Raw genomic sequence first — 125,715 nt, 5'->3', positions numbered from 1 at the left:
CCTTCAAGTTGTTATTTTTTCTGTCCTCTGAAAAATATTTTGCCTGAGCAGCAGAGATCTAACTTCAGAGATCTGGTGTGGACAGCCGACGTTTTAATTGTCCTTAGGCTGTTCACACATGAATGACAGCACCCAGTACATGGTGTAGGGCTGCTGCCATTTAAAAAAGTCTGTTTCTGCATTGAATTCCTCCTGCCATAATATAAAGCATCACTCAAGAAGACAGCTGTGTGTGCACGCCAGCAGAGGAGCTTTTTACTGGTCTCCAAAACTAGGACAAATCCTAGGATCATAGGAGAACTCATATTGGAAGAGATTTCAGGACATCAGCAGCTAATTTTCACTGTCCTGCTCAGGGCATGGTCAGCAAAGGAAGAGCCCTGTGAGCAGCACAATTTGGCCGTAGCTCCTCACACGGAATTCCTGCTTACATCCACGTTTCCTCCAAGCCACGTCTTCTGTTCCTCATTTATATGCTTGTGAACAAAAGAGTGTTGGCAAGGGAACAGGGAAGAGCCCAGAGGGAGTCCCAAGGCCCAGCCATTCCCTTAGCTAAAAGCCCCAGGGATCTGGCCCACCATCCTCCCACTTGGGAGGTGGTGTTCCACTGGAGAATACCAGGACCACCATACCCAGACAGGGGACCTGGCCGACTCAAGGACCTTGGTGGGGCTGAGAGCAGAAATTGTCCTAACACTTGTTCCTCCTCTTTTCCAAACTGATTCAGCTGCTGGCATGAGCTGCCTTGGATATGAGAAGAGGCATGAAACAGAATCAGCGAGACAGGCATATCCGGAGACAGAAGTGACTCAGGATTTTAAATGGCTCGTATTGAAGAACATTCCAAGATTTACACATTTAAGTACTGCTAACAACAGTCAGAGGCAGCAAAAACCATGCTCCTCTTAAGGCCTGTTCTTCCATGAGCAACAGTCAGACAGATTTACTCCCAGGAGCAACATCTCTCACTCTGCCCTGAGATGCCTTCACCAAACGCTGCCTCCCCTGCTCGCAGGTCCCTGACACTGCCAGCAGCCTGAACGAGTCTAGGGTGTAAGGCCCTTTATTAGAAGAGCTTTTCCAAGAATCTAAATATCAAGTTGAACCACTCCCCTTGTAGCCACAGCACCCGCCAGGTTCTTACAGAGGTGGGGAAGAGTCTGATTGGAGTCAGGCAGAAAAGAAAGCACCACATGCACAGTGAGTTGCTAAGAGCAGAGCAAGAGGTGCAGCACCTGAGAAAGGTACACCTCCCAAATTAGGTCTGTGGATATGCTCTTTCTGCCCCTCCAGATGTGCTGATCCATGCCATAATCAGCTGATGAAAACCCTTGGCAGAGCAGGCACCTGTGCACCACAGCAAGGTCTGCTTCCAGCTGCCAAACCATTAATCAAAATATCCACCAGTCAAAGCCCTCCTGGAGTAGAGAGGCTGTGCCAGAGATCCCAAAAATCTTCATGCTCCTCATGATTTGCTCATCCCACCTGTTAGCCCTGCAGAGACATCAAGGGAGGCTGTGGATATCCTCCTCTATCCCAGCCAGTGCTGAAAACCACCTGACCCATAAGGGAGGTGAGTGCTCCCACCATCTGGACAGTGCATGATGGAATTAAAGACATAAGGGCTATCCAGCAGTAGCACAGGAGGGGTTTGGACACCAGGGGATGCTGTCAGGATGGAAGGAAGAAACTTTGGCCAGGAAAGCATTAGGTAGCTTAAGAAGTCCAATTTTAGACAACCTTTTCTCTGGGGGTAGGGCTAGTGTTATCAATATCTAGTTGTAATTGCCTTGATCTCTGCTCTATTCAGAAGTAAAGGTAACCCTCCATTAAGAGTATCAGTCTCTGTGGATACATTCATCACTTTAAGAGACATAAAAACATCTTGTGAAATCTGTAAGCAATTATCTTTTAATGCGTCTCTCCATTGTAAGGCTTTTAATTTCTTTTTTAAACTATCTAACCTCCCCATCTCTGTCTTTACCTGCTAGAACACCTCCCTGAACTCTGGCACAGTCCAGGGGCTCATGGCTTTGAGGGAAAAGCTTTCTTATGGTGATAAAGGTTAAAATGTGGCTGTCACCATACTATTGAAGAGCAATCTCTCAAAATGGAAGTACAGCAGCCTGGGAATACCTTGCTAATAATTAGCAAAGCCTTTCCCTCCCATCAACCTGCTCAACAAGCCAGAATAAAAGTCTGCTTGCTTTTAGGTCCATGCTGCAATGCCCTTGAACAGAATGGAATTGCAGATCTGAGCTCTTCAACAGCAAAGCAGCAGGGTCCATTCTGCAGGTGCAGGTCAGAGCAAGAGCTTAGGGATGTGCAGCAAACCTCCAGGACACACAGCTCTTGGAGGCAGGCCCAGGCCATCCCCAATCTTCCCACCCTACACCCCGAGCCAGCATCCAAGGAAGCTGGCTGCAGTTCTGTTGCAGGGAAGGGCTGAGCCAGGGCACAGCTGACCTTCCCCAGCGCTGAAAGGCAGGAGGGCAGCGAGCTGGGAGGGACATGTCCCGCTAACACCTCCCACATGGAGGCACAGAGCCGCTCCAAGGACGGAAGATCATCAGCACAGGGAGGGCACTGCAGTTACAAATGTCCTGCTGGCGTTCAGGCACTCGCCTTGGCATGGAGCGGCTGGCGTGCCGAGAGAACAGGAGCCAATGCTGGGCCCAGCAGAGTCCTTAGTGCCAGTCCTGTGTGAGGGGCTCCTTGCAAGCTGACATCCACTTTAGAGCCCTCTCCTGCTGCCAGGGAAAGCAGCCAGCCTGCAGACAGGTGGCCAGAACAAAGATCCTCTGCCTTTCCTTGAAAGCCGCCGGTCACTCACCGCCAAGGAACACCCTGATGATGTCCTGCTTCCCAAAGAGCTGGGAGAGGAGGGCTCTTTTCTCCCATTCCCTTCTACTCTTAAAGCACCCAGGGACAGCTCAACTGCCTTACAGACCAAACTCTTCTCCCACTCTCCTGGTGTCACCTTCTCTCTCTCCATCCCCACGTGGTGGCTGCCCCTTCTCCCCACCCGCCTGCTCTTTGCAACCAGAGCAGCGTCAGAGCCGGCTGCTGCCGGTGCTTTATTAGCCCATCTCCATGGCAACTCGCCTCCAGCTCCACTCGGAGAGACCCCCGGCTCCTCTCTGCCATAAATCAGCCACCCGCCTTCATCCTCGCTCGGACACGGGGTCACGGCTCGCCCTGGATGCCACTGACTGTCCCATCCTCCCGCCTGGGGCTGTTCTTTGCCATCTGTGGCACCACATTTTCGCCCCTCGGGTGAAGTCTAATATCCATCCAGAGAGCCAGCATCCAAAAGCTGGTGGTTTGGAGGCACCCATGCACGGAGCTGGATCTCTGCTGCCTTTGGGCAGGGAGCAGGGTGCAGGGACAGCCCCACAGTGGCGCTGGGCTGAGGGAGAAAGGCACTACCTCCTTTCCCTTGGGAAGGCAGCTGCTGCCCCTCCACATCCATGGTGAAGCCCTTGAAGCCTGTCCTGAGCCAAAAGCCACCTGAAATGCTGTGTTTTGGTGTCCCGAAACAGCTCAAGAGCTGCTTTAGCCCAGCACAGCTCAAAGCAGGTGACTACAATCTGCTGGTCCCCACAAGGACAGACTTTCCCTTTTCCTTCATGAGAAGGGGCTACAGGACTTGCTCCTTTCACCCTCTCAAAAGGGTGAAAGAGAACAAAGAACAGCAAAACCTGTTCTTTGCTGCTGAAACTCCCCCTCTAAACCTCAGAAAATGAAGAGCGCTTTTGCTTTACATCCCACGTGTTATGCAGATTGTCACTTCATCCATAAATTCCAAGCACCTGATAATGCTGGGACTAAATCCTGGCAAGATAAATACAAAGGTGGCTCCTGCCACCAGAAGTTCAGGCAACTGAAGAAGCAGCCTGGTGAGGAAAATGAGGAAAATCATCATTTTGAGAAGCTGTTGGGGCACTGAAGGGCTGTGCTGGAGAGAAGGTGATGGGCTAAGGCACAGCCATCCAGTGGCTCACCTGAGGTCACTCACAATCCACAAGCAAACATGCACTAGTGGAAAAGATTTTTATTTTCCTCACCTTTCCACATTCCCTGAAAGGAACTGATCAATATATCTACTGATACATAATCCTGAGGGATGCTTGCAGTGTTTCTACACAAGACCACAATCTCTGTTGCCTTAGGTGAGGGTTCCAGTGTATCTGAGGGTTTACCAACAGCTTAGACATGCCCTAGGAAACTCAAAAATGCCCATTAGGATGACTGTAAATCTTCATTTCGCACAGATGGTCAGCATTCATATACAGACAACTCCTCACAGAGCTAAAAATCCCTTCCTGCAAGGCACTGCAGAGCTCAAGGGCTGTGTCTAGGCAGATCCTGGTAAAGCAGAGAGCTGGAGTCTCGTTTCTATGACAAAACATGTCGTCCAAATCTCCAGAAGCCAGGTCCGACTACATGGAGAAATACCAGAGTTCTTTTAGCAGGGGGAGCTGTCGCGAAATTCAAAAGCTATGTGCTGGCAGTGGAGCAAATTCATAAAAGCTAATGGGCCTGAAAGAGGCTGTATTTGTCCTGCAGTCCCTTGGCAAGAGCAAAAATAAACCTGGAGAGAAAGACCTGTTCAGATACTCCCTGTTTTCTGCTCTGCAGCTACAACAGCAGCATCGGTTCAAAAATCCCCCTGTGGAGTCATAAGGTTTTTGATGCCTCAGCATTTCTATTTCTAACGTTGCACATGCTTGTCAACTCCAAATATTCTTAAACAATTTAGATACCTAACACCTAAATCGAGTGCTTACGAAGGTTGGCTTTGAGAGTCCCTGTTTATGCTTCATTTTTTTCTGATCCAGGGTCATTCTGAGTTTTTCTCTGCACCCACAAAGCTGTGAACTCAATTTTTATTCAGAAGGAATCGAGTGGCGTGGAGCCAAAACCTAGAACTTGAAACAGGGCCAGATATGAGGAGGTTCACACTAAAAATTGCTGGGGTTGACAACGCCAGCTGAAGCGTTTGGAAAGTGCCCTCTGTTCATGTTTCATGCAATATATGACACCAGGTCTTCCTTCCAAATACTCTCCTCAGCTTTCTTTGGCAACTCAGAGGAGACCCTGGTCTCATCACAGCTTGATAAACCGAGCTCAGTTTACATCAGCAGCCTTCTGGCACAAAGATGCTGCTGAGCTTCGGGTGCAAAGGCCATTAGGAGAACAAATCCCCAAGGAAGAGTGAACTCTGGTGCACTCAGGACCCCCCACATCTGGACTCTGAGTGCATTTCTTTCAAAACAGCCATTTCAGGATCCTCTCCATCAAGCAGGAGAGTCACCCATGCAGTGTGGTTGTGATAGAGCCTGTCAGCAGCAGAGCAGAAGATTCCCAAAGACCTCAGCTGAACCTCTCTAACAAGAGCTCTAAATGTCACCACACTGCCTGTGCCATGGTCCCTGCAAGGATTCAGATGTTGTCACGTTTGGTGACGTTCACAGGGAGCACAGGAAGGCTGAGGCAGTGCCTAACAGTGAGTGGGTTTTATCAGCTCTAATTAGCTGAGAAAAACCAGCAGAGACCCAGGTAATAAGAGCTCTTAATATTAATTGCTATGAAGGTGGCTGCAAGGGCCAGGCCACTCCATGAGGGAGCCACCCTCATGGAAGCTGAGGCTGACCTGGCAGCTCAGTGGTTAATGAAAGGAGAAACTTCTTGAAACCTGGACTGGCTGCCTAGAACAGAGGCTAGGCTGAGTTAAAGGATTAAAGGGGGGATTTATTAAAGGCCTTTAACAGGTACACCCTGGGCAGTGCAAAAGCCTCACAGAGTCTGCACCCAAGATGGTCACCAGTTTTTTGGGTAGATAGAAGTTTGCTCTATTTGCATATCAGAGGTTAATTGTCCAATTACAGCTTCAGGTAATGAAGTCACATTCCCCCAGTTTGCTTGCCCCCAATTCACTTTTGCTCGTACTTGTTGGGGCCTGAGGCTGGGAGGTGTCCTTGGCTCTCAGGCCTGGAAGGATTGTTTTGTCTGACCAAACTGTGGAGGGAGCTTGCCAACACTCTACATGGAGTTCAGTTTTACACTAATGCAGTACAGGAGCTGAAAAACATAAAAGCTAAAAACTTAAGGCATCATTCTCAGAAATGGTTTGTATGTTAGCCTTGTCCTGGCAGAAAGGCACAACAAAAAGGAGCAGCTCAGAGCCCTCCTCATGCTGCACAGCTGGTGCCAGGCCTGGGAGACTGGCTTAGTCCAGCTCCTGGCCTTCCCTAGCTTCCCCAGGGCTGGTGGAGATCCTCACCCTCTGGAACACACTCAGTCACATGCATTAGACACCCCAGCACCAGTTTGCTGCCAGAACTGGGCCAGCACCGAGGCAGGCACGAGGCAGCGGGTCCCAGGGCGGGCAGCTGGAACTCCTCCCTGGCACAGCGCTCTGGAGGAGCCAGCTGGAGCTGTGACTATAAATGGCCAGCTGATCAGTGCTCTCCCAGGGCCTGCCTGCTTCAGGAGGGGGTGTTTGGTGTAAACAGGTCACAGCCAAACAGGGGACTTGGGCTTTTGGTGACAGGAAGGCTCAGGGAGGAGCAGAACAGCTCTGCACGGGAGGAAGCGCCCCAAGGCACGGAGACAGGCAGATGTTCTGCTGCTCTCAGTGCCTGGCAGTGGGATGTGGAGCCTCTGGAAATGCAGCCTTTCTCAGCCAAGTAGGAAAACACAGACCTAGGGACATTCAAAATGAAAAAAAGAGATGCTGTAACTTCCCCCAAACCAGCAATACTCACAACAGGCCAAGCTGTGTGATCCAGAACACCCCTAGCAGCAGGAAGCCCTGAAGCTGCTTGGGCTATGTGGTTTCCACTCCACATCCCAAAACCCACCAGCATTCAGTACTGGGAAATCCAAACCAGCAACTTTTCCTATGTTTTCTCCCTCCCACACCAGCTGAAAACAGTTTGAATAAGGCAGCATTGGTCAAAAGCTACCGAAGATCCAGGTCAGTTGTTCCCTTCATGTGAGGTGCTGGGCTATTCTGGTGACTCCACAGAACAAGTCATGGTCCTGGCTCTGAGTGAGCCCCAGAATTCACCTGCAGGGCTGGACGTGGGCCCAGCAACGTAGAGAGCACCAGGCTGCAGCAGCTGAGCACCAGACTTTGCAGGATTTACCAGAGTGAGCTTCACTTTGTTCCAGCTGATAGGAGAGGAGAGGATAATAATGGTCAGGATCCCTTCTGCTTCCCCAGTCCAGCCAGCCCCACCATTAGGGAGGAGGGCTCCTCCTGTCTGGAAGCCAATGCACACATCACCCTCTTGATTTGTAATTAGTGGAATAAGAATGCTCAGTCAGCTGGGAAATCTGCCTGAGTAAATGACATCCTCAAGTGCTTTCTAATCTGAGGAAGGCAGCCTCTCACTTCACTGAGCTAATGGGCTGCAGTGGGGGGCACCAAAATTTCTCCTGTGGACCCACATGCACTCAGGAACGCTTCTTTAGCCAATTCTCCATTCCAGCAGCCCCAGCTGGTCACCTGGGAGTAGCTGCTAGGTCCTGCCAAGAGTTTGTGTCAGTAATTAATCTGCCTCAGCCTCACAGCACTCGCTCCCTCCTCAAGGCACAAACTGTTTAGGGAATGGTCCAGGCAGAAAGGACTCTTGGGTCAGGGAATGTGGGAGCTACAGAAAGCCCAGAGGCAGGTTCAAGGGCAGCTGCAGTGCTGATTCTGTGGGACAGGACTTGAGAAGTGAAAGAACAGAGGTTGTGAGTCAAGGCAGAAGCTGCACAGCACCTGGCAAGTCACACACTGGAATATTAACTAAAATAACCTTCTGCCTCATCTCTTTTAAATTCAGATGCACAGGGGAATCCATCAAGGTAATTTATGGTGTGTAGCTCCTGAAATGCCAGTCAAAGGAAGCCCAGAGTAACAAGTGTGTTAAAAGGGACCTCATTGATCACTATCTCCACAAACACGGGCTTAATTCCTTCAATCCCAGTTAATCAGGCTGCTTTGTTACTTTTCTTACACAAAAGATCAGTGAGAAGCATTAGGCATTAGCTACACAACCCCCAGAAAGCTCCCCTGGTCTGGAGGAGGCGATGGAGGGGGCGTTTGGTGATGTGGAGCATCTCCAAGGTCCTCAAAGGGCCCCAGACAGAGCTCATCAGTAGGACAGGGTTTTTTTTCCCCTCTCTTCCATAAATGGAAATTTCTCTGCGTGCAAACCACCAAGATTTTTGATGAAAACCTGACAATTAGCAGATGCAGAGATGATAATTAGGAAGGCAGAGAGAAAAGAAAGAGCTCTGCTGAATTCCAGGAGCCCACAGTCCCGTTCCACAGAGGGAGCAGGCTCACGTGTTCTGCCAGGAGAAGGGACCTTGCTCTGTGGATTTGCAAATCTGGATCCATCCAAAGTGTCAGGAGCTGTGGCAGGAAAAGAACCACTCCAGCAGCTTCTCTTTCCACCTTCTGTTTAACAACACAAGCTGGGTTTCCCTAGGTCTGACATATTTTTGCTCTTTATTTGCCAAGGAAGCCCCTGTGACCTTTTTGCATGGACTGATGTGCTGCTGCATTGCTGTGAGCTGTAGCATCCTGACAAGCTGGGAAGGGTTGAGATAGCAGGAGGTAATGCACAGATCAGGACTAGATCTGGTCTTATTAAATATAATAATTACCGATCTGGAAGAGGGAATAAGCAGCACATTAATTAAGTTTGAAGAGGATCTGAAACAGAGGAGCTGCCAACAACAAAATTGAAAAAAATTATATAAAGAGGAGGGGAAAAAAAAAATCAAGTGGGAAGAAAGCAGAACCTATGAGAAGACACTGAAGAGAAGCTGTGGGAGAAGGAGGAGGTTTGGCTCTACTTCACCCCAACAGCCCCAGAAGTCCTGTGCTTATTTCTACCTTTTTCCACAAAGCCAAAGCAGCCTCCAGGCAGAAAAGGCTTTGGCAGACAATTGGTGGAAGAGAAGCCCTCCCATGTTTTGTACTTCAGCACTATAAGGAAGGAATGGTGGAAGCTTTGTCCCCAGCTGAGGAAGCTTTTACCAAAGGGCCATTTTGTCAGCCTGCAAAGATTGATCCAAATTCAAGCTTCTTCCTGCAGGGCACAGCAATAAAGTTCAGCAAGGCAGCCCTGCGTTCAGCCCAGCACCATAGAACTGCAAAAGTTCACCCCTTCCTGGTTTTTTTTGAGGGTGTAGGGGTTTAGTAAAGCGGCCTCCAGATGCCAAAGAAGCCAGGGAAGGGCTTGCTAGAGGAAAGCTCTTGCTGAGCAGCAGGGTAACCTGATGAAGCTACAACTTCTCCAGGACTCAGAAAGTCCAAGCGATCACCCTCAGACAGGCACAGACTCACGCTCCTCAATCAAACTGCAAAACAAAAGGGCAAACTCCCTCTCCCTGCCCTGGCAGTGGCAGCATTTTTAGCTTCCCTGTGGCTGTGTTAAAGCAGCTCCACATTATGCACTCCAATGCAGAACGCTCTGTTGAGGATTATATCTACATCCAAAGGTGATGTTTCAGCTGGCCTGCCCTGGGATTGCCAGTAGAATGACATCACCGCTAATTAATCAGCCTCTGTACAGACATTTCTCAAATCCCCTGGATTCAAAGCACAGCAATTAGTCACATATTCCAGCAGGAGTTGCCACCTTCCTTTTCACTTGCACTGCTCTCCCATCTCCTGCTGACCTCCGTGCTCTGTGGCTGTGCTGCCGAGCCAACCCCAGCATCGATTCACCAGGAAAACCATCACATGGCACTGCCTGAAGTCCATATCATTATCCCTGATAGAGTGTTGGCCAACATCACTATTAACAGGAGCAGAAATGCCAGGGACAAAGGAAGGTGTATTTCCTGTACTGCTGCAGGGAGCTGGGCTCCACGCAGCCCTGAACCAACCTGAGTGCCCTTTAAAGAGCACACACTGGATAAATCTGCTTTGGGTGGGATGCACTCGGTGTCCAGGTGTGGTAGGTCCTGAGTGCACAGCTCATTCTTCCCTTAGGATTTATCCTCCAGCACCTTTGTGCCGGGAGGCTTCTCTGTTTGGTGGCAGCTGTAAACTGAGCTCAGTTTATCCAGCTGTGATGAGAGCAGGGTCTCCTTTGAGCTGACAAGGAAAGCTGAGGAATGTATTTGGAGGGGTGGGAAGACCTGGAATAATTGAAAAGGATGAGAAGGAGTCCAGTGGGTGACAGCTGTAGCTGTGAGCCCAGGGATTTTGGGGTTGGTGGGGGAAATAGGAGCAGCTCAGACAAGGCCACACTGGTCAAATGCTGGGCTGAAAACACAGGACTTTGGGTCATAAAGAGCATCCAGGACACCTGGGGAGGGGAGCAGAGCCCTGTGATGGCCACAAGCGCCTGCTGCCAACAGCCTGTGAAGCCTCTCCAGAAGCAATATCCACCGGGTCAGAGAGTCAAGCACTGCAATTTCAGGAGTGCCAGGATTCAGAGCTGCCCCCAGTGCCCTCATACACAGACAGAAGGGCAGCAAATTACCAGAGTGTTTAATTACAGCACCCTGCTACCTCACCACAGCACCTCCAGCTCGTCCAGCCAGCCAGATGTATCTGTCCCAGGTAGAATCAGCACCATGCAGGAACAGCAGCTCCTGTTTACAGGGAGCTGCTATTTGTAGCTGATAACAAGGGACAAACAGCAGACAGCCATGAAGCTGCAGGAAGACAGAGGATGCTCCTCTTGTGAGGGCACACTGTGGGAGCAGGTGCTGCCTCTGGCTCTCACAGAGGGGTTTGATCCCAAGTTTCCATAGGGAGCCACTTGCTTTGGTTCCCAGAGACATCCTGGGTCTGGCTTACAGGTGTGCCAGGCACTTCTTATTCTTACTCAGAGGCAGCTGTCCTGCAGAGAACCCTCTGGGGTTAAGTGCTACAAAATCATGACCCCAGAGATCTCCAGATTGACAGCCAAAAGCATCCAGTGCTCTCCTGCTTGAAGCTCTGCACGCCAATTCTCACAAATTTCAAGAGAGGCTAAAAATAACCTGTCTTCCAGTAGTGGTGGTGTGAAATTAAATTCATTACCATGTGTGAAGCACTCTAACACAATAGTGATGAGTACTACCGAGCAAAGGAGAGGATTGTACAATAGGGAAGAGAAAAAACCCTAAAAGCCACATAGGATGCAAGTGCTCAGAGAGGCAGAGGTGCTGGAGAGAAGAGCAGTGGGGGTCACATAATTGGGCTGTATTGATGCATATGCACAGCAAGGGGTGGGGTAAAGTAAGAGAGGCAGATTCAAATTTCATCTCCCTGAACTTCAGGCTTCGCTGCTAAAATGTTTCAGTAACAACTGGATGCATAGCAGAGAAATGCTTGGCAAAGAGCAGAAGGTTCAAAGTTAAGGTAGAAAAAAATTTAAATAAAAAAAAGCGCAAACAACAAAAACATCACAGAAAAACAAAAGCAAAAAAAACCCAAACAAGAACCCAAGCACCACAAAAGAAAACTTTTAGGCCAAAAAGATTAATGAAATCAAGGTAGAGAATACCAGGTTTGCAAAAAAGCTCAGCTGCTGGCAAGGAAGAACAACTTGTTGAAAAGGCTGACCTAAGAGTACTTCATTTACTCTAAAACCCCTGGCTGTAAAAGAAGAGATATCCAGAGTGCAGAGGTCAGGGGAGAGGAGCAGTGGGCAAATGAAAAGGTGGAAAGGCACACGTATGAAAGCAGGGCTGACACCCTAAAAGTTCTGTGGAAGCAGACTCCAGACATCCTAAAAACCGTGAAAAGCACACCCGGCAAGCTCTGCTAACCCCTCCTACCACTGCCACACCAATGAGGTCTCACCACAGGCTCTGGGGAGGAATTTTTCGCCATCTGATGCCTTTTCCTGGCTTGGATTTCGCAGCTGCGGCTTGAGGCTCGCCGAGCAGCAGCCAGCTGTCCTTGGCCTCCAGCCCACAGCAAACACATCTGGAACAGCTGGGGATGGCCAACTGCTGTTGGCCAGGAGAGGATTCATCATGTGGATTTAATATTCTGCGTTCCACGTGAGGTTTTTGATGGGGAGTGTGGAACAGCCGCTCTTGTGGTCACCTGGGCAGCATTTGGGTGGTCCCTGCTCTGGACACGGCACTTTGTGCCTGGCAGCCCATGGAGCTCAGCAAAGGCTCCACTTGCAGCTCTTGGCTTCCTCGGGGAATTTAGTCCTTCCCACCTGAGGCTCCTGCAGGCAGACTGCTTTCCACCCCAGTCATCCTCAGGTACTTTGGTCTGATCCTTTATGCCCCATCTTCAGAGCACCTTGCCCCAGATGCCTTTGTTTTCCAGAATTTTGTCTCCTGTTCCACTGGATTTTTTTACCTTTCCTTTAAAAAACAACCCAACACTTTTTACTTTAAAAATGTAAAATTAAACTTTTGAAAAAACTGCTTTTTTTTTTTTTTTCTTTAGGGTCTTATGTATACACTTTAAGGTCTCTACAAGCCAGAGCAGCAATAAAAAAGATGAATTTTTCAGAGGAAACAGAACATTCTCTTTCAGTTCTTTTCTCCTTTTTATCCTCTATTTCCACCTGAGTAACAAAGAAGTCAGAATATTTGAGCAAGTAGTTACTGCCTTAGTCCCTTTCTTCACTCCCATTTTACCAGCCTGACAAGCAATGAGGGGTTTTCACCAGTCTGAGGGAGGTGGAAAGGCCTGGTAAAGTCTTTGCATTAGAAGGTTAAAAAAACAAGCCAGAACAAAAAAAGCTTTGTCAGGTGAAAATGGATGAGAAACCACCCATTGGAACCAGATTAAACTGGTGCTAAGACATTCCTCTTGGAAAAAATAAAAATTTTTAAAAAGAATAAAAATTTTTTTAAAAAATAAGAAAATAAAAAAAGGGTTTAGTAGTTCCTGCTAAAGATACTTTTTTGAACCTGGGCTGATAATAGCAACCAGTTTGCAAAGTGAAGAAACTGCAAAGGCAAACCTCAGAGCCTCGGGAGCCAGGCAGTGCTGAGCACTAATGGATGCAGAACAAGGAACAGCCCCAGCCCTGGCTGTGAGGATGGGTCTAAGGAGCACCCTAAATTCATCAGGGGTGTTCTACAGTGGCTCCTGGGAATGCATTCAGGTTCCAGGAGGTGACAGCCTGCCCAGTCCTTGCTGCTGTAACAGCTTTTGGTGAGACCTCAGCTCCGTGATCCCAGCTTAGGAAGGAGCTGGAGTTGCTGGAACCAGCCCAGAGGAGGCTCCAGGATGAGCAGAGGGATGGAGCAGCTCTGCTGGCAGCAAAGGCTGCGAGAGCTGGGATTGTTCAGCCTGGACAGGAGAAGCTTCAGGGTGACCTCATTGTGGCCTTCCAGTACCTGAAGGTACTGAACAAGAAACATGGAAAGAGACAGTTTTCAAGGGATGGACAGACAGGACAAGAGGGAATGGATTCAAACTGACAGAGAGCAGGTTTAGATTGGATATCAGGAAGAAATCCTTTATTGTGAGGCTGGTGAGGCACCAGAAGAAGGCCCCGAGAAGATGTGGCTGCTCCATCCCTGCAAGTGTTCAAGGCTGCAGGAGTCTTGGAGCAGCCTGGGACAGTGGAAGGTGTCCCTGCCCATGGCAGGAGGTGGAATGAGATGATCTTTAAGGTCCCTGCCAAACCAGGCCATTCCATGGCTCTGTGATGAGAACAGCTACACCTTTTCCTGCATTGCCAAGGGAAGTGAAACCACACCCGGGAAGGAGCTGGGCTGTGCAGGGCAGGACCGCTTTGCTCTGGCACTGATCATCAGCAGAACACCCTGTGTCAGGAGACCTAGAAAAAGGCATCCCTGGGAGGGAGCTTGCAGAGGGATTCCCTCAGCTATTCACACCCTGAGAGCCTTGGCAAGGCTCACTCTGGAAGCTGCAGCAATACAGATGCTGTTCAAGCTCCCTCTGGGCCTTTTAGGCAGTGCCTGACTCAAATGGAAATCAATGTGAGTCTGGAGTCAGCTTCTCTGGAGAGAAAGAGCTCGGTGCAGAGCCCAGCCCCGGGTGCTGGCCCTGCCACAGAAGTGCTGGCCCAGAGGGGCCCAGTGGAGGAGCCACATCCAGACTGGGCTGGCCCCAATGGCTCTGACCAGCCCTGGCACCCCATGGGAGCGAGGGTCCCACAGAATATCCCGAGCTGGAAGGGACACACAAGGATCAAAGCCTAACTCCTGGCCCTGTGGCTCCCCGAGAGTCACACCCTGTGCCTGAGAACAATTTCCAAACACTTCTTGACTTTTGTTGGGCTGGTGCTGTGACCACTGCCCTGGAGAGCCTGTCCCAGTGCCCGACCACCCTCTGGGTGAGGAACCTGTCCCTAACACGCAGCCTAAACCCCCCCTGACACAGCTTCAGCCCTTCCCTCGGGTCCTGTCAGGGTCACCAGAGAGCAGAGACTGGTGCTGACCCCTGTGAGGAATCTGTGAGCTTCTGAGCTCTGTCCTTCCCTTGGCTGAACAGAGCAGCAGCTCTGAGCTTCAGCAGCTCCAGACCCTTCACCATCCCTGCAGCATCCTTTGGATGCCAGCACCTTTAGATCCCCCTTACACTGTGGTCCCCAAAGCCGCCCCAGCACTCGCGGTGAGAGCAGGCTGGGACAAACCTGTGTCCCCGCCGGCTGCTGTGCCCGGTGCCCCCCCGAACGGGACAGTCCCTGCCGGGGCTCACTGTCCCCCGTGTCCCCCGGGCTCCTGTGTGTCCCCTCTGTGCCCCTCCAGGCTCCTCCGTGTCCCCCGGGCTCCCTTGTATTCCGCCCATGTCCGCCGGGCTCCTCTGAGTCCCTCCAGGCTCTCTTGTGTGTCCCTCTGTGTCCCCTGGGCTCCCCTTGTGTCCCCCCAGACTCCCCTGTGCCCCTCCAGGCTTCCCCCGGACTCTCCCGTGTCCCCCGTGTCCCCCCGGACTCTCCCGTGTCCCCCGTGTCCCCCATGTCCCCCCGGATTCTCCCGTGTCCCCCGTGTCCCCCCGGACTCTCCCGTGTCCCCTGTGTCCCCCCGGACTCTCCCATGTCCCCCCGGACTCTCCGGTGTCCCCCGTGTCCCCCCGGACTCTCCGGTGTCCCCCGTGTCCCCCATGTCCCCCCGGACTCTCCGGTGTCCCCCATGTCCCCCCGGACTCTCCGGTGTCCCCCGTGTCCCCCCGGACTCTCCGGTGTCCCCCGTGTCCCCGCTCGTTCCGCGGGGTCTGGCGCCCCCTGCCCGCCGCGGGGGGAGGGACAGGCCCGGCCCCGCCGCAGGCCCCGCAGGATTCCTCAGCTGGGTCCGCGATGGCCGAGCCAGGCTCCGCTGGGTCAGCAGCTCCTCAGGCACACCATGGCACCTCCTGTCACTGCTCAAACACCCACCGGGACGGTGACTCCAGCACCTCCCTGGGCAGCTCATTCTAATGTTTAACCACCCTTTCTGTAAAGAAATTACTCCTGATATGCAACCAAAACCTCCCCTGGCAGAGCTTGAGATGATGTCCTCTGATCCTGTTCCCCGGGAGCAGAGCCTGAGCCCCGCCTGGCTACACCCTCCTGTCAGGGAGTTGTGCAGAGCGATAAGGACACGCCTGAGCCTCCTTTTCTCCAGGCTGAGCCCCCACACCTCCCTCAGCCTCTCCTCATTGTGCTCCAGACCCTTCCCCAGCTTTATTGCTTCAGCAGCTCAATGTCCTTCCCGAACCGCGGGGCCCACAGCTGGACACAGGGCTCGAGGTGTGGCCCCAGCACGGGGGGACAACCACTGCCCTGGTCACACTGCTCGTGATGCAGGCCAGGTGCCACAGGAGCTCCTGGGTTACCTGGGCACAGCTGCCCCCAGCCCCTCCCTACCAGCACCCCCAGGCCTGGGGTCACACCTGCTGGGCCACTTCCCAAACACTCTGCCCCAAGCCTGCAGCCCTGCACGAGGTTTTTGTTTTTGGGACGGGCACCTCACAGCCCCAGCCCAATGACAACAGGTTGTTGGGCAGCAGCAGCGAGCTGGGTGTGCAAAAACACCTTTGCACATATTTATATCTGCAGAGATGTGATGGAACAGCAGCTCCCTGGTTCCTGAGGAAGGAGACTGACCTCAGAGCCACTCTCCAGACTCCAGTACCACGACTCCAGTAGAGACAAAGCTCTCCAGTCAGATGGACACAGAGCAGCTTCCCTCACTCCCCTCCTTTTACACAGGACTTCTGGCAGCCCAGGGCTCCCTGAGTATCTTTGCAAGACTCACTTGCTCACGTGAGAAGCTGTAAAACAATAGCAGTGTCACCTGCAGACACGTGCCACAGCTGTTCAGGTCACCCAGCGCATTCCTGGTGAGTGGGCATGCCCACAGGAGACCTCTGCCTTCCCTTCCCAGATGAATTTCCATTTAAACTGAAGCTTATTCAAGCATCTGCATCCCAGTGATGCATGAAAGTGTCCCTCTGCAGGTAAAGTGACTGTAAGATGGCATTTTCGTGTATCTGGGATGTTTTTTTTCAAGCTGAGCTATGGATAGTTCCTTCTTCAAGTTGTTGCTTTTCAGTAGATTTAGAGCGACAAGCTCTGCTGTTCCAGCCTGCCAACCTCCCCAGCAAGGTCAGGAGCAAAGGCAGGGGGCTAAACCCCACCTGCAGATCTGTACAAGTTCTCTGTCCCAGATGGACACTTGAGAAGTTGCTGGCTTTGTTTTGGAGGGATGGAGAAGTTCCATTTCCCTGCACCGGTGTTAATACCCCACAGAAAGCTGGCAGCACCCCTAACCCTGACACTGCTGAAGAAAATGCTCCCTCACAAAAAAGCTTTATCCCTGCAGCTCCCAGGGATGCAGCAACTCTGGGCTACCACAGACACACCATGGGCTCTCTGCAAGAGGCTCCTTGCTCTCCTCACTCACCCTGCCCCACAGGCAGCAGGGCTGCTGGAATGGGGTCAGTCCCCTGCCCTCAGGGCCATCCCCACACCCTCTCTGGTCCTATCCCTTTGTTTGCATCTTTTTAAGGCACAGAGGCACAGGCCCTGCACCAGCCATACCCTGCTGTAAGCTCTGGAGAGGCCCCATAAAACTGTGGGGTTTGCTTTTCCTCCCTGTTAGAACTTGGCTACTCACAGCTTTTGGGATGAAAAGCCTTGGTTTCATCTCTAAAAGGAAGATCATTTTTTAAGAACTGTTCAGACAAAGTGTGACATAACAGGGTATCTATTTCTTGAACAGAGCTGTTTCCCTGCATTTGTTTGAAGTCTGACCTGATTATTCTTGCAATTGTATTTTTAATGCTCATCAGGTATCCTTGGAGAAAATGGAGAGTCACTTTTTTTAGATCATGCATATGCAATCAGACAAACAAAATATAGCTCACCTGGCCTGTTCTTCCCCTCTACAGCAAAAAGCACATCCTCAACCATTGCTCCAGAGAAAGCAACAGCTATTCAGATGGGGCAGAGCACCAATTTCTGACCTGTCCTGGGCACTTCTGGTGCCATCTGTCTTCATTGCAGGGACAAATGCTGCCCCCACACTGGAGCAGACAAGAGTAAGTTGTTCCTCTACTCATGACGTGCATGCAGTGCCTTCCTCCAGTATTGCTCTCACATTTCTGCACATTTAATCCAGCTTTTCAAGGTGCCAAGCTCAGCTCCACGGGTACTTTTAGTCCTGTTTTATACAGTTTAATGATGGTTGCCTGGACCAGACGGAGGCAGGGAGCATCACTTGTGGCTGGCACTTTGCAGCTGTGACCCTGCCAGGAGTGTGCTGTGGAGAGGAGAGGGGCACTCAGTGGATGATGCAGCAGCAGGTCAGTGCTCTGTGGCTGGACCAGCCCCTCCCTCAAGCAATTCCTGACAAAATTCTCAGTCAGGATGAACCTGGGACATCGGCTCCCGCCTGTGAGCACACCCCAAATCCCTCTGCTCCGAGGCTCAGCGTGTGTCACAGCACACAGCAAGAGACACAGAGAGCCCCTGACATCAGGAAATGCCCCTTCCTGCAGCTCAGCTCAGCCCCAGCCCTCCGTGAGCCCTGGGTGAGGTTTTATTTCCCAACCTGCTCCACCACAGCCCAGCATCACCACCCCATTCCTGCCTCAGCACTCCCTTCCTGCTGGGAAACCTCCAGGCTCAGCAAGAGGGCAGCTCCCCACTCCCACCTCAGCAGTGAGAGCCACAGAACCCTGCTCCAGAGCCAGCTTAGAGCCAGAAAGTTTGAGCTACAGCAGAGTGCTGCCATAAGCAGAAAGCACGGACACAGGCAGCCTCTGCACCTCATCAATCATCAGGAGGGGGCAGAGAACTAGTCACCATTTCATCATTTAATTACAACTGTTAATCATATTTTCATTAACCTGAAATGAAGCTGCCAGCATTGCCCCTCTTTTCACCCCATGCCCCAAGTCCCATTTCTCAGAGAGCAAATCTCCTGCAGGCAGGACACGCTCTGTCCTTCACCCACCTGACCAGCAATTTCCAGACCCTGTTACCTTGCCTCTTTTCCACATCTCCACACCTTCCTAGGCCTCAGCAGGCACCCCTACTGCCTTTGCCATGCAGGAAATGGGTTTAGCCCCCCTCATACTCTCCCAAACCTGCTCAGGATGAGTTCCTAAGGTCCTGCAAGGCCTATGCTCTTGACTGTCAGACTTGCTGCCACATTGAGAATGTGGCCACAATAACATGCCCCATTTCCCCCTCGTTTTTAAGACAACCAGGTCCATAAGTCTACTCCTGTAAAGCATTTTTAGTTCTCCACACACACCTGTAAACAGAGCTGGTGATGCCAGATATTCCATGGGACAGACAGGAGGGGCAGGAAAACCTTGACCTGCAGGGCAGAAGGTGCCACTGCTCAGTGCCCAGCTCTGCTCCTGCTCCCCCATTAGCCTCCACTCCTGGCTCTCCCTGAGGAGAAAGAGTGTTGATTTGGGTTAATTGAAGACTTTGGATGCTACAGCTTCCCCCAGGGCACAGAGAAATATCGAGCAGTGTGACATTTGAGGTTCCCTTTACCTCTGCTGTCACAGCACTGCCCCTCAGCCCTGCCTGAGGGGACAGCTCACCTCTGGGGTGAGGCAGGGAATCAGCATTCCCAGGCATTGTCTGCTCTCCTCCCCTGCTCCAGCAGGGCCTAGAGACCCCTTTTCCAGGCTGAGGCATCACACCCCTCGTGTCTTTGTGTTCTTGGGAAAGCAGGCCCTGAGCACAGCCATCCCAAGGCTGCCAGGCTCAGGACACCACATCCATGGAGCAGATTGACCAGAGGCTGGGGAGAGGAAGGGCAGGGGAGCAATCCCAGATCTTGGTCCTTCCTGCTTGTCTTGCTCTGGTTTAGCCCTGGCCAGTTAAGGTCACTCCCATTCTGAGCTGGTGGCCTGAGACAGAGTGGTGACCGCCCAAGGGACAGGACAACACTTGTTCATCCTCCAGAGCTGTCCCAGACTCCTCAGGCAGGGAGGTTGCACCTCTTCCTCCATTTGTTTCATCTCTTCATCCACTCCTCACGATCCAGAGCGAGATCAACTCTGCCTGCACCACTCCCTGCATGTCTGGGAGGATGTCAGGGCCAGGGGAGGGAGGAGAGCCAGCCCCAGAGCCTTCAGGCCCTGCAGTTCCTTCTGCCTCCCTCTCCTCTCTCCCCCATCTCCAGGAGGCTCAGATGTGCTAAGCAGCCTGGAAAGGTGTTAATGGGGAATGGATCACCCCTGCCACCATTGTGATGCACCATGGCACCCAGGACAGAAATGAGATATAAAGTATGTACTTACTCTCCCAGTGTGAAAACTGCTGGGTTAAATATAACCCAGGCTGGCTGGCTCCAGGAGGCGTAGTTGATCTCTTCATTTGATGGCAGAGTGCTTGCCTTGCCAAACAGCCCTCAATCCCCACAGAGCCAGCAATTCCCCCTGTGCTAAATGTGGATTTACATTGCCAGGTAGGATAGAGGTGCATAAATTGCCTTCTTTATACATATAGATATATTTCCTTGTGAAATGTCACAAGCCAGCCTCTCACCAGCCAAGCCTGGCTGTTGTTTTTTCGTCCAGTTAGGTTAAATTTGATTAGGCAGAAGTTACACTGGTTTCTGCAGGTGCAGAACTGAATGAAGGAGGTGCAATGAGGAGGTCAAGAAGCCTTCAGCACCCCCTGGCAGCCTCAGGGCAGCACGAAGCAAACAAGACACAAGATTGTTACTGGGCTGCCTGTGGCAGCCTTGAGAGTTAGCTTCTGTCTTCCAGTGACTTTTAGCCAGATTTCCTCTCCCTTTTGTGACCTGTTGGGCCCCAGACAGAGCCTTGGAGTGATGATAAGTTGCATTTTTAGTGCACCATCCCCCTGACAGCATGGGCTGCTTGGCATTCACCCCAGGCCTTCCACGGGATCATTTGTAATCCCCTGGGCTGGAGGGACAACTCTGGACATCCTCAGCAGCTCCCAGGGAGAGCTGAAACACCGAGTGAACACTGCCAGGAGCTACAGAGCTGCTCTCCCAGCCCAGAGCTCCCACACCTTGTGCCCACGGTAGGACACTGCAGCTGCTCACAGCAGCAGGAAGGAGGCTGCACATGCAAAGCCCTCTAAATTCAGAATAAAGCTGGGTTAGTCTGACCGTGGGGGAGGAGAGGGGAAGCAAGGCTTGCTTGGAGGATGGTGAAACACTTCTCTGCCAGGAGTGACCTCCAGGATTTGAAGTTAGCCAGGGGAAAAAGGTCACAAACCACACACTTTTAATGGCAGGGGTAATTAAGGACCACATTTCTGCTGCTTCATCCCATGCCTGTTTGCATAGGATCTCCTGTTTATAAGAGATCCATAAATCAAAATACAACCCTTCTAATAAGCTGCCCTTCCAAGCACCTCCTCTGCCTTCCTCCAGCTGAAGTTATTGAGCTCATCAACTGAGAAGTGTCAACCAGCCAAAACTTCAGGATACCCTAGATAGAAAATAAAAACTTATTCAAATTATCCCTTCTGCCCTCAAACTCCAAGAGCTCAAACCTTCTTTGAACCCTTATCAAAAGTGAAGCCATTTCTTGTACCAGCCAAGCTGACTGCCAGCAACATAAGAACACACCACTCACCTTAAAAAAGTCAGAATTAATATTTACTAACTGAATGCAGGCTGCAGAACAGCTCTTATCTGTGCTGTTTAATTGTGCCAGCTTTAAGAGCAGCCCAATAAAGGCATGTCAGCAAGGCTTCTTTTTTTAAAGAGGGTGCCAAGGGATCTTGTTGTAAGTGAAGATCTTGGAGAAAAGCGAGGAGATTCATTGCATTAAGTGCACAGTCTAAAAGTGGGTTAGACAGAGCTGCTATCCCTGGGGGGCTGGCTCTGCAGTCACCTGGGGAGAAGTGGGGAGAAGAAAAACAATCCTCAGTGCTGCCCAGTGAATTTAGGATCGTGGTCCTTTGCCAGCCCAGTTCTCCTCCTCAGCTGGGAGCACTGGGTGGGTGGGTGGCACCCGCAGCCCCCTCTGTCCATTGTCACAGCTGAGTGAGGACATTCCTCAGCTAAAGGCTGCTGCCGAGGAAGCTTTCCCATCTGACCCTCCAGCTGCCACCCCTGGGATCACATCTGCACCACCCCTGTGGTCACCCTAAGGTCCCTTCACAGGTTCCCTCTTTGGCTGCCTACACCCCACACTCTCACTGCCAGACAATATTTTCTTACTGGCTCCACCCCAGGTTTCCCAAGGCAGAGTCTCAGACATCTGGTTCCTTTAATTTTAATTTAAATTTAATTTAAGGCAGGGGGGGACCCCAACAAAGCAACCCCTGGGCTTGTCTGCCCTTGCAGTCTGTGCACCCATTCCTCACACACCCTTCATGTTCCTCTTGCTCCAGTGGGGATATTTGTTCTGGGGTCTTCTCTGGGTTCTCCAGAGCCTCTGGGTGCCTGCCACTCTCCCCACACCCCCGTGGCACCACAGCTCCAGCATCACCTGCCCTCCAGCTAATCCAGGTCTGGAGAAACCCCAAAGGGCAGCTTCCAGCACATCCCATCCCAAGGCCACACAGGGCACTTCCCAGCTCTCTGCTGTCCGTGGTGTTTTTATATCCCTTCATTTTATGGCCCAGCACTGAGGCACAGAGCAGGGCAGGCTGCAGCATCCCAGAGCCTGCAGACTCGCTGCTGGGAGAACTGGGGAGCAGCAGAGGCTGATTAGCCTTGTTTCTCCAGGCTGGGAGAAGAGCTTTGAAGATGCAGGCAACAAAGGGGAAAGTTTCGACTCACCTGAAGCATTTTGCTAAAAATAGCTGCTCTTCCCCCGTCACAAGCTGGCATTAGGCTGCTGTAGTATTTTAAAAGGGAGGTTATAACATGCAGCTTCCTCCTCTTACCTCTCTGAATCTCTGAGCAGCAGCTGCAGCACATGCACACACACATTACAGCATGCTCAGCACCCTGGCAACCAGGCTGCTCTCAAGGCTCATCAAGTATTAGGTCCAGCTCAAAAAACAAAACCCAGCACAGTTGCTATGGGGCAGTAATTGCTCGTGTCCTCTCAACGCTTCGCAGAGGAATCATGAAATCCAGCAGCTCACTGCAGAAGGAAGAAGGCTAAAACAAGATGCTGGAGCAAGAAACAATCCCTAATTACAGCAAAGAATGAAAAAAACCAGGCTCTGCAGTGCCTTAGACCCATCTGTTAGGGCATCTGGGTGCCCTGCTGACACTCAGTGCCTCATCACAGTCCAGAGACCTCTGCCCCACAGTTCTGCTGCCAGGATTAACCCAGCTCAGCCCCTGAGAGCTCCCCCAGGAGAATTTATCAATCAGTAAATATGCTGATTGTGATCTGCAGGTGATTAATCGTAAGTGATTTCACTGCAGTCTGTGGGGTGGCTACAGAGGCTCCCTCCAGTATCACAGGTGGCTGCTGGAGGCTGGCACCTTCCTGTGGTGTCACAGGAGAGGGATGCTGGCAGCAGTGCCAAGCTTGCTGCTCCCAGCCCCAGATTTTGTTCCTTCTCAGGCTGGGAGTGCCCATGGTGAACACAGCACTTCGCCAAGATATTCAGTGCTTAGAATAATTCCTCAGCAAACACCCCACCTGGAGAGCAAAGCCTTCCTCTCTCATGCTCTGGTTTTGAAACAAGATGTTTTTGCAGGAGGGTTTTAAAGTCATCCAGTCTGCTACAGATCACCAGTGGGAGATGATGTTCGGGCTAATGCTCAACTACATCTCTTAGGGCAAAGGCCAGCGAGAAATACTGCAGGAGAGTGGAGAGGGAGGGAGAGGAATTCCCTGAGCAGAAATTATTTTGAGCACAGCAAGCTGCAGAGCGGTGTGGAGCGAGGCAGAAGAAATTCAGGCGAGAGAGGTGGTTGTGCTGGCAGGACACAAAAGAGCAGAGGAGAGAGGAAGCTCTGAGGATTCCTCTGGGGGGGAAGGAGGTGGGATGCTGCTCAGAGGGGCTGTGTGTGTGTGGAGGATCCCTGTCAGGAGCTGGCTGGGCTCAGCAGAGCTGCTCCCTGCAAAGGGATTCCCTGTGCCGCCCGCGATTGGTGCTGGCACAGTGACGAGCTGGAGCGGATTCCTCTTCTCTGCACATCAACCAGAGCGGGAGGAAAACAGCAGCCCCATCCCCCTGGGCTCCCCTCCAGAGATGGGGGATTCCTCCCTGTGCCATCAGCAGCACCAGGGCACAGCGATCCCACAAAACCACACCACCTCTCCCCAAGGAAATCCGGGGGGGTTTGTGCCTCTCCGCAAGGTTCAGGGGGAAGGGGGCTGTGCCACTGAGGAAGGGATTCAAAAATTCCGTTCCTAATGACAGCAAACACATCAGCTGCTGTGACTGAGACCCCCTGAGCCATGGGAGGGTCCTGTCTGTCCCCACTGATGGAGACAGACAGACACCAGCCAGTCTTGCAGAGCAGTCGTGCTCCTGCAAGTGAGGCAGCCCGGGGGATGTGGGACCTGGGTTGTTCCCACTGACCAACCCCTCCTGCCTTTTCCCCCTCGTGAGAAAAGGACACAAGTATCTCCTCACCCATTCAGATCATGCTCAGCCACGTCTGAGTGAAAATATTGGAGCCTAAGCCCTGTCTGGAACTCCAGGTGTGTTTTAGTGACAAACACTGCTCTCTGACACAGACCTCCGTGGTGACCTTGGAACACCGCTCCTTTCTTGTCCCTCTAGCCAAGGGAGAGGCCACCTTCACTCCTTCCTTGAGGAGGGATTAGGAGCAGGAGCAGGCTCATGCTCTGCCCAGCTGGGAGGGGTTACAATAGAAATGACACTGTAAGGGACTCAACTGGGACTTTCTTCTCAGAAGCACCTCTGCTGTCTGCCTTCCTCCTTGGCTGAGAGCTGCAGGAGAATGCAGGGGGAAGCACCCCCTGCTCTGTGCTGGGAGGATACCTGTGGCCATCCCATCCCCCAGGTGGGGCTGGCTGGGGCAGGGGGAGCCTGGGGGTGCACTCAGGGCTGTCACACAGCTGTAACATCCTGGGGAAAAACTCTCTGGGGGTTGGTATCCTGCTGGTTGAGCCTTTCCAGATGTCACAGGTGACTATTCCCGTGATCACCTCTCGCTCTAGGCTGGTGAGAGGAGCTGGTGTGCGTGGGGAGGAGCAGCACACAACGGCCTGGTGTGAAGCTCAAGGCTCACAGAGCCATTGCAGAGCTGGATGCTGCTGCAGGGAGCCTCGGTGAGCCCTGAAACACAGCCTGGCCTGATCTGCAGGCCTGGCCAGGGAGAAGCCAGCAGCACATTGAAACGTGCCCTTGGCACCGTACCCAGACAAAAAGCAGCAGGATGTTTATCCTGGCACCAGCCAGACCCATGGGGCACGGAGTGGTGGTCACACTGTCCCAGATCACGCGCAGGAGGGTGACACGTGCCTGCCTGCTGCACTGGGGCACAAACTCCTTTGGATTGGGTCATCCCTGGAGTGAGAACAGGGATTTCTGCAGCTGCCATTTGTGCAGGGAGTCCTGATCTCATCTCTAGCATCCCAGAGATCCCCTGTGGAAACAGTGAAGGTTTTGGCTGTGCAGGAAAATCTGCTTTTTTAACCCTTCTGCCTCTACACTCCTCTTTGCTCCCTAAGGACTACTCTGCCTGAGTTCTAATGGTGAACAAGAGTTACTTAATGCTTGAAAAGCCCTGAATCTTAAACCATCTTAAATATAAAAAAGGTATGTCAGAATTACCCTCTCCATTCTGCAATGGGGAGGGTGAAGTACTCCAGAGTGTTGATGAGAAATGTGGGATATCACAGCACAAACAGAGTCTGAGCCTCCTGTTGGAAGCCCAGATCCCTCTCCATAGCCTGCCTTTGCCTCCACAGGGAGAGATACTGGCAGGAAAGGGGGGACTTCCAGGAAAAAAAGCAGTTCAGCCCTCTCTGCCCCCGTCCCTGACAGCCGGGGTACGGATGATGCTGTTTTTCTCCCACCACAATAAGGTCGTTATTCAGCTTGGCAGCACAAGGTGGAGTGAGTGAGTGGGGAAGGAGGGAACGAGCGTTTGTGGAGCTGGCATTTTTAAAATCCATCCAACATTTCCCCCGTGCTGCCGATTGCAAACTCCGGCCCGGCGGTCCCCGCTCCAGCATCCCGCGTTGCCATGCCAACAGTGCCCGTGTCGTGAGGGGCCACTCCGCTTTCCTGGGGGCCACGGGCTCCTGCCAGAGGGATGTGCATGTGCCTGGCCGATTCTGACTCCTAACAAGTGCGTTCTTTGGTAATTTCCCCCCAGAACTCCCGGTTCTGGGAGATGATTTACCCCTCTTCAGCGCTTTTAAGATGCCATCAGCAGTGCTTGACTTAATCAGGACATCCTGGCACGAAAAACAGCCTCCTCCTGACCCCTGCACTTCCACTGTGAATTAGACATAATAAAGCAAAGAGCTTTTCCAGTTCCCTTAAAGCCTGGAGAGCTGTGGGTGTGGGTGGCACACCGGAGACAGCAGCCCTGCTCAGGGTGCTGGCTGAGGGCAGGGGAGCAGTGGATTTGCTGCCTGGTGCTGAGGTCACCCCAGGGTGACAATGTGGGGACGTGGCACGGGGCTTGTGCTGGGAGGGAAAGCAGGAACACATCAACCAGCACCCACCTGAGCCTGGGAAAACAGGAATCCCCTCGGATCAGGACTGTCCTGTGCCCTGTGGAGGGCTCACAGTGTGAGGGGAGCTTGGGCTGGATCTCCAGAGCTCTCTTGCCATCGGTGTTTCTGTGACTGATGTCTGGGCATCCCCAGTTTGTTGTGTCAGGAAAATTAATCCACGAACACTAGAGGTTGATGTCCAAAAAGGAGACAGAGGAGTCCTTTTTCTTTATTCGAATAAAGGGAGAGGCCATGGGGCATTCCCCTGGGGTCTCTCAAATTTTTGGAGGGCGCAGCCTCCTTTTTATCCTAATTCCCGGCCGCTTGTCCCTTCTCTCTTTCCCCATAGGCTGAGGTACTTGAGAGGTACAGGCTTCCCGGAACGCCTGATACCGGCGGTGATACCTTCCCCCCCCACCCCCAGTGCATAATCCCTTCTTAACTTTTATGGAATTCATAGTGTTCTTTCAGTGCCTCTTTGATCTTCTACTGGAATCCATCCCATTGTTTCTGTCGTCTCTCACTGATAGCTGCATCTTATCAACTGACCCACAGCTTGTTTGTAAAGACAAACTCATCATTCCTCTCAGTTGGTTCAGTTTTGCTCTGTGGAGCTGGGCCGCCGTCGCTGGAAGAATTTTGTTGGTGGTCTGGGAAACAACTTCACATCCAGGAGTGGGAGTGGTGGCCTGGGAAGCAGGCTCAGAAGCTCTTCCTTCTGCTGGGAGGGTGCTGGCTAAGGTGCAGGTTCCCTGGGGACACAGGCATCCAGCTCTGACTTTGCCCCTGGCCCTCAGGGTTCTGTCTACAAAGCTCTTTGTCCTCCCCAGGCCTGGAGGAGAAGCCTCCCCTGCTCTGGGGGACAGAGGCTGGAGCGAGGGAGCAGCAGAAACACAGGTCAGCTCACTCCAGCGAGGGTGGTGCTGTGCTGTGGCCTCCTTTAGAGAGGACCAAGATGCAAAAGCCTGAACTGAGCTTGTGCTGGGGGTTTTTTAGGCTTGGCAGTTCTCTTCTCTTGGGACCCCGGGGAGGGCAGCAGGGGGATTTGCTTTTATTGGGTTAAAGAAACGAGCAAAAAGGCACCACTGATATCTGCAAGCCAGCTCTGAGTAGCTGCTGGCTCTGGAAAACCATGAGCAGCCAAATGTGGAACTCAGATCATGGTGTGACTCTGTGTGGCCATGCTTGAGCCCCTGCTCATCTCCTACAGCCTTTTGGGATGCAGATGAGGGCCAGAAACACCAAAGCAAGCAGAGAAAAAGGTGGTGTTTCCATGAACTGGGAGTTTAGGGTGTGCTGGGTCCCAGCCCAGCCCTGAGGTCCCAGATCCTACCTGCAAGCCCCTGAATGCACATCCCCCAGGAAAGCTGGGCATTCCTGCTTTCCATTCACGAAGGAAGCTGCCTTTCCCTCCCAGAGGAGGTTTGAACCAAGCAGCTTTGCAGGATGCTTTGCACTTCTCCTTCCAGCTGCTTTGCTCTCTCACCTCCCCGCTGTTTCCTTGGAAAAGTTAATTTCCCCTATGGGCTTTCTTCGGATGGAAACATTCCCCCTCAGTGGATTTGGTGAGCACAGAAAACATCAGTTTCGAGCCTGAATGGAAATAATTAGAAACACCTTTTGGTGAGGAAGAAATGGGCAGGAACTGAGAAATCTTGCAGCCCTATATCCATACCTGGGGTCACTCTGTGTATGAGATTTCTTACACTGCTTCCTTTCTCTTTAGCTCTTTGTCTCTCTTTGTTTCTCTTTCTGTCTCTAAAGTTGAAGGAAATTAAGATTAGGTGTGGCCTGGATTTATGGCAACAGCTTCCCAAAATCTCCTGTTCCAGCCTCCACTCACTCCCTACCACCTTCTGCAGCAGCTGGCACCAGCAAAAAGCAAATGTAACATGTTACTGAAGTGTTATGTCTCTTTATGCACTCACTTCAGGCTGGTGCTAGCTGCAGCAGGAGGTGTTGGGTGGCGGAAAATCAGATGTTTCAGCTATTACTTCAATTCTAGATAGCTCTGCCTGAGAAAAGGCAGTGCAGTGAGAGGGACAGCAGCCTGCCACGGGGATGGCTGGGAGAGGATTCTCAGGGAACACGCTGTAACCCTTCTCTGGCCACATTTTGGAGTATTGCTCTTGGGGAAAAAAAAGTGCTTTTCCTTGGGAAGCTGAGGCAAGGACAGCCGTGGTCAGCAGTGCAGCTGGCACAGAGTCAGTGTGACCAGTGCTCGTCCTGGGCTCCAGCTGCTTCACCCTGCACCAGCTCCCAGGAATTCTGCCTCCCCTGCTGCTCTCAGCTGCTGTGCTGAGCTTTAATATTTAAAGAGAGAGCAAGAGGATTAATTTTCTCGGAAAACACGGTACAAAGTGGAGATGTTCTGCGGAAAGGGAATGATTTTTTTCCCCTCCATACTCATGATAGAAAATTGTAATGGGCTTTGTTCTGATGAGTGTTGCAGTACTTATCAGGGTAAATTTAGTATTGCCTCCTATTATAAATGACAAGAAAGGTACAGCTAAAAACAAAACTTTATCCTGACATTTCAGAAACAGCTGTACTCAGACAAAGTATTATTGCTTGTCTTTTCAAATTGGGATAAATTAACTGCTGGGTTTGGAATTTCCTGCCAGGTCAAAGTCCTGTTACAGCACTTTTATAGTCAGACTGGGTGAAAGACCACCAAAATGGAAAGTACTGATGAAAAAGTTTTCATTATTAAGAGTCTAGAGCTGAGAAGAGAAAAATCACAGCCCATCACAACCCTACTGCTCCCTCACCATGTGAGTGTGGACCAAATACCTTGTTTGATGTGTCCCAGAGGAAACCTGGATGAATTCCTCCTCCTGAGGACACTGTGGCATGGTGTGGATAGGCTAAAACAGCAAAAAGGGAAGCCAGAGAGTGGCTGAAGGGATGGGACTGCCACTTTTTGCAATGTGCTCTGTGCAGGGGCAGTGCTGGGGTCAGGGGAGCAGTGTGGAGGGCTGAGCTCAGCCTCCATCCTGACCCAGTGATGAAAACGGGCTGAAATGTGAGCAGAGAGAGCTGGGGAAAGCTCACATGTGGGACAAAACAGCTCTTCAGTAAATTTCTTGGGAGTGTCTGGCAGGAGGCCCCCTCTGCTCTGGGTGCAAATGCAAAGACACAAGTACAGGGAGATATGTGGCTTTGAGAGGGATTTTGAAGACCAAAAGCATTTGGTATGGATGGAAATAATTTTCTTTCCTCATCATCTCCCCCCTTCTTCCTCTTTCCTTTCTCCTTTCCTTTCCTTTCCTTTCCTTTCCTTTCCTTTCCTTTCCTTTCCTTTCCTTTCCTTTCCTTTCCTTTCCTTTCCTTTCCTTTCCTTTCCTTTCCTTTCCTTTCCTTTCCTTTCCTTTCCTTTCCTTTCCTTTCCTTTCCTTTCCTTTCCTTTCCTTTCCTTTCCTTTCCTTTCCTTTCCTTTCCTTTCCTTTCCTTTCCTTTCCTTTCCTTTCCTTCTCTCTCTTTCTCTTTTTCTCTCTTCCTCTCACTTTCACTTTCTCTCTCTCTCTCTCTCTCTCTCTCTCTCTCTCTCTCTTTCTCCAAACAGCTAAAGGTGGAGGAAATTAGGATTAGACTCACAACCTCTGTGCTGACCATGCCTGACCCCTTAGCCCAAGTGTCCCTCAAACCATTTTAAGTGGGACTGGAGCCCTCCCAGGGATTTCTCTGGGAGCTGGTGCCATTCCCAGTGTCACCCTGTGGAGGATCACTTCTCAGAGCAGCTCCCTCAGCCCAAATCACTGTAATCAGCTTCAAAACTTGTCTGAGTTTGTGAGGGCAGCAGGACTCTGGGTATCCCTCAGAGGTGAGGAATCACTTCAGGTGCTCAAAGGAAAATTGCCTTTTCCTGTGGTTCCTTTGTCAAAGCTGGGACGCAGCTGAGCAGAGACAGCAGCTGTCCCTGGGAGGTGACAGCCAGGAGCCTTTGCAGCTCCTTGAGTGGCCAGATGTCTTCTCTGGGCTCTCCTTTCCCTTTCCACTCCCTGACTTCTCTCTTCCTCCCTACCCTCAGTTAGACTTCTATCTCCCTCTTGGTTCTCTGCCTGTTTTTGTGACTGTGTCCTCGTTCCAAGTGCCTCTCCCTGTTCCCTCTGCTCCCTGCACAGGCACAGGCAGCCACCGTGGCTGGAGCTGCTGCTCCCCAGCCTGGAGAAGACCTGCCCTGTGCTCCATCACTCTTGGCCTGTTGCCAGGCAACGCAGCATCACATGGATTTCACTCCCAAGCTCCCAAACAAACTGCAGACATAGGGGGTTTTTCTCCTGCTCTTCCAGAGAAGGACCTCACCTGCTTCTCTGGCAGGTCTGAGGGGTCTCCAGTGGTCACTGGCTTTGCTGCAGCTCCTCCCTTTGCCTCCCTATCTGCCAGTTTGGCACCTGGGAAGTCACACACTGAGTTTTCTTGGAAGGCAGTGGCTCCCTCTGTCCACAGCCCCACTTGGAGTGGTGGGAAACCCTGGTACGATCCTTGTCTCCCACAGGGAATTGCTTAACAGCTGTCCCACCCTCAGACTGCACAGGGCTGTGGAATTACACAGGAGTTTTGTTTTCACAACTCCAAAGGCTGAAATGGCTCCAGAAGTTGAGGCACAGCCCGAGATTGCTTGTTGTCAGCGGGCTGATGGACTGTCAGATCTATCTCAGGAGCAGGACACACGTCTCACTGTCTCCCAACCCAGAATGTACAAATGGCCTTTCATGACAGCCATGTAACACTCCTGAGAGCTAATTTTGGCACAATTATCACCCTTTTTGGGTCATAAAAGTCACTCAGCGCTCAGCCACCTGTTTAGAGCTGTCAGCCAAAGCCTCCTGCAGCCACTGCAGTGGTTTAGCACCATGGGAAAGCACACATCAGTTATCCCACATGAAATGCTGAGCCAAGGAGGGCACACATCGTGTTCCCAGTGGGAATGTGTTGAAATGCCCTGTCCCAGGCAGGAGGAGTGCTAGAGGAAGGAAGCACACCTCTCCCAAAGCAGGATATGCCTTCAGAAAGCACATTTTGCATCTGTCCCCCTGCATTTCCACACGAAAAGCTGGACTCGAGTGTCTCCATCACAGAAAGAAGCCTGCTGGTTGGCTCAGGTCAAAACTGAGGGAGAGCAAATTTGGGGAGTCAGAAAGCTCCCAGCTGGGAATGGGGCACTACCAGTGGAGACCAGAACATGTTAAAGGGATCCTGATCTGCTCCAGGGAAGCAACTGAGCAGAGCAGCTCCCTGGCATGGGGTGAAAGGTGTGGACTGACAGCTTAGGGGATCCTCTGGTGCCCTTTATTGGGAACTTTCAGGCTCCATTAGCTCTCTGAAATGCCTCTGCTCCAATGCACACGGCATGGGGGATAAACAAGAAGATTTAGAGATCTCTGTGTGGTCACAGAGCCATAATCTCATCACAGTTACAGGTCACAGGGAACAGCAGAGGGGCTTGAGGCCTGGAGAAAAGCCAAGTCACTCCAGTGCTCAAAAAGGGCAGGAAGGAGGACCCAGGGAAGTTCAGACCAGTCAGCCTGGGCTCCATCCCTGGAGAGGTTACGGAACAGCTCATCCTGAATATCATCTCCACGCATGTGGAGGAAAAGAAGGTTACCAGGAATCGCCAGCACGGGCTCAGCAAGGGGAAATCACACTGGAGGAATGTGATGGGCTCTGGGGATGGAATGAGTGCCAGGGGAGGGGAGAGCAGTGGCTCCTGTCTGCCCTGGCTTCAGCAGAGTCCCTGACACTGTCCTGTAACATCCTCGTGGTGAGGCCCGGGAGATGGAGAAGCTGAGATTGGACAGTGGGTTGAGAAGTGGCCGAGTGGCAGAGCTCAGAGGGTTCTGATGGTGGCACAGAGTCCAGCTGGAGCCTGTAACTGCTGCTGCTCCCCAGGGGTCACTGCTGGACCCAGTCCTGTTCAACTTAATCCAGCCATGACCTGGAGCAAGGGGCATTGCCTGTGGACACACCACGAGCTTGGTCACGGGATAAACACAGAGGAGGACTGCAGGAGACCTGGGCTTGACCCCCTGAGGCTGAATGGAGTGCAGGTGTCCCCAGGGACACCTTGTCACCTTTGCTGTGTCCTTGCTGTGCAGGTGGTGGTGGATGCTGCAGGGCTCTTGGTGGCACCTGCTCCGGGAACACATTGTCCCTGCAGCCAGCAGGGACCAGCAGCTGGGGTTCTCAGCTCCTCATTCCTCCTGGGTGCTGCTGCTGAGCCCTACAACAGGAGAGCTGCGGGGCCAGAGGGAGGAAAAGGAGATAAAACCATCCACACCTCCATGTGGTAGTCAGGAGCAGATTTTTTTACCTAGATCCTTGTCATCCATCCCACTGCTGCTTCCAGATGTTTCTGTTGTAGCTCAGTGACTCAGACCAGGAGCTTTGACTCAGAAGGGGCCTCCTCTGCTGGCACAGGTGGGAAGGAACATCCCCAGGAGCAAGAAGTGCAGAACCCTCTGAAATGGGAAGGCCTAATGTGGGACATGGGCCCAGCCCTCAGTATCAGAACAGATCCCATCACTAACAATAACGAGCAGGAAGGTGTTTTTTGGCGCTTCTTAACTGTCTGCAGGGGCTAAAGGACTTTTCCTTGCCTTGTGCCCTTCACCCTGCCAGTCAGGAATGCCAGTCCCAAGGGGCATCGCTGCTCCTCCTGAGCACCATCATGGAAATGCAAAGATAAAATCAACCAGGGCAGATACAGACAGATACAGATTCACAGCTTTGGGGCTCTGCATCCCTCAACAGGCACACAGGGATGGATTCACACCTCCCCTGGCACCACAGCTCTGCTGGGGGTGTGTGTCAGCCCCAGGCTGCCCTGCAGAGCTGCCTCACCCACCTTCCCCATCACCTGCCTCAAGTGGGGCTGGAGCAGGATGTCCTTGTGCCACAGGCTCAGGACACTGTCACTGTCACCCTGCAGGGTGTCTGTGCATGGCAGGGGGAGGCTGTGGTGTTGGGACTGGTGTTCTTTCCTTGTAGACACGAGAACTAAACCTCAACAGCCACAGCCACCAACAGCCGCAGCCAACAACCACAGCCATCAACCACAGCCATCAACCACAGCCATCAACAGCCACAGCCATCAACAGCCACAGCCATCAACCACAGCCATCATCAACCACAGCCATCAACCACAGCCATCAACCACAGCCATCAACCACAGCCATCAACCACAGCCATCAACCACAGCCACCAACAGCCGGAGCCATCAACCACAGCCATCAACCACAGCCATCAACAGCCACAGCCATCAACCACAGCCATCAACCACAGCCATCAACCACAGCCATCAACCACAGCCATCAACCACAGCCATCAACCACAGCCATCAACCACAGCCATCAACAGCCACAGCCATCAACCACAGCCATCAACAGCCACAGCCATCAACCACAGCCATCAACAGCCACAGCCATCAACCACAGCCATCAACCACAGCCATCAACCACAGCCATCAACCACAGCCATCAACCACAGCCATCAACCACAGCCATCAACAGCCACAGCCATCAACAGCCACAGCCATCAACCTCAGCCATCAACCACAGCCATCAACCACAGCCATCAACCACAGCCATCAACCACAGCCATCAACCACAGCCATCAACCACAGCTATCAACCACAGCCATCAACCACAGCCATCAACCACAGCCATCAACCACAGCCATCAACAGCCATCAACAGCCACAGCCACCAACAGCCATCAACAGCACTTCTGCACTCTCCTAACCAGAGGACCTTTGCTTGCCAGACCATTTCTCAAGTGAAGGAAAGCCCAGACTAAACGCTGTCTGCAGCCTCCTAAGCTTAAAACCAGGCTGGAATGGGAGGTGGTGCATGCACCCATGGACAATCCTTTCTTCCTTCCCACCACACTTTCCCTGCTCTACTTACAGAGATTTGAGCACAGAGGACACAGGACTGCAGGCAAATTCTGCTCATCAGCTCCTCCATTCACAGTTCCTAAGAATGGCCGACATTTCCACTTACTCTGGACCAGTCTGTGCTACCTTGCAAAGTGGTGAAGGATCTTTAGCTGAACAAAGATGGGGAGCCCTGTGAACGCACTCTGAGGCATCTCCTCAGGAATTTATAACATCTAGCACATGGTGTGCCCACGGAGAGGGGCTCCTGGGCTAACACATGAGGAGGCATCTGTGAATCAGAGGATGCAGAGTCACCAGAACAGGAGTCACAGCTGCCTGAGCAGCTGCTGGTAGCTGTCAGCCCCGCCAGTCCAAGGGGTCTGTGACTTGTGGCCTTTCCTTGCCAGCACCTGAAGCTGTTTAGATGGCACTGGTGGGGATGATGGAGCTTTTGTCCTGTAGGATAACTTGAGGAAAACCTCTCCTGCAGGAACCTGGAAATGGAATTGCAAAGGCTCTTTGGCTTGGTGAGCTCAGTCCTGGGTGCAGCTACAGCAGGAGACAGAGGCTGTCCTCTAGATCAGGTGGGAAAACTCCTCTTTGCCTCTGCTTGTCTCTATTTCCACCTCATAACGTGCACTTCATTTACTTTCAGGTTGTTTTCTACCTTCTGCACAGAGCTGCCAGCTCCAAGACTGTATTTTCTCCTTTTCTGCAGGACCTCCATTAAATTTCTGGTTTTATAAAAGTTCTCTTGCTTTCTCAGCTCTCATCCTTTTTCTGCTTAAGAAGAACAACCATCTTCTTCTGGGAATTGTTGGCTGGACAGAAGAGCCTGCTCTCCAGCTGGCTGGGAGAGAGGATGAGGGAGATTTTTCACCTTGATGGCAAGCCCTTGGGAAAAGCAGCACTTGGAGTGGGCAGTGGGCAGTGGCCACAGGAGAAGAGAGGCCAGGGTGTGGAGCTTTCAGCAGAGCAGCAAGCAAGAGAAGAGTGAAAATGAGTGATTTAATAGTGGAGGGCAGCAAATGGCCACAAACACGATGCTCCGTGGCCTCTGCAAGGGTGAGGCATCTCCAGCAGGCTCTCACAGACCTTTGCAGGATCAGAATGTGAACTTCAGAAAAACCCATCACTGGAGAGCAGACAGCCCCCAGCAGGGGAGGGAGACACAGCATTTGGGGCTCTGGGAGGGGCTCAAGGATGCCCATCTTCTGCAGGGCAAGGAACAAACCCCTCAGCGAGCATGGTCACGTTTTACTCCACCAGCCTTCATGAGACCCAGCAGAGATGGGTGACTAACTCCAGAGCAGTCCTTTATTCCAGAACGTGGCTCCAGGTAGGACACAACAGCTCCTTTGGATGCATTCCCTGCCAAGCTTTCCAAAGTTTCCCGTTGTGGCTGAGTGGTCGGATAATTCATGTGACACGGTTTCTGCTCCCGACTGGGTGAACTTGCAAGCACAAATGTCACCATTTGTGAGCATAATTTTTCCTCTTCATGTATGCCTCTGACATTTGCTTTTCACTTACCTTTCCTGCCAGTAACATGCAATCATAGCTGGTGGGAGGGAGCAGAGCAAAGGGGCCAGAAAGGGAAGGGACCAGGCAGGGCTTAATGGGGCCGCTGGTGCCCAGAGGCAAATGCTTCTCATCTCCCCAAGAGCTCCTCCCTGGTGCCCAGCAGCTTAAATCAGAATAAATGCTTCAGAAAGTCACTGCTGTCAGGAGCTCTGTGCGCTGGCAGCAGCAGAGGAGGTGAATGCTGTACCTGTACAGCAGCCAGCACCTGATGGCACCAAGGCAGCTCATCCTGGGCACATGGGGACATCCTGCAGGACCAGATCTGCTGGGCTGGTTCCTCTTCCTCAACAGAATTGTGGAGAAACCCTATAGCTTCGGCCCACCTCCCATGGAGCCCTCAGCCACAGGAACCAGGGAGCCACAAGCTCCTGGGGGTGTTGACCGAGCAGGAATTGCTTGTGGAAGCCCAGGAGCATCCTGAGGACACAGTGGTTGGCCAGCTCAGGGGGCCCAGGCAGACAGGCTTGCTCTGGGCTATGATGCAGTGAAATATCACCAGCCACAGCCAGGTCCTGGTGAGCTCCCTGCACCCTGGACTCCCCGTGGGAGCCACAGTGAGTGGCCTGCAGTGAAAGCCCACTGGCAGCATGGCCCTGACTCCACAGGGGCAGGCACATTCACTGGCATGTGACAAGTGACACTTACCTGCTTTGGTCTTTGGGAAGGCAGTGGAGATCACTGCTCTGAGCTTAATTTGTAGAAGTCTGGATCAAGCAGGGGTGGTCTGGGCACTAAACCAAGCAGAGAACCTTTCCCACCAGCCTCAGCAGTAAGTGAGATCTTTTCCCCTCCCATTCCAGCACAGCCCCACTGTAGATGTTAAACCTTCCCCAAATCTTCCTTGTCCCCACAAGCCCCACAGGTTCACTGCCCCCAGGACCTCCCTGCAGTGATACCCAGCACACCACTCAGCTTTTCCTTGCTTTGATGTCTCTGCATTGCAACAGCCCAGCCTGGCCTGCCAGGGAGAAGCTCTTCAGAAAGGTCACTCCCCACCACACTTTTTGGGAGAAGGAGTTTGGGAGCACAGGATCTGTGGCATACCTCTGATGAGGAAACCATGTAGAGCCAAGTCCAGCATGAGAGAGAGGAGCTTTAGGAAGCCCAGAGATGAGGATGCTCCCAGATTTCCCTGCAGAGAAGGGCAGGACAGAGGAGCTGCCCAGCAGCCACTGGACATTTCCCTGTGCCCCTTCAGAGGCATTTTGGACCTGGTCCTTCCTGCCCAGCTGCAGTGACACATCTGCTCTGCCCCCTCGTCCCAGAGGGCTTTGGAGACCATCTACACACAGGTGTAAACCAGGACTTACCTGCTGGGAGGGGCTGCTCTGAGCTGTCAGGCAGGTGCGGAGGAGATCCCGTCCAGGGTGGTGAGAGCTCAGATGTTTCCTCCTTGAGCCATGGCTTCTGCTCTGCCTTCAGAGTGTTGCTGGATCTCTTCTTTTTCCTAGGGAAAAAAAATAATAATCCTTCCTGGTAGTACATTACTGCATGCCTGATGTAGAGTTCCTTAATTATATTACATTTTTAAGACAAAGATCAGAGCTGGTGCACAGGAGACCGTGACAATTTCAATGGCTGTTACCATTCCAGCAGGCAAAGCCCCAGCACCAGAAGCTGATCCCCAGCAGCATTTCTGCAAGTTCAGGCTCCCTTTTCCCACTAACTCCATTGTATGAATCCTTCAGGGAGAGCTGAGCATCCCTCCTGAGCTGGGCTTCCCCAGCCTGGGGGAGTGTCCAGCCCCACCAGAGCCTCCAGATCTCCCCCAGTGCCCCAGGAGGAGGCCACCAGGCCCCTGGGCTCTGTGGCATGGAGACATTGTGAGTAAATCACCTTAGGTTTGATCTCTGTGGCTGCAGGAGGAAGCTCAGCCTGTGCTGATGACAGTGTTTCAGGCAGCCACAGCACCCAGCAGCGCTCGCAGCCGAGCCGCTCTTGCCCAGGCACAGCCCCTCGCTTGCCAAAATGCCATCACCTTTCCCTTCATCTTCCCTGTGCCCACCCCCCCGGGGAAAAAACCCCAAAATCCACCTCAGCACAAATGCTCCTCAGCCCCCTCTGCAAGCCAGCAGGGGTTAATGTTGTCAGCCATGACGTCAGGATCCCAATTTGTCCGGAGAGTCCCCCTCCCCAACCACAAACTCCCTCTCTCCTCCCCTCCTCTTGTGACTTTGCAATGAGCAGCAAAACTCCACAGGAGCTGCGGCAACAGCACTAGGGAGACATCCAGCCCTCCCTGCGAGAGCAGCGCTTGCCACAGACAGGGATTTATTTATTTTCTACACATGCATATATGTATTTTTTTTATTATTATTTACCGGGCTCCATTTGCTTTTCCTTTTTTTATTTTTATTTTTTCTTTTTATCCATTTCACAAAAGCCCCAAACCTCCCAAGTGACGAGCCCGAGATTTCCCTAAAATAAAATAACTGCACAGTGGGGCTGGGTGGCTTCCCCTTCCCCCCCTCGGAAAATAAAGAGGAAAGGGGGAGCAAATAGGTAAAATCCAGAATAAAATCATATTGCTCGAAAATTCACACGTCCTCCCTCTCTCTCTCTCTCTCTCACACACACACACACACACACACACACACACACACACAGGCTCTTTCTCCTCCTCCTCCTCTCTGAAGGTGGGTAGCAGGAGCCATGCAACATCTGCAGAACCGGATGGCAAAAGAGCAGGAGGAAAAATAATCCAAGTGGAGTGCTCAGGGGACACTGAGTTGGTTTTTTTCTTTTTTTCTTTTGCCTTTTTTAATTTTTTTCCCCTTCTTCTTCTTCTTCTGCCGCGTACCTGTGAGATTCGATTTCACATTTTGCTGAGCCCATTTTGGGGCATTTTATTTTTCTTTCTCTTGGGATTTTCTCCATTGCCAGAGGATGTCTCTTGTTGAGAGGATGCTGAAAGGAAGAAGAAACGAATTCTTTGACTGGCACTGAAGGAGCGAGGGGGTATTTTTCCCCCTCATTTTTTAGTTTTTTTTCATTATTCTTTTTATCTAGGAAATCATTAACTGGGGGGGGGGTCGGCTTCTTTTTTTTCCCTCCCCCCCTTTTTTTGGAGGGGGATTTCAGAAGATCCATCTTTCTTTCCCCTCCCCTGCAAAGATTTTTTTTTTCATCCTTCGTCTTTGTGGAAATGTGGACATTTCAGGCAGACAGATTGAGTGGAATTGTCTCTGCTTTAGCAGCTCTTTGTCTCGCCTGCTGTGCGCAAAGGTAAGGACTGCGATCCCAGGCTGCAGGGACAGGGGGGCTGGCACAGGGCTTGTTTGTCTTCTTTGGGGTTTTCTCCATCGAGCTGGATGTGGGAAAGGGGAGGGGGCTCTTTCCCCAAATCGCTTTCCCCTGCCGCCTGCTATTGTTATTCCCCAGCCCGTGCCGTTCTAGGGGAGGAGGGATGCTCTTACATGCGATGTGGAGCAGGCGCTGCGGACGGAGCCCACCTCGCAGAGCGTGTGTGCGTGTCCCCCTCCCCACAGCGGGGGAAAATGGCCAGAGAAGGGGTTTGCTGTGGAACACGGTGCCCGCAGGAGCCCCGGAGCTGCGCTACGCACCCGGCACAGGCTGCCTCGGCCGTGCCTGAGCCCGCACACGCAGCCACACGGGCACCGAGTGTCACCGTGCCACAGCCGCGGCTCTGCGGAGCTCCGGGGGCGATGCCCACGGCCGTGCCTCCGAGCACATTTACCCGCAACACCCTCCTCTGTGGCTGCCATCCATCCGGATCCGTCCCTGCGTGTGCGCAGCCATCCGTGCCCGCCCGGGTGTCGCTCCTCACCTCCGGAGCTTCACCTGCCCGGCGTGGCACCGGGGGCCGAGCATCCCCCGCCCGCTCCGCCTGCGGCGCTCCGGAGCTGCGGGCGCCCATGCAGCCTGGCCAAGGTGTGCTGAGCACACACCTGTTTGCTCGCTCCGGAGCCGCTTTCACACGCGGGAGCAGCGCTGCCTGCTGCTGCCCTCCCTCCCTCCCTCCCTCCCTCCGCACACCTGCGGGCAGGTGCGCCTGTGCCTGGCGCTGCCGGGGGGAGCGGTGGCATCTCCCTGCCAGCCGTGCACGGGGAGCAGCGCCTTCCCGACACACACAGGCAGGTCCTGGCAGGGCTGAGGGTGCCCAGGTTTCTGTTATAAACACACACAGGCAGGTCCTGGCAGGGATGAGGATGCCCAGGTTTGTGTTGCCAGCGTTATAAACAGGCACAGGAAGGTCCTGGCAGGGCTGAGGGTGCCCAGGTTTGTGTTGCCAGCGTTATAAACAGGCACAGGAAGGTCCTGGCAGGGCTGAGGATGCCCAGGTTTGTGTTGCCAGCGTTATAAACAGGCACAGGAAGGTCCTGGCAGGGCTGAGGGTGCCCAGGTTTGTGTTGCCAGCGTTATAAACAGGCACAGGAAGGTCCTGGCAGGGCTGAGGGTGCCCAGGTTTGTGTTGCCAGCGTTATAAACACGCAGGGGCGCAGGCGCGCACCCACCTTGCCCACACCATTCATGCGTGGTCCCGCTGTGTGGGGACACACGCAGGCTGCTCGGGAGCCACTGTCCAAGCAAACGTGTGACATTTAAAGCCCGCAGCAGCCCCCTTTGCTCTGACGTGTGTCCTGGCATGTGCGTTTGCATGTCCAGCGCTGTTTTCACCCACGGTCTGCGTGTGTATCTGTGCACAGCTCGGAGACAAAACACTCTCCATGTGCACAAGCCTCCAGCTACTCCTACACACCCCAGCCAGCAGCACGGGGTGCTGGTATGGAGATGTTTGGCTGCAAGTGTACGTGGATATGCAGAGCACATGCCCGCTGACACAGAATCAGGGGCACAGCGCTCCAGAATTCAGATCACAGGCTGGCTGTATGTGCTCCCCGAGCGGATGCAGACCCACATTTGCCAGGAATAGCACTGGCATGCAGCTGCTTACCCACAGCTGGGCAAATGAACCTCCTCAGAGGGAGGGATGTGGCTTTTTGGATCAGAGGGAGCACTGGGAGGCAAAAGACCTTGTCCTTAATCATGATGGTTTATTCCCTCACTAGGCCAACTTGTAGCTGGTGAGGAGGAAAGAGTCCCCATGGCCTTCTTCCCACTCTGCTCCTTTCTGCAGGGCCTCTGACACATTGTTTACTGTCTCTGCCTCAATTTCCCTGCTTATATTAATGGGGTAAACGCTGATTCCTGACTTTATGCACTGTAGGAATCCGAGCAGAGGTGTCTTGATCCCCCGAGAAACGCACAGTGTCCATATTATGAATATGGAAATCTGTGTACCTAGGAATGGCTGTCTAGATATGAACAAATGCTGGTGCACACTCTGAATGCTCAGTGACAGGACTGTGCTTTGCATGCTGCAAAACCTCACACACTTGCAGAGAAATCCACAGATGCAGGTGGGCCTTGCAAGCCTGGACACGGTGTTGCCAAGGTGCCCACCTGCGCACACCTCTCTGGCCTTTTCACAGTGATTAAAGACGTGCAAGGAGGAGCTGAATCCCTCTCAGGAGCACACTCAGGAGTGCAGCTCAGACCCCCTCCCCTGCCAGCACAAGGGCTCCTTGGTTGTCCATGCACCAGAGCTGGGTGCTGTCTCACATTTGCACATCCCTGTCCTGCTGAGGAATTCCTGCACATCCAGAGCCCTGAGAGCTGCCCAGGCTCCCAGGTGGTCCTACATGCTTCCACCCACAGCCCTAGGGAGAGTCTGGGCACCAGGGAACCCAGCCTCAGGAGCCCACAAATGCCTGCTTCTGTGCTCCTCACAAATCGTGTCCACAGCCCAGCACCTCATCTCACGCCAAGGTCTGCACCCACTGTCACCTCCAGCCACCTCCAGCTCCCTCCAGCACCCTCCAGTCACCTCCAGCTCCCTCCAGTCACCTCCAGTCACCTCCAGCCATCTCCAGCCACCTCCAGCCACCTCCAGCTCCCTCCAGTCACCTCCAGCCATCTCCAGCCACCTCCAGCCACCTCCAGCTCCCTCCAGTCACCTCCAGTCACCTCCAGCACCCTCCAGCCCTGGCTGGAATGCTCTCACACGCAGTCACACACAGGTGCACCCCGTGCTCTCCTGTGTCTGTGCACAGACAGGGAGTCCCTACACCGTCGGTGCAGCCCGGAGAGCACGCCTGTCTGTGTGTCTGTGTGTCTGTGTGTGTGTGTCTGTGTGTCTGTGTGTCTGTGTGTGTGTGTGTGTGTGTGTGTGTGTGTCTGTGTGTCTGTGTGTCTGTGTGTCTGTGTCTGTGTGTGTCTGTGTGTCTGTGTGTGCACTGTGTGTGTGTGTCTCTGTGTGTGTGTGTCTGTGTGTCTGTGTGTCTGTGTGTGTGTGTGTGTGTGTCTGTGTGTCTGTGTGTGTGTGTGTGTCTGTGTGTGTGTCTGTGTGTCTGTGTGTGTGTGTGTCTGTGTGTCTGTGTGTCTGTGTGTCTGTATGTGTGTGTGTCTGTGTGTGTGTGTGTCTGTGTGTGTGTGTGTCTGTGTGTGCACTGTGTGTCTGTGTGTCTGTGTCTGTGTGTGTGTCTGTGTGTGTGTGTGTCTGTGTGTGTGTGTGTCTGTGTGTGTGTGTGTGTGTGTCTGTGTGTCTGTGTGTCTGTGTGTCTGTGTGTCTGTGTGTCTGTGTGTGTGTGTGTCTGTATGTGTGTGCAGACACACGGACATGCCCTGGTGTCCAGCCAGGCACGGGGCTGGCAGGCAGAGGCAGTGCCGTGGTGCAGCTTTCCAGGTTGACTGGGATGGATGTGGGAGGCGGTGTTGACAGGGAGACATGCTGTTGTGGTGGGTGACAGCAAAGAGCAGCAGTTGTCACCGGCAGGGTCTCTATTCTCATGCAAAGCAGGGGACGAGGGTGGCACCGAGGCTGGGTATTCAGGCACAAAACCTGATATACCCCGCAGCAATGAATAGGTCCAGTATTTTTAGCATCCCCTGCTTTCTGGTTTCCCACCTTCAGTTTTGGTTTGGCCCTTGGGCTGATTTTAGAAGGAAATCCCTTCTTGCTGGAGCGGCTTGATTGGTGTTGGGGAGGACATCTGCCCCCTCTGTGCACAGGTTAAAGGGCTGGGAGGAAAAGGATTGCTGCTCTGGCACACAGAGGGGAAGACGGACTCTTCTTCCCTGTCTCTGCCTCTTGATCTGCGCTGCTAAGGACTCACAGTGATGCTGAGTGACAGAAACTGAATTTTTACATGGCAAAGATCAGCCCTACATTGAGGCTGTAGGAGAAAAAGGAGCTTTGTTTTCTCATTTGCTTCAATAACCCAGAGAAACCCCTGGGTGCAGTGAGAAGCAGAGGTTGCACTGGGGTGCCTGTGGGGGCCACTTGTGTAGTGGGGCCCTTGGGACACGCCAAGTTTGTGCTGGGTGATGTAAGACCTGGAGCAAGAGCCCAGCTTGGCTGAGGAAGGGGAGTGAGACCTGCAAGAGAGAGGCTGCAGCTGCCCCATGCACAACCTGGGGGGCAAAAAGGACAATTTCTGCCTCTGTGTGCACCCCTCTGTGGGCAAGACACAGGGAAGACCCCAAATGTGTGGTCAGTGGCCAGGGTATATTCAATGAGGTGCTCACACCAGAGAGATACCAAGGGACGGAGCTTGGGGTGCCCTGGAGTCAGGGTGAGCTGCAGGAGAGGAGCCAAAACACTGCTGAGACTTCTGAGCACCTCCCAGGGTGGCTTAGGAGCCCTGGTAGGAGCCTCTGTGGGGCTTGTGGGCAGGTGGGGGGGCTGAGAGCTGGGCCAAGGACAGAAAACACGAGCAGAGAGGCTCTGCCCATGGCTGAGGTGTTCTGGGGTGTGAAGGATGCTGAGGTACCTGGCCAGGACCCCTGGTGTCACACAGGATGATGAGAACTCTCTTCTTTTGTCTTTCAGCCCCTCCACTGGAAATATTTCTGTGGTGAAAGAGATTGTGGACAAACTGCTGAAGGGCTATGACGTCCGCCTCAGGCCTGACTTTGGAGGTACGGTGAGGGCCGGCCGCGGGCAGGCGTGTCTGTGTCTGTGCTGGCCCCTTGGCAGGCAGTGCTCCCTCAGACACCTCCAACCCCAGCCCTCACACCTTCATGACCTTCTCCCTCACATTTCTTTCACCCCTCCTGCTTTTCCTTCTCCTCCCTCTTGTTCCTCTCCTTGCACCATCACCATCTCTGCAGACAGCTGCCTTGTCCATGCTGCGGCGTTTCTGGGGATATTTTGCCACAACAGAGACAACTCGCTTTTCCTCTGCTCTAAGCTTCCCTCCATCACAGACAACAAGTCATGCCTCCTCCATTTCTGCTCTCAGTGCCAGATATTTTGGCTCTTTTCCCTGCAGAGGGTCGAGGTGATTGCTGGCGGGGCTGTTGGTTGGCCTGCAAAGCTGCTCCCTCAGCAACAGTGAGGCATAAAATATTCCCTGGGGAGCTGGTGGCCTGACTGCCATTCAGTAGGAGGTGCAAGGATCTTCAATTCCTCCCTCGGGTCCTGCGAGCAAGCAGGAGAATCACAAGAGCCTGGTGGGGATGAAATATGGAAAATCTTTGGGCACTGTTGTGTTCCCAGGTCCAGCTGAGGTCCATTTCTTGGAGAGGAGCACACACTGGAAAAGCACAGGGAGGGGGATCTGAGGATTCTGAACTCAGTCTGCCAAGCTTGGCTGGTTTAAGTCTTTTTCTGGGCAATGCTATTTCCTCCTCATGAGGAGATGATGCTCAGCCCACAGGAGGACAGCTACACGGCAAAGTGTCCCTCTGCACAGGACTGTTTCCCTGGTGGGAAACAGGTTCATTCCTGTGCTCTCAGGGGGAAGAGAGGCCAGGGACAATTACTTATTGGCTCAAGGGAGCAGTTTTCTCCCAACAGGGCTGATCCATAGTTCCTAGATGTTGGGAGTGGAGGAATATCCTCAGTAATTTCATCAGGTTTTGAAGGCACCCCACAGTGTATCGCTGTTTCCCATGACCAAACCCATCTCTCCTCTAAACCTCTGGTTTCCCTACACCTCACCCAGCCCTGCCCCAAGCACTGACCACCCCGTACCCTTCAGCAGACACTCCCTTCCATCCCCACAAACACTGTCCCTCATCTCCTTATGGTGGAATAGGGGCTCTCAGGAGGCAGCACCAAGCGCTGCTGGACCCTAGCCTCAGGGAGGGCTCGGGGAGGAGATGATGCCCATCCCTCTGCAGTGCTCAGGAGCACCTGGGAGGTCACCCAGAGCAGCAGGGAGACACTTTGGATGCAGCATTCTGCAGGCAAACAGGGCTTCCAAATCTTCCCTCTCTCCTTTGGACATGGGATATGGCTGGCTTTGATTTAAGGGCTCTGCCCGGCAAACATGAAATGTCCCTATTACCTGGCCAGCCCCGATCACAGAAATTGGTGCAGTCACATTTTATGAGGGGGAGAGCCGCGGAGATGACATAAAACTGGAAGAGAAGCACGGTGCAAAGGCACGGCAGTGGTTGTGACAGCGAGGCAGGAGGTGACGCAGAGCCACGGTGCAGAGGGACCCATGGGCTGGGGGTCCAGCAGCTTTTGTTTTCTGATTCCAGGCCCTCAGGGTGTCCAGGACAGGGCCCAGCCCTTCCTTCAGTGCAGGGCTCTGCTGACCCTGCCAGATCTGTGCGGTGCTCAGGCTGGGCTCGGCAGGCACTGCGTCCTCCTGGGCTGCAGGATGGATGGGGCTGGGAAACCGTGGCATTTGACTTGATTTTACTCTGAATTCCCAAAGTGCAAGCTGCACTTCTCCTCACTCAAGCAAAGAAATAGAATTATGACCATAACCCCCTTCCCTGCAATTGCCTCACTGTTGCCTTTCACCCTTTCTTGTCCCTCCCTTTACTCAAGGTCCTGGGGGGAAGCACCTTGGTGCTCATGAGATGCCCAAACTATCAGCATCCCTGGCTCCTTCCCCCAAGGCCAAGCTTCTCCAGGCAAAATTCCTGCAGCATTTCCAGCTGGGCTGACACAAGAGTCTGGAAGCTGGAGACTGTTGGTGTATAAGGCCAGGGGAAAGGGGTGGAAGTTTCTGCTGTACCCAGAGCTCAGCAGTTCTCTGGGGTTTTGGATGAAGCCCATTTCTAGGTGAAATCCAGTGTGATCATGCCACGTCTAACCCTCTGTGGCTCCTGATCCATTCACAATCCCACTGTGGAGAGGGTGAAGCTCTCCCCAGTAAGTGGTGTACAGCTGCCACAGCCATAGGACCCACAGGAACAGCATGAGGTTGTGTCAGGGGAAGCTCAGGTTGGATTTCAGGAGAAAGTTGTTTCCCCAGAGGGTGACTGGAACCTGGAATAGGCTCCCCAGGGAATGGTCATGTCCCCAGGGCTGCCAGAGCTCCAGGAGCATTTGTACACTGCTCTCAGGCACAAGCTGGGGTTGTTGGGGTGTCCTGGACAGGGTCAGGAGTTGGACTGGATGATCCTTGTGGGTCCCTTCCTGCTCTGGATGTTCTGTGGAACAGGCACAGTTTGGGCAAATCCCTGGGAGCTGTGTGTGTGCAGCCCTGCTGTCTCCCAGAGATGTGTGGGGCTGGACTGAGCTCAATTCCAGTATCCTGAGGGCTGGGCTGTTCTCCAGGACTGCCCTGTGCTCCACCTGGGCTGTCCTGCCACCCCTCCTCTGCCTTCCAGCTGGGCACAAAGGGTGTAAACCCCCTCTGCTGTGCTGTCATACTGGGAACACTGGTTAGGGCGAGCTGGGAATGGCCAGGGTGGCACCTTGGAGGGGTGGCATGTCCTGCTGGGAGCCCTGTGCCCTGAAGGCAGGTCCTGGAGCTGTCTCAGAGCTGGTCAAGAGTGACCAGGGGGTCTGGCTGGACAGGCAGCTGCCTGCCCAAGTGGATGGGACTGGAGCAAAGCAGCTACCACTCAGCTGCCCATGAACCAGGGTGAGCTGTGCCTCTAAAGCCAGAGCCTTCAGCTCTTCGTGGCTCAAGGATGAGGCTGTGGGGACAGGAAGGTCACAGCAGCCAGTGCTGTGGGGGTGTGGGCACAGCAAGGTCCTTCCCAGACAGATTCCCATAGGAGAAAAGCAACCCACAAATGTGATGAAGCAGTCTGGCTTCCCTCCCTCCCTTCCCTGCTCTTTCCTGCCTGCTTTCCCCATGCCTCCCTCCTGCAGAAGAGTTGTTTCCTTCTTGCCATCCTGCCCCCACATCAGTGGCAGTCACCCTGCAGTGTCCCCACCCTCACAGCATCCCACCTCCACGTCCTGGGGTGCCTCCTCCATCCACTCCTGCCTGCAGAGCAGGAGGAGCTGGGATCCTTTGGATGTTCCCTGTTCCCATGTACCACTTGCCATGGTGAGGCAGTTCTTGCCCCTCACAGTCTAAGAGAGCCCCAAGGCTCATCCCAGCACCCCAACCCTGCCCAGGATGGGGTGCTTCCACAGCTCCAAATACAACTCACAGCTCCCCAGTCCTCTTTTGTTTTTTAAAAAAAGAAAAAGAGAAAGAGAACTCCGCCTAATGCCAAAAGGAGGACAGGCCTGCTGGGGATTGCAGTTCACTTTTTAATTTTGAGATGCCTCGTTAGCTCTGGGCCGAGCTGAGTGGCTGAGAAGCGTCAGGCACTCGCTCTCCTCCCTCTCCCAGCCCCTTGGAAAGCCATTAGGCCGATGAGCAGGCCGGCTCTCAGGGGTGGTGCGTGGCAATGAGGGCTGGGAGCTCACCTGGGGAGCTCGGCTGAGTGGGGGGACACTGAAAGGGAAAGCTGGAGCTGTGAGGAGATGATGGAAAAATCTGGGAGCAACTCCACGGGGAAGCCACCCCAGTTAGGTGGGGGCAGCCTGAGGGACAGCTCGGTCTCCAGGCCCTGGAGCGTCACAGCACGCTGGAGAGGTGTGGGACAGTGCCAGGGTGGGACGTGAGGGGACCACAGGTACAGGAGAGGGCCTGGGACTGAGGGGACAGGAGTGGGGTCATGGCAAACAGGTCTAAAGGGTCTGGGCAGGGTTGTGGCCTGGATCTGGAGCAGCCCTCAGGAGCGATGTGCAGGGAGGAGCAAGATGGAGCCAGGCCTCTGAGAGAGAGATCCTTGTCCTGGTACTGCAAGAGCAGCAAGAATGCAGAGAGAGGGTTTTGCTCTTTGGGACAGCACAGTGTTCTCACAGGGACATCAAATCACAGGTGGGTGCCACCCAGCTGGCCCTGGGGGCTGGGGACAGTCTGGGGGGTGATTTGAATAGCACATTAATTACACCACGAGGCAAGCAGGATGTCCATGGGTTAGGAGCTGGTGAGGAGGGAGAGCTGCAGATAATGTCTGGGAATCAGAGCCGTGGGGAGGGAGCTTTCAGAGCAGCACCCTGGCTCTGGTAAGTGCTCTTAGGCACTCACTTTCAGAAGCATTAGCTCCATAGGAGAAAAAAAAAATAAAAAAAATAAAAAGGAAAAGAAAGCAAACTAAGATCATATTGCCCCAGGGTAGAGAAGGAGGCAATGAAGGAATGGCAGGAAGATCCCGCTTGAGCTCAGTGACTCAGCTGCTCTCTGTTGGTGCAATGTTTCCAGCCCAAAACTTTGCAAGAGTTCCAAGCAGATGGCTCTTTATGGTTTTCCAGCATGATTTGCAGGTCTTGGTAGCCAAAAGCAAGGTGAGGGCAAACTCTAATTCTTGCTGCCAGCCCTCCTGGAGTGCAGGGCTCCTGGTGTTTCTCCTGGGGGGTATGCAAGTGTCTGGAAATGCCTGGTGAAAACAGAATGACTATGAAGCCCTTGGGATCGCACAGTAAATCCTGGGTTTTCATGTCTGTGGATCCAGCAGCTTTCCCTGCCCCATTTTGAATTCAAACTTCCCTAAGGAAAATTAGCACTTAAGGAGTCTTGGGTTGAAATGAGCCTGTGTCCTGCTCCTCGTCTGCTTTGTGTCATGGATGAGGCTTCCCAGCTCTCATCACCCTCTTTTGGGATATCCAAACCCCTCTTTGCTGCAATAGCTTGGCCTTCCTCCTTCCTGTCCCCTGCCCCTCCTGCTCTCAGAGCCTCTCTGCTCCATCACACTTCCACCCTCCTGGGCACCCAGCCCTGCTCCCATGTCCTGTTTATTCCCCAGCATTCCTTCTTCAACGGCCACTCCAAATTCAGTGGAGCTGGGGGTGAAATCCTCAGCCTTTCCCTGTGTAACAGCATCACTCTGAAAGCCAGAATTGTAAAAATAAATGATTGCTGATGCATAAAGTGTTGCAGTGAAGCATCGTCAGTGGTTCAAGGCTCCAACACTGAGTGGCTGCACCGGCTGCCACAGATGCAGCAGGGCATGGGGGGCTTGTGTTATTTCCCTGGCCCACCAGCCCCGTGTGCCTGGGAAACAGCAGCTTTTAGTGGTCCTGTGCTGGAAGGAATGGGAATTTGGTTTCTTCCATGGTCAAGGCTGTTGGTACTGTTAAAGCCTTCCCAAAAACGTCCCTGTTTTCCACTGCATGGTGGTGTTTTTTTCCAGGCAGCCAGCTTGCTTTGGATTTCTGAAGGGGGGGGGGGGGCACGAAATTTAAGGAAAAAATTATTCAGAAATTTCTGCGAACGAGCCAAGTCGTGTACGTGCTGGGGTTTGTTTTTTATCCCTGTCCTAAAATGCTGGGGGGTGAAACGGCAGCACCCACTGCAGGGCTGGCCCCTGTGCATGTGGAGCAGGTGGGTCCCTGGTGTCACCAGAGACCTGGCTGGCACAAGGGCTGTGTCCCCACTGCCTCTGCTGCCGGGGCAGTATGTCAGAGCAGTGATGCTGCTGCAGGAGGACCAGGCTGTGGGGTTGGAACAGAGCAGTGCGTGCTGCTCTTTGGGCTGCCATTCTGGGGGGCCACAGGAACTGCTCACTTGTCCTTCTAGGTTTTAGTTCTCAGCTTTCCCCTCCTCTTCTGTGACAAAAAATGTTTAAACCTCAGAGCAGCCAGGTTCAATTTTCCTTCTTTTTTTTTCCTGAGATGCCTTGAGCCAGCCCTTTTGGGGCAGGGAATTGAGATTTAGCAGGAAAGCTCGTGTCCCACCAGGGACAGCTCCTTCCGTGCCCGCAGGAGGGCTTGTCAAGAGCTGGGCAGGGGTGAACCTGAAATGCTGTGCTTCACAGAGCCTGACTCCACCAGGAAACACCACCCTTCTGTCCCCACACTGTGGCTGGGCAGAAGAGCAGCTCTGGGTTGGAAAGCACAGGGCTAATTGTGGATCTGGAGAAGGGAGTTCATTGAGGAAGGACAGACAGAAGCCGTCTGGAAAGTCTGTAAACCCCAGTGTCACTCAAGGCCAAAGGAAAGGTGGATACCTACTAGGGCAGCAGTCCCACTTTCCTTCCTGAATAAAGAGCATTAAAAAAGTCCATTCTTGGTCAGTAAAACCGGCTGCAGCTCTGCAGCCCTCGCTTCCTCCCCAGTTTATGTGACTTCTGGCTCCAGACCATGGGTCACATCCTCTCTAGGGCTAATCCAGAAGGAAGATGACAACCTCCTGCTGTTGTGTCTTACTTCATTAACTGAAGTGGCAGGAAATGAAAGGATCCCGTCCTTCTTGGGACATATGTGGATGTTAACACATTGCCACATGATGGAATTTCTATTTTTTTCACTTTGCTCTTTTTATACGAAATACATGCTGCGAAAAGGACTCGGAGGCTGCAAAGTCAGATGCACAAGACTTCAGAAAAAGCCAGAGTTGGGGTTTCTCCAGGGATCTGTATTTGGTTCCCTTGTGAGGGTGCACCAGAGGCAAGGTCCAGGAGTTGCTTCCTCCTGAACAGCCCTACAGAGCACACCAAGCTGCCATTTACACATGGAGCTGATTTTTCTCATTCCCCTCACTGCAGAGCGGGCAGGCTGGGGACATGGCAGTGGGGACAGCTGAGGTGGCCACAGCAGCTGACTGGGGTGGGTTGAGGTGATTGTCTGGTGCAAAGCCTGGGACTGAGCACCCAAAGTCCATCTTGGACTTGTGCTTTGCTGGCTGCTCTGTGCTCAGAGCTGCTCTCCACACAGCATCAGCTGTTTTTATGACTGCTGTCAAGCACACCGGTACAGCAGGAGTGTGTTCACACCTCTCCCCCGAGAAGCCAAAGGTATCCCCTGCTGAGGGGTGCCCAGTGAGGATGGGATTTTTTCCAGGATGCTCAGCAGCACTGGAGCCAGCCACTGCCTGTTTGGAGCACAGCTCTGATTGATTTCAGCCACAGCTGTGAGTGCTCAGCCCCAGCGCCCCAAGAGAGAGACATGCAGAGTTCACCGAAATCCGTGAGCTCGGGCGGCTTGGGTAGGACAGAGCATGCAGGAACTTGTGACACCCCCAGTCCTGAAAAACAGGGCTCAGACACAAAAACATCTTCCCTGTCCTGTGGGCTTCCCCCTCACTCACTGCAGGGCAGGCAGGGACCCCACTGTCAGCCCTGCCCTCCTGCAAATCCATCCTCTATCAACCAAGGAAAAGCAAGGATGCTGTGGGCAGGTTAATTAAGAACTGGGTCCATAACATCCATTCAGCAGTGGGCATCCTTCCACCTAAACTCCATCCGTTTTGCTTTCCTCCTGATTTTGTTCTTGAGGGCAGTATTTTAGGATATTAGACCAGTCCCTTCCTCCAGTGTGACAGAGCTTGTGAACCTCGTGCTGCACACTGAACACCCTTGTGCATTCATGTGTGGCCACACTTATTATCCTCCTTTCGAGACAGGGATCTCTGGCACAGAGCAGTGGAGGCAGTTTTGGGAGAAGATAGCAGTGGAGATGATTTCCCCTGAATCTCAGCCCAGCACTGACCCTGGGTGTCTGAGCAAGTTGTGTGCCTGCTTTTCAGAATTCCCAGTGGGGAACATAAAGTTTTGCTGTCATCCATTCCAGTGGACTTCCACTGGAACTGGAGACATTGAGCCTCATGCCCATAGTGCCATTATGCGGGATAAATGAATCTGGTTGCCCTTCTCCTTCCTTTTCCACCTTGGCTGGTGCAGTCTCTCTCTGCAGCTCTGCTCAGGCCCTGACACAGCTGCTCTTCCAGTCCATGGCAGGGCATTGGGCTAGCAAGAACCCCTCAGAGATCTCTTTTATAACCAAGATGTCATCAGCATTTTAACTAAGCTTTTATTCCAGGAATTTTGCCTGCACCCTTAGTCACAGATTTTTTACATCAGAATGCAAGGCGTTCGAGTTACCCATTAGCAGAATAATTCCAATACTTGTTAATTAATTAACTGACTAAAAGCAGATTGATGTTTGTAGCCTGTCTGGAGGATGTTTGCCACATCACCTGGACCCATGTTCCTCCTTGACAAACATCTGCGTAACACTCACCATTTCTGAGATTATTCCTGCCATAAACTTGCCTTCAAGGGACTGCCACTGAAAGCAAAATGTGAAAGGAGTGTAAAATCCATTAGTAGAAGTCCTTTTGATTACTCAAAATATATTCCCACCAGCCTGGAGCTGTTCATCAGAGCAGCTTTACATACCTGCATTGTTCATCCCCTAAAACTCCCAGTATCCCAGTTAGGCAGAGAAATATTTTTACTCTACACAACACAAAATAGAAAAGCCAAGGAATGTGCTGTAATTTTAGTGCCTTGTGAAAGAGACTTTGTGTGTGCATGTCACTTTTCTCACCTATGTCTGGTTCAAAGAAGTAGAGTTGGAGGCTGCTACAGTGTCAGACTGGCTGGATGTGAGAAGGTTTTTTGGTGGTGCTGACAGTGTTTGGTCTGTAAAACCCATTCTTGCAGAGAGCCCTTGCTGGAGGTTTTTATATCTCGATATTTAACGTGAAATATCATGCACTTGTTAAAGCATGACCGGAAACATGGACAAGCCAAAAGATGTGTTTAATGGAGGCACAAGGTCTTTCAGAGGAATTCACATCCCACGTGTGAGAAAGGGCAAAGTTGGATGGTGGAGCCCAGTGGCACAGACTGGCCAGTTAAACAGCTTTTCTGGAGACCCAGGGGTTGATCCTGTTCCCATTAAATGGATGGAGGCAGAGCTCTTCTCCCTTCCCTGGGATGTGGAAGCTCCACTGTTTGCTTTGAGCCGAGCAGGAATTTCAGGCTGGGTTGGGAAGCACTGATCACTCCGTTCCTACAGGCTGTTTTTCTGGTTGTGGCATTTATCCCTGATTCTGTGTCACAGCTAAAAAACTCCTTTGTTCCCCTCTGATCTTTCCCCCCTCCCCTTCCTGTTTCTCCTGTTCTTTGCAGTTGGGCAGGAATAGTCCTGTTAAATAATTGTGCTTGTGACAGGGGTGAGCCTCAGCCCAACCCACTGTGTCCACAATTCCCCTCCCTAGACCTCAGGACCTCTTAATTCAGCCCTGGGATGGCTCCGAGTGCAGTTCTAGTTGGAAGAGAGACTCTGTAAAATTACATCTTGTTGTTCCATATTTATTCTCCCTCAGTGGTTTCCATGTCAAACTTGCTCAGTTTACCAGTCAAAACAAGATATTTCTACCTGCCAGCTCAGCCTGGGCTCTGGAAATCAAGCTGTGCTCTCTCTGCCCTGGACATCATCACTCGCCAAAAAGGATTCTCAGATCAGGGCTGAGCTGGATGTGATGTTGAGTATGCACAAATATCATTTGTTCTCGGGTGGAATTGGGGGCTCTGTGTGAGAGATATCAGCAAGGCTGCTGTGCTGTGCAAATATTGATTAACAAACCTTCCCCACCACCTGGGGGAGGATGGGCCACCACTGGGGCCATTTTACACCTCGGGGACACCAAAAAGGGCGGCAGTTTTTGGGGGGTGATGCTGAAAACCCACAGCAGCACCAGGAATGGCACTGGGAAGCTCTGCTTCCTGCTATTCTCTTTATTTGTGAGAACAGACCTAGGCACCTCCTGAGCTCTGGGCCATTGCTTGGTCACCAGATTGTGACCTTTCCTTCAGATGTGGAGTCCCGTGGGATCCCCAGAGGGATCAGGCAGGTGGGCTCACTTCCTGCTGCAGAGAAATGTCATGGAATAGCCACAGGAAAACCTCTTAATTCATGGGTATTAACCTCATCCACAAATAGTTCCCCTTCTCATGGATGAAGCAGAAGGACTTTCCTCAACACCCCTTCCAAGGAAAACTGAAGTTTTGCAAATTTGATCATTGGCAAAATGTTTAAAAAACTGCTACGTGTGGCAGAAAATATATTTCCTGTGTATGACCATGTCACAGAGTAGCAAAACCAGGAAGGGTGTCCTGCACTCCTGTCAGCTTCCACTCACCGGCTCCTGTTGTGAATCCCCCAGGGGCTGTCAGCAAGAGGGGACACCAGAGCCTTCCCTGTCCCCATGTGGGGCTCTCCTCTGAGCCTGCAGAGCCAGCCCAGCCACTGAAATGCACGGTGGGCTGTTCTCTGTGACACAGCCTAAGAGCAGGGGAAGAAATAGAGTGACTGCCTCATTCCTGGGACACTTTGTCACCCCAGCTGAGCTAGGAGAGCACCAAAGTGCCCCTTCCTCTTCCACAGCTCTGTTCTGCAGTGCCAGGATGGGTTTTTGTCCAGCAGAGCTTTCCAAACACATCCCCTCAGCTGCCTGGAGTACTTCTTACTCCTCTCTTACACCCAGTGAGGTGTTTCGCTGCTCCCTTTGAGGAGCCTGGTGCTGGTGGGACCACAGGTGATGTCTCCAGGTTGGGGGAACCTTGTGCCAGGGGAAAAGCCACGTCCAAGGGCTGCACTGGGCAGTTCAGTGGTTGGTGCATTAAAATGGGGTGCTTGTGGCAGTGGCAAAGCTCTGGGTGTAAGATCAGAAGCTGTCAGGCCAGGAGAGGAGCTCAGCCAGGTCACAGATGTCACCTGGAGAAGGTCTGCAGGAGAGCCCATTCTCCTGGCCTCTGGAGAAGGATTTCAGCTTGGCAGGAAATTTTTGGAAGTGAGGGAGAGGGTAGGCTATGAGCTGAATTCTTCTCCTTATCCTCCTTTCACAGCAAAAATAGAACATTTATCACAAGTTCCCCTACATGTTTTTCTTCCCTATTGCACACTAGCTCCTTGCTAGTATTTGAAGCTCCAGAAAAAAGAAATTGATGAGTACTCAAGTTAATAATGTGTGCTTATTGTGTTGATGAATTGCTGGAGATGAATATATATGTAAAAGCTCTGCAAGATTCACTCATCCATGCATCCTGAGTGAAAGCAATTATTTTGGTGAGCAAATGGGACTTAGTTTTATGTCTTAATAAAGAGGTTCTGGGCTAAAAGGCAACTTTTGTCCCAGATATTATTGCAAATCAAGTCTTACTGAAATAATGGGAACTCCAGCACAGGGGGCAATCTTTCAAAAGTGAACATCTTAGAATCCTTTTTCCTACTAAACTCTTCCAATTCTTGGTCACCACTGAATTTTGAATTTTTTCCCTGTCTTCAGACTGTGGAGAAAGGGCAGGGGCACCTGAACAAAGCACATCCAAGAGCCTCAGAAACTGAGGGATAAAAACTTCTCATCCCCTGGATGACATTTGGAAAGGGGGAGGCTTGTTTTTATGTGTGTGCTTTGTTTCTCGTGATTCCTAACTGAGATATGAATTTAATGTGAATGTAATGATATTTTCAGGCCTGACTCACTCCATTTTTTTCAGTACTTGCCCTGTAAATTGTCCTGACTGCCCCTGAGCATAAACCTCGGGCACGGTGCAAGTTTAGCACCAGGTCCCAACCTGGCCATCTTTCTTTCCCCACGTGCTGGGGATGTCCAACTGGATCCAATCCAGGAGTTACATCCTGTAAAAGCATGAGTCTGTAAACAGTGATGAGGAGGTGTGACTAACTCATATAAAAAAAAATTGAAAACAGGGAGGAAAAAAGAGAAAACACCTTGTTGTTGTCACTTTGATAAAAATGCCAAACACAGGTATTTAGTTGTTGTTACAAACACTTCTAAGACAGAGAAACAAATTTGATGTGAACAGAGGAGCTTGTGTTAACCCATTTAAATTAATTTGGCTCAGCTCATTTTCAGCTGAGGGGATTAGATGGCTCAGCATTTGGTAAAGTGTGAGTGTTTTCCCAGCCAGGTCACTTCCTATGGTCCAGGCCAGGTCTGCAGCTGCTTTGGGGGAGGATATTTCCAGTGCACACAAGAGAGAGGCTCCTCCATGGAGAAAAACATTTATTGCTCAGGTGTCAGGAAAGCTCCAGCACTGAAAAGCTGGGTCAGCACCTCTGTGCCCTGAGTGGGCAGGTGAGAAGTGAGACATTCCAATGGGCAGCTCGGGAGAAACTTCCACAGCTGCCAGGCAGGGAAAAGGCAACCCCACCTGAGGGGCCTGTGGGGGCAGGGAGAGGCTGGATCCTGTGGGATGGGGTGGGATGGGATAGGATGGGATGGGTGTCCCACTTATAGCAGCACCACCCCTGCCACGGGGGTGGTTTGGCTGTGAAGAGGGGGCTGGTGCTGTGGTTTTCCAGGTATTTTGCTGCACTCCTACCTCCTGGCTCTGTGAGGAGTGTTATAGTGCTGGGGGAGGAATCCCAGTGCTTGGGATTTAGCTCTAAACCTGCTTAGGAACCTGTGTGTCTCTGTGGACCTCGTAGCACCAGGGCTGGTACGGAAATTGGATGTTTGGCATTGTAAAGAGTGTTTTTGAGGCTGTGGTGAGTCCTGGGGGTTGGTCTGCTCAGAGACTGACCTGGAGAGCTGGAGGTGGGGCAGCTGCCTGTGGTGAGTGTGTTCTGCTACATGATTAAATACCCTGCTTTGCACCCAGGGGTTCAATTCTGTGTCTGTGTTCAATCCTTTCTGAAGAGCTGCTCCCTTCAAAAGCAGAGTAACAGGTGCTGGGCTGGGAAAGGAGGAGCAGGAGGGTGCCAAAGGCTTCTGAGCCTGCCCCAGCTGGAGGAGCAGAGGCTCTGGCAGTGCCCTGGCTGGCTCTAGAAGATGGGGCAAACACAAGCTCTGAGGGCCTGAATAAAAGCAGAAGGACTGGACAATTCCTGAGTCCACCAGAGCTTCCCAGGCAGGCAGGGCTGTGCCCCAGGGCTGCTCTGACAGGGCTCTGGAGAGATGCAGTTGCCTGCCAGGATCCTGACAGAGGTAGGAGGGAAGTCTTCTCAGGTGGAGCGATGTGGGGGTGGCTGCTGAGCGTGGGTACAAAGCTTCACGCTGCTGCTGGGGAGGAGAAGCCTGGCTTGCGTTGCTTTGCTGTCACTCTACGACAGGCACTTGCTTGGCAAGCCCCACTGGCCTCCTGCTACTACTCTTGGTGGAGGAGAGCTGGAGGGGCCTGGGATGCTCAGTGTCTCTGCTTTCCTGCGATTTGCTCAGTGTAAACACAAGGAAACGTGATGTTTCATAGTGCCAGCCCTGCAGAGAGGGATCCAGCAGGGGAACACCCTGAACACTGCAAAACCTTGGAGCTGGTCTGTGTGAGTGCCCTGGGGGACACAGGGAGGGCAGGTGACCCATCCTCCAGGGGCCTGGAGCACTGCCTTCATCTCCCAAGGGTCAGCTCTGGATCCACCTTCTGCAGTGTCTCTGCTCCAGCAAAGAATCCAGTGGCAGTGACAGCCCTGCCAGGCAAGCTGGGCACTTTAAGGGATGGATGCGAGCTGGTGCTCAGTCCTCTTGAGAAAGGTGCTTTTAAAGAGTTGATTGCTTGGCCCCACTGGTCAATGCCAGGTTGATGATTCAGTCCTGGTGAGGTGATGCCATTGTGTCTCTAAATTAAAGCTTGACAAACCCGAGAACTTATTTTCCTCTTGCATTGCTGTGACCTTTCTACATGTGCATCACCTGGGCAGGAGATTCACAAGCAGAAGCTGTTGGAAGACTCTTTTCATCACTGAGGATGAAGCAGCTTTAAAAATCTATCTCCTGAATGTTGACCTAGGCCTCTTCCAAGAACAGATGATGTTTTGAGTAGTCAGTACTTTTTTTTTTTTTTTAAATGCTGAGAGCCCTGTTTGTGTGTGTACAGGTGCTCTGCTGGACTGGGCTCAGTCCAGATGCTGTCAGGTTTGGTATCTACTCTTTTGTTCCATTTTTAAGCCTGTACACTTTAGACCTTGTTTTTATTCAGCTTGGGTAGCTGTCTACCAACATCTTCTAAAATCAACCTTGATTTAGCTTCCTCTGTAATTCTTCAATCCCTCTGGGACAACCTTTAGACTGTTTTTGCAGCCAGCTGATTGTTCTCTCTCACTCCCAAATTTCCATGGGATATTTGCAATATCCCACACTAATACCTACTAATCCATTAAAAATACCCATGAGATAGATTAGGTAATCCACTGTGCCTCACAGACTGTGCTCTTTAACTCTCTGCCTCCCCTGGAACAGTCACAGAACGGGTGCTACATCTGCCCTGGGAAAGCACTGTTCCTCCAGAAGGATCCCTCAGCACTGGCTCAGGAGCAGGCACAATTTGCTCAAGAAAATGTTCTGTGACTGTTCAGATCCGTAGGGAGGCTTCATGTGACGGCAGGCTGGGACTGGGGCTGCTGTTATCCAGGTTAACCTGTGTGTTTGCAAAGAGCATCTCAGGGAGCAGAGCTGGCAGGAACAGAGGTCAGCTCTGCCTGCTCTGCAAGGGCTGTGGCTCCTGGTTCCTCACTGAACAGGAGCCTCATTGCTTGATGTTCCAGAAATCTGCTCAAGAGCTGTGCTGTGCTTGTACCCTCCCTTAGATGTTCCATTCCACCTTTGTGCTGTCCTTGATATCCCCATCCTGGTGAAAGCTTTGTCCAACTTGCCATTTTCCTTGGGAAGTGCCCAGTATTTCCCTTTCATAAATAAATATTTCAGGTTCAGTTGTCTGACTGGATGGAGTGACAATGCCAGGAGAGGAGAATGGCACAGACTGGAAATCCTCGTTATCCTCCTTGCACAGGGTGATGCTGTGCCTGGTGTGCTGTAGATGGATGGAAACCATACCAGAGTTAGGCAAAATCTCATTCTGTGTTTGGGCTCCGTGGTATAAAAAGGGCCAAGCACTCCCTAAAGGATAATGGGAAAATGTAGGAAACCTGTCATACCCAAGAAAATGTTTTCTGCCAGACCTACTTGGAGAGCAGCTGCAATCTCCATGGGAACCAGTGGTGGTAGATATCCTTCCTACCCCTGCAGAACCATGAATCCATGGGGAAAGAGCAGGCATTGACATCCCCAGGCACTCTGGAGCCCAGAGCTCTGTCTTTTAGCTCCAAAATCCCACTGAGAAATCCTCAGCAGTGACAAGACCCCCATAAAACTATTCCTCCCCTTGCTGACTTGCCCTGAGACCATCTCTCCTTCTAGTAATGTATAACAGTGCCCCAAAGTGTAAAGCCACAGAGCCGCAAAGTGTAAAGCACAGAGGGCTTTGCCCTTTTAAGCCCAAGGGATTCCATGGGGTCACCTGCTGGGAGTAGAGGGAGAGCTTCAATATCAGTCTCTGAATGTGTCTGATGCTTCTGGCTGTGGTGCTAAGCCTGGCAAAAGAAATGCACAGCATTGGCTGGGGGAGAGACCATGGAAATAAGAGTGGGAAAAAAAAAACAAGCAGAAAAAAGGACTGGAAAGTGTTAAATGGATGTTTATACCTAGATTTTATTGGAAAAGTTTGAGTAGGTTCTTAAGGGACCCTGCTGAACTCGGTGCTTCTAGATGTCACTGCAAATCAGAAATGCTGGATGAAAGTGGTTCCCAGAACATTTCTGCTTTCATGATACATGGTCAACTTTTCTTGTTCCTCAAGCAACGTTAAAACTAAACTGAGTTTGTGCTTGATGCTGTACATAAGCTAAAATAAAAGGAAAGGAACAGGAAAATCAGTGTTGGGAAATTTCATTGTGATTTGGCTTGTGTAGCCTGCTGGGCTGGCATCTTTTAGATGTTCTCTCGCTGCTGTAGCAGAGCCTTGGTCCTGAGATCTGTATGCACAGCTATTATGCAGACAGCAATTTGTGAACTCCTCTTGCAATCTTCCTGTGTGCTGAAAACCCAGAAGCATTTCCATTCTGCCTGCACTGGAGTGTAGTAAATTTGAGTGTCCTGACAACAGGCTGGCCTCTGAGTTATCTTTGGGGTGGTTTCAAAAAAACTACAGCACAGGACTAATTAGTCCATCAGCCGAAAAATGATTCAAGGCTATCTGTTTTGGGAGGGCCAGAGGGAGATTTATGAACAGGATGAATGTTTTCACCCTGGCAGCAGCTGCTCAGCCAGCGACAAGCCCGGTGCTGGATGTGCCGCCTTCTGCACCTCCAATTACCTGGGAGCTCTTGGCTCCCAACTAACCACGTCTGTCAGGCCTTGTGTAAGCAGCTCGTGGCCGCACGTAGCCGTGACGTGGGCCCTGGGTCTGAGCTGTAAACACCAAGCCAGGCTGCCCCGAGGTTTGGTGCTGGGAACAAAGCAGAGATGGTGGTCTGGCTGAGCTGTTTTCTGCAGGAAGAATGAGTGGATGCTGAATGCTCCTGCCTTGTTTGGGAGTGAAGGGAAAAGTCCTGGCAGTGGAATGATGGGCTGTGTGCTGGTGGTGCCTGTGGTGAGACTGAGGTTGCCCCAAGTGCTGGCCCTGTTGGGTTGGGGGTCACTGAAATTGCAAGTGAGGCACTGCAGTGCCATGGTCCTTGATCAGCAAACCTGCCCCCCTGCCTGCCTGTACCACCCTGTCTGTGCAGAAACTCTTCCACCAGACAGCACAGGGCAACCTTGGCTCTGTTGGGGCTGCACTTCAGCTTCTGGAGGGTTTGGAGTGAGGAGCAGGGTTTTGCATGGATGGAATCTCATGCCTATGGGTATTTACCATTGCAGGGTAAGGCACAGACCTGTTCTATATGTAGGTTTAGTAACTGAAGCCTCTAATTTTCTCTGCTTGGCTTTGTTTACTCAGCAGAAGACCTAAAAGCAGCTTTCCTGCTGCTGCAGGGATCTCAGAGACTGGTGATGCCACAGGCAGGGTGCAAGCAGGGAATGCTGAGGCTCATGCACAGAGCTGTCTTGAATAATTTCTCCTCCTGTCCAGAGGAGACAGGGCTGTGCTCTCTCCTGCTGCACATGTGATGCACTGGAAAGGCCAGAGCTCAGCTGCCCCTTTGCCATCCCTAACCTCCTACACAGAGTGAGCAGCTCCCAGGATGGGTGGCTGCGGATTTGGAGATGTTTCTGTGGTTTTAGGAGGATTCTGTACAGGGGAGGTTGCTTTTTCTTTTGTCTGTATGAGCATGTCATTGCTTCAGTGGCTGGTTTGTGGATACCAGACTTTAAAATAGAGATGTAGGCAAATTGGCAAAAGGCCAGAGGAGAGCAGCACTAATTGTCAGAGCTTTAGAAAACATGACCTCTGAGGAGAGGTTGAAGAAATCAGGTGCATTTAATCTAGACAAGGCAGTATGGGTGGGGGAGGGAGGGGGATGCCATGGTTTCTCAGAACATAAAAGCTGTTGTTAAGGAAGGATGATTGATTTATTCTTTCACTGTCGTGGAGGGGAGGAATGATGAGACCAAACTACATTTAAACTGCAGAGAAGGTTTGGTTTGGACATCTAGGAAAAGTTGTCAGCACAGTGAAATGCGGGAAGGTGTTGATCAGGGAAGCTGTGAGATTTCTGACACCCTGTTAATGCCTTTGTTCCTGTAGTCCAGACTAAAGGGTAATTTTCAGGCTGATCCCTGTCCCTCGGCAACTGCAAACCTTGGCTCTGCCAGCAGTGCCAAGTCCACGTGGTCAGGAATGCAGGAACCTTGAAGAGCTGGCTGGAGTTCATAAAAATGATGTGGCTTCAGTGGACCATAAATCGAGCTCTGTTCACCTGCCCACTGGTCTGGAGTCTTTTTGGCTGTGTCTGTGTTGCAGTTGGAGATCTGAAGGCAGAGGAACCCAGGCTTGATCTAGTGTTAACTTCCCTGGGTAGGAGTGGAGAGGGGACAGCTTGGACCTTAGCTCAGGGCACTTGCCTGAGTAATCACCCCCCTGTTCCACTGAGCTTTGTGCTTTTGTCTTCAGTGAGAGCCAGGCTGAGCTCTGGGAGACGTGTCCCAGTCCAGGCTGCCATCACCTCTGGCTGGAGTGCAGGCACACACAGCTTTGGAAACACAACCTTTCCTCCCTGCTTGTGCCGAGTTATTTCTGTTAGCAACGTGACTCCAGGTGCTGGGGGTTTATGCATTATAAAATGAAACGTGAAAGTAATAACTGGTTGCTGGGAAAATATTGCAGATTAGCACAACTTGTTCTCAATCTTGGCTGTGTTTATATTTGACAAGTATCACTTGCAGAAAAAGGACAGGTTTTATTGTGACTCTTTTGCCTGCTTCCCTTCCAACTTCCTGAGTGGATTATTCTCAGACATCAAACTCCTTTCAGGCCAAAATGTTGGTGAACTCTCCAGTGGTGGTGAGAAACAGGGATGTGTGAGGGTGCCATTCACTGGTAAAAGTGGCAGAATTTCTCACACTCCCTCGCTTGTGATTTTGCCTACAAATCCTTTCCAGGCAGAAGCTTTTTCTTTAAGGGGAGAAAGTCTAGTTCTTTGTACCCACTGGCAAGGCACAGATAAAAGCACAGGCCTTTAAAACCAGGTTTACTTTTGCCCTGTCTCGGATCCACAAATGCAGAGTTCTGTCTCTTCTGGACAAATCTACAGATGACGTTATCCCATATTTGAAATACCCTACTTTTGTATCCCTCTTGCCTGAAGCTATTAACATTGGCAGAATTGATGTCCTTTGTTTATTTTCCTGTACTACTTAAAGTCTGAATGTTGGGCACCAGCTGGCCTGGTTTTCCATTGGGCTGCACTGAGTCAGGACATATTTTTGTGTTGGCTGAATCCCTGTCCTGAGCAGACTGGGAGCCAGCCTCCACAACAGGGCTGGAGAAGGTGAAATGGCTTCCCTGGCACCAAGATAAAGCAGGTGCAATAAAGGCAAGACTTGTATTTCTTTGTTTGTGAGGCAGCCCCACACAGAAAACCACGGGCTGCACACCCCAGGGCTCGCAGGTGGGCACTGGAGCCTCCCAAATTCTCTGCCAGGGATGTGGAGGAGTTGGCAGTGCCAGGAGGAGCCCTGCTGACTCTGCAGGGAGCTGATCCCTCCACCCCAGAGCTGCTCCTGGAGCTGGCAGTGGGGAGGGAGGTCTGGAGCTCGTCCCTGGCTCTGAGTCACTGCATGACCCCGGGCGCTCGGACACCACGGCGATGAGCGCAGCACAAATGTCTGGATGGATAGAATGGATTGGATGGGCTCTGGCTTTGACAAATATTTGTGTATCCCCACTGTCAGTGCTCCCCTGCTCTAACCACCCAGCCTGCTGCTTTCAGTGGAGGAAAGAGCCCTGGCTGGTGCTGGGGAAGGAGGGGATGCACTGCTGGGGACAGGCTGGGAGCCAAAGCAGGCAGTGGGGCACTGTTGGAGGGAACAGCACTGCGTGGCAGAAAGGCTCAGTGTGAAAAATGAGGTTCACATATTTTTTATAGAATTTAAAAGTTTATTAGAAAATTAGGAGATAAAAATAAAGTATACAGATACGGCCAGGTGTCTCTGCATTCACCTTACTAACAAAGGGTTGTCCCTTAAAAACAGAACCCTACTACATATCCATAAATTCTCATACGTGATTCAAACTTTCTTCTTAAGTTTTGGATCTTTCTTTGTTTGGTTTTTGACTCTCCCCCTTCTCAATAAATCAATCAATCTTGGCTCCACTGAGTTTTACATTCCCTGATAAGAGAAATGCAATAAATTCCTCCCCCAGAGCTCTGGTCACTGCTGTCCTCATCTGGATAAGATAATCTAAGAATAGAGGGGGTCTGTAACCATCTTTTTCAGTCTTTGGGTTATACAAACAGAAGTAGATTTTGTTTTAATACTATGCCATAGCTCAACATATATGTATATTATACCATTATTTCTAAGTTTCATCAATAACAGAAATAGAAGGAACCATATTAATATAACAAAGTTTTCTAACCTTATACCTATAACATTCATTTTAATATTTGCAAAAAGCCAACAATATAAAATGTATCTATAACACTTGGGAATGGGAATCTGGCGTTTCCCAGGCTCTGCTGCAGCCCTGTGAATGGCCCTGACTCTCCTCCTGTAACTAATTAGCCTGCAAGATCCTCAGGGCAGCGCTGCCTTCCTCCTCCTGCTATGGCTTCTATCGCAAGGCCCTGATTCCTGGGACAAAAAAAGACAAACTATCAAAGTGAGACTTCCTTAAAAGCTTTGCTGTGTCTGTGTCAGCCTCTGGCACAAAGAGGCTGCTGGAGAATCGTCTCTCCCTGGTGTGACTGCTGGTTATTTTCCCACCTGGCTCCCTGGTGAAGGATGAAGGTACAAGCACAGCTAAGATGTGTTTGGGAGTGTGTCTGTGAGGGAATCTTCAGAGGCTCCACGAGGTCTCCTGAGCAAGCCCCGGGCACCCTGTCAGCCAGCCCGGGGTGCTGGAGCCTGCTCTGCCTCTTTAAGGAGATTTGCATAGCAGGGCCTAATTACAGTGGTTGATTCTGATGTTTTCAGTGTTGTTCATATTCCATTAAAGGATAATGCTGCTTAATTTGCAGCAGAGGGTCTTGGTGAACAGCACACCCAATCACAAGGCACCCCTAATGACACTGCTTCCCTACTTCTGGTAACACATAATTAAAAAATCACTTCATTTCCAGTTGTGTGGTTCTCCCCTCTCCCCCAATCTCCTAATTACTTTCTAAGCCATTTCATTATTATCTGTAAATATTTCAGCACTTAGATCTACTAATGAGTGCATGGAAGAGTTAATACCTTGAATGGCACAACTGCTTGTCTTTCCCTTTCCAGTGATGCATTGTAAGGGATCCTTTTCCACCTTGCATGTTTGAGGAAAGGGGCTTTTCTTGGGGTGGGATTTGGGGTTATGAGCTTGAGCAGGGGAAGGCTAACACGTGAAAACCCCATTTCCAGCTACAGGAGGGTTTTTGCTGGGGTTGGCAGTGGGTGTGTGTCTTGCTATAAATTGTTTTATGTGGCTTAAACCCCACTGCAGGGATTGTCCTGTTCTGTAACCCGAGCTTTGCTCTGAAAAGCCACCGTACAAATGCTGCTTTTTCACTTCACAGATCTGTTTCCTGCACTTGTCTGGTGCCTTGGGTATTCAAAGTCACTTGGGATTTTCAGACTGAGTGCTCAGAGCTGGTGGAGTGATGGAGGAGTGAGCTGGAGCGGGTTTCCTGCCCAGGGCTTGCATGGGCTTGGGTGCTGTGCTCTTTGTATGGTCAATCAGGACCACCTCATGTGAGCCCACTAGGAGCCTGGTGATGGTCTCTGAAGGGATTATTTGGAATAACCAGAGATAATTGTGTTAGTAGGGGGTAATTAACTTCCAGGAATTAAAAAAAAAAATCAAGCTTAGGCTGCACTACTCCTTGGGGTGAGTCTGGGAGTGAAAGAAATCTAATCACTTGAGCACATTCAATTCCATGATACTCAGGGATTGTGGGGCTGCTTAAAATCAAATCCATGCATTTCTAGGCAATTCTTATATTGCAGATAAGGGGGGGAGGGCTTGAATATGGTCCTAACCCAGCCTATTTGTGTTTCAGGTAACCCTGTCACAGTGGGAATGAGCATCCACATCTCCAGCATTGACCAGATCTCTGAAGTCAACATGGTAAGTTTGGAAAGAAAGAGGAAAATAAATAAAAAAACATGATAAATTGTTCTTCCATTTTCTGGCTGGGATTTACTTGCAAGGTAATGGATCCTTGGAGGGATCTGGATCTCTGCTGGCACCTCTGGAGCTTGTGGCATCTCATCCAGAGTAGATTTTTATCCCTTCTATGCTGGTTACAAACTCCCTCCCCAAGTCAGAAAAGTTTATGCCTTAAAAAAGCAGATGTGAATTGTAACTTTTGGTAGATACAAAGATGGCTTTATGGTCAGTCTGTCCCTGCCAAGTTAAAAACAGTGAGTTTTCATTTGCTGGTGGTAATTCAATATTTCCTTGGAGATCTGTGCTGGAAAGAGAGGCATCTAATGGAAATCTGGTTTTGGGTGGCATTGATAGACTGGAGCTTTTCATACCAATGTGAACAAAACAAAAAACAAAATATCTGCTCAGGTGGCAATGGTTTGGGCTAAAATCCATTAAATTTGTCAATTACTTTGGTCATGGTTTAGGTTCACACCCAGGACTGTCCCTCAGAAGCCAGCAGAGGACATAGATTATGTTGTAATTGCCTAAACTTGCCTTTCCCCACACACAGAGGTTTTTCCTCCAGACTCTTCTCCTTTCCCAGAGGCTGAGTGGAGTGGGAAGCTGGTGGGAGCCTCCTGTCCAGTTCCTGTCCAGTTCCTGTCCAGTTCCTCACTTCCTGACCCATGCAGGAGAATCCTGGGCTGGTTTGGAGCTCTTGCAGTTCAAGTCAATTAAAATCCTGATTTCCCACTGCTCCTGTCCCATTTCTCTGGCCTCTCCTGCCTTGTTTCCCTGGCCCAGCAGCCCTTCTGCTGCTCTGTGGAGGGGAGGTGACACAACCTGACCAGTTGGTTTTGCTTCCAGACTGCCTGGAAAGCCTGAATATGTGCTGGAATGACCCAGGGGGAAGAGCCAGCCTTGAACCTTCATGTTCCCATGTGGAAGTTTCTCCTGCTGACCTTCCCAACAATAACCCCAATTCTCTGCATGACCTGTGACACCTCAGTCAAGTGACAGTGGCCCTAGTGGCAGTGGCCCTAGTGGCAGTGGCCCTAGATTTGGGTGCAGAGGCACTGGGTAGCTGTGCTTGAGTTTAGGCTCAGCTTAGCAGGGCCAGATGGCTTAACCTAGTTCCATCTATCCTGCCTGTCAGGCCACAACTCAGCTTTGAGTCATCTCCTCCCCCAGGCTCAACTGGGACCTGGATGCTCTGGGATGCTGGACCAAATGTCACCCTCCTGCCAGAGCCAGAACAGACAATTTGGGGTCTGGACTTGTGGCTTAAGACCAAGACTCTCAAAGCACAACTGGGAGGGGGTGAGGGGGTTGGTTCTCAGCTTACCTGTAGCAACTGCCCTGTGAGCCTGGGCAGGTCTGTCCCCAGCACAGGAAGGACAGGGACCTGTTGGGCTGAGTCCAGAGGAGGCAGCAGGAGGAAGATCAGGAGGATGGAGGAGCTCTGCTGGCAGGAAAGGCTGGGAGAGTTGGGATTCTTTAGCATGGAAAAAAAGCCAGCTTAGGGGTGGCCTTCCAGTACCTGAAGGGAGCCCACAAGAAAGGTGGAGAGAAACTTTTCACGAGTGCCTGGAGTGACAGGATGAGGGGGAACAGATTCAGAGTAAGAGAGTAGGTTCAGATTGGATCTTGGGAAAAAGCTCTTCCCTGTGAGGGTGGGAGGGCCTGGCACAGGCTGCCCAGAGAAGCTGTGGAAGCCCCTGGATCCCTGGAAGTGTCCAAGGCCAAGCTGGATGGAGCTCTGAGCAGCCTGAGGCAGTGGAAGGCCTGTCCATGGCAGGGTGTTGGAACAAGATGATTTTTAAGGTCCTTTGCAATCCAAACCGTTTTGTGAAGGCAGCTGAGCCCTGCAGAGCCTGATGCAGGATGAACCTCCCACTGGAGAGGTGTCCATGGGCTAAAGGGCTGATCAAGTGCTGTGGCCAGGCAAGCAGTAGCCATGGTCCCTGCAGCACCTTCCAACCCTTGCCAGGTGAATGTGGTGCTCTCCCCTCTCCAGTGAGCCCCTGCTTCCCTCTGGCACAGAACCAGGGGAGAAACAGCAACAAGAATCCCTCTGTGATGCCCACATTTCCTGGCACAGGCCTTCACCCACGTGCTGCCCTGGATCCTGTAGAGTTTGGGCAGCACAGTGATGGACACTGAGTGCTTTGGTGGTGGTGGCATGGCTGGGCACCACTGTCCATGCCACACTCCTGTGGATGTGAAGGAACATCACTTCTGGGCTTTTGACTATCCCTCCTGGCTCTCTGACAAGATTAATCCCCTGCCCATCTTTTCTACATCGATGGGGCAGGGGGAAAGGGTGTAGAAAGGTTTGGGGGTGGGAGATGAGGTGGCTGTAGGTGAGAATTTATTCAGGATCAAGATCTCTGAGCACCGTGGTGAGGCAGTTTCAAAGAGGGGTTAAAAATCAGAATCATCTTAAACAACAAACATTTAGGGAGCAGAAGAGTTCTCATGTGATGTAAGTTTCCAGGCTGAAGGGATTTCATGTGCATCATTCTTCTGTGTGACAGATGCCCCGGGGAAAGGGCTGTGTTTTACCCCTGCTCTGGACATGGATACTGGCAAGAAAAACAAGGCATTTTTTTGGCATCATGTGTGCTTGGGAAAGGAGCTGTGCAATGAATAAATTAAAGGCACACAAGTGAAGCTGGGTTGTCATGGAGACCAAATAGCTTCTATTGTTCCACAAGGAGTGTTATTACTTACTGCCCCTTGTAGGATAATTAATTAATCCTCAGACATCCTTTTGGGAACAATGGCCCTGGTGCTGGGGCTGGGCAGGCTGAGGAGAGCCCCTGGCTCTCCCAGGCCTTTCCCTGGGACTCCTGGCGCCTGCTGGCTGCCTGCTGCTGGGGAACAAGTGCTGTCAGTGACCAGACACTGCATGCTTCTAGAAGTTGTTTTCCATAGGGGTCCAGCTGGTTGGGGTGCTGTGGAGCGATCCAGCTCCATCCACGAGCTCTCCTTGCCCTCACTCCCATGGGAGCCGTGTTCCCAAAGTGAGGAGGTGGTGACATTCCTGTCCTGGAGGGCACAGGGCTCTCTGAAAAGGCAGCACAGTAATGTCCTTGTGCTGGATGTTCCCAGACACTCTGACACACAGAATGCTTTGCAGCTGCCTGTTGGTGCCACGTCTGTTCTGACACCCAGAGCTGATGCACCTCCAGCTCCCTGAGGGCCATTCCCAGATCCTGTGCCATGCCAGACTGCAGGATGCTCATGGGCACAGTGGTAACCATCTCCCAGACATGAGAAACCAAAAGTGCAGCCCTTACTTCAGCAAGTGCCACCTCCTGGATCATGGCAGCTGCTGCCTGTGTGTGGTCAGCCATATTTTCAAGCTCACTTTCTGGAGTGATGCTCTCTTGCTGTGCACCCCCTTTAGCATGGCTAAGCAACGCTGAGCTGCAGTCTCTGTTCTTGTCAGCGATTAGAAGGATTATTTGCTGAGCTAAGATCAGTGACATCCATTGAAATGGCTGGGGAAGGATGCCAGGGGCCAGGCCAAATAGGTACATTTGAGTGGCAGACCCTCTGGGAAGTGCTGATCCATGAGGATGAGAGGCCTTGCTGGAGTCTTTTCATCTCCTGTTTGAATCTGTAAGTTGGGGATTTGAAGTCAGGCTGAGAGGAGGAATGTCTTCCTGCTGCTGCTGAGGAGCTCAGGTGACCCATGAAGGACACAAGGATGGTCTCTCCTGGATAACTCAGCCAGCCCATCTCCTTTGAGGTGACCTGGGATTGAGTTGCAGTGAGCAGGGTGGTGCCTGGACTGGCTGCCTAGAACAGAGGCTAGGTGAGTTAAAGGATTAAAGTGGGGATTTATTAAAGGCCTTTAACAGGTACACCCTGGGCAGTGCAAAAGCCTCACAGAGGCTGCACCCAAGATGGTCACCAGTTTTTTAGGTAGATAGAAGTTTGCTCTATTTGCATATCAGAGGTTAATTGTCCAATTACAGCTTCAGGTAATGAAGTCACATTCCCCCAGTTTGCTTGCCCCCAATTCACTTTTGTTCATACTTGTTGGGGCCTGAGGCTGGGAGGTGTCCTTGGCTCTCAGGCCTGGAAGGATTGTTTTGTCTGACCAAACTGTGGAGGGAGCTTGCCAACACTCTACATGGAGCTCAGTTTTACACTAATGCAGTACAGGAGCTGAAAAACATAAAAGCTAAAAACTTAAGGCATCAAGGGAACAACCTGCAGGTGTTTGTTGGTGTGCAGTGGCAGTGGAGCACTGCAGCAGCTCCTCAGTAACCTGGTACCACACCAAGAGACCTGAATCTGAGCTTCTGAGCAGGGGAATGAGGAGCTCTGGCAGTGTGGAGCTCATGTCATGCTCAGTTCCAGCAGCCTGTGGGTGTCTGTCCTTGTGCTTCACGGCCTGGATGCTGCCCAGAGTCGCTCACCTTAAGGGTCTGGTTCACACAGCTTGCCCAGGGGGTGCAGTTCTAGTGATGTCCAGTACCAATGGCTTCAGAAAGAGCTGCCAGTCTCTCCCCCCACTGCTGGATGTCCTTTCATGAAGCTGAGGACTGGCCTGTTCAGGGTGTGCTGTATATTCCTGCATGGTAGAATACAGAATATAGGTCCTAGACAAGGACTAATCCTCCCCATGTAGCCTTTTCCCTCTCCAGGCAATCTCTGGGGACATAAATTTCCAGCACCAGACAGTTCAGACTCCCTTGAAGTATTAATGAACTATTTCAATAAGGAAAACTACCAGAAGTTTTGTATGCATTTGAAATTAGAGGAGGTTACCCTTCATAACGCTTCAATTTTCCTGCCCTCTGATCTGTGCAGTCCTAAACCTGCTCCCTCCTGTGTCTGCACACCGTAGACAGCTCGGAGCATCCAGCCATTATAGTCATGATTTCTTTGTGGCTCCTATAATTTATTCATCCCAAGATGCTCTCCTACATCTGCAATAACATCATTTCAGTTTGTTATAGCACCAGCTTTAAAGTTTTATAAACCTGGTGACAAGTTGAAAAGTTACAAGAGGATTGTTGCAGAGGGCTAGTGTAGGAAACAAGGCTTCCAGAGAGAAATGTTTGCAGGAATAGGGCTGTGAAAGGAAGGATGCCTGTGGGATTGCCAATTCCTTTCTCCTGAGGGACAGGCTGCAGTGGGGAGGGGTTAGGGGTCAGGGCAGGGTGCTTGGCAAAGCTGACCTCGATGTTTTATTTCAGAGAATCACAGAATGGTCTGGCTTGGAGGGGATTTAAAGCTTATCTCGTTCCAAACCAGAACACCTTCCACTACCCCGGGTCGTTCCAAATCCCATCCAACCTGGCCTTGGACACTTCCAGGGATCCAGGGGCAGCCTCTTCCAATGGCTCACTGCTTCCCAGCCCTGTGGCCCTGTTGCCAGGCTGTGCCTTGTTGGAGTGACTGCTCTGGTGCTGGCATACAACACTGGATCTCTTGGAGGTTATGGCAGGAAGCATCGTGGCTCTTATTTCCCAACTTCTCGAAGCTTGCTTGAAAAACAAGCTGTCTGGTTTGGCAGATTTCCCTGTTCAAGAGAGATGTAAAGCATGTCTCAATGCAGCCACGAGCTGCAAGGGTTTTCATTTGGCTTTAAACCCAAAATGGAGTGGACTCCAAGAAGGTTTTGTGTAAGAGAGTTCTTGACCAGGATAGTTCATCCTACAACCTGTTACCCCATCATCACTGAGGCATCACTCTTCTCACCACATCAAATTTTCCATCTTTTGGGCATGCTTGAAACAGACTTTGTGGTGGAATCTGTGCTGAGCAGCCTTTGCAGTTCTGTTTTCACTGGAATATGTGTACACCTGCAATACTGGACAAACCCTGCTGCAATACAATGTGCCCTTGAAAAGGATTTTCCATTGGTGCAGATGTCTTGAGCTTTAAAAACCAAGATTTTATAGAAGAAAGTTCTGCTATTATGCTGTGCCCTTTAGTACCATCTACTCTCTTCAAATGTGTCAATGTTTTCCTTATTGTTAATTGAAAACGTTCTGTTTTGTTGCTGTCTCTTTTCAATGGAGAAATGACATACAGAGAGCTATGTCCTTGGGTATCCAAATGTTTTTAAAAAGCAAAGGTCAAAACACTTAAATCCTACAGCCAGAGTTTTCTGGAGTTGCATGCTGTGAGATACAAGTATGACATGACACTCCAGTGCTGCAAACGTTTCTCTGTAGCCTTGGGTATCCCCAGCCCTGTGATGCTGTGGGATCTAAACTCTCTGTGTGTGTATACATTACATCTTGGCATTCAAGGCTGCTGAATATTTAGGACTGCCAAAATATGGGAAAACTAGGAGGCAGCGTTGGTGCTGAGCTGCAGATGGTGCCCTGCCATGGTGCTGCAGGGGATGAAGTCCTGTTGGATTGCTGGAGGCTCCTGGGATGGAAATTTTGTAGGTAGCAGAGGGTGCTGTGGGGCCTTGCTGGTGGAAAAGGATTCAGAGGGGATTCATGCTGGATATCAGGAAAAATTTCTTCACTGAATGAGTGGTTAAGGATTTGAGCAGGCTCCCCAGGGAAGTGGTAAAGTCACCATCCCTGGCAGTGCTCAGAAACCGAGCAGACCTGGCAGTCTGGGGTGTGGATTAGTGGCCATGGGGTTATTTTGTCAAAGGCTGGACTTGATGACCTTGGAGTCTTTTCCAACCTTAATGATTCTGTGAGTCTTGATCTGTTCATGGTAGGGGTGATAGAGCTCTGGCTTGGGGTGAGCTTTCCCTACAGGCATGGGTAGGTGAGGGTTATGTGCTTTTTTTATACACAAGGGGCTTCTGTGTGCTCTGATTAACCAGGGTATAGCAACAGACAGCTGGGAGGAAAGGTTTCTCCAGGGCTGGCCAGGGCCTGTGCCTTCCTCTGCTGATGGTGCCTCAGCACAGCTGGGCTCACACAGCTCTTGTCCCTTCAGCTCCTGCTGGGTGGGGCTGCAGTGCGTGGGCTGGCTGGGAAATCAAAGAGTGCTGGTTCTGCACGTGTGAGGCAGCATTTTCCTGAAGGGGAGAGTTACCAGGGAAGGCAAAGGGCCCTGTGCACACTGCCATCAGTCACAGTCACCCTGGGGACCTGCTGACTTTGCTCCTCCAGCAGTAGGAAGCGGGACACACACGACCACTTGGCTGGCTGAGGGAAAGCAGCAGCATATCGATGCTTTTTCCTGCTGCTAGAGGGATGTTTGGAGGAGTAAAAGATGACTGGCAGGGTAGAGAGTAACCTCCAAACCACGCTGGACTTGGCAGCTTTGAGATGCTCTTGATTGCAGGAGGCACGAGTGCCTGCTCTGTGGCTTGTCTGGAGAGAGGGCAAGAGTAGAAATCCACTGAGCTCCAGAAACACCTTTGCAAAGCTGATGTCAGCCACCCACCTCACCTGCCATCATTAGATTTGTGGTTAGGATTTTTTATCCTTGAAGCAGCGATATCCTGTGACTGCTGGGGCTTAGGGTGACTTTCACCAGCACTGACACTGGTCAAAAGGGCACTTCTGTCACTGACACTTGACAAAAGTCAAGGATCAGATATGGACACCTGCTCACATCACACGATGCCGTTCTTTAACAGAATTCCCACTGGATGTGCTGAAACATCCCTTGGACTGAGGTCGTGTGTGAGGACAAGGAAAGCATCTAGCCTCAGGGGTGCTCTGCTGAGTGGTGATGGGGGGATTGGGTGCTCAAGTTTAAACAGGGAATGGTCCCCTGTCTGCCTGAAAGATGGGGATGGTTCTTCCAAAGGGGTTGCATAAAACAGGCAAGAATACAGTGAACTCGTGGAGGGGCCTGAAGTGCTCCCCATTCACTGCTTCTGAAATCAGTTGCAAAGAGATTGTCCCGGCTTAAAAGCTAGAAAATAGGTCAGTGTGACTCATATGTCAATATTTACTGCATTTATGGCAACTTGTAGAAGGGAAAAATCTCGCCTGCCTTCCATAATACTTCACAAGTTATCCCATTCCCATGACAAAACTCTCCCCGTGCCCTTGCTCCCGGTACTGCTTCCACTGCAGTGACAGCCCAGTAAATTCACTACTACTTAGAGTCCAGTTGCTAAGTAACAAGCCAAAGATCACCATGCAGTCTCTCCAAATGCCGTGGCCAGCTGGAAGCTGGGTCTGCACAGAGCCCCAGGAATTCCTTTGGAGACAGAGGTCTCAAGGACTCGGTGCCTGTGGAGCAGGGAGCAGCAGTCCTGCCACCAGACAGCCTGAGGCTCTCCTCGTGCTAGGGAACAGCTCCATGGCTTCCCCAAAAAGGGATCCCCTGTGCTTGTGCTGATGGGCTGTGACTTTTTCAACATCAATGATGACCTTGAATGAATATTTTTGTTGGCCAAATGGCATGATTTGGCCATAAGTAGGATGTGAACTGTGGGAACCTTGCTGGAGCAAGCTCTCAGTTGAGGAAAGACTGAACTGCTGGACAAGGGAATGATTCTCTCTCTTGCCCCTGAAGCTTTCTATTCTACTCTGCTTTTTTCGCCCTGGGCATGTTTCAGCATTCACCTGATATCTTAATGGGAGAGTTTCCAGAATGCTCTTCATCTACATAATGGGAAATTCTGGGTTATGGGAAAGCTGTGGGGTGACCTGGCTGATTCCCAGCCCAGACCTTGGGGTTTGCAGAGCGAATAAAACGCGGTGGCAACGCTTGTCGAGAGCGTGAATCCCCCACTGTGACTCTGTCCACGGTGCTGCTCTCCCTGAGGAGCAGCTCTGCGAGTCCTCCAGGACAAGTCCAAGGCTGGGGAGGGCTGAGCCAGCCCTGCTGTGGTGCTCAGAAGCAGAGCTCCCACGTTTGGCTCACTAGGCAGCTTCCCAAGCGGGGCCGTTTCGGTGCACTCCCAGAAAAGGCCAAGTTCAGTGTGCACTTGGGAGGTGAGTGCACCCCACGCCAGGAGAGGAGTCGTGCTGGGGAGGAGGAGAGGCTGTGGCTGGATGGTTTGCAGCGTGCTTTCAGCTGAACGGGGCTAGGCATTGCAGTGCTCCATCTGTTCCTCTAGCAGCCGAGTTATCTTTAGCTCTGAACATGTCAGTGTTGTATGGTGCTGGTATGAACCACTTCAGCTTGCACCCCAGCATTCCTGTAGTAGTTAGAATTCCTACTGCAGGAAACTGCCTGGAATAATTCCACACCCCACCCCACCCCCCCCCCCCCCCCCCCCCTTCCTTAAATTTTTATTCATGTTTTTACATGGGCAAAACTCCCCCAGCCTATATATATATATATTTTATATACATATACATGTATTAAAAATCTGTCTCTATTTGAGAGCAATGTTCCAAACTGCCACCTGTTTCAATAGCAATGTTGCAGCATTGGAGAGGATTACTGCAGAATGCTAAAGTAGCTTTCCCCCCAAGTGAAAGCTTCATCTGATTTGATTGAAAACCAAATCAGACCTTGAGCATCTGACCTTCTGACATCCTGTCATCTATACATTTAAAGCACCCAGCAACAGAGAATGTATTTGTGCAAGAGTGCCAGTACCTCAATATAGAACCTAAATCCAAATACGAGTGCTTGCGTGTCGTGCTGCTATTTGAATATGTAAATAAATGGAGCTATAAATAGCTCTATATGTTATGTACATGTTAAGTGAAGGTGGCAGATCCGACAGCTGAATGGCTCTGCTGTTTCTGAATGCTGGGAGAGGCTCCCTGCACGCTCCCCACATCTCTCATGTTTGCTCCTACCCCTCTCAGCCTCTCTGCTATCACATTTTTCAGGCCTCTGGAGAAGATCGTGTGTGGGGACAGGAGATGTTAATATTCTGAGTCTGTGCTGAGTTGCTAGGCTACAGAGAAAAAGGAACATTCAAGGAAAAGGGATGGTAGAAGGAAGAGGGTCTGCTGAGCTGTTTGGAGATCCAGAGAGGTCCTCTAGGCAGATGAAGGGATCATTTTGGGGCAGGAGGGCATGCGTGCATGTGGGATGAGCTGTGGGGTAGTCCCTGCTGTCCTGGCACAAACAGAGTCTCCGGCCAGCCCCAGCCAGAAAAAAAATGGCAGAGGAGGGAGTAAAAGACAAGATCCCCTGGTCCCTCCCAGGTGTGCACAGCTGCTCTCCTGCTGCCTGTTCCAGGGTGTGCTGGGTCACCAGGCTGAGCATGCCATCCCATACATCCCTGCCTGCATTTTCCAGGGTGTGCTGGGTCACCAGGCTGAGCATGCCGTCCCATACATCCCTGCCTGCATTTTCCAGGGTGTGCTGAGCTCCCATCTGAGGCTCTGGTGAGGAGGGGAGCAAGGCCAGAACACGCTCACTGCTTACAGGGTGGATCTCATCTCCTTTTCCCTCTGCAGCACCTGGCTGCCCCAGTGTCTCCTGTATCCTCAGTGTGACTGCAGGGAAGGCAGCCTGTGCCTTCTGTGTCCCTGACCACCTCCTCTGATGCTTTCCTAGGTCACTGATACACAAAGCACTCACCCTTTTATCCACCAAGAGTTTGTAGCTAGGCTTGAAGGGAACTCGAGGTTTTACAGTAGAGAAACTCCTGTCTGAGCCTTGTTATCCCAAGTCCCAAGGCTGTTTGCCCCAAGAAGAAGTGTCAGGTATTTAGCTGTGAGCCATCAGAGCCTTCAGTTTCTATGTGTTCCACTCTTCTGGAGGGATGGGTTTGCCCCATGCTTCTCTCCATATCAGATCCCTCAGAAAAAAAAAAAAAAATAATAAATAAACAGTGCATTTGGGTATTTTTATTATCTGGATACTTTATTTACTGAGCTCACGTGGGCTCCCTGCCAGCTCTGCAAATAGAGCTCCTTGGCTCCAGGACTGTTGGTCCTGGTGCTGCAGCAAGCACTCACTCAGCGTGGACAGGGACTGCAGCTTGTTCTCCCCATCCAGTTGGCTGTGAAGTCAAAGCCTGCTCTGCTTGTGGACCTCCACAGCCTGCTGAAACCTCTCTTTTTTTCTTTCCCTTCATGCATCCTGTAATAAGCTTGACTTGTTCAGCAGAATCGGAGCGTTTCGTACAGCTGCAGTGTGAATGCTGTTTGCAGTGTCACCAGCACCCACCCATCAGGTCTGTGATCCCACTCTGAGGATTGGGATGGATGAAGTGGGAGAGGGCCAGTGACCACCATGTGGTGGGCACTGCTGCTGGCCTCAGCCTGGGCTGGATCCCTTGGAATAACCCATGGAGGGAAGAGGAGGTATCCATCACCCATCCTTCATAATTGCTACTCCCAGTAACCTTGACAGTAGAAATTCTTTCCTAGAACAGATCCATTGATACCCCTGCCCTTTCTTGCTGTCCCAGCATGACTGGGCAGTGCTCTTGCCACACTACAGCTGATAAAGCTGATTGCTGGCCCTTTCCTCTATCACCATTCCCTCTCCCTGAGGAGGGAATCACCTCAGGGGCCACAGACACAGCTGTGCAGAATATTCACGTGCAGAAAGTCACCCCAGGTACAGAGCTCTGGCTGCAGGAGTCTGAGGGTTTGCAGGTGAAATGGTTTCCATCCAGTTTGCTTGTTCCTGTTGAAAAGCAGCCCTTGCTTTTCCAACCCCAGGGCTGCCATCCTCTGTGCTGAGACCAAGCCTGACCTAACTGAACCCCCCCTGCCAGAAACCATCTCTTCATGAGCCCCCCTGCTCTTCACCATCTACTTCATCCTTCCTGCGTGATCAGACTTTACTTTCTACAGGAAACAAACATAAGTCTAAGTTTTTGGTCAAGCCAATCAGTGCCAGCCTAGCTGAGGTGATGGTTTCACTCAGGAGGTGCTAGTTGTCTTAAATGATTTAAAGGATTTGTTTGCCTCTGGCTAACTCCTGGGAAATAACATCTTCCTGGCAATTTCCAGAACCTGAAGGAGGAAACCTTCCTTCCCTAAGTTAAAACAATGTCTTCAAAGCCCTGTGTGCCTTGATATTGTTGCAGAGTCTCGTGGTTTCGATGCTCAGAGCTGGATATACCACATTTTATTTTGCCATGTAAAGTAATAATATTGCTTTATTTATAACATGTATTCCTACCTCTGCAGCCCCAAACTGCATTGGAGGTCTTGACAGCACAAGGAATCACAAGCTCTGTCTCATTTTTTTCCTCAGGGAGGAAAAAATAATTTCTCTGTTTACACACTTAGCACTTGCCCAGAGATGTGGGGGTAAGGTTTAGGAAACATCACTCATCTTCCAGCATCTACTTTCCCTTGACATAATCCAGTTTTCTTCATCCTTCTGAGAGCTTTAGAAACTGATATCTTCACTAGTCACCGTTCAAACGTCTCACTCAGATTTAATTTACTCTAATAGGCTGGTTGTTGCATGTTTAATTAAATACCAAGTAATTATTAAAAGCATTTTTGAGCTTTCATGGCTGTATATTAGATATGCCAATATGTGTGTCCAGGAGAGCACTGGCAGCACAGGCTGAAAGGCAGGGAGGAGAGGGAAGGGGAGAATTCAGGCACCAGCACTGTGGAAGGCAGTGGGGTAGAGCTGGATTAGTGCAGCTCAACAGTGGAAGGTGAAGATGGCCTTGGAAAGCACCAGGGTTTTCTGTGGTGGGTCAGCATAACCTGTTTTAAATCACCAAGCACTTCACAGCAAAAAGTGTCTCGTAATAAAAGCAAGTTCTCGGATTCCCTTTCCCAGCTCTGCAATGCCTGGTCATAATTCTTCTCTGGGACTCCACAGAGATTGGGCATTAATGCTTGTGTGTCCCACACTGTGGCATTGTGACCTTGTGCATGCCTGGGGGGAGGTTAAGAGAGTTAACACGAGGGGCTAGGTTAAGATTCTGCCTTAAGTAAATATGGCAAGGGAGAGAAGGGACTTGGGAAGGCTTGGAGCAGCCATTTGGAGACGTTTGATGCTCTAGCAAAACACAAATGTCAGTTCCCTGTCAGTTCCCAGCCCATCTAGGATTAGAAGATCGTGTAACAGCATCCCCTTCTGCCCCCAAAATGGTCAAATTCCTGAATTTCCCAAACTTTATGTACGGCCTTGTTTCTCTGCCCTTGGGTGGGTGTCTGGCCAAAGCGTGCCCTTCTGTGCTGGTTTGCCATGGCAAGCTACAGGAAACAAAAATGTGTCCCCATTGAGAGGCTACTCTCTGGAAAAGGCAATTTCTCAGGCTGTGCTGGGTTTTGAGAGCAATCCAGCTGGTGCTGCAGAAACAGGACAATTGGGGGCAGAAAGGGCTCTGGGTTTGTCCCCTCTGCTCTGCTGGCACTTGGGGGACAGAGTGAGGAGAGCAGCCCAGCAGGAATGGTGTGCAGCAGCTCACAGATTTCATGGCTCAAGGGTAGAAAGTGCCTGGCATTGTTCTCAAAGCGCTTGCCTGAGGAAGATGTGCTGCAGGTGGTGATTTTGGGATTGCTGCCTGTGACTCTGAGCAAGGTTGCTGTTTTGCCTGTGCTCGCAGAGCAGGTGATGCTCCTCCCTGTGCCCATCAGTTCTGGCTCTTCCCTCTTTTTCTCTGCTTCCAGCAGGGCTGGGGCAGTTCAGCAGGTGACACATGGTGCTGCCTCCTGCTCAGACAGGGCACTGAGGGCCAGGCTCAGGACTCTGAAGGCCTTGTCACAGCAGATCCCTTTGGCTCAGGACCCAGCTGTGTCCTCTAGCTGACACCTGCAGGGCCAGCACCGTTCCAGGTGCTGCAGGGATAGGGCCAGGCAGGAGAGAAATAGGGCAACAAAGCCACACTTTCCCTGCACACCCTGAGCTGTTGAGGATATTGCCGACACCTGTCCCAGTTTCTGGTCATGCATTCAGCAATTAAACACATGCAAATTACTACAAAAGTAGATCAGATTAGTGAGGGGAACATATCCATGCAAAGTACTTCTCAGGTCTTGAAGAAAATGAGTTCAAGAGCACACAGACCTGCAGCACAGAAGGGCACAGAGTATGTCCTAGAAGCCAACCCTTCCTTGCACTGCTGGAAGAGTGCTCCTCCTGATTCCCAAGCCAGTGCTGGCATGGCTATTCAAAAAGAAGGAAGGTGGAAAAAAATTGTGTCTTTCCTGCCTGCTAGGCTGAAGCATAGGGAGAAGGGCAGTACTCGAAATATTTGTCACTTTATGTACAACAGCTGTCATGCAGAACTTCAGACTTGTAAGCTGGGCACTGGCACTTGCACCAAAACAGAAATTAAAAGCAGCATTTTGGCAGGATGCTCTCCCCATGAAAAGTACAGTAAGTACAAAAGCTGCTGCCTCCTGCCCCAAGCAAAGGTGAGATTTTTGAACTGACTCTGTGCTGTCTCAGGGCTGGAAAGGCAGGTGTTTACTTATGGCAGGTTAACTGGTGCACGTTGAGGTCTGGAAAGCCTTGATTTATCTGTTTGGAGATGGACAATCCCTTGTGAGGGCTGAGTAGATGTCTTTGATGAGCTTGCTGAGGAAGGGCTGTGGTCATTGTGCTCAGTCTTTCCTGTACATTCCTGTACATTCCTGTACATTCCTGTACATTCCTGTACATTCCTGTACATTTTACACCGCTCCAATTCCTTGCAGCTGACTGCAGGCAGATCCTGTCTTCTCCCCTTCAAAACAATTCCTCTTATTTCTCCTATCCCCTCCTTCAAATGAAACATACTTGAGGACTACTTTGTCCTTTAATTTCTTTCCCAAGAATGACGGGAACAGGAGCTGGTGTTTAATCATCAAAGAAGTTGAAGCCAGCAAACTGTTCATTAGTCTCTGGCAGTGGCAGCTTGGTTTTTACTAAGTCAGATGTTCCATTTTTCTCCCTCTTTCTGGAGCATCTTGGCTTTCCTAATGTTCTTTTGTGATCTTGGACAAGGAGACCATATGTCATTTGCTTATATAGGGAAAGACTTTTATTTGGTTGCTTCTCCAAAAGGAGGTTCTTTATCAAAGTCAGGCAGCAAAAAAGTCAAGTGGTACAGCCAGAGCTAGAGGTGAGTTGCAAAACCTCCTTTATCCCTCATGCCCAGAGTCCTCAGCAGAAGAAGAGCAGTGCACTCTCTCCCCTGCAGAAAAGTTATTGTTCCCAGTTCCTTACAAGTGCTTGGTGAAACAGCCTCCAGTAGCAGCCTGGAACAGTCACCTTCACTTTCAAAGCCCCACTGAAAGGTATCCAACTCATTTGTCATCCACAAAAATGGACCAGGCACAGGCAATATCTGTGTTGCCAGAATTTCTGTATTCTGAGCAAATATTTGACCTCTCCACACGCATTATTCTTTCAATTTCTGGTCCTGGTGCCTGAGTCTAGTGGAGCCCCTAATGAGTCTGCATGCTTCTGCCTCTGGACTGGTTCAGTGCTGAGGGTTCTCTAGGTCACAGCATGAAGGAAAATGATCTGACCCAGCCTGCCCACAATGTGTGTCTCTTAGGGGCTGTGCTGGGGATTTAGGGAGCAGCTGCCTGGGAATTCTGTTCAAATATGGGAGCAGTTGGAAGATGGAGCCTTGCAGCAGCAGGCTCAGCATCCTTGAGCTATTCATTCCTGTGAGTTCCTTTCCGTAACAACTTGAATTTATTTTCCATATTAATGCTTAGACCTTCCAAAATACTCTTATGCTCCTGACTTCATGCTTTTGTAACATCTAATTGCACAGGCTCTGTGGAAAGTTATTTCCATTACCTTGCCTTCAGTCTATTCTTGTACAGCAACCCATTGCTGAACTCTGCCAGAGCTCTGCTCTGTGCTTAACCCCTGCAACAGTTCTATCTGCCTTGCTGCCTCCTGCCTCTATCAGAGCCTCTCAACTACTTCTGAGAGTGTTTGTGGTTATTTGTGCTCTGATGAGTAACCCTGAAGTGTCTAAAAGGAGGTGGGACGCTGTGAGCCCGAGAGCACAAGGTTGTGGTTGTTTACCAGCTTAATACAAGCACTACAGGGAGTTGGGAAAGAGAAAACCTGATTTGTACCTGTTTAAAGTGATGTGCATACAGTGAAGAACTCAGCTGTGGAACTCAGGCCACAAGACTGCAGATGCCAAAGGTTGAATATGCTGAGAAATGAGATAAACTCTCACAAGAGAAACTGAGGATCTTCAATTAAGAAGGTACCGGCTCTGACTGAGGAGATCCTTTAGTCCAAATAGCTGTAGAGTTAAGTATCACAACAAAGACCCTTTTAAACTCATATTCCTCCCTGCCATTCTCTCCTGTTACTGAAGACAGGCTATGACTGTGTAAAGACTTTTGGTCTGACACAGCACACCTGTGACTCCAAAACCAGCACAAACACATTTGTAAGAGCTCTGCTTGTGTTCAGATCATGTTTGTGTCCTGCACACCAACACGGGACTGCAGCAGAGGAAGAGCTCCTTCATTTTGTATCCCTCCTCTCAGTGCAGTGACAGAAAGGGACACGATGCCCTGTGGTGCCTTAAGTGCTCCTGTCCACCCCTTGCTGTTCTTTGATTTGTAGACAAGGAAGCTCAGGTTCCCAGCCTGAGCTGGCTCCCCAAAGTGCTGTGTCCCTTTGGTGCTCTGGGCACATCCCTGCACATCATTTAACAGCCCTGGCTGGCCCACAAGCAACTCTTGTGTGTCCTCAGGGAGTTATGGTGGGTTCAGGTAATACCTGCTACCTCCAAGCTCCAGCTTCCTCCTGCCCTCCCGTCTGTTACTGCTCCAGCAGCACCCAGCCTGTGCTCCCCACGGCAGGAGCAGCTCCTCTCCTGTATTAATCCCCTCCCCTGGATTCACAAGTCACTGCCCTGGTCCCCACCAAACTTTGCCTTCCTCTGCACAGTTGTGTTTGCTCCTATGCTCAGATCTGGCATCTTAACCTGGGACCCTCAAGAGGCAGCTTTGGTGTTGTGTGACAGTGGGTTCATTTCTGCTCCTGGGCTACACAGAGCCAGCACCAGTGGGGAGGGGTTCAGGGCCAGCCTAGCTTTGCTTCCAAAGGAGCATTTCACTCCCCAAAGGGGCTCTGTGAGATGGAGGAGGAGAAGCAGCTTATAGGATAGATGTTAATAAAGGTGTTTGGAAAATGAGCCAGTGGAAATCCATTCTTGAATTCATACCTCTGGTGCCAGCTTATTTCCCTTCTTGCTGTGACTCAGCTGCTGTTCCCTCAGACTTCTCTGCCCTGTCCTCTGAGAGTCTGGGGAATCCCTGTGCATGCTTGGCTGAGTTTGTTGCCTCTGGGGTTCTGCAGGAAATACCTTCCTCCATTCATGCCCCTGCCTTGTCAGCATGCCAGCCTCTCACAGTGTACACCATCTTTGGTTGTGGGGTCTCAGATGAGCTTCAGGAAAGGCTCTAATTATCACTATCCTCTCATCTGGAGATGGATTTTAGCACTCCTGTCCTGGTAGGGCTCCCCATCATTCCAACACCCCCCAGGTCATCCTTCTGCAGTATTTTTTGTGTCCCTCTAGGTGAGCTCTGCTCACAGGGAAGCATCTCAGCACCACGAGTGCCTGTCACCTCTCACCTCTGCCTTGTGTGCCTCACTCAGCAGGAAGGAGGAGAGAGAAAGAGAGCCTTTGGAAAGCCTTTGGGAAACTGGGGAGTGATGGTGTCGGGGGGGCTGGTGCTGGCAGCTCGCACAGAGCCGGGCATGGGCAGGGATCCCTTCAGGACAGCCAGGCTCAGCAGCTTCCCAGCTCTCCAGCAGGCTCAGGTGTGATCCGGGCTCCAGAGGGGAGCTGTGGTGCCCAGAGCCATCACACACACAGCTGGGACGGGACAGCAGCTCGGGGATGCTGCTGCAGGCAGGGAAAGGGCTGGGAGCTGCTGGGTACCAGACTTTGGGGACAAACCGAGGGATCTGGCCACTGCTGGGAGGGCAGAGGTGGGGGAGAGGCCTGCTTGGAGACACACAAGCCCTTTTAGCAAAGAGGCACGTGCTTTTTAGGTCAGCGAGCCTCAGCAGGGCTGAAACCCAGCTTCCCCCTGGCCAGAGCTGTTGATTCTGGCATTTCAGCCTCCCACGGAGGGATGCTGGGGAGGGCAGGGGCAGCCTGACATGGCCAGCTAAGCTCTGGTAGCAAAGCCCAGCTGGGCAGAGTTTGAAGGTATCTTTGCAAAGCTTTCCTTTCCTTGGCATGGAAAAAGGGAGAACAAGGGGAGACATGCAATTTCTGGTCATATCCACCCTTCAAAAGCCCCTTTGGCCTTGTCCCAGCCTTTGTTTTTTTTTTAGAAATGAATTCCAGGTTCATGCTGAACACTTTCCAAAGTGCAGTGTGACCTGGGGGTTTCTGATGAGGAGTGGTATCTCCCTTCTTCCAGCCTTGTCTCTCCTCTCCCAGCAGGCACCAGATGAAGCAGGAGGTTGCACAGTGTGTGCCCCTTCCAGTGAGGGTCCTGCCTTCTCCCCCAGTGCAGATTAACTTGGCAGCTCTCCACAAAGCTCCCCCATCCTTGCCCCAGCTGTGATGGCCATGGCCAGACTCCAGCCCTGCCTGAGCATTTTATGGTTCTCCACAAAGACCCAGTGGGATCCATCATTTGGAAGCATTTTTGTTGCTGCTGGAGCTGTGCTGGTGCAGGGTGGAGAGGGTCTAGGCTGTCAGTTTAGAGGCAAGTGAAAGTCAGATTTTCCTGCAGCTCTCGTTTGCCCCTCCAGCAGCACCAGTGGAGAGCTCTGCTTACTGGGTGTGTGTGCAGAGGGAAAACCCCTCAGTTACCCCTTGCACAGGCAGCAGGGAGATCCAGCTGTGTTGTCCCACCGAAGTGCCTCAGCTGGAAGGAAGAGCTGGAAGGGTGTGCAAGCTCCAGGTGTGTTTGAATTCCAAGTTCTTCACTGAACCTGGTGAATTGGCCAGCTTGCTGTCAGCTGGTGACTCTGGGAAACCCAGCTTGTGTAATATCTGTGGCATCAGCAGGCTCGTGAGTGTCATGGATTAGTGGGTGGTTTGGGAAAGCCTCATATTAGCCCAGTGACAGATAAAACCCCACAACAAAGGCATTGTCATCCAAGACTTAGAGGAAAATCGGGCTCATTGCTTCTGATTCCTGAACCTATGAACCCCACATGCCTTGGCTCCATCTGGCCATTCTGCTTCTGCAGAACGATGTCACCCTTGGCCATTGCTGCGTGTGCCTCTGGAGGGAAGGCTGTGATTAAGATCTCAGCAGCTCTGGAGCCTGGCCAGGATGTGATGTTAGGGTGGCACACGGGTTCTTCATAACTGCCTGACCAGGAAATGGGGGATGAAGGGCAAGGCAAGCTCACTGCTTCCACTCCTGATTCTGCTCCTCTTGCTGTAGGGGCCCTGTCAGACCCTCCAGCCCCCTGCCTGTTGTGGCATTTTTCCTCTGGCTGTCAGCTTGGGGAGTTCCCTCTCCCTCCCCGTGCTCCCAAGTCCACCCTGCGAGCCCCCTCCTCTGCAGGTTCACTCCCTTCTGCTTGGCATTTGAAGATGTCTGTGTCTGTTATTTCTTATCTTAGCTTGTCTAGCCCTGATTTGTAGAAAGTTTGTAAGTTGGCTAGCTGTGAATAATAACTGGTTCCTTCCAAAACTCCCACCCTCCCAAGAAGTCCTGTTAAAAGAAGCCCAGACCCCCAAATCCTTTGTCTTTTCCTGGCATTCCCTTTCCAAGAATAAACTTGAAATATAACCCAGAAGAAAAGTCCCCCTTTTCTGGCCTGGGTCACCTGCCCTGTCCCTCTTCCCCATAGCTTGGTTCTGTGCCCACCCCATGCCAGTGTCCTTCCAGGGAGGGCTGACCACCTGCCCTGCTCTTCCTTCTGCCCAGAAATCCTTCCTGCTGTTCAACAATGCTGTGAGAGCAGCAGAACAAGAAGTGGAGCACAGGAATCAGCAGAGAGAGATAGGCTGAGGCAGCTGCACGAACCATGATTATCAAGTGCTCACCTCCATGGTGCTTCCCAGAGAAATCTGTTGTGCCAAGAAACCCAGGAAGGTTGGAGAACAGATCTCAGCCCTGTGCTGGGCTGGCTGTTCCTTCCCAGGAAGGTCTCTGCACCTGAAGAACCTCATCTAGCTGATGGCTAGGGCGTAGGCTTTTCTTTCTGCACCCCTCTGAGTTTGTTCCCGTCAGTGCTGGGAATAGAGAGGATGTGTTTAGAAGGTGCACTGTTCACTTTGTAAGCAGCTTGCCCTTTTTGTCTTCTGGAGGTCAGTGCCACCTCTTGCCTGCTGCTGCTGAAGGCTGGCAGGAGCCTGCAGTGACAGCAGGGTGGCCTGGTTAGGGGTGAGGTGTTGCAGGGCTCTGTCAAGGATTAGAAAAATGCAGGTCAGCAAAGGAGCTCGCCAAGATGTGCAGGGGAGTTCTCAAAGGGGGAATGGAAATGATGCCTCTGTGACCAAGTACCCCACGGGCAGGGGATGAGTCTGTTACCAACAGGGGGTAAGAGGCTTCAGGAATTTGGGTGCTCTGCTCCTCTGTGCACTCACTGCAGTGCAGCCCCAAACACCCTGGGAGGGATTCTGGGGACAGCATCTCCCTTTGCAGGGCCCTGACCAAAATGTTTGTGCCTCAGAGAGAAGGACTGTGAGGTTTCTGAGGAAGGAGTTTACAGTCCTTTAAAAAGCAGAGCAAAACAGTTCCTTGGCCAAAAAGCTGCCACTGCTTCTTTGTTCTTTTCAAGACAGCACAGAAAGCGACAGATATAGCTCTGTATCTGGTGTACATCGCAGATTTACTCTGTGACCTTTTGAATCTGCATGTGGGTCTGGATTTCTGAATCATAGTTAGATACCCAAAAGCTGCCATTATCTGTGACGTGAGATTATTTGAGCTTGTTTTCAGAGGTGTTAATCAAACGTGGCTTTGAATGAAGGCTGTGGGAGAAGACAGGCAGGCAGATGCCTCAGTGCTCAGCCCAGATGTTGGTGCATGAGCAAGCTCCTCACCAGCCCCTCACACAGAGCTGGGATTTGCAGAGCAAAAAGGCTCATCCTGCAAATTCATGTGGTCCAGAGGATTCCAGTGGCACTTCAGGGACTGCTTGGGAGGAGAAAATGTGTCTGTGATCCCACCTGTTCTAGATCATTTGCAAAAAATGCCTTTTATTTAAGGACTTTGGGAAATATCTCTGACTTCTGTAGGGTCACTGTCAACAGGACTTGTGCCCACTTCCTACTCATCATCCTATTATTTTAATGCTATCTGGTTTACCCCAAAAATCTCATCTCCCAGCCTATTTAAGACGTGTTGCGAGAATGTTTCCTGAGAATGTTTCCTGTCCTTGGTGTGTACAAGACTCCTTCCTATACTGCTTGTTTACCTGAGAAGAAGGAACTGTTCTGTTATGTGGCACCATACTGTGCCTCTTGGACAGGCTGATCTGATCTGAGGCTTCTGGATGTGCCCTGGATGTGCCCAGCAATGGGTTTGGTTTTTGCAGAGCTACAGCCATCAAACAGCTCACTCTCCTTTCTATAAAATATTTGTGTTAGCAACAGTTTTAAGTGTCATCTTTCCTCTACTGGATAGGAGGGGAGCAGGATACGTGTGGAATTGTGCTAGCTGGGGATGGTTTGGGAATCACAGAATTATTGAGGCTGGAAAAGACCTCTAAGATTGAGTTCCACCTGTGACTGACCCCTGCTTTGTCAGCCAGACCATGGAACTGAGTGCCACGTGAGGCTGTTCCTTGGACTCCTCCAGGGGTGGGGACTCCACTGCCCCCCTAGGCACTCCATTCCCATGTTTAACAACCCTTTCCACCGAGAAATTCCTCCTGATGTCCAAATTTATGGGGAATTTTTCAGGGAGCTGCCCCTTTCCCAGTGGGTCATGCTCCACTGAGGACAGATTTCCTCCCTGTATGTCCCTTCCTAAGAACCACGAGGAAATCCCAGCTTGGCTCCTACAGCGAGGCAAGTGCTGAGAGCCTGTCACAGCTGGCCTGGCTCCACCTTGGAGCCTTGGCCTGGAGGTGAGGCTCTCCCTGTGCCCTTTGGGATGGCCTCAGCTTCTGCTGAAAACAAAACTGCCTTTCCCCAGCTACCCTGGATGGGAGTGGATGGCATTTGTGTGACCTTTATGTGGGGCAAGTGGGAGAACAACCCTGGAAGTCTTTGCTGGGTAGCCACTGTTGGTTGACACCCTTTGGTGCTCCCGTAGCCTGAACTGCTCCTGGTGGTGCTGACAGGCTCTCAGCAGGAGTGGGATGCAGTTTTGCTTGGCTGGAGTCACATAATGGCGTTTTGTCCCCAAAACTCGGGCTTGCTCCCATTCTCGCAGAACAAATCCCAGCACACACCCCTCAAAAAAAAATAAAATTAATAACAAACCCAACAAAAAAACAACTAAAAAAAAAATAAAAAGTGTTGGAGGTGTGGACCCAAACACTCAGATGCCAAGGAATTAGGAGAGGTGTCGGCAGTGGCCCCAGGCTGACGTGTGCCTGTTTCTCCCCCAGGATTACACCATCACCATGTACTTCCAGCAGAGCTGGCGGGACAAACGCCTGGCCTACAACGACCTTCCTCTCAACCTGACCCTGGACAACCGAGTGGCTGACCAGCTCTGGCTGCCTGACACCTACTTCCTGAACGACAAGAAGTCCTTCCTGCATGGGGTGACAGTGAAGAACCGCATGATTCGGCTCCATCCTGACGGGACCGTCCTGTACGGCCTGAGGTGAGTCCGAGGCTTTGCTGTAAGGGTTGCTGTGGAAAGCGACACCTCATTTCAACTTCTCCCTTTTCCAAAAATATTCTGGTAAGGCAAGGGCCCAAAAAGATACTCAAGTGCTACACGGTTTTGTGTCTCTGTTCTTTCTCCAAGCTGGAAATGGCTGTTTCTTTCAGGCCTCCAACATTTCCTGTGCTGCTAAAGATGGATATTGGAGAGGGGAATAGTCTGCTCTGGGCGTTTCAGGTCACTGTCATTCATGTTGCATAACACTTCCATTTGAAACACTCATTTTCAGTTGCTTATAATTTTCTGCAAGTTTGGGCTATGGAGATGAGCCTTTGTTACTGTGGTATCCTAGGCTAAATTTCTGTAACCTTTTAGCCAAACCACTTCAGTCGTTTTTTTTGCGTTCAAGATAGGTTTGTGTACAGTTGAAAAAAATGTCTGTTTACTGGAAGAATTCTGAAGACTGAGGCATGAAAATTGATATCTGGTAGGAGAATGGTCCTCAGTGAGGACCACTTTTTGTGGTGTCTGGAACAAATTGACATAGGCAAGTCCAAGGCCTTTGGAATTGCTGTGCTTGTGTGAAGTGGAGGGAGAAAAGGTTTGTCTTACTCTGTTATCTGGGTATGTGAAGGGGCCAGGGTAGGTAATAAAGTTTAATGGAGAAACAGAGGGCTAAAAGACAAATTTGCAGCTGCAGGATGCTGTAGCTGAAATGCAGGGAACAATTTTTCCAACCCTGTATTTGTCCACTTTATTCCTGGTATTTTGCTGTTGTTGTTGTTGTTGTTGTTTGGGTTTTTTGGTGGTTGTTTTTTTTTGTTGAGTGTTTTTTATTTTTGTGGTAAGTTTTTGGTTTTTTTTCAATTACCAAAATTCCCAGCTGGCTCTTCTGACCTGCCTCCATAAATATTTGTGATAGCATCTCTGGGTTTAAGTCCCTGTGCAGCAAAGGGGGAGGAGTGAGGGTAACACTCACCCTTCCCATTTATTGTATCAGCTGTTGTGCTGTGTCCTGTACTGTGGCAAAGCTGCAGGATCATTTTACCCCTCTCTGAGTAGCAGGGCTGTTTTGGGGAGGGTAGGGCTGACATGGCAGAGCAGGAGGCTGCCCAGAACATCATCCTGCCATGGGTGGCTGTGCTCTCCCTGCAGCAGAGCCCTGGGAAACCAAAGGAGCAGCAGCCACTGCTGGGGCTGGGGGACAGCCCGGGGTCCCTGGGGTCATGTCTGTGCTGGTTTTTCCCTTCAATTAATGAATGCCTTCTGCTCCAGGCCCAGAGACTGCAAAAGGTGCAATCAAGCCAGGTTTGTGACCCTGTTGTGCCTCTCCCTTCCCAGGACACCCATCTCTCTCCCTCAGGCCAGGGATGTTTGGCTGGAACTGTCAGAGAGCCCCGAGCTGGCTTTACTGACCCCCCAGCAAGACTGCAGCAGTCCCACAGCTGACTCCCCCAGCTTTTCTCACTGTGTTAAAACAGGAGTGAAGGCCAGGCAAGAAGGTGTTTTCTTGGGGGCAGGTAGGAGTATAAATTCAGGAAGGAGGGGGCAAAGAGCGCTGCTGAGCTCAGGCTGCTCTTTGCTGCTGCTCAGCCCACCTGAGCGCAGAGCTGCCTCCCCCAGGCTGGTGGGCAATCTCTGCACACACCTGCACAGCACAAGTTCAAGTGCTGGTGTATTTTTATCAGCTGCCATTTAGTCAGCTCGAAGAAGGAGCAGTGTGAAGCCAGCAGCACGGGTGACAGGCAGTGGAAGTCCTTGGAGGGTTTGCTGGCTGGGGCTGGGACACTGTGCCAGCTCCTCATGCACTTCCCCTTCCCTTCCCCTGCCATTCCAGCTCCCTGGAATGATCTGTGCAAACAGGAGAGAAGAGGAAAATTGCAGCCAGGCCAAATGAAAGAAAATTACAGCTGTTTGCCCACTATTTCCAGGGCCTCAGTAAGAGCTGCCTGTGTTGGTTTAACTTTTGGCTGGTTTTCCTGGAAGCTGCTCCCTTGCCCCTGGAGAAAAAGGCAATTGCAAAAGTGAAGCTCTGAGCGATGGCAGCTCCTGCTCCCCAGCTGTACCTCAGGTCAGGATGGCTTGCTGAAAGTGCTGAGGGTACAAGCCAGGTGCCCTGAATGTTTGAAGTCCCTCTAGCTTTGCTCACAGTGGTAGGAAAAGGATTTCTTTAGGGCTGCTTTCTATACTGACTCCTGGACCTGCAATTTTGCTGAAGACAGGAGTACTAGGTCCAGTATTTTCCAGGTGCAGATAACCATGATCCTACTCAAAAACACTCAGCAGGTGTAAGCAAGCAAGAAAACAGTCCCTGAATATTCCCCTGTGTTCCTCTCCTCTCTGTAAATGCGCATCCAGGCTTGCCCTGCCGATGAGAAGGGAAGTGCAGGTCCACCCCATGTTCTGGAGCCTGTTCTTGTCTTGCATTTTGTGCAGGAATTTATGAAATGGAGCCACCCTGATGGCAGAAGGCCAAAGGAGGCCATACCTGCTCCTTTTCCTTTGTTTGCCTGTTTTCCCCCCAGTGAGATCCCCCACCCCTGCTCCCCTCCCGCCACCTTCTCGCCAGTCGCTTCCCCCTCCTCGGAGCTGATCCTGTAGCAAAGTGACTCAATCATGCTATTTGTGGCACAACAGTCATTTTTTTCTTTCCAGCAGGCTCTGATGTCAGAGAGCAGGGAAGGATGACATCCTGGCAGGCCTCTGCCTTCAGCAAGTGTTCCAAGGACCAGCAGGACCAGGCTCAATCCCTGCACCAGACCCCAGGGTCCGAGTTAAGGCATGCCCAAGCCATGAGTAGTTTCTGACTTCTGTGAGAGCAAGAGCAGGCTCCAGATAATTTGTTTGCAGGAGTAAATGAAGCCCTGTAATCCACTGTGAAAGCTGGGTGTCAGAAAAGCATATTCTTCTTGTTTTTGGTGGAATTAGCAAATTGATGGTTGAAGGGAGTGCAACGCAGCTCCATCTCAGGGAAGCGTTCCATACAAAAGCTTACTCCAAAATTAATTCCCACCGGGCTCAGATTAAAAGCTGGTTGCCAGGTCTCCAACAAAAGGAATGAATAAACAGCAGCAGTGATGCTGGGATGCAGGACTGGTGCTCCCAACCCCTTTCCCCAACCAGTTACCAGATGGCACAAATCCCAAAGGGCAAATAGAGCCCCCAGCCAGCCCAGAGGGCACTCCCAGCTCTGCAAGCACCGACAGGGATGGGAGGATGCAGGAGGTGCAACCTGGCCTGGCCCCTGAACACCTTGCTGGAGTGAGAAGGGCCTGTGGAGCACAGGAGGGATGATCACCCATGGGGTGAACAGGGGAGTGCTGAAATGATGTGGAAATTCTGCAACAGAAAGGGAGGCTTGAAGGTGCTACCCACAAAGACAAAGCCGCTGGGTGATGGAGGGAGGTGGATAAAACAGTGAGGAAAAGCTGGATGGCACTGGCTGAATTTAATATATTTTTCTACCTAATGGCTTTTTTTTTTTTTTTTTTTTGTCAGAAATTGCATCAGAGTTCCATCAAATTTTAAACAAAAAAAGAGGGAGAGATTTTTTTCATTTAAGAAAAACCATGTCAGAGAATGTTGATGTTTCACTTAGGTCGATATTTCCCTCACTCTTTCAAGCTGCTTTACAACCACTATTGATGTTTGAGTAACAGAATTACCAAGGCTTTCTCTGGACCTCCAGACACTGTCTGGAGCCCTGCCCCAATGTTCAATAAGCTCTACATTATCACACATTCAAGCTATACTTTGGTCTGGGATTTTCATTTCCTTCCCCAGACCATGCAGCATCCATTTGGTAGTGAAACAAGTCGACACTTGTCAAGTGCTGATGTCACCAGCATTTTGCTGTCTGTTTTCAGAGACCTAAAAATAGCAACCACTGTAACAATGCTGAAATTCTCGTATGGTAATTGGGGAATCGTATTTGAAACCAGCTTTAAAACATCCTTCAGGGAAATCTTGAAGCCGTTTGGTTTCGTTCTAATTAGAGGCAGAACTGGATTTCTTGCAAAACAGGTGATTTGAGGAGGCCAGGCTGCCTCCCTGGGCTCGTGGGGAATCTGGGATGTTGGGAAGCAGGCAGGGAGCAGCGTGGACCATGCCTGGCTGGCGAGGAGCCCAGGCAGTGTAAACTGAGCAACTGGAAAACTGCAGAGGAATTGGGTGGTGGAGGCTAAATCCTGTGTGGAGGGAAGGAGGGATCTCCTCCTGCAAAGGTGGGGGTGGTGGTGGGGAACGTGTGTGAGGTGGGGGTTTTATTCCTGGCCCTGGTGATGTAACGAGGTGTGTTTGAGGGATGAGTCAGTTCAGGAGCATGCAGAGGTGCCGAGGCACCGTGGGGCTCCGTGCCCAGGGAATGCTCTCCTGGGGAGGCAGAACCCTCTCATCAGTGTGAAAAAATCCCTTAAAGCAAGAGGGAGACAATCGCCACGCTTCAAACACCTCAGAATTTGTGGGTTTAGGTTGAGAGATGCTGGGTGTATCTGCCTTGGTAGCACTTCATTTCTGCTCTCCATGGTGGCTTCTCACCAGTCAGCTGCCCCTGGGGGACACCAGCCCTCTCACTGCTGACCCATTTGGGGACCGTGACCTCGCTGCTGGGCAAGGCAGCAGCCAGGACCTCCCTTCTGGCTCACCTGGAACTGTGGAGCAGCGCAGGGTGATGTCAAACATCTCACCTGATGGCCCATCCAGCCTTGGGGACGCTGTCAGAGCCCCCTGTGCCACCCCTGCCTGCTCCCCACGGCTGGGGCTCCTCCTGGGGGCTTCTCCACAGCCCCCATCCCCAACCCGCCCCTCGACCAGGATCTAGCCCTGGCAGTGTCGCATTCCCCAGGTCCCAGCGTGGGGATATTTAGCTGTCCAGACAATAAAAAGGTTTCTTCTGCTCCTGTCTCACTTGGAGCTGCTGTCTGCAGCCACATTCTTGTTTTCTCCACGGGTGTTCGTTGATTTTCTGCAGAGAATCTGGCCTGATGGGTTAAGACAGGAGTTTTTAACACTGAGGAGTTTTTTTTCTGTACTGAGACCACTGAGCAATTTTCTTCTCCCATCTCACAGGCCAGCAGGGAAGAAATCCACTATTTCTGCTTCCCTTTTTCTCCCTGAGAGAGTTTTCTCTGGAAATGTGACAGATGATTCAGGCTCTACCCTGGCTCTGGGAGCTCTGCCTGCTCCCTCTGCAGGTTAGGCAAAAACAACAGAAATCTCCCCTGTGGCAGCTGGGGTGCAAAAAGTTGGACTCAAACCCATCCATCCACCCCCCTGGAGCTGGTCCTGAAGCTCTGTCCTGCTCCCACGCCCGGGCTCTGCCTTGGGCCAGCTCCTTAGCACAAAGATGTGGAGGTTGGAGAACAGTTCATCAGGTGAGTGAGGGGAAATCAGGGTTTAATTAAGAGCTCAGCTCCCCAGCTGAGGTTAAGGATAGATCCTCTCCTGCATTTTTGTCTCCTAGGGCTTGGATGATGGATCTAACAGGAAACTCTTGAAGAAAGTTTAGCAATATGAAATTTCTCAATAATCTTAGAAGCTGTGGAAGAAATTGGAGCTTACTAGAACAGGGCAAAGCCAGAGCTGCTCCTCCATCCTTAACATTGCAAGAACAAAGGCAAGCACCATCCTGGCTGGAATTGCTGCCTGTGCTACATCTCTTATGATTCTGAGTTCCAGAAACAGGGGTTAGGAAGCATCCTGAGTCCTGAGTGTGCCCTGAACCCCCAGCTCACCCTGGCAGCACCTCTTTGTCTTCCTGCATACCCTGTCCCAGCCACCACTCTTCAGCCTGTCCCTGGGCCTTGCCACCTCCCACAGGCTTAAGTTGTGCTGTTTTATTAATTAATTTAATTATTTTATTAATTATTGCAACTTGTGCCAGCCTGATGCTCTTGAAGGGAGACACCTCTGTTAAGTGCAAGCCACTGATACCTGAAACAACTGTAAGAAAAGAACCTTTTTAGAGGTGTTCCACCACTCTCTCGTCCCCCAGTGCAGCTGGCCAAATGCATTTGGGATGGAATAAAGGAGCAGAAAAACAGAACCTTTCAGTCAAGGCAGCTGAGCTTTGCACTCTCCCAGGGTGAAAAAATGGTTGGTTAAGATGAGTGGTACCCTGAGTACTAGTTTAGAAAAGCCTCCTTTTCCTCTCCCATCTGAGTGCAGCTCACATTGTGATTTATCAAAGGACGCCTAGGCAAGCACAGATGCTTTTGGAAACAGAGTGACCTTAGCAGGATTGTGCCAAGGCTTGTGGAGTCAGTTTTAGGCAAACAGACACAAGGGGAAAATGTTCCATATCCTTGCCTTGCTCTTGGTTCAATCATGACCTCCAGGAGTTTGCAAAGATCAGACAGTGTTAAAAGAATGGCAGAATTCACCACGGGTTTATAAATCCCTCCAGGCCCTTGGAAGTTTGTGCTTACTGCCAGGCAGAAGGTGACATTTGCCAGCATGTTTTTATGACTGACTTTGAGAACGTACAGAATAAGAACTCGGGTTTGGTTTTATTCCCATGTTTAGCAAAACAGTAATTTTTCCTCTCTTTCTACTCTTAGTCACCAGAATTCCCGTAGGAGTCTAACTTGCCCCATGGGGCGAGCTTAAGTCCTGCAGAACCTGAGCTCCCATCCCTTCTCCTTATTGCTGCAAACTGCCATGAGCTTTGGGAGTCTGCATCCCGAGGGGACGGGAGCATCTTCAGCTTCCCAGGAGATCTGGAACCCAGAAAGCTGCAACCAGCAACTTAAATGTTTGTCTTTGGCTGGGAGAGTGTTTGTGTTAGCCCCTGCAACATGGCACTTCATCCAGAACTGGGAAATAGGGTGAGGGGCCTGCTGGCTGTGTCTCTCCTGGCGTTAGAAAAGCAGTGGTGGGGAGGATTTGTGCTGTTCCTCTCCTGTTCTCAGCCCTACTGGGTTTTAGTCAGCGTCCTTTCCAAGCCAACGGTGAGGGGACATTCCTGGACACTGAGCAGCAGTGTCCTCCACAGTCAGTTTGTTTCCTGGCTTTGCTCTGTGTCCATGAACAGCCCCTTGGGCACCCCCAGAGTCCAGCAGAGGCTGGTGACCATTCCCAACAGGCTTTCTGCATGCAGCCAGACCTTTCCTGTGGGGTGGAAATTGAAGTGTAGACCGAGGCTGTTCCATGCCAGTTTCCTCAGAATCCAGTGCCAGGCATTTTTATTTTGCTGGGATAGACACAGTTCTGATGCAGAAGTTTTTGTGAGGATGAGCTTTAAGGGGAAAGCCCCCCAGTCACTTTAGGAATGGCTCAAAGGTAATGATCTTCTCCTCTCTCCCACTCAATCCTCCTTCGAAAGCCTGGAATTGCTCCTTTTACAGTCAGGACACATTTTGGGGAAGTACTTTTACCCCTCACACTTGTGGCTGGTGAACTTGGCTCCCCCAACACGCTGGAGATGAGGCAGAGGATGAGTGGGTGGCTGAAGGCTTTCAGAGCAGAGGGAGATGTGGCTGGGGCAGGAGCTGAACAGGAGCTCCCCTGAAGGTGGCCAGCACCAGGGTAAGGAGGAGGTGGAAAGGAGACCCTGGACTGCAGCAGGGTTTAATGGCAGCTTGGAGCTCTGTGCTGCTCTATGCCTGTGCACTTACATAATCATTCTAAGTAAGACAGAAGAAGCCATTAATAAGTAAACAGTGATGAGGAGGATCAGAGGGGGAATGAAATGGCTGGTGGTGTTCGTGTCAGAGAACTGAAATATTTGTGGAGAACTGATGGTTTGCAGCAACCTGAGTGTTCCCTTTTGAGCTTCAGCTGTGGTGGGGCTGTGCTCTGCTGCTGCCAGGCTCGGTGCAGAGCAGCACTTGAGGTTGCACCATCCTCCCCATACCAGCATCTGCTTTGGCCATACAAGCTTCAGGAGGGCAGAGCTTTCCCCATTGCAACAATCAGACACCCATCACTAGCCCTGTGTGGCTTAGAGCTCCATGGATTTTTTCTAGAGGAGGTCTCTACCTCTCCTGGGGATGAGGGCACTCTCCACAGTGAGGTATCCACGTTGCTTTGGCTTCTGCTTGATCCACTCGATGCTGGAAGAGAAGGGGATCTCCATCAGCCTGCCTGAGCTGCTCAACATCTCATCCGTGTCCCTTTGCTCCTTTTCTCTTCTTTTACCTTTTGTGAGATGCACGGTGCTCTCCCCACAGCAGAGTCTCCCCCAGATGAGCTGTGTTTTCCTGCCAGCTGCGCAGTGGAGTAGCAGGGCAGCGAGGCCTTGGCTGCTTGGGTGGCACAACTGCCTACAGACCTCAGCAGAAACAATTAGGGCCAAGGGCATGAACGTCTCTTTCTTTGTGGGGAAGGAGCTGTAAAGGTTGTGAATGTGAGGGGCTGCCCTAGAGGCCTGTGGGGTGGGCAGGGAGGGAGGGAAGGGGAGCTGGAGGGTGCTGGTGGTGGTGGCCAGGCTCGCTGTGGAGGGCGCTGGATGCTTCATTGAGCGCAGGGCGCGGGAGAGCCGCTCCCCTCCACGGGCAGTGTCTCTGTGAATCGCCGTCAAAGCAGATGAAATTTCACACCACACAAATTTCTGAATTTAAAAGGGGAGGGAGGTGGGTAGAGAAGCAGGAGAGGAGGAGGGGGAGGGAGAAGATGCAGGCTGGCCGGGTGCCAGCGCCTCATGCTAACGCCACGGGGAAGGTGGCATCCTTCCCTGGCGTTCCCTCTGGTCCCCGCGCTCCCTGCTCCCTTTCACTGTGCTCGCGTCTTCTGGAGGCAGTGTGCTCTGTCTAGAGCTGTTTACAGGATGATGGTTTGTTCCCTGTCTCCTCATCTCCCTGCTCACTGAGTGAGTATCCGCTCCTCTGCTTTCCCTCTTTTAACCTCTCCTTCTCCTCTGGCTCTTCCTCTCCAGGCTGCTTTACCCCGTGCATTCCCTGATCATCCTCCTCCCTTCCCTCACTCTCTGCTCTGCTTTCTGACATCTCCACTTCTTCCTCCCCTCTCTGTGCTCATGCCATCATCTCTCCTCATTTTTCCACCTCTTACTTTCCTTCCACCTTGATTTTCTCTTGACCCTGTTGAGACAGGAGCTCCCGAGTGTCACTGTCCCCATCCATCCCCCTGTGCTGTCCTCCCCATGCATCTCCCACTTGCCGAGCAAACCCATCTCTTCACACGACAGCTCAGAGTGTATCAACGTTAATACACCCACATCCATGAAAGAATGAGGCAGAGGTTGGTGCTGTGGCCTTCCAGACCAGAGGTGGCACATGCTGTGACCCCAAAAGGTCACTGGGGTAACTGAGTTTGCTCATGCTCCCCTTTGACAGCGAGAGGTGCACGAAGCCTCTCATCCCTCCATGAGTCCCACCTGGCCCTGGAACACCAAAAGGAGCTGGAGAAAGCTCTCCTTGGCCCCTCTAGGTGCAGGGGAATGTTGAGCCTTCAAGCAGAGTCTATCAAAGGGAAGGTGATGTCCAGGCTACTTCAAAAGATCGAAACAATTGAACACCTCCATCCTCTCTGGGATATGTCACCTGCTTTATCCCAAGCTGGGTTGGTTGATCAGAGTTTAGGAAGCCCAGAGGCAGGGCTTGAGCTGGGCCTGGTGCCCCAGACCAGCTGCCTCCTGAATCTTGTTCCACTTAGGGCCCCCAAACCTGGTCCTGCGGTGCTCTGGAGAAGCAGGAGGCTTCAGCCTGGCACAGCTGTGGGTGCTTCAAAAACCACAACAAAGCCTGCCATGGTTCCAATTTTACCTGCCCAAGCAGCTATATATGGGCAGATCACCTGGAGTTTGGGATCTGCATCTAACTGGGGTGTCTCTGGAGGATGCTGAACTGCACAGTGTGGATATACCTGCCCTTTAACCAGAAAGAAAGGAATTATCTGGCTTTTTGAGGACAAATGTCCTCTTAATCTTGTTTTTCTCCTTTCTGTCCTACCTGTCCCTTCCTTTTGAATCAACAGGGCTAAATTCTGCCCTGATGTAAATCTCTGCTGATACAAATTGGTGTGATCTTGCAAAAATCATTGGAGTGGCTGTGGATTTATGCCAGCTGCCAGCGTGAGCAGGGTTTGGTGCATGGAGTGTGGTAGCCATATCTCACTGTGTCACGCTCTGCATTTCCAAGCGGCCCTGCAGGTGATAAGCAAATCCTGGCGAGAGGGTCCCTCTCCGAGCAGAGCAGGCGGGAGCCTGGATGTCCTTTGTGCAGCCAACCCAGCCAGGCAGGCTGCGATTTTGGGATGGACACTGTGCAAAGGTTTTAGCCCGGGGGGGCTCCACAAATGGGATGGAAAATTTTCATTTAATACATTTTATTTTATTTTATTTTATTTTTTTTGCATCTCGCACTTTAGGGAGAGCAGGGGAAGCGCGTTTGTGGCCGCGGTTTCCCAGGGGTGCGGTACAGTCCGGAGAGAGGATGCTGTGTGCGGCACAGGGGGATGATTCATCCCCGTGCTCCACTCCTGGTCCCAGCACCGGCCACCGTGGGCTCTGCACCTCCCACCTTGGGCTCTCCTGCCAAGGTCGCAGCTCCCCTTTCTGTTTGCCCCCACCACCACAATGCCCAGGTCCCCCAGTGCAGCAGGATTAGGGTGGGACAGGCGTTGTGTTTCCAGCTGCCCTCCCAGGACTGTGAGGCTGTAAAAGCAATCCACGCCATGGCAAAGCCCTGGTGGTAATTTTTTAAGTGGCTCCTGTCCTGTTGTCCTTCTCCCCCTTTGAGCTTTCTCCTCCACCCCAAATGCATTACAGATAAAAGAGTTAAGAGCTCGCCTGGGCCCCCTGCTCGGAGAGAGGGCAGTTGCAGTGTTGTATCTAGACCCAGTGAGGATATATATAAATTCCCTTCGTCTCTTCGGATCTATTTATAGCACGGCAGGCAGTGGCAAAGGCTCTCCTCAAGGCTTCATCTCCTACAAACAGACTTCACAGACAGCAGAGAAGATAAATTTAGCACACGAGATTTCTTAAAGAGCCAGCAGCTCTGCAGGGCTGCCAGCCTGCCCTGCCACAGCCCCTGCCCCGATACCCCCACTGGGGCAGCCTTCCTCCACCTTCTTCTATCCTCCCACCTTCTCCCCCCCTCCTCCCCATTTCCAATTTTATGTCCAGCTTCACCCATATTCTCCCCCTTTCTGGTCTCTTTTTTCTACCATTGATGTTTTTTGCTCTTTCTTTTTTTTTTTTTTTTTCCTCCTTCTCTTTCACTGGTTCGCCATCTCATCCTCCCTGATTCTTGTTTTTCTCTTTTTCCCTCTTTTTTTCCCTCTCCCAGGCCACAGGGCTCAGAAGATAAAGCTTTCTAGTTAACAGTTCACTGGTTATGCCTACATAGTAAAAAATGTGTAGCTTGATTAATGCCTTCCAGATGGTTAATTGAAAAAATAGGGGGAGAATGCAGCAATCTCTCCCCCCTCTCCAGCACTCTGCACACATCCATCGCACAGGAAGAAGACTGCATTAAAGGCTGAGGGGAGCAATAGATTTGAGAAATAGGGACAGCCTCTTAACTCCAGGGTGGTGTTAACCCCACGCTGGGCTGTTAACTCTGTCCCTGCCTCTCATGCCCTCATCTCTCCCACCCCAAAACCCCCCATCCCAGAGATGTACAATATTACTTGTGTGCAATATTCCTCCCTGTGCGACGTGTAGCACACACAGACCCTCCTGGCATCCTCAGCTGAACCTCAGCACGAGCACCGCGCTGCTCGGTGTCCTCCCCGTGCTCCAACACCCCCAAAGCAGCAGCCACCCTCATTCCCTCCCTGTATTTATGTTTTTGGGGGATGCACACCCCCACGCCGTGTGTCTTCGATGACCACGCAATCATTTGCGCACGAGTGCCTCCGTGAGCGGGAGGGCTCTGCCAGAGGGCTCTGGCTTTTTGGGTTTGGCAGTGCCAAAGCGGGTGAGATGGAGGGGATGGGGATGTAGTTACGGCGGTTTGGGGTAACTCCAAGGGAAGGGGGGTGATAATGTGGTCGGCAGTAGGTCACTGCTGGGTGATGGAATGGGTCCATCCTCAGCCTCACGGACAGGTGTCTGCCGTCTCCCACGCTGGCAGCCTCTCCTCTCCCCCCAAGCCTCTCCTCTCCCCCAAGCTGCTCTCCGGCTCTGCTCCCGGGCTCTTTGTCTCTCTCCGGGGAGAGCCGGAGCAGGAGCACAGATCCCTCCCCACCCCGCTACCAGAGATGCTGCCTTGCTGACGTGAGTCACGGAGGGTTTGTGCCGTGCCATTGGGGGTGAGCCGCATCAGCCCCCCGCCCTGCACACCTCCCACCCCGATCTCCCTGGTTTCCAGGGAAACAGCGGCCCCAAATGCTGCCTGACTTTCACTTCTGCCTTTCATTTCTCCTTTTTTTCTTTTTTTTTTTTTTTTCTTTTTTTATTTTTTTAGTAAGAAAAAAAGCAGACACAACAGATTTTATATTTTTTTTTTTAATTTTTTTTTTTCTTTAATTTTTTTTTCAGGATCACCACCACGGCCGCCTGCATGATGGACCTGCGGAGGTACCCGCTGGACCAGCAGAACTGCACGCTGGAGATCGAGAGCTGTGCGTATGCCTCGGGCACATCCCCGGCCACGCGGTGCCACCTGATGCCACCCGCATCCTGGGGATGCCTCCCAGGGATGCTACAGCACCAGGCTCCCTCACCCATGGGGGAAATTCCCAGGAAAACGGAGCTCTAGCAGCAGGCTGGGCATTAAAACCAGTCCCAGGAGGGCGGTGGAAGCCTCCCTTAGCCTTAAGGGAGCCCTGGGAAGCCGTCCTGGCTCCGCTCCGTGCGGGAGGTGGCACCAGAGCCCTCATCCCTGCCTGGCTGTTCCCTGGACTCCCATGGAAATCCTGTTCAGCTGTGCTGGCAGAGGAGGTCCAGCTCTCTCTCATAAAAATGCGCTGCGGTGTCCCTCCAGGGCTGGTCCAGAGCAGCAGAGCTCCCGATGCAGCCTCGGGCGATTATCTGGGAATTGCTCCTTCCATCGGGGAGCTCCCACAGCTGCCCTCCCTCGCCCGTGCTGGGTCCTGGGACCCAGCTGGGATGGAAATGAGGTCCTGCTGCAGGCACGAATGCCACAATGTCATTTCTGCCACTCCCCAGCAGTCTGGGAACAGTTTACAGTAGAACCAAGGAAACAGAAGGCAGAGAATTACCCACAGTTGCGATTTTGTTCTTAATGGGTCATGTCAAGCCAATTTGTTCATCAAAGCTACATTTCCTCACGATATTCCTGAGACCCAGGCCGAGATGAAGAGATCCAATTGTTTCCTTCCTCAGAGCTTTTGTCTTTTACACACTTGCACATTCGCAATCTGCAGGGCTCCATTTTCTTTGCCTCCACGCGACTCTGGAACATCAGTCCTTTTGGGGCTGGATTATAAAACCAGTCTACTTTAAAAAACAAAACCGACCCAAACCTCAGAGAAAAAGCCCTTTTCTGATGCAGGGCTGCTGGGTTTGGGAAGCAGCAAAAGACAGATGTGGTCCCCTGCCTCACAGGAGCTCAGGGCTCTTACCTGTAGGAGATAAGCACTGCCTGTTGATCCCATCCCTCCACCCCAAAAATAACCCTCACCACGTACACCCCTGCCTGTGTGCCAGGATCCAACAAAAAACCTGATGAGGCATGCTGCAAACAGGCTGCTAATCTGACATTTTAAGACGTCACATCAATACTTTTCGATATTTCAGATGGAAATGACTTGTCTTTGTGAAAGTTCGTTTACTTTTTAGAAGTAAAATGGAAATTTGGTTTTCTCTTTAAAGCTAGAAATCAAAGCGAAGCATTTATTTTTAGAAAGAGCAACCTTTCCCTTTAGAAACACTCCTTAAAAATGGCTTCATGAAAAACATGCTCGATTTCATATTGCATAATGCCATAATAAAAAAAAAAACCCAAAAATACAAAAATTGGTACCCAACACCAGCAGGTCATAGAATAAATGGAATAAATGGAATAGAGCTAGTTAACTGTGAGATCTCCTAAAATTAGTTACCGCAATTTGACATTTTCATTGCTGATCAGGAAGTAAATTTGAAGTCACTGCTGTTAAATTTGTGGATGATGAAGATAGCAGCGTGCGGGGCTCCGCTCGCTGCGCATTTGAATCCTTCCCAATCGGAATCCATCCGGAAGGGCTTTGAGCAGAGCCCACGGCAGAGCTCTGTGCCTGTGTGCAGGACCCTGGGCCGTGCCCAGGGGCCTGGAGCCACACGGGGAGGTGAGGAAGGCAAGGCAGCCCCGGCACCATGGCTGGAGGCTCTGTGGCTCTGGCAGAAAGGGCTGGAGAGAGCCCTGTTATATAAACCAGGGGAGCCGTGAGTCAGAGCTCAGAACTGATTGGCCTCTGAACATGTCAGTGAGATGGGGAAACGAGCTCTGCCTCTGTTTGGGCTCCAACATTGAGGGAGGAAGCTGAGAAATCGGAAGAGGTTGGGGAAAGATGCTGAAAAGCTGTTCAAGGGCTGGAGCAGATGTTGTGCAGTGAGGAACCTCAATAGCTCAGTCTGGTCTGTTGAGTGCAGGAGAGGTGAATTGTTTACAGGCTGGGTTCACCTCTGCAGAGGGGGAACACTGGGGGGAAAGGGCTGGGGAACCTCCTGGAGAAATTGGGAACCACCAGGGGAGCCAGATGAATTCAGATGTGAAATCGTACACAATGTTTCTGAGCTGGGCGGGTGTGGGAGCTGCTGGAATCAGCCACCGGGAGGAGTGGGGGGGACTTGGATGTTTCCTGCTGGCTCCAGCCCCGGGGCTGAGCGATGCAAACAGCAGGTCCTGTGCACAGAGCTGGTGTGTGAGGAGGATAACCCGAGGGTCCTGAAACCCTGTGGGCTCGAAGGTGTGAGGGTTTGCCACTCTGGGAGCAGGAACATGCCAGCTGGGGGAGGAGGTGGAGGCCTGGCTTAGCTGATTTCCATCAGAAGCAGATGTGGCGTGGCATTTGGAAGATGGGGTTTACATTTTAGCACCCGTAATAAGCGCAGTAATGACTGAGAGAACAGGATGTGGGCTTGGAGACTGCACAGTCATCAAATAATTCTGTTTGGGAAGACACCTCGGGGTGTCTCTAGTCCAGCCTGCAGCTCAAAGCAGGGTCAGCTGTGAGATCAGACCAGACTGCTGAGCCCTTTGTCCACTCAGCAGCTTGAGGATGACACTGCCCTCAAAGGCTCAGCTCTGATCTGGGGTAACCCTTAACCTTCAGAGAAGAATTTCTCCTCGCTGGTACGTCCAACAGCTCCTCATTGCCCTGATGGCACTGCTGCCCTGGTGCTGGTGGCACTCTGCTGGGTGTCTGGGAGCCTGGCATGGCCAGGCAGCTGCCAGTGCTGCCAGGGTGGCTGCCTAAGCCAGGCTGCTGTGCTGCAGTGCAGGCGCTGACCACGAGCTGTCTGTGGGCACAGCGAGGCTCACACTCCAAAGGCAGCCGTGCCCCGGGCTGTGCCAAAGCCTGGCCGTATCCTACAGCTCCCATGAAGCTTCACTGGGAATCTGAGGCCACCCTTGTGCAGCAACAGCCAAAGGGCTTCAAAGCATACAGGCACTGCTGGTTTGCAAGTTGTGATGAATGCTCACCACAAGGCCAGGGCAGGCAGTGTGAACATCGCACTGCTGGGTCAGGGGTTTCATGCTGTCACCCCCTGGGCCTCATCCCCCACGTGTCCAGAGTGCTTGGGGGTGACATTTCCAGCCCACACAGCCCTGTCTGGCACGTACAGCTTGGGGTTAAAACAAGAAGCTGCACCCTTGGCTGAGTTAACAAACCCATTACCCTGAAATGTAAAGGATGAATATTTGAGTCGGATTCCTTTTCCTTTCTGCTCTCATTACTGCTCTTCTCAGCCAGCACTTGGCAAAAGCAGCCCCCAGCCTCAGAGACTCTGTTCACTTCTTGGATCTGAATTTTGACTGAGAGGACTTCGAAAAGGGAGGTGCTCTGATCTTCAAACTTCTTTTCAGATCTTCTTTCTGGGATTTTTTAATACTGAGCTGCCCTGTTTACCCAGTCCCACCAGTCTCTACTGTGTGGTCTCCCCCTCCTGGTAAAAGGAGGCAGTTTTTAAAAATCAAAACACTATGTTTGGCGCGTTTTACAGAGGCTTCTTGTGCACAGGTCCCTGTCATGTCAGCCATGGACATTACACAGTGCAAGGCAAGGCTGGATGGGCCATGCCTCACCTCTTTCTCCAGAATTTTAGCCAGAATTTGGAGTTCTGGCCATTTTTTCCTCTTCTCCTGGGGACTGTATTGCCAAGCTCAGCTGAAGAAGGAAAATACACCAGCAGGGAGAGGCTAGGCTTGGTGTGGGCTTTCCTTTGGATCCTTTTCCAGATCACCCTAGTGCAAATGGAGCTGTCACCAGGTCCAGCCTGTCAGCTTAGCTCTCCCTGTGTGCTCCTTGCTCTCTGCAGATGGCTACACGGTGGACGACATTGTCTTCTTCTGGCAAGGGAACGACTCTGCTGTCACGGGGATGGAGGTGCTGGAGCTGCCCCAGTTCACCATCATCGAGCAGAGGCTGGTCAGCAGGGAAGTGGTCTTCACCACTGGTGAGTCTCTGCTGAAGGGGTGCATGGAGCGGGCAAGCCTGCTGCTGATCAGTGGGTCTGAACCCCTCTGATTCAGGTGCTGGGGCACTAACTCGGGGTCTAGGTTTCAACCTGGGGTTCCTCTATAAAAAAAGGGTCTTCTGCACTCACCAGCTTTGCTTTTTGCTTTCTTCTTTTCTTTGCTTTTTTTTTTTTTTTTTTTTTTTTTTGTCTGCTTCTCTTCAAAGACTTTCAGGACCATTTTCTTTCCTGTTTCTGTTTCTCAATCACAATAATGACTGAGCTCAGAACCTCTTCAGAAGGTTCTCAGCCTTCATCTGATTTTTATGTGGTTTACATCTGGGTCTCAAAGCTAATGTAGGTGCAATAGGAAGGAGGAAATATATCCATTGAGAAGCAAGTGGGCTATGAAATGATGCAAACCCATCTGTACATGGCAATAAAAAGGCTTGGAGAGAATACCTGGGACGATTCAGATGCTGCCAGCTGGAAAGTTGGAGGGGGTTGGATTTTGGTTGCTGGTCTGAGGTGGAGTTCCCTGCCAAAACACAGCACACACCTGTCAAAAAAACCCCTGAAATATTGTTTCAATATTTCAAATAATGTGAGTAGGTGAAATGTTGTGTTCAAGCCATACAAGTGGCACGTAGTGGTGAGAGAATAACACCTCCTTTTCCCCAGTCTACAACCTTGATGATTTAAAACTGCTGTTTTCTTGTTACTGTAGCTGCCAGCCAGGATTAGACCCATGTTTCAGGCTCCTGTGTTGCCTGAGGGACAGAGGTGGGGAGGAAGAATGACTTGGACTTTGTCTCACAGCAATGAAAGAGGCACTGCTTTGTCCCTGTCAAAATTAGCCTGCTCCAGTGGAAGGACTGTAAAAAGTACTAATTGTTCTCACTATCCTCATTAGGTTTGCTAAAAGATTTGGAGGAAGTTGCAACAACTTGAAAATAATAAAAAAGAGACCTTCAGATTAACTAATATTATTCTATTTGCATATGAATTTGCCCAGTCTGACCATAACCCATTTTTAGAACAGCATGGGAAAAATATGATTCAGGTCTTCATTGCTGTTTGGAGGCAGAGCTGGCACACAAAACACTGGAAAATCATCTTGTGGCACCCAAATATAGGGTTAAAGTCTCCTGTGTAAGCCTCCATCATATTGGCTGGCACCATAACAGCAATTCCAGCACTGATCAGCCATTCTCCCATGATGGCTGATATAATAATGTGACTTATATAGAGTTTCTTTTCTTAATACTCTGGGACAGCTGAGCAGATTCAGAAGAGACCCTTTGCAAAATCTGACCAGTCTGCAAAGCCAGCTGCAGGAAACAGGAGATTTCTCATCATTCCTGCCTCTTGAGAACTTTTTCCAAATAAAATTTCGATTCCTAACCTTTTAGCACAAACACAGGCTTGCCCTCCTCTCAAACCACAGCCTCCTCTAATGTCTCATTGGCAGGTTCGTATCTGCGCTTATCCCTGAGTTTCCGGATTAAGAGGAACATTGGTTACTTCATCCTGCAGACCTACATGCCATCCATCCTCATCACCATCCTCTCCTGGGTCTCCTTCTGGATCAATTATGATGCTTCTGCTGCACGAGTGGCACTGGGTATGGACCTTTTCATATTATATTTTGGAGGTGTTTTCTTGTGGGAGATCAGCTGTAACAAAGAAAATCCTTTTTCTTTATGAGGCAGTAATTAAGCAAGTCTGTCAAAGTTGTCATCCCAAGGGGACATAATTTCTTTTCTGAGAAAAACTTTACATTTTCAATCAAAAGAGTGACATTTTTGAGGGTTTGTTTTTTTTTTTTTTTATTAGTACTTCCCAAACTGGAATCTGTTTTATTTGAATCAGTAAAAGTGCTACCAAAAATTTTCTGGGTGTGAGTTTAAACTCTAAACAAAAATGTAGATGGTCACTGATTCTCAGGCATGTGAGACCCTGCCATGAGTTCCTCCACTCTGGTTTGCACCGGTTTTCTTGAGAAGAGAGACCTGGGCACCTCTTTGTCAACAGGTGTGCCAGGAGTGCTCAGTTGGGTGATTAATGCTGAGGCTGGACAGCCAAAAGTTGCATGGGAATGGTTAAAAGATGAAAAAAAAATATATAGGAAGGGTCATTACATGTTTTTTTCTGATAGTTCAAGCCCCACAGAGGCACTCACTGCAGATGAAGACCTTCATGGCCAAGATAAATGTGGGACAGCACTTAAAGTCCAAGTTTTTCTTTGGCACATGCTCCCCTAAATAGGAATGTTTTCCTCTAAGAGGGGAAAAAAATGAGGTCTTTTAAGCAACAGAAGGGAAGTGGGGGTGGATGGCAGATGAGGGTTTTGAAGGAGGAACAGGAGAAAGGGGGGATGGCTGGCATATGAGAATGGGGCTGTGTGACATGAGGGAAAGTTCAGAGGCAATCGGAGAGGCAAGGAGGGAGCAGGGCTGGATCTGTGAGTGGGACAAGGCTCAGAGAGGCAGTGCAGCTCAGGTAGAGGCTGGGTCTTACAGCAAAGCTTGGAGGCTTCAAGTAGCTCCAGGATAAAGAGTTTGAGAAGACTCAGAGGAGGGGTGGGTTGTCCAAAGGTGTAAAAGAGGTGATTTGGCTTTGCCTGCTTGGAGGGGCTGGAGCAGGGAGACAGGGAGGGAAGAAGGAGAATTTGGTAAATTGAAAAGGTAAGTTGCAGGACTGCAATCAGAGAGAGGAGAAAAAGAGACCATGGCAGACACTGTGAAAGCAGAAGCAGAAGGGTGGAGGTGAGATGCACAGCTGTTGAATTTCTGCTGACATCTGGACTCAAAGGAGAAGACAGAAGAAAAACATCAGAAGATCAGAACTGCAATCGCTCTCCCTAAACTACTCCTGACAGCTCTCGACCTAACTTATCCATAAAAAGCTCCAAAAAAAGAAACTCCACAGCCTCCTCTGGCCACTTTATCTCCAGATTTACCTGCTCACACAGTCAAAGAGCTCCTCTTTACCTCTGCCCTAAGTGTCCATTTCAATTTGTCTGCTTCTTAATGGAGACATGGAGAACATTCTATTCTCCCTTTCTTTGCCTAAGATTTCTGTATATTTAGACTACTGCCTAAATATAGACCATATTGTGTGTATATAAATATATCTCCCTTCTGTTTACCCAACTGAAAGCTAATAGTTCTTTCAGTCTTTTACCAGGAATGACACCAAAGACCCAGTGAGGGTGAGGGAGGGGAAACGGGGCAAGCAGAGGTCGAGGGTGCACAGAGAGGTGGGGCTGGAACCACAGGAGCAAATTAAGGTCATGGAGATTATTAGAGCTGCCAACAGAAAGATGAGGAGGAAAAAGGAGAAAAGAATATCAACAAGGTAGTGAGAACAGCTAGAGAAGCAGGAGAAGAAGACTAGGTTGAGGAGGAAGAGTTATCACCCCCAAAAGGAGTATGTGCCATATTTTTGGAGCTGGCAGAAGACTGTCAGAGAGGCAGGTCTGAGGCCACTCTGACAGTCCAGAGAAGGGAAGAGTCTGAGAAGAAGCTGAAGAAGAGGACTAAAGCTGTGAGAGTAATCATAGTGAATCAGGCTTTTGGAACTGAGTAGATGGGCACAAAAGTGTTCACAAAATGCTTATTTAAGATGCAAGAAATGTGAGGAGGCCTAAAAAGGAGAGTGTGACAACCATGGGAGGAATGTGTACAAGTGATAATTGATGTAATGAATGGTAAAGCTGGTGAGAGGAAGGTGGGAACTGATGGGGTCAAGGACAGAAGCCTACGAGGCAGGCAAAAAAAGAGAGTGCCATGAAGAGGAAATCTCTTCACTCTTTCTCCAATTCATGGCATTAGAAAGACACAGCAGCTTATAAACTCATGCCAAGGATGCTGAGGCATTCAGTAGCACACTGTGAAGCCTGATGAGCTCATGAAAGAGAAAAAAGGGAGGAGAAGAGGGTAAAAAAGACAGAACAAAACTGAATGTTTCCTACCAGAGTGAGAGGAAAGGGAAGATCAGGGGGACTTAAAGAAACAGGGTCCAAAGGATGCTGATCCCCATCATGCTGGTGATGCTCAGCTTTGACACTTTCTCCAACTGCTGCTGGTTTGTTTTCTGCAGCGATTTGTTGTGGGCATGTGTGCTTAGAATAATGACAGTTTCCTTCCCAGTTGCACTGCTCCCATCCCTCCTGAGGCTGTCCAGCTGGAAGGAGGGATGTGGGAGCTGAGCATGGCATTTCAGGAAACCATCCCACATCGGTAACAGAGCACCTGCCCTCTCCTCACAGGGGTCACCACGGTGCTTACCATGACAACCATCAACACCCACCTACGGGAGACTCTCCCCAAGATCCCCTACGTCAAGGCTATTGATGTTTATCTCATGGGCTGCTTCGTCTTTGTGTTCCTGGCACTCCTGGAATACGCTTTTGTCAACTACATATTCTTCGGGCGGGGGCCCCGGCAGCAGAAGAAGCAGAGTGAGCGCATCAGCAAGGCCAACAACGAGCGCCACCGTTACGAGGAGAAGAGGGTGAGAGAGCAGGTTTGTCCTCTCTTTTCATTGTGGCAGGAGAATTCAGGCTCTGCCCTGGCTGAGCTGCGGAGCAGCCTTTGTGCTCATCGTGAGAGATGAACCCCAGTTTTCCCTTGTCTGGTGATTACTGGAGATTTTTCCTCCTTGATCATCCTCATCCAGTCTCATCAGAACCCTCCTCTTGCGTGGGGCAGGTGTAGCCAAAAGTCCCTCTGTGGCTTTTGATCCTCCTGTGTTGGCAGAATCACACTTCCCCCACTAAAAATTTGCTGCAAGCACAGGTGGCTGCTCCTTGCACCCCAGCAGCAGAGGACAGCCCTCAAATGCAGCATGCAACAAATTCACAAATGACCCCATCAGGGTCTGGGGTCAGGTCTTCCCCATCACCAAACTCTGGGGAAGAAAAGAAACTCCAACACCATCTTTTAACGAGTCAGGCATTACTTTATTTTGGCCAGGGTGTGCAGTGGAAATCATTCCAACCACACGTGATTCTTCAGAGTTTTCACATACTTATATATTTAAAAAAAAAAAAAAATTCTCATTCATGGGTTCTGCATTACACAATTCTTAATATTTGATCTCCTATTGGTTATTGATTCCTTCACCATCAATGCTATTTTTGGTCCTCATTCTTTGGCTCTCTTATCAATCTTTTCCCAGACTGGAAACCTGCCAAGGGTTTAATACCTGTTAATGCCTTTTTATCTCCTCGGTATCTTCTGGCTACCTCCACCCTTTAGATATTAAGCTCTCAGAGTCTAGGAATCTTCTTTTTGTTGATGGATGTGTCACCCAGTGAGATTCAAACCCACAGTGAGCAAAACCTTTTGAAGAGAAACCTCAAATTCCATCCCCTTTGGCAAAGGCGAACCAACCCATGACTAAAGTAACTTTAAAAATTAATAAGTTCTACCATTTCCAACAGTATTGCTACCCAGAAATCCGTTCAGAATTGCCCCTAAAGGTGCACAGGACACCCCAGTACCTCCGTGTCTGTGTTCCCCGTTCCAGGTTGACCCTTACGGTAACATCCTCCTCAGCACGCTGGAGATGAACAACGAGCTGCTGGCCACGGACATTATGAGCAACGTGGGCGACTCTCGAAACTCTGTCATGTCCTTCGAAGGCTCAGGAATCCAGTTCCGCAAGCCGCTGGCCTCTCGGGATGGCTTTGGCCACCACCCCACCCTGGACCGCCACGTCCCGCTGACCCACCACGCCGCCGCCGCCCGCAACCGCGCCAACTGCCGCCTGCGCCGGCGGTCGTCCAAGCTGAAGCTCAAAATCCCAGACCTGACAGACGTCAGCACCATTGACAAGTGGTCACGGATCATTTTTCCAATCACTTTTGGATTCTTCAACCTTGTTTACTGGTTGTACTATGTAAATTGATGCCTGCGGCCGCCGAGAGAGATAATAGGGACACTCAGACAATGACAACACAGGAGTGTTGTGGTCTTTTGGGTTTGGGTTTTACTCTTTACTTATCATTGTCATTTATGGTTCATTAGATTTATTCTAAGCTTACTCTTCTCTTTTCAGCACATGTAGAACCACGGAGTGTGGGGTGGGGTAAGGGAGAGAAAGGTACGGGAGGGGGTTTGGTTTCAGGGAGGGATGTGTTTGTCTTGATTTTGGTTTCCTGCTGAAGGACTTAAACCATTGTAAAAAAAAAAAAAAAACCAACAAAAACCAACAAAACCAACAAAAACCAAAAAAAAAAAGAAAGGAAAAAAAAAAAGAAAAAAAGACAGAAAAAAAAGAAAAAACACACAAAAAAACCCCAAAACTAAGAAAAGTTTAAAAAAAAAAAGAGGGGGGAGATTTAAAGAAATTGAGTCAAAAACTGGTGGGGGTGATAGGTTATCTTTGGCTGTGCTCACTAATGCTCTATCCTCACTTCCATTTCACTACTGAATTTCATCTTTCACTTTTCAGTCTTATTATATATTTTTGAATCTTTCTTCTGTCACTGCTCTTAACCCCTTCATGTTTATTCTTTCATGAGATGATGGGGTTTCATTTTCACGCTATGAGATTTTTCTTTTCTTTTTCTCTCTCTCCCTCTCTCTTGCTTACAAGCCTAAAAGAATCTTTTAAACCAACAAATAAAAAGAATATTTATTTTGGAAGAGCTGGGAAGGGAGGGGAAGACGAGGCAATTATTTGGGAGGGAAGGGGCAACGTGGGGTTTATGGGAAGGGGGGGAGGAGGGAACTTATCAAAACCAAGGCACATTTGCAAGATGCCTTTTTCCACCTTCAGGAGTTTGCAAGCTGTTTTTCCTGAGTGAATGTGCGTGTGTGGAGCATCTGTGTGTGTGTGTGTGTGTGTGTGGGCACGTGTGTCCATGGATGTGTGCGTGCAAGCATGTTTTCTGGGGAGGGGGGCTGGGGAGGGGGGGTTTTGTAATATCTTTTGTAGAAAGAGATCACAGATGACATTTAACTGGCAGTGTGGTTTGGGCGGGGGGAATAGCAGGGGTTTGTTTGCTCATTGCAGCTTCACCAGGTTGGAGGTCGGGGTCCCAGCTCCAGAGGCAGAGCTGGGCAGGCAGAGTGTGCAAATTGGCTCTTGCTGAGGGAAGGGAGGGATTTGGGGATCAGCAATAGGGCAGTGCTGCTGTTCACTGCTGGCACCTGATCTAGAGGAGACTAAGCTGATTCACTCCTCAGAGGAGGGGTTGTTCCTAGTTATTCCCACCCTGCATCTTCCTTACTGAGTCTGGAGAGAAGAGCAGTTGCACAACTCTAAAAATTTAACCTTTCCCCCCCTCTCCCTGTTCCTTTTGCCAGACAATGGATCCACACTCCAGCCCTCTGAGTGACCATAACCTGCATCAAGGCGCAGGAAAGGCTGGGTGTCATTTAACTTCGTTAAGTTTCAGGATGGAAAAAAGAGGGAAATGATAATGATCCCCTTTCCTAAGAAGTTCAGGAGCGAATGGCAGCCTCTGATCTGTGCTGCCTCTGTCAGGCCTTGCTTTATGTCTGTTAAGATACACAGGGTGTAGAAAAAAGCACCCTGTGCCCTTCCTTGAGGATGATGAAGCTGAGGGTGAGGTAGTGCATCATCCTGCTGGAAGATGATGGTCTTCAAAGGCTGGGCAGGGTGAAGGTTGCAGTGAAAATGTGGAGCTTGGTGCTTGTGGAAGCCCCTGAGTCTCCAGCAGCTTCCATCTGCAGGCATTCCTGAGGAAGGTGCAGGAGAGGAACTTGGCCTTGGAGAGCAAGGTCAGACCTCTCCAAAGGAGCCAGTGACCTTCAGGAAAATCACTGGATTATTGGCCACTTTGGCAATCACTGATGATTGATAATCTCCCTTATAATATTAATAAAAGCCATGAAAATGTTAAATTCACAAGTGCAAAACTTTAACCCTAGGGTCGTTCTGCCATTCCTGGAGCAGTGATGAGAACCTTGTTCATTCCTGATAGAGTTTTTTCCTGTCAGACCCAACAGACACCCACACTGCCCTTTATCCAACCATCCTTTTATTTTCCTAGTAGCATTCTCCTCCCTTTTCCTTGATTCCCCTTGCTTTGGGAGAGCAGAGTGATCCTCTGAGACCAGGGGAACTCCTGTTTTTCAGACAACCCTGATGCACATCCTTCATCCACCAATTTATGTCTGTACACTGCTATGAAAATGTGAATCACCACAGGCCTGACCTAGTAACGCTCAAGTCAGGGAAAGTTTTGCCTGGACTTGCCTGAAGCAGGATCAGGCATCATTAGAGTAATTATTGTTATTTTTATATCAGTAATGTGTCTTATGCAGAATCTGAAGCATAAGAGTAGAGCATCCCCCCTTCCCCACGTGCCTGTCCCCCTCTCTCATGTTCACTCATGCACACCTTCGGTCCAGGCCTCCCTGGACTCACCAAGGTTTTAGCACAATTGTTAAATCAGATTTTCCCCTGCCCTGCAGGGCAGTCTCCTGCTGGTTTCCCCATCCATGAGCAATGCTGCTGGGGATGGGTTTTCCCCAGATTGCTGCAGTTCATGGTCTATATGAGACTGTATGGGAATAAGAGTCTGGATAGTGGCTGGAGGATCAGGCAGCTCTGTCTACCTGATATGCAGGAATTTAAAGCTTGGCCAATGGGGAAAGTTACGCTTTCTAGTGCAATTCTATTCAGAAATATCTTTTAAATGCTTTAATGGAAGTCATAAAGTTGTGTTTTATGACAGCAGCAGTATAATGTCGGTGGATATAAGCATGCCATGGTTCCCACACGGAGACTGCCTATCAGCAGGTGCAGTTTCCAAGGGCAGTCTAACCAGGTGATTGATGATTAAATAAAATACCTTAAAATTTACCCTTTATATATGTGATTGCAATGTAAAGGGTGGTCAGAATGATAAAAGTAGGGAGAAAAAGAGGCAGTTATAGGAAGCTTATTAAGATTGGAGGGAAAACAAATGGCTGTGTGGTAAGAAATTCTGAAGCTGAGGGAGATGACTCAGGAATTCCAGTAATCTGATAGTTGTAGTAAAAGCCTGACAAATGTGTGGCATGAGTTAGGCACCTGGGAGCTCTCTGAGCTGGCCCCAAAGGCTGGCAGGAGCACACAGCCTGCAAACCCCACTGATGCTCTTTGCTTTTCGGGTGCTGAGCCCCACACGGGGTGGGGTCCTGAGCGACCCATACCCTGCAGGGACAGCCTCCAGAAACTGCAGATCAGGCCAGGGGAGGCTGTGTTTAATATCTGAACCTTCAATCCAGGATTGAGCCCAGTGACAATCCAAAAGCTTTCCAGGGAAAAAAGCACTGCTTAGCAGATTTCTTCACCTGCTGGGACTGGGAGCCAGACTCCTGTGCTGTGGCCTCGGTTCTCTGTTGGCTGGGTTCTCTTTCTTAGCAGGAGTCATCCTAGATTCTCTCTTTGAATGTTTCTAACTTGGTATTTCCAGGTCTGTGTTACCCACAGAGTCAGTACATCCAGACTCCTGGACTTTTGGGTCCAACACAATAATCTTTGCCAAAGACTGTGTGGTCAGGACTGGTGACAGTTCAGGAGCTGCCTTACACTTGCTGGTGATGGGGCAGAGTGCTGGAGAATGTCCTGGGAGTGGGATGAGGAATAGGAAATGTGAGGGAAGGATGCTGAAGGCCTTTAGGAATGCTCTCCTCTCAAAGTGAGGTGGCACCTCCGTGTCCCCCACTCCTGTCTGAGTCCACTCCTATGGAAAGCAACAAATCCCTGTCTTGTTTTGAGGTCCTGAAAGGACATAGTGAAGGAAGAACAAGGCATTTTACTGATACTCAAGGCTCAGAGGTTTCAAGCCATCACAAGCACGAGTGTTACCAGAAAGATGGAAGGGACTTGCATGCTGCATCTTTCTGCCTTCCTCTTCTTCACCAAGGGGAAAAGGAGAGGAAAGGGTGTGTGAGTGCTTTTCCACAGTGGAGCTGCTTCTGGCTCTTGCTGCAGTGGTGCAGAAGGCAGTGCTCGGGGCTCGGTCTGTTGGCAGCTTGGGGCAGGATTGCTGCTTGTTGGGCTGTGCTTTTTAGCATTTGAACATGAGGGATGCTCCAGGCTGCCTGAGGGAGCTGAGCCGAGCAGGGGGAGAACGTTTTGCGCCTTTTCCATGTGTAACAGCCTAAGGAAGGTGTGTGGAAGAGGAAAAGGAGGAGCAGAAATGGAAATTAAATCTCTCTCAGGACATACACGGCCAACACACTTCTATTGCTTCATTTTCTGATACTGTACAGCGCTGTCACTCAGGGACCTTTAGTGACTGGGACCTTGGGACTGTAATTCTGCCTGTCCCCTTCCTATCCCCTCTTCGCCTTGAGTATTGAGAAATGAAAAGACAATGAGAGGAAATGCAGAAGAGGGAAACGAGCCCTGCTAGCAAACCCCTGCTATTCCATGGGTGACAGAAAAGCTTTGGTTACCAAGGTGAAAGGAAGATGTAAACCTTTATATTCATGTCTTGGAGCATAAACCAGCCAGTAGTGTATATAGGATAAGTTCACAGTGCATGAAACAAACAGGACTGTAGGTTTTAACTGGCATCCAACTTTCTTGCATGCACATCTGACACCACGCCAGCAGCTTATGTCTTGCAAATAAGTAGGGAACCTGCCAAGGCTTGGCACTTCCTCTGTCCAATGGACAGCACATCCACTTCCCAGAAACAGAGCCAGGAAGGGAACTGATCTGGCCAGTCTGCTTGACCAGATCTGCTCCAGAGGGTCTGGCAGGAGGAGATAAGGGGTGGGGAAGGGAGCTGGTTTTGTTTTCCTCTATTGTAGGGAGGAGGAAGGGGTTTAAATCTCTGAGCTGTTTTTAGGCAGAGGAGAAGCCTCTGGAGCTGCAGACCAAAGGACAGTGGCTTTAGGGAAGGTGGTTACTGGAGTCCTGATGGAGAGAATGGGTTGAGGAAAAGGTGTTTGGTGGGAGAGAGCTATAACTTCAGAAGCAGAGCAAATAGGAGAGAGCTTTTGAAAATACATGTGCAATAGAACAGGTTTGCAGGGACTGGGGCACCGGGGACATCCCTGAGTCATTCAGGCTGGGTACAGCTGCAGGCAGCATTCCAGGAAGCCCAGCCACGGCAGCAGTCCCTGGTGTGCTCTCTGGGGGACAGGGAGGTCAGGAACAGGGAAAAGAGGGAGACTCAGGGTGCACGGCCATCAGCAGAGCTCAGTCCCTGGGTCAGGGACAATCAGCTGCATCCAGACAAAGCTGCAGGAGCTGGGCTGAGATGTGCAGGGGAGTGACGGCTGTGCCAGGCTGGGGCATGGCTGAGCCCTGCCCTGGTGTCAGACCAGAGACAAGGAGGCAAGAAACGTCCTGCTGGTTACCAAACACTTGCTTGGAGAGGAGACTGGGATTACCAAGCAGGGCGGGATGTCTTTACAGTAGATGTGAAAGTTGGGATGGGGCATGGTTTGGGTGAGAGATGTGAAACCAATGTGTTGGAAGCAGGACCTGACGCAGATGCTGGGAGGGAGGGAGGGGAGGGAGGGTGGAAGGGTGGGAGGGAGGGGAGCAGAGACTGGGGAAGAGAAGATGTATATAGTGTTCGGTTTTATTTTTCATTTCCTTTTGCTCCCTTTTTTTTTTTTTTTTAAAGAGAAAAAAAAAACAAAAGTTGTTTGATTTCTAATGTCTTGATGTAAACCAAATAAAAATGGTTCTGTACATTCAGAAGTAAAGAACAGCTGAAAGGTGACAAGTATAATAAAGAAGCACTGACCTTCAGGCTATAACCATTTCCCCAGACTTTTCCCACAGGATTGGAGGGCGGCGCTGTGGCTGTGCCTGCACAGAGGTGCTGGGACGGTGACCTTGGGGCTGGCTCCCTGATCCACCTCCGAGCGCAGCACAGAAGAGGTGGGCAGTAGAGGTGGAAGTGATGGTATGTAAGTAACTTTTGAGTGTTTGATCACCCCGAGGCCAGCGGGAGGAGGCTGTGTGCTAAATCCCAATCTCCTGTGCACAGGGGCTGGTGCCTTACTGCGGCTGGAGATGTGGCGAGGAGGGGAGGATGGTGTCAGCTGTCACTTGGGTAAACGGGGCCATGCAGATGGAGTAAAGGCAGTGGGAGCCTGAAATGGCTTTGAGAAGCTTTTGATAATGCTGTGGTTTCCTCTCTGTGTCTCCGTCTGGGGTGCCAAGTGTTAGGATGTGCCCAGGTGCTCAGGAGATGTACAAAGCAAGGCCTCCACGTGAAAAGATTTCTCTTAAGGCCGTTTTGCAATTCAATAGAGCCTTACCTGTGGGCTCATGACTGTCTGTGAAGGATCACTGTGGAAGAGAATGCAAACAGGGACCTTGTGTTAAGCTTGTGTGTTAGAGTGGACATTGTCCTTGCAGAGACAAATCCTTCAGCACAAGTAAAAAACGTCAGAAGTACAAAAGAGTGGGCTCAAGTGTAGGGCAGTGTTTGAATGTGAGCTGAGGCTCACATGGTTTCCATGTCAGCAGAAACGAGCGATGGGGAATGAGGCATATGGGTAACCAACCCTCTGTGTTACAATCCTGGGCAAAAAGCAGGATGAGAAATCACCTGTCTTGTGTTTAGTGCTTTGGAAGAGCAGAGGACACTCTTGCCTCCATGGGGCTGAAGTGTGGCTTCTCTGCAGCGGGGCTGACAAATGTTGTTTGTGTTATCGCAGCAAGACTAAAAGGAAAAAAACAAAGCAAACCAACACTTTGTGTGGAAGGCAGACCTAAGGGGAGTCTCAAACCTCTCAGGAAAGGCCATTCTTCAGCAGAAAGGCTGGAGTGCATCAGTGTGGGGCAGCCCCAGAGCCCCCCATCAGCCCTTTCTGCTGCTGACCAGGCCACCAGGGCCGGTGGGGAGCCAAGGGCAGCTGCTTTGCTGATATAAAACAATGGGGAGTTGCGTGAGCATGAGCTCCTGCACTGCACTGTGCTCTGCCACAAAGCTCAGTCCCTTGCTCCCAGAACCTGGGAGTGTCACCACAGGAGACCATGGACCTGCAGCATCCCAGAGCTCCCCTCCCCAGCCCCGTGCCATGGGCTGTCTGCTCCCATCTACGATAGCCAGAACTTGCCAATGCCAGGGGCAGAAAGCACTCACTGAATAATATTGAATATGTGCATGACAAATTGAGGAGAGGAGACGTGATAGACCCATTTATGATCCAGGGATGCACATTTTATCATTTGCAAAGGCTGAGCTTGGCATTTATGCTGGCAGACTTTTCTCCCATAAAGGATGAAACAGTATAGCGGTGAGTAACGCTGTTTTTTTGTAGGGGATGATAATTTCTCTTCCAGCATGTGTTTTAAACAGTGGATCCGTATTGGTTCGCCTTCTGTGAAGCATAATGCCTCCCAGCTCTCAGTGCTCTGATGTGGGGAAGCACCAGAGTTAATTATTTTACTTAATTAGATGCTGGGTCCATGGGTTTTTGGGAGCCTTGCTGGGCGTGCGATGGACAGTGTCCAGGCATGGAGGCCAAAAATCTTTTCCTTGGCTTTCCCAGCCCTCTGGACATGCCTTGGCCACCATGTGCTTTGCTGGATGTGCCATCATGTGGCTCATGGTGCTGATGAGCCTGGCAGAGGGGATTTGGGGATCCACGGGCTGGGAGAAGCCAGGCCAGCAAGGAAGGAAACTGTGCTTACATTTGTTGTGATGCTGATGCCCCTTGCGGACTCAGCCAAGGGCAGTGGCCGGGTTTGCAGCACCAGGAAGAGCCTGTCTCAGGTTAGCAGAGGCTTTTCTCTCCATGGCTGATCTCTTGCCTGCAGAGAAGGGAGCTGGCACTGCCTCTGCACTGACAGATGCTCTGCTCCACGCTGGGATGAACTTGCTTGTCTTGACTCTGGCCTTAAGGGAGTCCTCTCACTTCACCTGCAGGGGATGGTGCATTTGGCTGGGCTTTTCTCTCTCACCACCGTCCCCTGGCTGTGCTGGAGCAGCACCAAGCCCTGCCAAGGCAATGGCCACTCCCAGTGAGACCAGGGGGTCTCTGCAGGGCACGCAGGTAACTCCTGGTGCACGATATGGTGTCAGGTGAGAGCCCAAGGACGAGGTGCACCTGGTGAGAGAGCTGGTGCTGGCCCAGCTGGGGATGCTTTAACCTCTTTTCTCCAGAAACAGCGTCCCACAGAACGTGAAAGTCTGGGGACCACTGTGCTACCTGCCTCAGGGACAGCTGGGGCTGTTTTGAACAGGAATAGGTCTTCTGCTAGTGCAGCTTTCAGACTTTTATTAGAGATCTTGCCACCCTTGTGGCCCTTGACTTTTGGGGCAGAGAGATGGAAGATGTGTCCCAGAGCCTCTCACAAGCAGAGACTGGGCACAAATCCCTGAGTTTCAGCCCTTGCCAAGGCTAGCAAGGTTAGCAAGGGAACTGGCAACCTTTCCCTCTCCCATTCCACTTGCACTGAAGCAAGAAAGGGATGGGCAAAGCAGAGATTAAACCCACACAGTCCCAGCCCAGCAAAGCCCCATGTCTTGCTCAGGTCTGAGCACAGGAGCAAACCTGACAACTGCACATCTCCTTGAAATCCTGCCTGGACCTGACAGCTTCACTGGGCTGGGGCCAATGTGCTTGGCAGGCCAAAAGGGAAGATTCTGATGAGCAAACCCCCAGAAAGATTCAGCAGTTGTCACAGAGTAGGGTTTCTGATATCTGGGAGGATGAGTAGCTAGGTGCTAGAGGAGAAAATGGAAAAACTGAGGATAAAGGAAAGCCTCAGGAGTTACCCAGAAATATCCCAGCCTCTGGCAAACACATGACCCTGGTGGCAGGGCTGTGGTCGGGTCTGTGGGGTGGATTGTTTTGCTTTTATTTTCATTTTCTGCTGCCTGGCATGTCATGATATTGTGTCTTTGTGTGAAATCACATCCCCTTCCAAAAGAGAACCCGGCTCCTGGAGGGCAAACGCCCTTCCACGGTGTGCTCACTACAGGGATGTTGCACCAAAAAGACACGAAAACAAGGCTGGGGCATCCTTCCTAGGAAAATCTGTTCCATTTCTGGCTCATCCTCTCAAGCTGCAGCCATCCATCTCCCTCCCAAAAACGAGGAAGCTGCAGCGCCTTCTGTGACTGGGGACAGTTGATGTGGCCTGAAATCCAACAGTGACAAGAGGAGAGGAAGATCAGTGTCAGTGTCAATGTGTGCTCTCGAGGGGACTGCTGTGAACCATCTTAACATACTCTGAGTGGCTGCGTTGCATCCTGTACAGCGTTATAAAAAAACAAACAAATAAATAAAAAAAAAAAAAAAAAAAACCAAAAAACCAAAAAAAAAGGAAAAAAAAGAAAAAAAAAAAGAAGAAAAAAAACCAACCCAGAACAAACCACCCATTTTTATGATCTTTAATTTGCATTTTCTGCATGAAATAAGACCTTGATCCTTGTCTTTTTTTCACAAAAGCAGATTCTGCTTTAACTAATGTAAAAAAAAAAGAAAAAAAAGCGAAGAAAAATAATGTTTCTAGCAAAGTGATTTAGATGTAGACATTTTTGTAAAAAAAAAAAAAAGAAAACAACAAAAAAAAAAAAAAGGAGAAAAAACCAACAAAGAAATAAAATAAAATGACCTAAAGAGCCATCTTTGTCTACTCTAGAGGTGGGAAGGTGTGACTGGTGGGTGGCACTTTCTGCTGTGCCCAAGGGAGCCCACGGCAGCCTGGAGGGCTCTGGGAAGGATGTGGTCACCAATCGCTGCCAGGTGCTTTCAAAAACTGTCTCCTTCACCTTCTTTTAGGGCCAGTGGGCAGGAGGGCAGGGGGAAGGGTGGGGAGGGACAAGGAGAGCTGCCTTGATTTCCTTTTGGGGTTTTGTTTGGGGTGTTTCTGTTCCTGCAGTGACAGTTTTTGAAAGGCGACAATGAACAAAAGTGAAAAAAACCAACAAACTTGAAAATAGTTTACAATTTTGTACAAACATGATAAATACTAACAGCAAATGTTTTTAAAAATGGTCCATACCAGTGCCAAAATAATGTAATGTGTACATTAATTTATTACATTAATTTATTCTCTCTCTTTTTTTTTTTTTTTTTTTGAAAAAAGGTGTTAAAACACAAAAAAAAGTATTTCTTTTTTAACAAATGCTGTATGTGGACATAAATGTACTTGAACACTGTTGGTTATTAACTGGTTAGGAATCTTTCTTGGGCTCTTGGGTTTGCGCTTTTTTTTTTTCCTACCCAGAAAAGTAACACTTATAAAATACAGCCTTTGAAGGTGAAACAATCAACTCCTTCTCTGCTGGTCTGAATGTTCTCTGTGTTTCCATTTTCAAAGCACTGTCTTTAGGCCAAGTCTGTACCTTGCCATAGAGAGGACTCAAACTTGTCCTGAGCTTTAAGCACAGCTGTGTTAATGCCATCTGAAAGGTGTGTCCAAAGGACTTTGCTGAGACCTAAGCAAAGTTTTCTGCATTTCCAAGTGTTCTGCTGGCTTGAACCAAGAGCTGGAATGTGCCCAAGCTCCATGACACTGCCTAGAGCAGAGGGGAAAATCAGAAAAAATTCCCAGTCTTGTTTTTCCACCACAAGGTGAGTGACTTACCCTAACTCTGAGGAACAACGATCAGAAATTCATCATTTTTGAGGGTTCTTCAGTCCCATTTCCATAAGCAAATGAAATATTCAAGCCCTTGTAGGCTTTGCCATGCTGAACCAAAGAGAACCAGATGTTTGCAGAAATGACTGATGCACTTCCAGCAAGATGTGGAGGTATTTGAGGACCAGGCTTAAGCCCCCAAATTTATTTTCAACAGTGTAAAAAGCCATCTAGAGGTGTTTGGATGTTCAAGTCAGGCCACCTGTCCAGCCAGGGGTACTCTGTTGAGCTGAGGTGCCACCCATGGAGGGGCTATGGGGACCTGGGGGATGCTGGCAGGGGTGGGACTGTGGGCAGTAAAAGGAGGGAGCTGGCCTTGAATCCCCACTCCCCTGGGGTGCAAAGTGATGTTACCAGCCCAAAACCCGTTCTCCACCCATGCTCTGTCCTCCAGCTTGGTCTGCTCCACACCTCTGTGCCTCTGCAGAAATGTAAGGATCAGAAATACAACACAAGCAATTCCAGGAGTGCTGGTGGGATGCTGGGAGGGTGCTGGATGCTGATGGGGCCATCCTCACACCCCTGGGGCAGAGAGGTGCTGCCTCCCCCACGCTCAGGCAGGAAAACAGGAATATTTACAGTGCCTGATACGCTCTAGCTGGGCATCCCAGTGTCCAGAGCTCTGCCAGCGGGATCAGTGTGGCCGCTGGATGGAAAGTCAGGCACAAAACTCATGCTAGGAACTGCATTCAGCACTCAGCATGTGCAATCCAGGCCTGCTTCCCCTCCCTCTGAAGTCTCCACCCACTCAGCAAAAAAAACCTCTGATATTTCACAGGTAATGGGGACAAAGGCTTCTTTTTTTCTGTCTTTGGACTTTATTTTCTTTCACTGAAGTCTTACCGTAGCACAAAACCATTTTCTTCTTTTCTTCAGCTATGCCAATTGAAATTTTTTCTCTCCTCAGCAGCCATTAGGACAGTTCTCCAAAAGCCCTGAAGCCCTGCTGAGCTCAGAGGCTGCAGCTGCAGCCCCAGCAGTGGGAAAGCCCTGGGAGCAGCACTTCCCTCTCCTTTTGCCTCTTTCTTCCCTGTCAAACCTCAGCTTTAAGGAAATATGGGATGAGCAGGAAGCACTGACTCCATGTTTGCTTAAAGGTGAAGTTATTTGAAACCTGACATGGGAGCTGGACACCTCATCCTTGGTCTTGTGTGTCCAAACTCTCGAGGGTCTCATCCTCCCCAAAAGCACAGATGAAAGCTAAAGAGGCTGTGCTCCCCAACAGAAACAGCAAAAGGCAATTATTAATGATCAATAATGGTGCTAGGAAGCTTACTGAGCATTCAAACACTGATAGAGCTCCACATTTTCCCAGGCCCTGAGGTGATGAAAGCATCCAGGTTCCTCTGGCTTTTCAGTGGTTTGGGCATTTTAGTTGCACAATAATAATATCCAAAGTGACATGCAGGATTTGTAAAAACACTAATGTATATTCAGACTGGTTTGTCCTGGGAATTCTCTTGAGGCTGGAACGAAGAAATCCTCAGGATCACTTTGTATAACAGCACAGAAGAATGTCAGTCCAAACTCTCCTAACTCCATTTGCAGGAAATGCCACTGCAGATCAACCTCCAAAATTTTGGAAGGGAGCAACAGGACAGAGTTTGGTGCATTCTCTGCCATGCATTAAAGCAAATATGAGGCCTCTTCAATATGGGAGAGACTAGAGATTCTAAAAAAAAGAAAGGAAAAGTTATTTGGAAATTTCAAAGTGATATCTTTAATGCATGTGGAATCTTCTATGTCAGATTTCACTTTTTGTTGGTATGTCTTTGGAGCATTTTGACTTCAAGAATAAATTCTGTTTTTATCTGCATCAACACCATTTTCATTGTCTAATTTCAGGCAGGCAAAGGCAGAAGATGAAAATTCAGAAAGGGACAAATTGAGAGCAGAGTTGACGCTAAAACTTAAATGAAATAAAGTCTGTTATTTCAATGCAGCTGAAGAGCATTTCATTTGAATCACCACAACCTGACATTTTTTTACAGTTTTTTGACAAAATGCAGATTTTTGAAGGAGGGGGGGAAAAAACCCCAGCAAACATTATCCAGCCAGTTGTCTTGTGAAGTGCCACCTGACAGGCTCTGTGCTGCAAAGTCCTTGCAAGCCACTCTCAGCCTGGAGAGCAGAAATCACCAACTCCACCCAGCTGCAGCGCTTGGTTTGGGGGAGCCTGGGCATTCCCTGCTGGCACTTTGGATCCTGCAGCTTCCCCCCAGACAAGAGATCTCCCCAAAGGAGGGTGGTGCTGAAGCAGCTGCCTCTACTGTGTCACCAGTTTAAATATGAGCAGCTCCACTCGCTCCTGCCACACAGGGGAAACACAGGAGCATCCAGAGGATTTCACCTCCAACCCCACCCGTGGATTTTTTCCCCCCCAAACAGAGCTGTGCAGTCAGAAACTGCCTGGAGAGAGCCCACATTGCCTCCCAAAAGTTCCAGTTCTCACACCAAAGGGAAGGCAGGGCTTTTCCACAGCTCCAGGGTCTGCCTGGACAAGCGGCTCCAAACACACTCAGCGTCCCAGGGTGTGTCTGCCGAAGGGAGGAAGGCTCCTCTCCATCAATCTGAATACCTCCAAAATGTGGCCAAAATCCCCCAAAACCCTACTTCATACAAAGTTTATGTGCTCAGGGACAAACAACCCAGCAACAGATATTGCTGACAAGCATCCTGTCAGGGTCTGCACCAGCCCTGGAAAATGGAATTGCTGAAGTCTTGACACCACACCGAGCGCAGTGAAGGAGTCTGGCCTTGCAACAATGAAGGCACAAATCATAACAGCAAAGCCTGTAGTTGGTAAAAGAGTCTCCAGAGAAGTTCCTGGTTAAAAATGTGATTTATGACAGTGGTTTTGTACGGTCATTTCAGCTCTGGGATCAAAGCTTCACTTCTTTAGCCTATATGTGAAATATTACTCTCATTTGTGTGTTGTGTATTTACAGGGCAGGTCCTAGACCAGGATTTAGAAGCTCATTATACCTTGGAAGGGCTCATTATACCAGGAAGGGTCTGACTCCAGCCAGAATTCTATAACTCTGTGGAAAAAAGCTCCACCCTTCCCTTTCCCCTGTCCTTGCACTTGTGGGACAACAACTGAGTTCACCTGCAGCATCCTCTGAGGTGAGAGGTGCCAGGCAAACCTGCGAGAACAACCAGAAAGTGCAAGCCACTGGAATAAGAAGTACCAGCAGACAAGGCAGACACCAGCCTGTTCTTCATCCACCACACCCAAAATCTGCACAAGCCCTGAGGGAAGAGCCGTGTGCGTGCAGAAAATCCAACATTTCACTCGTGCCATCCAGAGCCGGCAGCTTGGAAAGGGCCCAGGCACCAATCCCCGATCCCCCTCGGGGGCAGATCCATCCTCACCGCCCACAGGCTCACGCTGTTCCCTCTGGGCCTTTGCTGGGGAAGGATGAAACATTCCCATTTCATTTTCAGCTGGATTCCTCTCCCCGTTGCAAGGGGAGACGGGCGCGCCATCCCCACGGCGCTGCAGCGGCGCAGCGGGAGCTGCTGCTGGCCTTGGCCAAACTCTGAGTTCAGAGGCCGTGCTGCAGGTGGAGTTTGGAGATTCAGGGCAGGGCAGGAGGTCAGAGCTGTGCTGAGCAGCGCTGGGAACGCTCCTGCTGGGGCAGGAACGGCTGGGGCATCTCAGCTCTGCACCTGGGCACCGCCACGAGCTGGCAAACACATCCCTCACCTGCTGTGCACCTGCTGGCAAGCTGGTTCTTCTGCTTAACACTGGAGCATGCACAAATACTATCATCATTTAATATTTTTATTCCTTTTCCTTTTTCCCAAGGCAATTTTTTTTTTTATTTTTTTATTCTAAACTTTGAGCAAAATCCATTCTGCCATTTTGAAATCAGATGGGTGAAAATGAGCCAAGTTTAAATCAGAGTTGCCAACTGGTTTAATTTAATTTGGTGAATTAATCATGAGCCTAGTTCTAAGTCCTTCTACAAAAAAAAAAAAAATAAACCACAACAACATGTTCTTAGATTTGTGGGAATATATCCAGGGCTGTGTTTGCATTTAAAAACAAAAAGTAAGTTTCTGTCATGGAGACAAACTCTCATAAATGCGACTGCTGGAGCCTGCTACCAGAAGATAAATTAAAAGAATCTGTCATTAAATGATTATTACTGAGGTAATAGGTTTCTAGTCAAAAACAAAATTTTGGAAAGCAGAAAGGCAAATAACTCATGAATATTTGTGTCTAACAGTTTTCTGTACCCAGTCCAAAATCTCCTGAGGTCCCTTTCCCTGCACATAAATATAAGTGTCCACCCCCAAATCCCCACGGGAGAATATAACCATCTCCTCTTGGACTCTCTCACCACAGCATTTCTGACCAGCTTTGCTGGACAAAGGAAAAAGCTGAATTTATGCTGTACAAGCAAGGGGTGGCTCAGAAGTACAGGCCTGCTTGTTTTTATATTTTTGTTGGATGAAGTTTCCACCTGGCTTCACGTTATGAAACAGCCAAGATGATTCACATTCCTGGAGCACGTGAATGCCTCGGGACAGGCATGAGCAGAGCAAGAGTGACCACCCAAGGATGGTATAAACAGAAAAACAGAAATGTAGAGTTCAAGTCTGCAGATCCCCTGGTGCAGATCCCGTTCCACTGGAGCATGGCAGAATCAGAGCCTTTGTGGTCTTGGTGGGGAAGGCAGCCGTGTTCCTGCTGGATGGAAGAGTTTCCCCCTGCTCTGGTAACGGCTCAGAAAGAGGAGATGAGATTGTCATCCCAGTGAGCCAGCATTATTTACTGTCCCTATGGAGTAGTGGCAAGCACTGGATTCTTTGGAGGCAGAAGGTGTCTGCTGGGCAAATTAGGGAGAAACTCCCGTAACACATACTGGCAATGTGAGTGCTGCACTGGCAGGAGCTGTTGTGCACCTCAGGTCACAATAATTACATGAAAAGGATGTCCACAGGAGGGTGGCAGGAAGGATAATGGATTTAAACTTTAAGCTTTAGGAAATTCTTCTCTGTGAGGGGAGTGAGGCCCTGGCACAGGGTGCCCAGAGCAGCTGTGGCTGCCCCTGGATCCCTGGAAGTGTCCCAGGCCAGGTTGGATGTGGCTTGGAACA

General features: G+C 50.7%; 2 protein-coding genes across 3 annotated transcripts; both read left to right on the top strand.

Moving 5' to 3' along the window:
* The first annotated feature begins 32,818 nt into the window (after positions 1–32,818).
* On the top strand, positions 32,819–36,933 carry LOC147650508 (uncharacterized). Its single transcript, XM_086850245.1, has 2 exons — positions 32,819–34,446; positions 34,629–36,933. The coding sequence occupies exon 1, from the start codon at positions 32,869–32,871 to the stop codon at positions 33,778–33,780; it is 912 nt and encodes a 303-aa protein (XP_086706371.1). The 5' UTR covers positions 32,819–32,868; the 3' UTR covers positions 33,781–34,446; positions 34,629–36,933.
* Positions 36,927–110,065, top strand: LOC111929205 (gamma-aminobutyric acid receptor subunit beta-4). Of its 2 annotated transcripts, none has more exons than XM_023926713.2 (9): positions 36,927–38,671; positions 43,299–43,387; positions 64,875–64,942; positions 87,266–87,486; positions 99,932–100,014; positions 103,877–104,014; positions 105,486–105,638; positions 108,288–108,532; positions 109,550–110,065. In XM_023926713.2, exons 1-9 carry the CDS (start codon positions 38,592–38,594, stop codon positions 109,928–109,930), a joined length of 1,458 nt encoding a protein of 485 aa, XP_023782481.1. In that variant the 5' UTR covers positions 36,927–38,591; the 3' UTR covers positions 109,931–110,065. The 2 variants fall into 2 exon arrangements, with proteins under 2 accessions (XP_023782481.1, XP_023782480.1); XM_023926712.2 differs by having other exon boundaries at positions 108,288–108,544.
* The last annotated feature ends 15,650 nt before the right edge of the window (positions 110,066–125,715 follow it).

Source organism: Cyanistes caeruleus, chromosome 14 (genome assembly GCF_971803275.1).
Source record: "Cyanistes caeruleus chromosome 14, bCyaCae1.hap1.1, whole genome shotgun sequence".
Lineage (NCBI taxonomy): Eukaryota > Metazoa > Chordata > Aves > Passeriformes > Paridae > Cyanistes > Cyanistes caeruleus.
Note: the sequence above shows the minus strand (reverse complement) of the source record. Positions and strands in the feature narration are given on the sequence as shown.

Excerpts from the sequence above, each read along its gene's own strand:
- LOC147650508 (XM_086850245.1), top strand. The coding sequence starts at position 32,869 with ATGTCCTTGTGCCACAGGCTCAGGACACTGTCACTGTCACCCTGCAGG.
- LOC111929205 (XM_023926712.2), top strand. The coding sequence starts at position 38,592 with ATGTGGACATTTCAGGCAGACAGATTGAGTGGAATTGTCTCTGCTTTA. Across the intron at positions 87,487-99,931 it reads ACCGTCCTGTACGGCCTGAG|GATCACCACCACGGCCGCCT; the intron begins GTGAGTCCGAGG and ends TTTTTTTTTCAG. Across the intron at positions 108,545-109,549 it reads AGAAGAGGGTGAGAGAGCAG|GTTGACCCTTACGGTAACAT; the intron begins GTTTGTCCTCTC and ends TCCCCGTTCCAG.